This window comes from Schistocerca americana, chromosome 10 (assembly GCF_021461395.2).
Source record: "Schistocerca americana isolate TAMUIC-IGC-003095 chromosome 10, iqSchAmer2.1, whole genome shotgun sequence".
Taxonomy (NCBI): Eukaryota; Metazoa; Arthropoda; class Insecta; order Orthoptera; family Acrididae; genus Schistocerca; species Schistocerca americana.
The window spans coordinates 65,416,553-65,560,731 of NC_060128.1; the positions used below are offsets into that span (position 1 = coordinate 65,416,553).

The 144,179-nt window shown below is 44.6% G+C and overlaps 1 pseudogene; it reads left to right on the forward strand.

Moving 5' to 3' along the window:
* Window positions 1-62,842: 62,842 nt before the first annotated feature.
* Window positions 62,843-62,960, forward strand: LOC124552885 (annotated as a pseudogene).
* Window positions 62,961-144,179: the final 81,219 nt, after the last annotated feature.

Below are 144,179 nucleotides of genomic sequence, written 5' to 3' on the forward strand. Positions count from 1 at the left end.
AACTTACCACTGTACATGAGGTTAGCGGGATAAGAAAATAAAATATGAACCCAGAAGTGACATCGTCACATGGAGCAGAAACGTGACGAAATAGTGAACATCCATGATCCGTAATGTCGGGTCGTCGTTAGCACACCGTGCTTACGGCTGCAGTACAAACGGCAAAGGGGGTGTCGCCGCTAAGTTCAAATGGCTCTGAGCACTAGGGGGCTTAACTACTGAGGTCATCAGTCCCCTAGAACTTAGAACTACTTAAACCTAACTAACCTAAGGACATCACACACATCCATGCCCGAGGCAAGATTCGAACCTGCGACCGTAGCAGCCGCGCGGTTCCGGACTGAAGCGCCTAGAACCGCTCGGCCACACTGGACGGCGGCCGCTAAGTGTCACTGACCGACGGAAGTTTACGGTGGCTTGATACAAAGTCAGAAATATGATTTTACATATTTCGCATGAAACAAAACAGGACAGGTTGTCGTTAGTGAGTTAGTTTAAACATGGGTTCACAATAAAATAATAGTTCAAATTTAAAAGTTAGCGCCAAATAGGTGCCTGTGACGTCTGCAGTCGATACTAGAGTTAATTGACAGGATCATTTCAAAACATCGTGAAACACGCATTTTGGATCGGGGGGTAATCAAAAAGTTTCCGTTTGAGGACGATGCTGCAGCCTATATGCAACGTAGTGCGACTCCGATGCGGGAATGTAAGCACTGACATGTAGAATAGCCAAGATTCTAGTGTGCCAGCCGGCTGGTGTGGCCGAGCGGTTCTAGGCGCTACAGTCTGGAACTGCGGGACTGCTACGGTCGCAGGTTTGAATCCTGCCTCGGGAATGGATGTGTGTGCTGTCCTTAGGTTAGTTAGGTTTAAGTACTTCTAAGTTCTAGGGGACTGATGACCATAGATGTTAAGTCCCATAGTGCTCAGAGCGAATTTGAACCTAGTGTGCCACTCGTGTCTTTCCGAAATGCGTGCAGTAAATGCTGAAACATGAACTACGGCGACGTTATTAACAAATGCGTCCAAATTGGACCAACGTGTTGTTATTGTTTTCTCCACTGCCGAAGATGATTATGTTTGGTTTGTGGGGCGCTCAACTGCGCTGTCGTCAGCGCCCGTACACTTTCCCAATTTGTGCACACTCCAGTCTAGACACTCTTACGAATGATGATGGGATGATCTTCAGGCAGAGAAAATCCCCAACCCAGCCGGGAATCGAACCCGGGACCGCGTGATCCAGAGGTAGTAACGCTAACCGCTGGACCACGAGCTGCGGACGGCTGCCGAAGAACAAACACCGGTAGACATCCATCGGAGAACGAAGGACTTGTTGTGGTCAGCGTGTCTGTCAAAGACCACCGTTGTAGAATGGTCGCGAGACTAGGGGTCATGCAGCTTCAGGCTAAATTTACACTGCCCGCGATGCGATGCGGTGCGATGCCGAGGCGAGCGGAGCGATGAAGCGCTGAAATCGCGTGACAATGGGCAGGCTTGGTTGAACAGCGGCAACAGAGCGGTGCCCGTTTAGACTGCAGGCTGCGCCGAGCGGTGTGATGCGGTGCGATGCGATGACTCCGCGGTAGTCGCAACCGAGTTTGGAGCGATTGCTTGTTTGTGCTTGCGTCTGGAGTAATTGCTTGCTTGCGATGGACGTCGAAAGACTAATCAACAATGTGCGTGAACGCCCCATGTTGTGGGACCAGAAAAATAAATATTACCACAATAGGGATATTGTTCGTCAAGCATGGAATGAAATAGGTGAAGAATGTGGAACAGACAGTAAGCACAAAAAAGTAAAATAAATAGCTACAAGATTCCAAGAAACAAGTAACACAAACAACTTCGTTTATTTTCTAATTTTAATTGTGTATAGATACTATTACAGAATTTTGATAATGAAATGACGTTCACAATAGTTACAGTATTTGATAATTCCGACATGAAATATGTTTGCATTAATGACTGTTGGCATAGTTTTTGAAGGCCTCTCTGACACTCCTCGCTCTTCTTGGAGCACTACTGTTTGCTCTGTAGTTTTGGAAGCATGCTGCTAAAGCACTGTGTTCTGTTATGTCCTGGTCAATAGATGCACTGAATAATAATGTCTGCATGTTCTACAGAAGTTTCAATTTCCTTTCGGAGAAGATGCCATTTGCTGGCCATAGCTCCGAAAGTGCGTTCCACCACCGTTCTAGCCCTCGACAGCCTCCTGTTAAATAACCTCTCTTCCTCAGTCAGTGACAGTCCAGGGAAAGGGCTCATTAAGTTTTCCAGTAGTGGAAAGACTTCATCTCCAACCAACACTAATGGGGCTTTTACTGAAGTATCTGGTAGTTCTTTCGGTGGAGGCCAGTTTTCAGTTTCGTTCAACATATTATTGTACCAGTTACTTGCTCTAAATGTGCCACCATCTGATTGCTTGCCATAGCCTCCAATGTCAATTGCTATTAATCTGCAGTTAGCATCGGCTACAGCTAGTAAACCAAGCGAAAAATATTTTTTGTAATTGTAATACATTGTCCCAGAATGAGGGGGACATCTAACCCGAACATGCTTTCCATCAATGGCCCCCAACCAATTCGGAAAATTCCAGTTTGCATACATGTGTTTTGCAGCGGTTTGAAGCAGTGGTATAGTACGAGAAGGCAGGATCCTACACATCCTTCAATTACGCTCTTTTCATTCTTTTTCAGATATTTGTCGGTTGGGAAGTCTTTCCATGCACTGTCACAGTCATTTCGGATGGGTCTAACTACAGTCGCACTATGTGTGCATGAAACGTGCGCCGCAATATGTGAAATTCTGAGCCCTACGCCAAAAACACAACAACCAATCAGAGACTGTGCTCGACATCTATTGAGCATCCCAAAGTGCCACAGAGAGCATCCCAGAGTGCCCCAGAGAGCTACAACACTAAGAAGAATCGCTTCTCGGCTTTTGGCAAGATCAATGTGTAGTATTTGTGGCCCTTAAAAGCGCCGTTTGTTGAGAACTGCTTTCAATGATTATAGATGGTACAATCACCAACAATGCGACAATCTTCCAAAGAAGAAGGACCACTAGCCTTCACCCATAAGTGAATACTACAATCCGAATTTATCTTACAACGTCTACGACAAGACAAAGACAAACTCCCGTGCGGAAGAAGCTACGAACCCTCACTAGCAATAATAATCTCAGAAACAGGTATAGTACGGTAAGCCAAGATTTCACGAGTTTCAAAGGATTCCAAACCGGCTCTCCCTGCATTGTTACAAGCAACGAAAGCAACTGTTATCCATCCGTTACCCAAACTGGAAGAAGAAGAAGAAACTTTCATTAAAGAAAAATTTAACTTCGCACCACAAAATAAAGTAGGTCCATGAATAAGAACAAATTGAGTAGTTTTACCTACTCCCCTTACTCCGTTCTTTTTACCCATACCAGAAGATACTTGGTGCTTCGACATCTTCTGCGAAGGGTAAAAAGAACGAAGTAAGAGGAGTAGGTAAAACTACTCAATTTGTTCTTATTCATGGACCTACTTTATTTTGTGGTAGGATCTCCGTAGGATTTGCAATTAATGTGCTAAGGACAAAAAATATATTAAGTATACAGTGTACTTAATTATTTTGCGCATATTTTCACGTCTATATTTTCAGGCGAGGTACTGAAGAATAAATGGAAGAACCTACGTGACACTTTCCGCTCTGAAGTAAAAAAAACTCGTGCTGAATGTTCAGGAGACGGAGGTAGCATGCCGCCTTTACATCTACATCTACATTTACATCTACATTTATACTCCGAAGGCCACCCAACGGTGTGTGGCGGAGGGCACTTTACGTGCCACTGTCATTACCTCCCTTTCCTGTTCCAGTCGCGTATGGTACGCGGGAAGAACGACTGTCTGAAAGCCTCCCTGCGCGCTCTAATCTCTCTAATTTTACATTCGTGATCTCCTCGGGAGGTATAAGTAGGGGGAAGCAATATATTCGATACCTCATCCAGAAACGCACCCTCTCGAAACCTGGCAAGCAAGCTACACCGCGATGCAGAGCGCCTCTCTTCCAAACCAATTGGCCGTGGTACGAGCTAATGACCTTCCAGACTGACATAGTGACGCCACGGAAGACTAAGACTAATGTTCATCACAGTAAAAGAACAGCATCGCAACACGACGACGTACCATTTTCACCAGCTCTTACAGAGAGAGAGTGTGTTTCACCTGATGAAACCAACCAAGCCAGCTCTTCAAGACTGTCTGTAAGTTCAGAGGGCAGCGTTTCGATGCCTCCTCCCTCACCCACCCTACACACAAACCAAAACAAGAGATCCAAGAAATCGACAAACTCTGAGTTGCTAAATATAGAGAAGCAAAAGTTGAAGCTAATTGAGCAACAAATGACGAAATCAGAAACGCAAGATGACAGCTATCATTTAGTAGTGAGTTTGCTGCCAGCAATGCGAGAACTATCACCAGCAGCTCAGTTGAGAGCCAGGATAAAAATTCAGCAGGTTCTTTTGGAAGAATTGGAACAATCAACCACTTCCACTGCACATTCGGTGATGTCACCCTATGCACCTGAAAATCCAGTTGAAATCGCAATTGCTGGAAATCCGCAAAATGAAATAGTCATTTCTGAAATTCAACCTGATGACATTGTTATTTCAAGCCACCAAGATTTTGAAAACTTTGATACTTATTGAGTGAACTGTGATGTATTTTACTTCTCATTGTCAACTACGTCAAAATTTATTAAAAGAAAGTTTGAATCTATCACAATTTGTAAATTTTTCGTAATAAAATGATTGCTGTAAACTTAATATTGTGTACTTACCTAATGGTGATTATAACTTTCTCTTCAGGGGTAATAAGCCATTCTGAAATTCGATTTGCTTCTGTAATTTGTTTGAAACAGACGACACTATATAATCAAGTATCTTTGTACTCATTCGGAAATAATTCCAATATTTATCCTCGCCTTTTCTCAAGTCACTGTACAAATGATGCAATTCTCCTAAAGCCCTCCTCTCCTAGTTAATTTCACGTACCCGTTCACGACTGCGTTGAATTCTCAGAGCACTGTTTTCTAATAAAAAAGAATTTACTGGGTCGAGGAAAAACGACATCGTGCCGAGACTGCTCAAATGCTGGCCAGATCGCGCGCGCGCGCTCTATCGTGTGCAATGTGAACGCTCCATCGCATTGCATCGCTTTGGCCATTATGCGTCGCGTCGCGTCGCGTCGCTTCGCATCGCATCACAGGCAGTGTAAACGTACACTCACGATAACGCAAGTCCACACATCGCAAATGTCGTAACGCAGAAGCTGGGCCAACTCAAGTGGGACACACTCGAGCAGCGGCCCTGAAGTCCTGATCTCTCCCCGTGCGACTGTCACGCCTTCGGTCCCCCAAGAAAGGCCTTGAAGGGTTGGACGAGGATGTGCAGCAGGCAGTTCCGGACTTCTTCACGCAGCAGGAGGCGCTGTTTTTGCCAGACGGGTGTCTTCAAGCTGTTGAGTCGGTGGGATGATTGCCTCAAAGCTCACAGCGATTTTGCCAGATTGGTATATCGATTCTGGACTGTACAGTCTTAGAACCGAAAATTTTTGATTTCCCCATATATATATTACACACACATCGTTACTATAAACAATGAATTATGAACGCATACCTCCCTCTTGAATCTACCTGATAGTAGGTTGGTTGATTGGTTCGGGGGACGGGACCAAAACAGTGAGGTCTCCCTGTTGAATCTACCTGTTGGTTGGTTCCGGGGACGGGACAAAACAGCGAGGTCATCGGCCCCATAGGATTAGGGAAGGATGGGGAACGAAAGCGGCCCTGCCCTTTCCAAGTAACCATCCTGGCATTGGCCTGAAGTGATTTAAGGAAATTACGGAAGACTTGAATCTACATCTACACGGATACTCTGCAAATCACATTTAAGTGCCTGGCAGAGGGTTCATCTAGCCACCTTCACAGTTCTCTATTATTCCAATCCCGTATAGCGCGAGGAAATAACGCACATCTATATGTTTTCGTCCGAGCTCTGATTTCCCTTATTGTATCATAGTGATCGTTCCTCCCTATGTAGGTCGGCGTCAACAAAATATTTTCGAAATCTGAGGAGAAAGTAGGTGATTGGAAATTCGTGAGAAGATTCCTCCGCAATGAAAAACGCCTTTCTATTAATGATTTCCAACCCAAATCCCGTACCATGTCAGTGACACTCTCTCCCATATTTCGCGATAATACAAAACGCGCTGCCTTTCTTTGAACTTGTTCGATGTACTCCGTCAGTCCTACCTGGTAAGGATCCCACACCGCGCAGCAGTATTCTAAACGAGGACGGACAAGCGTAACGTAGGCAGTCTCCTTAGTAGGTCTGTTGAATTTTCTATGTGTCCTGCCAATAAAACACAGCCTTTGGTTAGCGTTTCCCACTACATTTTCTATGTGTTCCTTCTAATTCAAATTGTTCGTAATCGTAATTTCAAGGTAATTAGTTGCACTAACGGCTTTTCGATTTGACTGATTTGTCGTGTAACCTATGTTTAACGGATTCTTTTTAGCACTCATGTCGATGACCTCACACTTTTCATTATTTCGCACAATACATATATCATTTCTAAATCGTTTTGCAAACTGTTTTGATCTTCTGATGACTTTACTACTCGATAAACGACAGCGTCATCTGCTAACAACCTAAGACGGCTGCTCAGATTGTCTCCCAAATCATTTATATAGATAAGGAACACTTCGTTGGGGAACGCCAGGAATCACTTCTGTTTTAGTCGATGACTTTCCGTCAGTTACTGCGAACTGTGACCTCTCTGACATGTAATCACGAATCCAGTCACATAACTGAGACGATATTCCATAAGCACGCAATTTCACTACAAGCCGTTTGTGTGGCATAGTATCAAAAGCCTTCCGGAAATCCAGAAATACGGAACCAATTTGAAATCCCTTGTGAATAGCACTCAGGATGACGGGACACGGGTTTGAACCGTCGTCCTCCCGAATGCGAGTCCAGTGTGCTAACCACTGAGCCACCTCGCTCGTCTACCTCTTAGTGACATCAGATGAAACTACTTGGCTCCAGATACAGAAGGGACGAATGAAAATTTGGTTATCCCCTAAACTCAAACAGTATAAAGGGGTAGTACGAATTGGCCTCAGGTGTGAATGCGAATTGGATTGAGGGGGCAGGCGTGCTAGATTAGTTTGTGAAGTTGTCCCATGGTGGAGTGGTGGTTAGCGTGTTTTCCTAGTGGGCAGGAGGCTGGGGCTCGAATCCCAGACCTGGTACAAATTTTCATTCGTCCTTTCTTTCTGGATATATACAATATGATTGAAAGCCATATGAAAACCTGTACAGTAGTTCTTCGCATACATGTATAAACTCACGACGGCGACTCAGTTTGTAATATGGATAGATGTTAACAGGTTTCTCATTTTGAGGAACGCTTTTCCTGCTACGCCGGTTTTCTCTACTTTCGGCCGTAGTCAGTTGTTTTGACGCCCAAATAGCAAAACTCATCTGCTACTTTTAGCGTCTCATTCCCTAATCTAATTCTGTCAGCATAAATATCTCTGTGGTGGACCTGTACGGCTGGAGACGTGACCGCGTGCGCAGAAGGCAATTAAGTCCCGGACAGAGCTGCAGCAGCGCGAAATGTTTACCGAGATTGTCCGCCAGATAGGCTATCGCTCGCTTAGAATACGACCGGAAAGTTACCGAAATGCGGCGCTTGTTGGCTAGGCGGCGAGATCGCTGTAGGTGGAGGCCGACTCGGGCGTTAATAGCCGAGCGATACGTGGGTGTAATGGCTCGCGGCCGGCCATTCTCTGCGCGGGTTGCTGTCGGGTGGCACCACAACGCCGAGACTGTCCCTTATCAGCAGGGGAGCTGATGGGGGTGACGCGTTGCCGTCAGCGCGGACCTGGTCCGCTCCGAGAGGTAAGTCTTCCTGCTTCCTGTGATGTCGACTGGACAGACCACATGCTGACGCTGGCTAAATGCTAATCGTTCTGTTGTTTCTCGGATGCGGCCACAATTCACAGAGACCGAAACAGTATCCAAAGATACTGATATCAGAAAGAGGGGACCGTTATTTGGATGTGAGGGCACGACAGTACCGCCTTAGTAACGCATGGCAACTGGCATTTGACCTTGCGTCATCCAGTGGACGTGTTGTATCGAGACAAGCAGTGTACAGAAGGCTTCGGAAAAGTGGCCTTTATTGTTGTGCACCTTCTGTATGTGTACCTCTGATAAGTCTTCACAGAAGGGAACGTCTAGAGTCGAGTTGTCAACATGGCACCTGGGCGGTCCAACAGTCGGCCAATGTTCTTTTTGACAGATGAGTCCCGATTTGGTCTGGAGAGTGATTCTCGATGAATTCGCATCTGGGCGAAAATGGAACACGGTTTCGGGATGCAAACATTATGGAAAGAGACCGATATCTCGGAGGATCCCTAATGTTGTGGGCAGGGATTGTGTTGGCCATATGAACGCATCTTCGTGAAATTGTGTGGGTGACAAGATCTTGGGACCTCATAGGCGGTTGTTGCGAGGTGGTGTGGGCCAATGTAATGTCTCTTGCAGCGGTCTCTCCACGATATTTTCAGAAATTTTATTATATTTTATTATATAACTCAGTACATATCTCGAAATATCTCTTCTTATCTTACCGATTATCAATGCAAAGTAGTTTCAAGCCCAATTATTCCTTGGAGCGTCCATTTACTCCATGGAATAGCTTCTCTGCTATCTATGTTTTCTCTTAGGAAAAAGAATAGGGGACTTCTTGCCGATTAGTCGTGAAAGAGGGATGTATATGTATGTATTGTTGAGCTAGTCGCCATCTTGATGAGATTCTGTATGAGAAGGAATTTAATACATGAACTAAACTAAAGTAAGTGTGTTCGCGTATTATTTAACGGATTATTATTATTATTGACAGTGTCTGCTTACTACGCTATGTTGCACGGGATCAGTGGGGAACGTCTGAATTACACTGGACGAACCTGCTGTTTTGTACGCTCAACATATCCAGTTTATTACTTCCAATAAATGGGCTAACACGGTCTTACCAGCATATCTCCGGTCTTCCCCATGTGATCACTGAAAGTTAATAGTTATTACAAAGGTTTCCTGGAGATCGACTGACAATTTTCGTCGCACCGAGACTTCGAAATTGCTTCACTGCCTTATGGAATTTAAGTTAAGCTTAATTTAATCAGGATAGAACAGTATTGAACTGTGTGAATGTGATAAGCCTGCTTTGTCAATGAAAATTCCCTTAATATACGCATGTTTTTTACTATCCTGATCAGTGAAGCTAAATCATGCCGGTGTGTGAGAGGTTTTTAAATTTTAGATCCCATACAAAATATATTAAACCAAGACTTCGTATCGATGGACGATAATGAAAGACCTCATAGGGCAAGAGCGGTTGACGCTGTCTTGGAAAAGTAAAACATCGCAGGCGTGACGTGGCCTGCTCACTCTCCAGATCTGAATCCCCTAGAGCTTATCTGCGGTGCACTAGGGAGACACGTTGCATCATGTCAGCACCCATGGCGGTGGGTGCCTTGCAACACTGCTAATCAAGCCGTTTCTTTTGACACTCGTAAGTGGAGTGAGGAAAGCACAACAGTCTACATGAAGGGCAGTCAACCTTCTAAATCTAGCGCCCATTTTTATATCTCTATCATCAGTAAAATACTGTAACTGGCCACCGGTTCCACAGTACTAGCGCTTTATAAAGTAGGGCAGTAACATCACTTTATAAAGCTCATACCGCACATAAGTTCAAGCGTATAATAATAAGAACTTACCATATATTTTACTTCAAAATTTTATGAAAATGGTTCTAAAGCCTCTACCGCCTACCGCCCATCGTGTAATCTGGAACGCCTTCTACTGGGCCATAGGTTGACTACTACTGGTCTACATGGTCCGATCTGACAGAAATCAGTGAACAATAATATGTGTCCACTCTTCGCCTTTATCACGACTTGAACTCTGCTGGGGACACTTTGAGTGTGGTTGTCTAGTACCTTCCGCCGCGGAAGTCGAACACGCGGCAGATCAAATGGACGTGGTCAGCCCATAGAGGGCTCCGCCTCCGCGGCGGCTATTCCGCGCAGCCACGTGCAGACAGCGGCCAATAGCCGCTCCCTCCGGTTTCGTATCTAGGGACCCGCTCTGCCCTAGTCCAGCCAGTCTGGTACTCGCTCTGCATTTCGTTTCTATCTCGGCGGTACTGCGTTCTGGTCGTTGACATTTGCCTGGCTCTGGTTCCGAGTGGATTTACTGTTGGTATCTGGTGTTGTGGTTTCCACAAGCCTCCGTTGTTTATCTCTTACTCGTTGTGTCGCTCATAGCCGGTCGTGCTCGGCTGTTGTCAGTTGTCGTTGGTCTGCCGTCCGACTCGTCCTGTGTTCACCCGGTGGTGCGTGCTCCACCGCCGGCGGCTTCCCCGCCTGGCAGCTCCGATCCGCGGCCCAAGGCGTTCCCGCAGTTGGTTTTGGTTACTCCAGGCTGGATTGGGGCTCATTTGGTGGAAGAGACCAAACAGTGAGGTCATCGGTCTCATCGGACTGAGGAACGATGGGGAAGTAACTCTGACGTGCCCTTTCAAAGGAACTATCCCGGCATTTGCATTAAGCGATTTGGGGAAATCGCAGAAAACCTAAATCAGAATGGCTGGACGCGGGATTGAACCGTCGCTCTTCCGAATGCGAGTCCAGTGTGCTAACCACTGCGCCCCCTCGGTCGGTCTTCTATCACAATGCTCCAGCGCATTCCTCGCAATTCATTCAGACTTTTTTTTGGCGAAAAACCGGATTCATGTGCTTCAACAGTCTCTTTACTCTCCTGATCTGGCCCCCTGCGACTTCTGGCTGTTCCCCGAACTCGAGAGACCATTGAAAGGAATGCGTTTTGAGACAAGGGATGACATTATAGCTGCAACAACAGCCGAGTTAAACTCCATTCTGGAAGAGCTTTTCCAGTATGCTTTCAACAATGGCGGCACTGGTGGGAGTACTGTTTGGAGCCCCAAGGGATGATTAGGTGTCCAAAGCTCCAGGTAAGCCAGCTTCTTTCCCATGGCCAAAGGTCGAATACTTTTCTAACGGACCTCCTATATTTCAAACCTCGCCAGTTACAAAATGATAAACTTGATTTTATCATCATCGTGGCTTCGTAACTAGACTTACTGGTAAATAGCGTTACGACAACATGTGAACCGGTCGATGCTCGCCAATACCATGGCTCCCAGGTTTCCCGATTGGAGCCCATTGTAATTTTTTGTATGGGTCTGTTTAAAAGCTTTGATGTATTCCAGCCCTGTTGAGTGTCGATCACTGCAGGAAAATATTAATGCGTTTGGAACGCGCCTGGAATTTTTGTAACATGTACGAACTTCAGTGAAATGACGTGCTGAAGCCCGCCCTCACGTGAACGGTGGCCATGTGGTTCAAAATGGCTCTGAGCACTATGGAACATAACTTCTGAGGTCATCAGTCCCCTAGAACTTAGAACTACTTAGACCTAACTAACCTAAGGACATTACACACACCCACGCCCGAGGCAGGATTCGAACCTGCGACCGTAGCAGTCCTGCGGTTCCAGACTGTAGAGCCTAGAACCGCTCGGCCACCCTTACCGGCTGGCCATGTGGAATACTTACTCTAATGTGTTTGTCTTCCCATTGTTATCTGCTGTTTGGATGCTCGGACACTCTGCTATAAGGTGTTAATGTACGCAGACCTCATGCCTCGTATCAGGGAAAACTATTGGGACCGTTTGCTTCTTCCATTTTTCTCAACTCACCTCTTTCATTTGTACCGGAGGTGCAGGTGCTCACAGAGGTACAGCGTGGGCTGAAATTATCGTATGGCAGCAAAACTTGGTAGGTATTCCAATGAGTTAATCCGGTATCGGTTTGCCCGGGAAAGAAAATTAGTTCCAATTTTGGCCAAAAGGTGCACATCTGACGCAGTCAATGCAACAGTGTATAGGACTTTTTACACATGTAGTAGGTTAGAAAGGGGACGTGGACAAGTGAGAAAGGGACAATACTGATTTTATTATTGATTGTCGCTTACGTAATCTGCGCAGTATGAGCGCTTGAGATGTTGAGAACATGCTGTAGAGCACCAGATTTGCACCTAGTGGCCAAAATTAGAATATCTACCAAGTTTTGCTGCCATACGATAATTACGGCCCACACTGGACCTCAGTGAGTAGGTGCAATTATAATCGTTCGGTTCAAGAAACATTCAATAAATCACAGGAAAACTTGTACAAAGCATAGAAGACTTCGACAAAGTATGTTTTCGTGGTGTCCTAGAACTGTTATCAGATAGGGCTGGCACGATTGCCTCGCGAAGAAGATGCTGAAAATGGATGAATCAAGATGGCGACACCCTTGCAGGTTTGCACCAATGTGGAGCAGCACAGTGTCATTAGATTTTTGTTAGCTGAATTTTTCAGACCGATCTAAATTGCCCGTCTGATGGCAGTGTAATATGGTGAAAGTTATTTCAGTTGAAGACAAGTGTGTGCAGATGAGTGCAAACGGGGTGTAACAAGTGTCGCAGATTCGCGACGCCCGGGACGCTCTTTCGGAGCGGTTACGGGGAACAACAGTGCCAAGAGTTGGTCAATAGATACGGGGAACAGGTGCATCAAAGTGAGTGATATTGCAGCGACGATGAATATTAGTGTCGGTTCAGCCATATTGCTTATGGCTTCGGGAGGTTCAAGAAACTGTGCGACATGGGTTCCAAGACATTTGGCATCAGAAATGGACGAAAGGCGTGTCGATGTGTACAGTGAGAGTTGAAATTCGTCTGTTTGCCCTCCCCCTCCCTCCCTCATGTAAATGTGGTCCCTTCACATTATCATGCATTGAAGAGCAAAGAAATTGGTACACCTGCCTAATATTGTATAAGGCCCCTGCAGGCGTGCCGCAAAAAGACGTGTCATGCACTCGACTAATGTGTGAAGTAGTGCTGGAGGGAACTGACACCATGAATCCTGCACGGCTGTCCATAGATCCGTAACAGTGGTAGGGGGTGGATATCTCTTTCGAACCTCACGTTTCGAGGCGTCCCAGATACGTGCAATAACGTTCACGTCTGGGGTGTTTGGTGGCCAGCAGAGGGTTTAAACTCAGAACGGCGTTTGCGGATCCACTCTGCAGCAATTATGGACTTGTGGGTTGTCGCATTGACCTGCTGGAACTATCCAAGTCCGTCGGAATGCACAATGGACATAAATTGGTGCCGGTGATCGGACATTATACTTGTAACGTTGTTGCTTTTATTTTGCTATGAAAGCGGTACTGATAGACAATAAAAGCGGGTTAAAAGCTGTGAGCTGTCTGGGGAAGTTAACCGTGCATTACTGCGCAACTGTTTCGCCAGGTATCTAGTCTAGGTTTACCAAATTCCCAAACAGACTAACATTAATTACAATCTTTTAATAGTCATACAACAACCGGTAATATATATATATATATATATATATATATATATATATATAAGAGAATTTAAATAAAAAGAAAGAAATCAGTTTATATTTGGAAATTTATTTTATGATTGATCATTGAAATTTCTGCATATTAAACTCGATTCATAACTAAGCTGGTGCCTTTATTTAGGATTGTGAAAATGTGAGATTGTAATCTTACGGAACACATCAAATATGGAGCCAAGATTGGGAGACTGCATACAACACTGCATTCATAAAATAACACACGAAGAACGTTGAAACATATGCAAGAGGAAAATAACCACAACCAACCGATTCAATTTTCACCCAAAGAAATTACGGTCGTAGCACAATCCTGTCCGTCATGTAATTACCACACACTGGTATACTAAATTCATACTAACTCTCTGCGAAATCTTCCCGAAAAGAATAGCTGAGGTCTACTTTGATGATTACACCACATGCTTCACGTAGTCAACTTGGTTTACACAAAGCGTATAACTCCACAATAATTTTGATAATTAAAGTAAATTAGATCGAAAGGCAATTTACAAAAGAAAAACCTCGTACTGGTTACTACCGTCTTACTATTAATCTGATGGGTCAAACAGTTATATAAGCACGTGGTACTGCTCTCGCAAAGTACACCCCACGTGGGTTGAACATAAAGAAAAGTTACTATATTAAAAAATATTGTCAAGACGAGACGTTATAATCACACAAGCATTCGCATTTAAGATTGATCTTAGTTAGAGTTACTGATCAACACGTGGTTCCACTTTACTCACAAAGTAGTGACAAAGCAACTACCGGAAAATAATCTGAACTTCACACGAGAACTACACTGCGCTGCAATTTAAGATAACATTAGATATTTTAGAGCTAAACCTGAAATAAAGGTGATTAAATTTTCAGTTAGGATGAACTTAAGAAATCCATTGTCCTACGGACTTAGCAGACACGCGCTTAGCCGGAGATCTTACCACTTCAGACGCTCGCCACGGACAGACTGACTGGTCCCTTCCTGAGGGGTGGCTCACAAATACAAACGGAAGTGGCCAGAGGGGCAGCTTCGTATACCAACATGACAAGGGACGGACAGGACCATACTAAGGATAGAAACCTCTCTGCTTTTAGAAAGCGTAGCTACCTGTTCCGACGTTGGTCCTACTGTTCTCTAGCAGACAGGCTTGTCTACTACCCTCAAGCATGCAACTAGAAACACATTTGCTCATTCATCCTCTCACACAGAAGGGAAGGGGGATGACAGTATCTTATCATATACAGTGTATAAAAGAAAGCGGATGTAGGTTCCGTATGAGACTGTGTGACATGAATTACATATAAACTGTGTTTTAAAGTGTAGTAGTGTGACAGATCGTTCTTGTTTATGTGTGAAAGTAACACGTTCCACTACTCAGTCTCCTCCCAGTTAGTCAGAAACGCCACAGTAAATTTAGAACAGGAATTTATGCCGTAAATGACAACAGATTTAAAAAATTAAACATGAAAGGAATCCAACAGAGACCGTTCATACTTCGTACGTATCACCTGTCAGAGTCGTATCTAGACGTATCACGAGTCCCATATCAGTCCAACTGCACACGCTCCGCACCATTACAGAACCTCCACCAGCTTGTACACTCCCCCACTTATATGCAGGGTCATGGATCAATGAGGTTGTGTCCATTACTGTACACGTTCATTCACTCGATACAATGTGGAACGAGATTCGTCCGACCAGGCGACATGTTTCCAGTCATCAGTAGTCCAATATCAGTGTTGACGGGCCCAGGAAAGGCGTAAAGCTTAGTGTCGTGCAGTCATCAAGGGTACACGAGCGGGCCTTCGGCTCCGGAAGCCCATATCAGTGATGTTTTGTTGAATGGTTCGCAAGCTGACACTTGTTGATCGCTCATCATTGAAATCTGCAGCAATTTGCGGAAGGGTTACACTTCTGTCACTTTGAACGATTGTCTTATGTCGTCGTTTGTCCCGTTCTTTCAGGATCTTTCTCCGGTCGCAGCGATGTCGGGGTTTTGATGTTTTACTGGATTCCTGATATTCACGGTACACTCGTGAAATGATGGTACGGGAATATCGCCACTTCACCGCTACCTCGGAGATGCTGTGTCCCATCGCTCGTGCGCCGACTGTAACACCGCGTTCAGACTCGCTTAAATCTTTATAACGTTCCATTGTTGCAGCAGTAACCGATGTAACAACTGCGCTCGACACTTGTTGTCGTAAATAGGGAATACCGATCCCAGCGACGTATTCTGCCTGTTTAGTTGTCTCTGTATTTGAATATGCATGAGTCTACCAGTTTCTTTGGCGCTTCAGTGTATTTTAACACTGGAAGAAGCTCTTAGGGGCTCAGTGTTTGGCGATGAATGAGTTCAGGAAGCAGTGCATACTCACGTGCTCTTTAGATTTCTTTGCACGTGTAACTGAGAAGCCTGTGCAGCGCTGACATAAGAGGACACAACTTGCATTGAAAAGTAGTGTTGTATTCCATTCTGCCGGCCGGAGTGGCCGTGCGGTTCTAGGCGCTACAGTCTGGAGCCGAGCGACCGCTACGGTGGCAGGTTCGAATCCTGCCTCGGGCATGGATGTGTGTGATGTCCTTAGGTTAGTTAGGTTTAACTAGTTCTAAGTTCTAGGCGACTGATGACCTCAGAAGTTAAGTCGCATAGTGCTCAGAGCCATTTGAACCATTTTTTTTATTCCATTCTCGTAATAGATCCTTTTTTAATTTGCGGTTTTTAAATTGAATGACCCTTGACCAGGTGAAAGGCCTTGTACACTGGTCGGCACTCGATCCACGCTGTCACCGTCGCCCCGTCGCCAGCGTCTCGTCGAGTTCGACCGCTGCGCTCTTCGCCGTTTATCGCAGCTCCAACATAAACGCAGTATCGGGCTCTTTAACACGGGGCCAGGTGTAGAGGGCGGTTTTCCGCCTCCCAGCTGTTGCGACGAGCAGCGTCGCGCGGCAGTGGAGGGTTCTGACTAGCCGTGACTTCTGCTCTCGCGTGACCGCCTCTTACAGTGGCCGACCGCCAAGTGTGGCCCGGACTGTCAATCGATGCCGTAAGAGCGGCACGTGTCCTCCTGCTTTGTAAGCGGACACCTCGTCTCCGTGCGCTACCGAGACACTGTGTGTTTTGAAAACGTAAGACTAGAACTTTAACTCTTCCATTGACGTTTCTTGTAAATTTCACTAAATAAATGAAATGAGTAAAATTTTTAAACCTTATCGAGAATTCTTTCTGATCTGTCACAATTTTCTCAGTTTTTCTCCATGGACTCTCCAGATCATCCGCTCTCAAAACTCCGGCATCTCTCTCCCCACATCCACCACTGCTGGCGGCTCATCTCCAACTGCGCAACGCTACGCGCTGTTAACAGCTAACTGCCCAACACTACAATAGCATATACTCCAACAATGCAAACCAACCACAGCCTTCACACAGCACAGTCAGTGTTTTCATATAGAACGCTTCGTGACGTTACCAACATACGAGGTGCATTCAAGTTCTAAGACCTCCGATTTTTTTTTTTCTAATTAACTACTCACCCGAAATCGATGAAACTGGCGTTACTTCTCGACGTAATCGCCCTGCAGACGTACACATTTTTCACAACGCTGACGTCATGATTCCATGGCAGCGGCGGAGGCTTCTTTAGGAGTCTGTTTTGACCACTGGAAAATCGCTGAGGCAATAGCAGCATGGCTGGTGAATGTGCCGCCACGGAGAATGTCTTTCATTGTTGGAAAAAGCCAAAAGTCACTAGGAGCCAGGTCAGGTGAGTAGGGAATCACTTCAAAGTTATTATCACGAAGAAACTGTTGCGTAACGTTAGCTCGATGTGCGGGTGCGTTGTCTTGGTGAAACAGCACACGCGCAGCCCTTCCCGGACGGTTTTGTTGCAGTGCTGGAAGGAATTTGTTCTTATAAAACATTTTCGTAGGATGCACCTGTTACCGTAGTGCCCTTTGGAACGCAATGGGTAAGGATTACGCCCTCGCTGTCCCAGAACATGGACACCATCATTTTTTCAGCACAGGCGGTTACACGAAATGTTTTTGGTGGCGGTGAATCTGTGCGCTTCCATTGAGCTGACTGGCGCTCTGTTTCTGGATTGAAAAATGGCATCCACGTCTCATCCATTGTCACAACCGACGAAAAGAAAGTCCCATTCGTGCTGTCGTTGTGCGTCAACATTGCTTGGCAACATGCCACACGGGCAGCCATGTGGTCGTCCGCCAGCATTCGTGGCACCCACCTGGATGACACTTTTCGCATTTTCAGGTCGTCATGCAGGATTGTGTGCACAGAACCCACAGAAATGCCAACTTTGGAGGCGATCTGTTCAACAGTCATTCGGCGATCCCCCAAAACAATGCTCTCCACTTTCTCGATCATGTCGTCAGACCAGCTTGTGCGAGCCCGAGGTTGTTTTGGTTTGTTGTCACATGATGTTCTGCCTTCATTAAACTGTTGCACCCACGAACGCACTTTCGACACATCCATAGCTCCATCACCACATGTCTCCTTCAACTGTCGATGAATTTCAATTGGTTTCACACCACGCAAATTCAGAAAACGAATGATTGCACGTTGTTCAAGTAAGAAAAACATCGCTATTTTAAGTATTTAAAACAGTTCTCATTCTCGCCACTGGCGGTAAAATTCCATCTGCCGTACGGTGCTGCCACCTCTGGGACGTATTGACAATGACCGCGGCCTCATTTTAAAACATTGCGCATGTTTCTATCTCTTTTCAGTCCGGAGAATAAAAATCGGAGGCCTTAGAACTTGAATGCACCTCGTAAAAACCTAAACAGCCTACTTACACTGTATGTGTCCAATCTCCTTCGCAAGGCTGTCTCCATCAGACACAAGTACCCGGTGCACCAATGTTCGAAGGACCCCCATGATGGGTGGTTGCAGCTGGCCCCGTGCAAATACAGGTCTGCGTGTGTTGGCTTACACTAAATGGACTGTACCAATGATCCATCCACTTTCCCACTGAACAAGACGTTGAGACAGCCGCCCTTCTCCACTTCCATTGTAAATTTGATATTCTCATGGGTGGAATTCAGATGCCACAAAAAGCTTGATAGTTCTTGTTCATTGTAAGGTCATAGTATAAAAGTACCATCGACATATCAGCAGAAGACTTTTCATAGAATTTCTGCAGTATCACGTGTCATCTCCTCAAAGTGTTCCATTAAAAATTTTTCTACCAGAAGGGAGAGAGGACTACCCGTGGCAACAACGTCGGTTTGCTCAAAATGTCCACTGTTGAATTAAAAGCAGATTGAGAAAAGGGAATGATGAAATAGGGCTGCAACATCGGCTCCGAATTTACTGCTGTCGAGTGACAGTGAATGTATTGTGAGGGACACTAACGAAGGCAACATCGAAGCTTACTAATAAGTGGGATTGATTGACCCGAAGTGACTTCAGTCTGTTAATAAAGTCACCGGAGTTGCGAATATGATGCAAGTACTTCCCGACATAAGATCGCATTACAGATGCAAGATGTCTAGCTAAGTCATCCGCCAGAGCACCGATATAGCTGATAACAGGATCTTTTGGAAGACCCTACATGCTTGGTGGACAGAACTTTGAGGGCTCAATGATTTCGCAACTTTTTGCGCAAGGGAACAAGAGTTAAACAATGCTGACGTTTTTCTTTCTAGTCTCCCGTGGTCTCTTGGCCGATATTCCGGTACGTTCACCCAACAAGCTATAGATCTCACGTGGTAACAGCACAGTGACGTTTTCCTCATTTCAAAAATTAAGTTTATCACTAATTTTGTACTCAAACATGATTTTACGTCCAGTACCATCATACCTAAGTACCTCATTGTCATTAACTTAATATCCACGCGACATGCATAACTCTGCAAAACAAAGTCGCCAAACCTTTTTTTTTTTTTTTTTTTTTTTTTTTCCTTTATTGAGTTTCGATTCCTCCCAAAGGGAGCGGGCTGGCAGCAGCTTAGTATCCTGCTCTTCAGCCTACGTAATTTGTTTTTAAAAAATGAAGATAATAAATAATAAAAGCAAGCGATAAAATCGGTGACGTAAATGGTAAAATGGCGGAAAATTGTGGAACTTAAAACATAAAACAAAGGGTTGGTGATGCTAATAAAATACACAGGAAGCAGACAGGTAAAATAATAGCTAGACAATTAAAAAAATGGTTCAAATGGCTCTGAGCACTATGGGACTTAACATCTGTGGTCATCAGAAGTACTTAAACCTACCTAACCTAAGGACATCACACACATCTATGCCCGAAGCAGGATTCGAACCTGCGACCGTAACGGTAGCGCGGTTCCAGAGTGAAGCGTGTAGAACCGATCGGCCACTCTGGCCGGCCGACAATTAAAAAAGACGGCGACAGTCTGTTTCCTGCTCGCAAGAGACATAAAAATCACACCCAGCGACAGCATGATTTCTGTTCGCAACACTTCGGAACGACGCACAACACTGAACACGCACTTGAACACTCCAGTAAAAATTTGGCACAAATATGACACACCACAGCCAAGGGCAGACAGGGGTTACTTGGACAGATGAAAGAAAAGGGGGGAAGGAGAGGAAAAACGAAGTGCGGGGGGGGGGGGGGGGGGGGAAGGGAGGAAGGAGCCGACGGAGGATGAGGACTCATCAGAGGGGGGGAGGGGGGGGAGGGGCGCTGGGAAGACGCGAGAGGGAGTGGGGAAAGGCAGAGGAGGGGAATGCAAAAGGACTCGGGGATCGCCAAAAGTCCTCATCAAAAATATAAAGGTGCACGACATGAGTGTGCTTATGTGAACAAAAGTATTACTACGTTAGTTAAATGTCACATCCACTCGTAAGCACGATGGAAACGAACCTTGTATTATTTCCTAAGAAACACATTGTATGCACTCGCTCAACGAACTGTCACATGCGCAATTAGCGTGGGAAATTTTTGAAGTGTGAGCCAGAGAATAAAAATAGAAGGATCTTACAACTGTTGATACGATTTCAAAAATATGGCTGTCTCTTAGTAACTGTTGCGTGAAAAGCGTATTAAATGAAAATAAAATCGGTGAAGTTAAGTCTCATAGTGCTCAGAGCCATTTGAACCATTTTTTTTATTCCAATCTCGTAATAGACCCTTTTTTAATTTCCTGTTTTTAAATTGAATGACCCTTGACCCGGTGAAAGGCCTTCTTCACATTTACGAAAGTAATGATCGATTGACAGCGAAAATGGCTTTAAATTTTCACGTACAATGTGCTACTGCTACTGTACTGCGTTGGCATAAAAACTGAAATTACGTAATTTGCTGCCTCGGTGTTGCAGTTTTTAATGGCCAGTTGTGTAGCTGTGTGGAGGAGAGTGGGTGGATGAAGAACTTCAGCGCCGCCACCGCAGCGGGGAAAGCTGTGCTGACTCTGTCTATACGCCAGGCAGACTTTTCTTCCGCTCCACCGACGCCGATTTATCCGAATTTTCCGGAGAGCTGGACGCGATTTGCATGCCTTAAATCCGCGCCGGCGCCTGCGGCTGCACTCGCCCGCGGCCAAAGTGTCGGCTAAACGGGACGAGGCGTGGCGGGAGAGGACAGAGGAAGGGGACTGCGTGTTCCGGGGAAAATGCGGGGGAGGGAGACAGGGAAGAGCGGCCGGAATGAATATCCGCAGTGGCATAAATATGAATGAGCGCCAGGAGCACGGCGAGGTGTAGGGGGTGGGGTGGGTCCTGCATTGCGTTGGCGATGCGGCTACAGTGGCGTAGCGCCGCCCCCTGCATAGCGACGAAAACACTGCGGCTGGTGGCCCGGCGCGGCGGCGCCCGGGGGCGGATTGGGGGCGTTACGTAGCGCCGCGTGCAGCTCCACACCGGACCACTTCTGCTCCGCTTCCGCGCTTCTATGGTACATCTGCGTGTACTGCGGTCTTACCCCTCAATAGCTGTGTGTGTGTGTGTGTGTGTGTGTGTGTGTGTGTGTGTGTGTGTGTGTATGTGCCTGTGTGCAACGCAGCTCGCGTGCGTACGTGTAAGAGAGTCTGAGCTTTAGAAATTTAAAACGAACCGGGGAGCCACTTGCAGCCGCAGTGGTTGGTAAAAGAATAGCATCGACTGAACCTAGCGGTACCAGATATTGGCTTCGTCCCATGTTACAGTACTGGCCATTAAATTTGCTACACCACCAAGATGACGTGCTACAGACGCGAAATTTAACCGACAGGAAGAAGATGCTGCGATACGCAAATGATTAGCTTTTCAGAGCATTCACACGAGGTTGGCGCCGGTGGCGACACTTACAACGTGCTGACATGAGGAAAAGTTTCCAACCGATTTCTCATACGCAAACAGCAGTTGACCGGCGTTGCCTGGTCTAACGGTGTTGTGATGCCTCGTGTAAGTACATTCGGGAGGACAACGGTTCAATCCCGTCTCCGGCCATCCTGATTTAGGTTTTCCGTGATTTCCCTAAATCGCTTCAGGCACATGCCGGGATGGTTCCTTTGAAAGGGCACGGCCGATTTCCTTCCACATCCTTCCCTAACCCGAGCTTGCGCTCCGTCTCTAATGAGCTCGTTGTCGATGGGACGTTAAACACTAATCTCCTCCTCCTCCTCGTGTAAGTAGGAGAAAGGCGTACCATTACGTTTCCGACTTTGGTAAAGGTCGGATTGTAGTCTATCGCCATTGCGGTTTATCGTGTCGCGACATTGCTGCTCGCGTTGGTCGAGATCCAATGACTGTTAGCAGAATATGGAATCGGTCGCTTCAGGAGGGTAATACGGAACGCCGTGCTGGATCCCAATGGCCCCGTATCACTAGCAGTCGTGGTGACAGGCATCTTATCCGCATGGCTGTAACGGATCGTGCAGCCACGTCTCGATCCCTGAGTCAACAGATGGGGGCGTTTGCAAGGCAACAACCATCCGCACGAACAGTTCGACGACGTTTGCAGCAGCATGAACTATCACCTGGGAGACTGTGGCTGCGGTTACCCTTGACGCTGCATCACAGGCAGGACCGCCTGCGATGGTGTACTCGACGACGAACCTAGGTGCACGAATGGCAAAACGTCATTTTTTCGGATGAATCCAGCTTCTGTTTACAGCATCATGATGGTCGCATCCGTGTTTGGCGAGATCGCGGTGAACGCATATTGGAAGCGTGTATTCGTCATCGCCATACTGGCGTATCACCCGCCTTGATGGTATCGGGTGTCATTGGTTACACGCCTCGGTCACCTCTTGTTCGTATTGACGACACTTTGAACAGTGGGCGTTACATTTCAGATGTCTTACGACCCTACCCTCTACCCTTGATTCGATCCCTGCGAAACCCTACATTTCAGCAGGATAATGCACGACCGCATGTTGCAGGTCCTGTACGGGCCTTTCCTGATACAGAAAATGTTCGACTGCTGCCCTGGCCAGCACATTCTCCAGATCTGTCACCAACTGAAAACGTCTGGTCAATGGTGACCGAGCAACTGGCTCGTCACAATACGCCAGTCACTACTCTTGATGAACTGTGGTATCGTGTTGAAGCTGCATGGGCAGCTGTACCTGTACACGCCATCCCAGCTCTGTTTGACTCAATGCCCAGGCGTATCAAGGCCTTTATTACGGCTTGAGGTGGTTGTTCTGAGTACTGATTTCTTAGGATCTATGCACTCAAATTGCGTGAAAATGTAATCACATGTCAGTTCTAGTATAATATATTTGTCCAATGAATACCCGTTTATCATCTGCATTTCTTCTTGGTGTAGCAATTTTAATGGCCAGTAGTGTATCTAATGTTGACGGTGCGAGCGACGTCTTACGTGCGCAGACAGAAATAAAAAATAACACAATACATCTTTTAAATCTGCATTAGTTTTTGAAATGTAGGTGGTTATGACATATTGCTATGTAGCGTAGCCTGACGTCTAGATTAGGTTAGAAGGTGACAGTTGCAAAGTGAGTTGGTGAAATGGTATCCAACGCTTCAGTTATTTCCAAGCATTGGCAGCTGCATAAATGAAGCCTGTGAAGAGGTGAAAGTGCAAATCCAGGTATCGGTGCTGGGAGGGGAGTCTTATCATCATTTACTACTATCCTTCAGCCCCCTTGACAAGAAAAAAAATCTTAGTCTTCGCTCCACTTTTAGCCATCGAAAACTGCCTGCAATTTCAATCTGTGCATATTGCAAATCAAAGTTCCGCCCCCCCCCCCCCCCCGCCTTTTTCTGTCTGTATGTCAAGCCTAATGTCAGGAACTACATCTACATCTACATCTATACTCCGCGAACCACCTTACGATGTGTGGCGGAGGGTACTTATTGTACCACTATCTGATCCCCCCTTCCCTGTTCCATTCACGAATTGTGCGTGGGAAGAACGACTGCTTGTAAGTCTCCGTATTTGCTCTAATTTCTCGGATCTTTTCGTTGTGATCATTACGCGAGATATATGTGGGCGGTAGTAATATGTTGCCCATCTCTTCCCGGAATGTGCTCTCTCGTAATTTCGATAATAAACCTCTCCGTATTGCGTAACGCCTTTCTTGAAGTGTCCGCCACTGGAGCTTGTTCAGCATCTCCGTAACGCTCTCGCGCTGACTAAATGTCCCCATGACGAATCGCGCTGCTTTTCGCTGGATCATGTCTATCTCTTCTATTAATCCAACCTGGTAAGGGTCCCATACTGATGAGCAATACTCAAGAATCGGACGAACAAGCGTTTTGTAAGCTACTTCTTTCGTCGATGAGTCACATTTTCTTAGAATTCTTCCTATGAATCTCAACCTGGCGCCTGCTTTTCCCACTATTTGTTTTATGTGATCATTCCACTTCAGATCGCTCCGGATAGTAACTCCTAAGTATTTTACGGTCGTTACCGCTTCCAATGATTTACCACCTATGGCATAATCGTACTGGAATGGATTTCTGCCCCTATGTATGCGCATTATATTACATTTATCTACGTTTAGGGAAAGCTGCCAGCTGTCGCACCATGCATTAATCCTCTGCAGGTCCTCCTGGAGTACGTACGAGTCTTCTGATGTTGCTACTTTCTTGTAGACAACCGTGTCATCTGCAAATAGCCTCACGGAGCTACCGATGTTGTCAACTAAGTCATTTATGTATATTGTAAACAATAAAGGTCCTATCACGCTTCCCTGAGGTACTCCCGAAATTACCTCTACATCTGCAGATTTTGAACCGTTAAGAATGACATGTTGTGTTCTTTCTTCTAGGAAATCCTGAATCCAATCACAAACCTGGTCCGATATTCCGTAAGCTCGTATTTTTTTCACTAAACGTAAGTGCGGAACCGTATCAAATGCCTTCCTGAAGTCCAGGAATACGGCATCAATCTGCTCGCCAGTGTCTACGGCACTGTGAATTTCTTGGGCAAATAGGGCGAGCTGAGTTTCACATGATCTCTGTTTGCGGAATCCATGTTGGTTATGATGAAGAAGATTTGTATTATCTAAGAACGTCATAATACGAGAACACAAAACATGTTCCATTATTCTACAACAGATTGACGTAAGCGAAATAGGCCTATAATTATTCGCATCTGATTTATGACCCTTCTTGAAAATGGGAACGACCTGCGCTTTCTTCCAGTCGCTAGGTACTTTACGTTCTTCCAGCGATCGACGATAAATTGCTGATAGAAAGGGGGCAAGTTCTTTAGCATAGTCACTGTAGAATCTTAAGGGTATCTCGTCTGGTCCGGATGCTTTTCCGCTACTAAGTGATAGCAGTTGTTTTTCAATTCCGATATCGTTTATTTCAATATTTTCCATTTTGGCGTCCGTGCGACGGCTGAAGTCAGGGACCGTGTTACGATTTTCCGCAGTGAAACAGTTTCGGAACACTGAATTCAGTATTTCTGCCTTTCTTCGGTCGTCCTCTGTTTCGGTGCCATCGTGGTCAACGAGTGACTGAATAGGGGATTTAGATCCGCTTACCGATTTTACATATGACCAAAACTTTTTAGGGTTCTTGTTTAGATTGTTTGCCAATGTTTTATGTTCGAATTCGTTGAATGCTTCTCTCATTGCTCTCTTTACGCTCTTTTTCGCTTCGTTCAGCTTTTCCTTATCAGCTATGATTCGACTACTCTTAAACCTATGATGAAGCTTTCTTTGTTTCCGTAGTACCTTTCGTACATGATTGTTATACCACGGTGGATCTTTCCCCTCGCTTTGGACCTTAGTCGGTACGAACTTATCTAAGGCGTACTGGACGATGTTTCTGAATTTTTTCCATTTTTGTTCCACATCCTCTTCCTCAGAAATGAACGTTTGATGGTGGTCACTCAGATATTCTGCGATTTGTGCCCTATCACTCTTATTAAGCAAATATATTTTCCTTCCTTTCTTGGCATTTCTTATTACACTTGTAGTCATTGATGCAACCACTGACTTATGATCACTGATACCCTCTTCTACATTCACGGAGTCGAAAAGTTCCGGTCTATTAGTTGCTATGAGGTCTAAAACGTTAGCTTCACGAGTTGGTTCTCTAACTATCTGCTCGAAGTAATTCTCGGACAAGGCAGTCAGGGTAATGTCACAAGAGTCTCTGTCCCTGGCTCCAGTTCTGATTGTGTGACTATCCCATTCTATACCTGGTAGATTGAAGTCTCCCCCTATTACAATAGTATGATCACGAAACTTCTTCACGACGTTCTGCAGGTTCTCTCTGAGGCGCTCAACTACTACGGTTGCTGATGCAGGTGGTCTATAGAAGCATCCGACTATCATATCTGACCCACCTTTGATACTTAACTTAACCCAGATTATTTCACATTCGCATTCGCTAATAACTTCACTGGATATTATTGAATTCTTTACTGCTATAAATACTCCTCCACCATTGGCGTTTATCCTATCCTTGCGGTATATATTCCATTCTGTGTCTAGGATTTCGTTACTGTTCACTTCCGGTTTTAACCAACTTTCCGTTCCTAATACTATATGCGCACTATTTCCTTCAATAAGAGATACTAATTCAGGAACCTTGCCCTGGATACTCCTGCAGTTTACCAATATTACGTTAACTTTTCCTGTTTTTGGTCTCTGAGGACGGACGTTCTTTATCAACGATGATAATGTCCTCTCTGGTAAGCCGTCAGGTATTTTATCGTTTCGCCCAAGGGGGGGTCCCTCTAACCTAAAAAACCCCCGTGTGCACGCCACACGTACTCTGCTACCCTAGTAGCTGCTTCCGGTGTGTAGTGCACGCCTGACCTGTCTAGGGGGGCCCTACAGTTCTCCACCCAATAACGGAGGTCGATGAATTTGCAACCATTATAGTCGCAGAGTCGTCTGAGCCTCTGGTTTAGACCCTCCACACGGCTCCAAACCAGAGGACCGCGATCGACTCTGGGCACTATGCTGCAGATATTAAGCTCAGCTTGCACTCCGCGTGCGATGCTGGTTGTCTTCACCAAATCAGCCAGCCGCCGGAAGGAACCAAGGATGGCCTCAGAACCCAAGCGGCAGGCGTCATTCGTTCCGACATGTGCTACTATCTGCAGCCGGTCACACCCAGTGCGTTCAATAGCTGCCGGAAGGGCCTCCTCCACATTACGGACGAGACCCCCCGGCAAGCACACCGAGTGCACACTGGCATTCTTCCCCGACCTACCCGCTATTTTCCTGAGGGGCTCCATAACCCGCCTAACGTTGGAGCTCCCTATAACTAATAGGCCCGCCCTCTGTGACTGTCGGGACCTTGCCGGAGAATCGGCCACTGGCCCAACAGGCGAAGCATCCTGTGGTGGCTCGGAAACGGTGTCATCACCACTAGGAAGCACCCCGTACCTGTTGGAAAGGGGTAAGGCAGCTGCCACGCGGCCAGATCCCACCTTCGCCTTTCGGCCAGGCACGCGCGAGCCCACCACTGTCCGCCATTCACCCTGGAGTGATGGCTGACCGGTAAGATGCTCACTGCCGGAAGACGCAGCGACATCAGGGGTTCCATGTGATTCCAAGGCCACCGAAGTAGGCATAGGTCTCACCACAGTTGCCCCAACGCCACTACGAGCCGACGCCTGCGCCTCGAGCTCGATGAGCCTAACAGACAAAGCCTCCACCTGCCCCCGAAGAGTGGCCAATTCTCCTTGCGTCCGCTCACAACAACCACAGTCCCTACACATGACTATGTTTACCTTACTCTATACGGTGACAAATTCTCAAGATAATCTTCTGATGAGTTACTCTGATAATCAAGAAACACTCACTGAAATACGAGACGCGAAAACTACGCTAGGTTTTCCCAGAAAAACTATTTAAAAGCTAAGCGCAGCAAATAAGTACAAAAACGCTTTATACAAACAGTACTCGCTGCTGCTGCTGCTGGTGCTCTCGCTCTGGCTGTCACAAGACAACTGCTGATTCAAGTGACTAGTGGCTAACGGCCGCGAAACAAACAAAAGACGGTTTTAGGGCGCTTTCTGTTCTAAACAATCAAGAAAACACTAAGAAATCTAACACGAAAACTACGTAAAGTTTTATCAAGAACTGTTAGTTACTATGCAGAGCAGATAAACACAAATAGAATCCCTTCCTTAGTGGAAGGTCGTAAACAAAATGCAAAATAAACGCTTTATACAAACAGTACTCGCTGCTGTGCTCATTTTCATATGGTTTCCTCTAATAGAAGCACTGATTCACGACGAAGGTTTATGAATACACTGTCAGATCAAAAGAATCAGGACGTAGTGTGTAATGCGGAGTCGACCACCAGATGTCATGAGAGACTGACCCGCCAGTAGAAAGGCGGCGCGAAGGTTTTGTCGTCACTAAAGAAGCAGTAACAGTACAATGGGTGGTTCAGGAGAGTCAATAACTTTAAAGGTGGGCTACTCATTGTTCGTCAGATGAGTAAAAATCCATCACGGACGTTCAACCCTTCTATAGCTGCCCACGTTGACAGCTGGTGGTGTGAGTGTGAAGTGAAAATGAGAAGGAACAACGACAGGTAAACCAAGACCTCGAACATCTCATGCACTGGCTGACAGGAACCGTCGAGTATTGCTGACACTGGTTGTCAAATATCGCACGAAATCGGCGGAAGGAATCTCTCGTGAGTTCCAAACAGCTACCAACCTTCTAGCTAGCACAATGACTGTCAGGGGCTGGTAAGCCACATATTCCTGTGGTCAGTACTGGAGGAAGTGGAAACAGCGACGCCACTGGACAATGAATGACTGAAAACGAGTGGTTTTGAGTGCTGGACTGTGGTTGGAAGGGTTTGGGTTTGACATGTGCGTACAGAACTTCACCTGCTATCGAGTGTAGAGCTGGCACTCAAGTACTGAGGAGCTGGTGTTAGTCTTGGCGTATGGGTGTGGTTCCTCTGTTGCGCTTAAGGAAAGATAAATCCAGAAGGATATGAACGCATTTCACATCATTACAGTTGAGGAACAGTTCGGAGACGATGATCATATTGGCATGACAATGCACCTTCTCATAGAGCAGCGTCTGTCAGGTAATGGTTAGTGGACAACAACATTCCTGAATGGACAGCGCTGCCCAGTCCCGTCCTGAACCCAATGCAACACCTTTGGGATGAGTTAGAACATGGTCTTCAGTCCAGATTCCAGCGTCCAAAGTCACTGCCATCTCCGATCTCGGCTCTTGAGGAAGAACGGGCTGCCGTTCCTCCAGAGACATTCAGACACACCATTCAGTGTCCCCAACAGAGTTCAAGCTGTCATAAAGGCGAAGAGTGGAGACACCTCATAGTAATATCCATTTTGACCAGATAGTGAACTGACCTGTGGTGTAGGCCGACATCTAGATTAGGTAGGAACGGGACAGGTGACAGTTTGATTGTGAAGTGGCGAACACAGTGTCGAGATCTTTAGTTGGTCACCAATAATTCAACGTAAAGCCGGTAAATATTTGAAAGCAAGTGGGCATCCAGTTTACGGTTCTACCTATGTTCCCACTCCCTTCCTTTCCCCGCACCTCCCACAATGATACTTTGCACCCCAGCTTTAACTAGACAAAGATGCCTAGTATTCAATTTTATATACCTCGGAGAGACACAGTTTGTCCATAGCTATTTTTAAAGAGGGGATTAAATTTTTCCTAAGGCTGTTGTTGGTGGAATATGTTGCCTTATAACCATGGTTCTTTAGAATTCGCCCTATTCTGTATGAAAAGGAATGGAGATTACGTTCGCCTGGTTATCATCTGCCGTGGTAGCTAATGTAGATGAACTCGTGCTTCTCTTGTATTTACTCTCTTGTTGTAGAGCTGTCTTACAATGTCTGGTTTATACCCATTATTTTCGGCAATCACTTCGAGTGTTAATAATTCGTTCTCCAATGCCTTAGCGGAAAGGGGGATAGCGAGCACCCTATGTAAACTGGAATGAAAGGAGGCCATTTTATGAGATTGCGGGTGCACAGAGTCAGCTGGCATGATATTGCCAGAGAATGAACATTTTCTAAAGATGTAAAATTCTAAGCGATTGTCTACTATAGTGAGATTGAGGTCTAGATAATTCAGCGTTCTATTGGGAGATTCCATTTCGAGAGTGAAATTTATCTTATCGTGGAGTTCATTGAATGTTGAAAAATCTGGTTTATATCTTCCTGGAAACCATCAACTATGAGAAGTATATCATCAACGTATCTTGCGTAAAATGTTATTTTACTCGCTATCACTGTATTATTTACAGAAATTCTGATTCCATCGCATTCACGAATATTTCGGATAGAATACCGGCTAGGGGCTTCCCATCGCTAGTCCAAAAGGTTGCGAATATATTTTTTCATTAAAGGAGAAGTAATTGTGTTTCAAGACTATGTTGAAAGAGGTCATTAGTTCATCAATCTCAATATCTTCTGGAGGCGCAGGTTACGTTCTAAAATGCTCCATGGTTGGTCTACAGGCACGTTGGTATAAAGACTTGTAATATCAAGTGACGCAAGCTGTGACGTTTCCGAGCAGGTTAATGCTTTCAATTTACTTGCTAATTCTGCTGAATTTTTAACTGAGTAGTTTTCTGCGAAAACAAAATTATCTTTTATTTATAATGCAGGTATCTGACTTGCTTGTTGTTTGCACTGTTAGTGCTGTCCACGATCGGTCGAATCGGGTGATTGTTCTTGTGACTTTAAATTGACTATTCAGGGTGCGTGGTTTGGGGTTTATATTTATGAGCCATTTCTTTTTGTAAGGCTAGGGTGGGATCTTTATCCATAGGTATAATACCATTTTCTGCAAAAGAACGTTTCTGTCTTTTCTATGTACTCTCAGTCCGGAACCGCGCGACTGCTACGGTCGCAGGTTCGAATCCTGCCTCGGGCATGGATGTGTGTGATGCCCATAGGTTAGTTAGGTTTAAATAGTTCTGAGTTCTAGGGGACTGATGACCACAGATGTTAAGTCCCATAGTGCTCAGGGCCATTTTTCTATGTACTCTGCTTTAGAGGCAATGATCACGGAATTAGCTTTGTCGGCTTTAGTGATTATGGCATCGTTACCTCTCAATTTTCGATTGATATTATTTAAGGTCTTGTAAAGTCTTGTACCCGTGGTCTAGGGGTAGCGTCTTTGATTCATAATCAAAACGTTTTCGGTCCCGGGTTCGATCCCCGCCACTGCCTACATTTTGATAAATAATCAGCACTGGCGGCTGAAGACTTCCGGCATAAGAAGTCAGCCTCATTCTGCCAACGGCCTTGTCAAAGAGGGCGGAGGAGTGGATAGAGGTTCAGGGCACTCTCTTGTCCTAGGGGTGGGAAATTGCCCCTAAAGGCGGAAGAATCAGCAATGATCAACGACATGAGGATGCAGAAGGCAATGGAAACCACTGCATTAAAGACACGTAACGTGTATCCACAGGACATGTGGCCTGTAATTGAAGAAGTGTCATGATGATCTCTCCATTGGCAAAAGATTCCGGAATAGTCCCCCATTCGGATCTCCGGGAGGGGACTGCCAAGGGGGAGGTTACCATGAGAAAAAGGTTGAATAATCAACGAAATGATAGCGTTCTACGAGTCGGGGCGTGGAATGTCAGAAGCCTGAACGTGGTAGGGAAACTAGAAAATCTGAAAAGGGAAATGCAAAGGCTCGATCTAGATATAGTAGGGGTCAGTGAAGTGAAGTGGAAGGAAGACAAGGATTTCTGGTCAGATGAGTATCGGGTAATATCAACAGCAGTAGAAAATGGTGTAACAGGTGTAGGATTCGTTATGAATAGGACGGTAGGGCAGAGGGTGTGTTACTGTGAACAGTTCAGTGACCGGGTTGTTCTAATCAGAATCGACAGCAGACCAACACCGACAACGATAGTTCTGGTATACATGCCGACGTCGCAAGCTGAAGATGAACAGATAGAGAAAGTGTATAAGGATATTGAAAGGGTAATGCAGTATGTAAAGGGGGACGAAAATCTAATAGTCATGGGCGACTGGAATGCAGTTGTAGGGGATGGAGTAGAAGAAAAGGTTACAGGAGAATATGGGCTTGGGACAAGGAATGAAAGAGGAGAAAGAGTAACTGAGTTCTGTAACAAGTTTCAGTAATTGCGAATACCCTGTTCAAGAATCACAAGAGGAGGAGGTATACTTGGAAAAGGCCAGGAGATACGGGAAGATTTCAATTAGATTACATCATGGTCAGACAGAGATTCCGAAATCAGATACTGGATTGTAAGACGTACCCAGGAGCAGATATAGACTCCGATCACAATATAGTAGTGATGAAGAGTAGGCTGAAGTTCAAGACTTTAGTCAGGAAGAATCAATACGCAAAGAAGTGGGATACGGAAGTACTAATGAATGACGAGATACGTTTGAAGTTCTCTAACGCTATAGATACAGCAATAAGGAATAGCGCAGTAGGCAGTACAGTTGAAGAGGAATGGACATCTCTAAAAAGGGCCCATCACAGAAGTTCGGAAGGAAAACATAGGTACAAGGAAGGTAGCTGCGAAGAAACCATGGGTAACAGAAGAAATACTTCAGTTGATTCATGAAAGGAGGGAGTACAAACATGTTCCGGGAAAATCAGGAATACAGAAATTCAAGTCGCTGAGGAATGAAATAAATAGGAAGTGCAGGGAAGCCAAGACGAAATGGCTGCAGGAAAAATGAGAAGACATCGAAAAAGATATGTCTACATCTACATCTACATCTACATCTACATCTACATTGATACTCCGCAAGCCACCCAACGGTGTGTGGCGGAGGGCACTTTACGTGCCACTGTCATTACCTCCCTTTCCTGTTCCAGTCGCGTATGGTTCGCGGGAAGAACGACTGTCTGAAAGCCTCCGTGCGCGCTCTAATCTCTCTAATTTTACATTCGTGATCTCCTCGGGAGGTATAAGTAGGAGGAAGCAATATATTCGATACCTCATCCAGAAACGCACCCTCTCGAAACCTGGCGAACAAGCTACACCGCGATGCAGAGCGCCTCTCTTGCAGAGTCTGCCACTTGAGTTTATTAAACATCTCCGTAACGCTATCACGGTTACCAAATAACCCTGTGACGAAACGCGCCGCTCTTCTTTGGATCTTCTCTATCTCCTCCGTCAGACCGATCTGGTACGGATCCCACACTGATGAGCAATACTCAAGTATAGGTCGAACGAGTGTTTTGTAAGCCACCTCCTTTGTTGATGGACTACATTTTCTAAGCACTCTCCCAATGAATCTCAACCTGGTACCCGCCTTACCAACAATTAATTTTATATGATCATTCCACTTCAAATCGTTCCGCCCGCATACTCCCAGATATTTTACAGAAGTAACTGCTACCAGTGTTTGTTCCGCTATCATATAATCATACAATAAAGGATCCTTCTTTCTATGTATGATTGTCGAAAGGACAGACTCAGCATACAGGAAAGTCAAAACAACCTTTGGTGACATTAAAAGCAACGGTGGTAACATTAAGAGTGCAACGGGAGTTCCTCTGTTAAATGCAGAGGAGAGAGCAGATAGGTGGAAAGAATACATTGAAAGCCTCTATGAGGGTGAAGATTTGTCTGATGTGATAGAAGAAGAAACAGGAGTCGATTTAGAAGAGATAGGGGATCCAGTATTAGAATCGGAATTTAAAAGAGCTTTGGAGGACTTACGGTCAAATAAGGCAGAAGGGATAGATAACATTCCATCAGAATTTCTAAAATCATTGGGGGAAGTGGCAACAAAACGACTATTCACGTTGGTGTGTAGAATATATGAGTCTGGCGACATACCATCTGACTTTGGGAAAAGCATCATCCACACAATTCCGAAGACGGCAAGAGCTGACAAGTGCGAGAATTATCGCACAATCAGCTTAACAGCTCATGCATCGAAGCTGCTTACAAGAATAATATACAGAAGAATGGAAAAGAAAATTGAGAATGCGCTAGGTGACGATCAGTTTGGCTTTAGGAAAAGTAAAGGGACGAGAGAGGCAATTCTGACGTTACGGCAAATAATGGAAGCAAGGCTAAAGAAAAATCAAGACACTTTCATAGGATTTGTCGACCTGAAAAAAGCGTTCGACAATATAAAATGGTGCAAGCTGTTCGAGATTCTGAAAAAAATAGGGGTAAGCTATAGGGAGAGACGGGTCATATACAATATGTACAACAACCAAGAGGGAATAATAAGAGTGGACGACCAAGAACGAAGTGCTCGTATTAAGAAGGGCGTAAGACAAGGCTGTAGCCTTTCGCCCCTACTCTTCAATCTGTACATCGAGGAAGCAATGATGGAAATAAAAGAAAGGTTCAGGAGTGGAATTAAAATACAAGGTGAAAGGATATCAATGATACGATTCGCTGATGACATTACTATCCTGAGTGAAAGTGAAGAAGAATTAAATGATCTGCTGAACGGAATGAACAGTCTAATGAGTACACAGTATGGTTCGAGAGTAAATCGGAGAAAGACGAAGGTAATGAGAAGTAGTAGAAATGAGAACAGCGAGAAACTTAACATCAGGATTGATGGTCACGAAGTCAATGAAGATAAGGAATTCTGCTACCTAGGCAGTAAAATAACCAGTGATGGACGGAGCAAGGAGGACATCAAAAGCAGACTCGCTATGGCAAAAAAGGCATTTATGGCCAGGAGAAGTCTACTAATATCAAATACCGGCCTTAATTTGAGGAAGAAATTTCTGAGGATGTACGTCTGGAGTACAGCATTGTGTGGTAGTGAAACATGGACTGTGGGAAAACCGGAACAGAAGAGAATCGAAGCATTTGAGATGTGGTGCTATAGACGAATGTTGAAAATTAGGTGGACTGATAAGGTAAGGAATGAGGAGGTTCTACGCAGAATCGGAGAGGAAAGGAATATGTGGAAAACACTGATAAGGAGAAGGGACAGGATGATAGGACATCTGCTAAGACATGAGGGAATGACTTCCATGGTACTAGAGGGAGCTGTAGAGGGCAAAAACTGTAGAGGAAGACAGAGATTTGAATACGTCAAGCAAATAATTGAGGACGTAGGTTGCAGGTGCTACTCTGAGATGAAGAGGTTAGCACAGGAAAGGAATTAGTGGCGGCCGCATAAAACCAGTCGGTAGACTGATGACCAAAAAAAAAGTAAGAGCATCTGCTTGTGCAAAGGTCATCTCATTTTCTAAAATTTTACACGCCTCATATGCTATCCTCGTTTGAACATTTTTTTTTGTTTTCGCACATTGTAAGCCTAGTTTAAGGACCACTATTAATTTATCTATAACGTGTGTGATTGTAACGTCGGGATTCATGTTAAATTTTAGCCCCTTTGAGAGTAGCTTATTTTCAGATCGTGTAAAATTAAGATCTGTTTTATTTAACAATCGGTCATAAAAGGTGGGTTTGACTACTGTTTCAGTAAGGTTCCGTTGCTCGTCGCACCAGATAGCCCCATTAGATAAGTTGGATAATTTCTTAGCATGTCTTGCCGCGATTTCTTCTTTTCGCTTACCGATCCATTCCGTGGCATGTGCCCAAAAATTATCTATTTGAAATTTATAGTATATGTTAAAAATTTACTGAAAAATGCTGGTCCTCAGTTACAGATGATTTGTCTGTGCAAGCACCAGAAAAAAACAACCAAGAACGTAACACAGGTGTAGTAGAGCTATACATGATTTATCCACTGCCAAAGAAAAGGGTTGATTACAATTAAACTTTGAAAACGCTGTAGAAATAACACAACTCGTCAGAATGGCGTCAAATTGCAACGGAATATTATCGGGGAAGAAGGAAAACATAAGGCAGAAGAAAACAAACAGTGTGAAACTGAGCAATAGATGGCGCTGTATGTGTCAGAATAAGTAAATGAAATCACCTGTCGTGCGCACGACCCACTGAAGTTGGTATAAACACGCCGGGTACACCGGTTTCCCTGCTTTCGCGTCTGCGACGTTCGCCATGACTGTTTCGATGCAGGATCGCGCCGTGCGTGTAAAGCTGTATTACAAGAATGACGACTGTGCACACGTCGCTCTGCAGAAGTTCCGGATACCGAAGAGTTTGAAAAAAGGCTTTGATTCGATGACTGCCGTGGGTCTGGAGAAAATGATTCGGAAATTCGGAAAGACGGGTTCTTTTGGTGTGCAACCTGGTAGAGGAAGAAGACGAATTGATTCGACGTGTGTGGAAGCAGTGGCCACAGCAAAGCAGGAGGAGACGAGTGGTGGTGTGCAAACGTGTAGTGCACGGAGAATTGCCCGGACACTGGACATACCCGTGAGCGCGGTGCATAAATCTTACGAAACATCCTTCTTCGCTATCCATTCAAAATTACCCACGAGCACGAGTTGCTTCCTATTGACCTGCCAGCGAGAGAGACCTTTGCTGTAGAATGTCTTGCTCGTACGAAAGTGGACAATGATTGGCTGCGGAAGATTTTGCGGACAGACGAAGGCGACTTCCATCTGACAGGATAGGTGAATACACAGAACTGTCCAATATGGGCAACGGAAAATCCACATGCAAATCAACCAGTACCACTTCATCCTGAAAAGGTCACTGTGTGGTGCGGGTTTACGGCATCGTTTATCATAGGGCCATATTTTTTCGAAGAGACGGGTGCTTTCGGTCCTCTTTAGCTGTACTGGTAAGCGCTATGAGTCGCTTTTGCGCAACCACGTCATTGCAGCTCTCCAGCAACGTGGATGTGTGGATGGGGTCATTTTTATGCAAGATGGCGCACCTCCGCATATTGCAAATCCATTTAAGCAGCTGCTGAAGCGCCATTTCGGAAATGCTACAGTTTTCAGCCGCCATTTTTCTACAGCCTGGCCGTTCCGATCACGTGATCTTAATCTGTGTGACTTCTGGCTGTGGGGTTATGTGAAAGGCGTTGTGTTTAGAGTTCCGTTTGCAGACTTAGCTCCATAGAAGGCACGCATTGCGGACCACATTCTGAACGCGACCGTGGAAACACTTCGATCAGTTGTCGAACATGCTGTTTCTCGATTACAACTTGTTCCAGAAAACAGTGGACAGCATACGAAATGTGTTTTGCGGCAGTCACACGGACATTAATAATCCGATCTGATTTTGACTGATGCTTTTTATGCGGTTTTGGCCGCAGGACAATTAAGAACCGATGTAATTGATGCTTTTTATGCGGTTTTTGGTCTCAGGGCAATTAAAAACCGATGTGATTGATGTTTTTTATGCGGTTTTTGGCCTCAGGACAATTAAAAACCGATTTTTCTCATCCGATGCGATACGACCTTCCCGTGGTGGATGGGCTTTCCGTAACTAACAATATCACACCTGTACACCCATGCACACTAAGCAGTACAGTTTGTTTAACGTCAAACGTTACGCATTGTTGTATGATTCATTTGTGATTTGTAGTCGACCACTATTAAATTATGCTGCTTAGAGCGCCATCTATTGCTACATTTTGTAACGATTTATTTTTCCCCCTTTGTCCGATAATATTCCGTTGCAATTTGACGTCATTCTGCCCAGTGGTCTTATTTGTACAGCGGTTTGGAAGTTAAACTTTAATTATAATCACCCTGTATCACGGAAGGCTGGGTTAAGTGTGGTAGTTGCTCCTATTGCAGGCATACAGGGTGTGGCGAATTGTCTTGTGATTCATGTTAGCGCGCACCACACGTTGCCTACTCTTGCCAGACAATGAGGCTAACAGAGCAAACTAGCAGTGTCTTACATACGTTGACATTTAAGGTTTTTCTTAAAAGTTAGCCAGCTGTAACTGACGTATGTTGTTCCTAAATAAACCAACAATAGTTTCTTACAAGCAAATTTTGTTTTAACGTACTCACCTACAAGATATGAGAGGTGCAACGCCGATCTACACTACTGGCCATAAAAATTGCTACACCACGAAGATGACGTGCTACAGATGCGAAATTTAACCGACAGGAAGAAGATGCTCTGATATGCAAATGATTAGCTTTTCAGAGCATTCACACAAGGTTGGCGCCGGTGGAGATACCTACAACGTGCTCACATGAGGAAAGTTTCCAGGCTGGCGGGTGTGGCCGAGCGGTTCTAGGCGCTTCAGTCTGGAACCGCGCGACCACTACGGTCGCAGGTTCGAATCCTGCCTCGGGCATGGATGTGTGTGATGTCCGTAGGTTAGTTAGGTTTAAGTAGTTCTAAGTTCTAGGGGACTGATGACCTCAGATGTTAAGTCCCATAGTGCTCAGAGACATTTGAACCATTTTTGAAAGTTTCCAACCGATTTCTCATACATAAACAGTGGTTGACCGGCGTTGCCTGGTGAAGCGTTGTTGTGATGCCTCGTGTAAGGAGGAGAAATGCGTACAGTTTCCGATTTCGATAAAGGTCGGATTGTAGCCTATCGCGATTGCGGTTTATCGTATCGCGACATTGCTGCTCGCGTTGGTCGAGATCCAATGACTGTTAGCAGAATATGGAATCGGTGGCTTCAGGAGGGTAATACGGAACGCCGTGCTGGATCCCAACGGCCTCGTATCACTAGCACTCGAAATAACAGGCATCTTATCCGGATGGCTGTAACGGATCGTGCAGCCACATCTGGTTTCCCTGAGTCAACAGATGAGACCGTTTGCAAAACAAGAACCGTCTGCACGAACAGTTCGGCGACGTTTGCAGCAGCACGGACTATCAGTTCGGAGACCGTGGCTGCGGTTAGCCTTGACGTTCCATCACAGACAGGTGCGCCTGCAATCGTGTACTCAGCGACGAACCTGGATGCAGGAATGGCAAAACGTCATTTTTTCGGATGAATCCGGGTTCTGTTTACATCATCATGATGGTCGCATACGTGTTGGCGACATCGCGGTGAACGCACATTGGAAGCGTGTATTCGTCATCGCCATACTGGCGTATCACCAGACGTGATGGTATGGGGTGCCATTGGTTACACGTCTCGGTCACCTCTTGTTCGTTTTGACGGCACTTTGAACAGTGGACGTTACATTTCAGATGTGTTACTACTCGTGGCTCTACCCTTCATTCGATCCCTGCGAAACCCTACACTCGAGCAGGATAATGCACGACCGCATGTTGCAGGTCCTGTAAGGGCCTTTCTGGATACAGAAAATGTTCGACTGCTGCCCTGGCCAGCACATTCTCCAGATCTCTCACCAATTGAAAACGTCTGGTCAATGGTGGCCGAGCAACTGGCTCGTCACTATACGCCAGTTACTACTCTTGATGGGCTGTGGTATCGTGTTGAAGCTGCATGGGCAGCTGTACCTGTACACGCCAACCAAGGTCTGTTTGACTCAATGCCCAGGCGTATCAAAGCCCTTATTACGGCCAGAGGTGGTTGTTCTGGGTACTGATTTCTCAGGATCTATGCACCCAAATTTCATGAAAATGTAATCACATGTCAGTTCTAGTATAATATATTTGTCCACTGAATACCCGTTTATCATCTGCATTTCTTCTTGGTGTAGCAATTTTAATGGCCAGTAGTGTAGCTATGAGAATTGTACAAGCCTCCTCACCATGACGCAGGTCCAGAGATCTGTAGCCAAGACCGTCACAGAATCGGTGGAGCCTCCGCTTGAGACCTCCCACTCGGCTCCATATCAAAGGGATTCCGATCAACTCTGGTCTAAGGCAGTGCAAACTGTATGCTCTGCTGGCACCCCACGAGCGAGGCCAGCAACATTCACTAATTCCGCCAGTCGCCAGTGCGAAGTCAGAACTCAAGCAACAGGCATCGTGAGTGCCGGCATGAGCCACAACCTGAAGATGACTGCACCCTGTATTCTGGGGATATCCATAGGCGAGGTCTCTCCCATATCATCACATCTCCGATCATATTTCCCTCTTCCACTCCTTCCCCCCACTACTCTCTCCCCCTTTTTCTCTTTGGTTTTCTTTACTGCTTGCTCAATGTACAGACTCAATAACATTGCGGATTATCTTTAGTCCTGTTTCACTCCCATCTCAACCACTGCTTCCCACTGATGTTGTTAGACTCTCATAACAGCAGTTTGGTTTCCGATCAAGTTGTTAGTAACCTTTGATTTTGTGCCTGTTACGGCCAGAACATCAAAGAGTGTATAGATGAGGAGTCAGAGGAAGCAAATGTACCAAACAATCATTTCTTAAATATAATAGAAAGCGTAGGGACAAACAGTTCAAGATAAAAATCTCAGCAGTATGTTGAAAAAGTAACTCTCATAAAATTCAATCATATGAATTTATCATCAACTTTTCCCTCATTAAATTAAAAAAAATATTATACAGGTGATTTTTTCCACCGTGTACAAAATCTAGAGAAAATGCCTGGTTTTCATGTCAGAGCTAATTTACTCCATCCTTTAAAGTCATTGTATTTGCGGTGTTACATTACGCGATCATGATTTCGCCTTTAAAGTGCCATTATCAAGTGTTTTAATGTTATAGAGTGCCTAAGATTGTATACTATCGGATTTATAATACACTATTAGACACATTGTCTAAGGGTCAGTATTTCAATCGTCCATTGTCACAGAGACTGTACCACACAGCCACAGTTACACTACGTGTTGGAATTGGTTTTCATGTGCCTCGACGCGTGCGTGTACGCGCCGTAACATGTTCCGTCTCACACGTTCACATCTGCCAGGCTGCATCTGAACAGCGTGAAAGGCAGCATGAATACGCTGCTCCTGAATCTCCACATCTGGAACGGGCTCTGCACACACGATACTTTTTAGATGTCCCCATAAGCAGAAATCGCACGAATTCAGATCCGGTGGTCGAGCTGGCTCTGCAGGTGGGCCGCCTCGTCCAATCCATCGACCAGGGAAGGCACGATTGAGATGCGTCGGGACGCTAACGGCGAAGTGGGCTGGAGCGCCGTCTTGTAGCAGCCACGTAATCATTCGAATCATCAGTGGCACTTTTTCCAGCAGGGGAGGCAAACTCACCAGCAAGAAGCGACGATGGTTGTGGCCTGTTATGCGACGCTGAAGAAAGAACGGTCCCAAAATTAGGTCGCCAATCATCCCGACCCACAGATTCCCGCTGATGATTCGCTGTCACCATACTGTGGTTGTTCTGCATACTATTCCACAGATTACTGTTGCGATAGTTCAAGATGCCACTCCGTGTAAAGGTGGCCTCATCTGTGAATAGGATGAACGACACAAATCACTGAATCGTGGTTCCTTGGTCAAGAAACCAGTGACAAAACTGCTCCCGATGAGGAAAGTCTGGCCGCGCGGTTTGAGGCGCCATGTCCCGGACTGCGCGGCCACTCCCGCCGGAGGTTCGAGTCCTCCCTCGGGCATGTGTGTGTGTGTGTGTGTGTGTGTGTGTGTCTGTGTCTGTGTCTGTGTCTGTGTCTGTGTCTGTGTCTGTGTGTGTGCGTGTGCGTGTGCGTGTGCGTGTGCGTGTGCGTGTGCGTGTGCGTGTGCGTGTGTGTGTGTGTGTGTGTGTGTGTGTGTGTGTGTGTGTGTGTGTGCCTGTGTTCGGTTCAAATGGCTCTGAGCACTATGGGACTTAACATCTGAGGTCATCAGTCCCCTAGAACTTAGAACTACTTAAACCTAACTAACCTAAGGACATCACACACATCCATGCCCGAGGCAGGATTCGAACCTGCGGCCGTAGCAGTCGCGCGGTTACGGACTGAGCGCCTAGAACCGCTAGACCAACGCGGCCGGCTGTGTGTGTGGTTCTTAGCATAGGTTCGTTTAAGTTAGTTTAAGTAGTGTGTAAGTCTAGAGACCGAGTTAATTTCTCACTTGATGTCGCTACTGGAGGAGCAGGCAGTGGGTGGTTTACACTCGCTATTGTTCGCTGTGAGAATGCTTCGCTACCTGGACTTGAATCTTTTGCCGACAGAGATGTTATCGCTTACAAGACCTGCCATTGTGGAATCGACCCGAGTTTCGAGAACATACCTTCACCGAGGAGTGAAGCGGTATATTGCTCCCTCCTACGTATATCTCGCGAAGAGACCATGATGATAAAATCAGAGAGATTAGAGCCCACATAGAGGCATACCGACAATCTTCCTTTCCGCGAACAATACGAGACTGGAATAGAAGGGAGAAGCGATAGAGGTACTCAAGGTACCCTCCGCCACACACCGTCAGGTGGCTCGCGGAGTATGGATGTAGATCTAGATGTAGATGTAGACCTAATCAGTTTGGTCCCTTAGGAATTCACACACATCAGAACATTTGAGGAGTCTGTCGCTAGTAAGCCCTGCACACTCTGTTAGTGGTAACGGTAGTAACAGTTGTCATGGAGAATGTTCCACACGGTCGTCTGGCTTACCCTGTACTGGCGGGCCAACTGCCTGGTATTGACACGGCGGTCGCCTTCCACAGTGTTAATTGCATTTCCCTCCAAGCCTGGTGTCCTAACATTTCGGGTACGTCCTTCCTGAAACGACCCTGTCTCAGACAAACTGCGAAACACTATTTCAAACATTGAGTACTGTGGTTGTTGTCAGCGAGGACTTGTCTCCAGATAACAACCTTGGTGTCCGCCGCCCGTTGCCATTGGCCTTTCCGTAAGTAAACACCTTATCAACAAGATGTCGATTCGAATAACAAACCATTGTGTACAACGCTGTATCACATCCCCTACAAGGTGAGTCAACAATAGAAGTGAATCGGACACAGCATTACCAATTACTAAGACAGGAGAGGGGGCTAGGGCATGACGTATGAGGAACAGTACCAGCCTCTAGGAGGAAGCCATGCATACTGTAACTGTGCCTGCATGGTACAGTGCGTATTAGGACCGCAGTCTCTGTAGTAAAGGATGACTGAATAAATGGTCTGTAACATGGAAACCATGCATTTCCGGAATTTAGTTAATTAGATATTTTTGTTCCGTATCCTGTCATAGATCAATCCGAAGAGTTTGTACAAGGTGGAAGAAATCACCCTGTTAATTCTCTCGGACCGAGAAGTCATCTGGTTTTGATGGTGTTTCCAGTAGAGTACTAAAGATTTGCTCCCATATAATAATCCCGATCTTACTTGAAATACGAAATGCATCGTTAACTAAAGGCATTCTTCTAGAGAAATATGCCATTGTTAAACCACTCTTGAAGAAGCCGATAGGAGGCATATGAACTCTTTCTTTACTGACACCCTTTTCCCAAAATTTTTGAGAAGCTGATGTGTTCTGGAATAGTATCTCAGCAATAATAATATCCTCAGCAAATCACAGTTTGGATTTCAGAAGAGTTTCTGCACTGAGAATGCCATTTACATGTTCACTTACAAAAACTTTTAAGCACTAAATAACAAAACAGCGCCCGGTTGGCATTTTCTGTGACCTATCTAAGGCGTTTCACTGTCTAATCACAGTGTTCTCCTAGATAAATTGATGTTTTTGGGACCAGTGATATTGCTAACAAAAGGATAATGTCGGATATAACGAATAGAATGCAGTAAGTTGCACATAATAATTCAGGCAATGTAGTCTGGGAACATTATTGTGACTGAGAATAAATTAACTACGGGCTTCCCTGAGGCTCAGTGTCAGGTCTGCTATTGTTCCCCACATATGTATATAATCTTCCGTCTAATATACAGCAACTAGAGTTAGCTCTTTTTGCAGATAACACAAGTATTGCAATCAATCCAAGCGTATATAAGGCAACAGAAGAAATGGAAAACAATGGACTTAAAAGTATTATTGACTGGTTGTCCGCGAATGGTCTCACCCTCAATCTTAAAAAGACACAACATATTAAGTTCAACATATCTAGGTGTACTACACCAATGATGAATGTGATACATGGCGAGAAAATAATAAGCAGAATGGAAACTTCAAAATTGTTAGGTGTCCAAATTGATGATAATTTAAACTGGAAAAAAGCACATTTTGGAACTCTTAAAACAACTTCGTTCAGCCATATTTGCTCTTGGGGAGCGACAGATCTGTAACTTCACACATTCTACATACTTTCATTCAATAGTTTCATATGGAATATTGTTATGTGGTAGCTAATCTTTAGGAAAGATAGTATTCATAACTAAAAAAACGTGCTGTAAGAATAATATGGGGTGCTCATCCACAAGTACCTGGTAGACATCCGGTTGAGGAGTTGGCCATTCTGACTACAGTTTCACAGTATATTTATTTCCTCATGAAGTTTGTTGTAAATAATCCACTGCAGATCAAAAAGGGTCGCGCGGGGTAGCCGCGCGGTCTGAGGCGCTGCCCGTCGGAGTTTAGAGTCCTCCCTCGGGTGTGGGTGTGTATGTTGTCCTTAGCGTAAGTTAGTTTAAGTTAGATTAAGTAGTGTGTAAGCTTAGGGACCGATGACCTCAGCAGTTTGGTCACACAGGATCTTACCAGAAATTTCCATAATTTCAAAAGGAACAAAGACCTACATAATTACAATACCAGAAGGAAAAATGACGTTCATTAATCCACATTAAGGTTTTCTTTAGCACAAAAAGAGGTACACAATGCTGCAACAAAAAAAAATTGATCTCGTACTCAGTGATAGAAAATATCTGATAGACAGCAAAGTAAAATCTGAAAATGAACTGAGAAGGTTCTCCTTGACAACTCCTTCTATTCCACAGAAGAAGTTCTGTAAATGTAAGGTGTAAAACGTGGTACAATACGATTATTACTTGTATACTTGTAGTGGAACACGTTCCAGCACCTTCCCTTCAAAATCGGATGTGCGAGTGGTCCTCGTATTGCCAGGTCCCTCTTTCCAATGAACCGGTCTCCCGCATTCGTCGATCGAGAGAAATAAACACTCGTCACGACGGACGATGCCTGTTAGAAAACGTTTCCCTGTACAGCCTTTTAACAACGCGAGCATTGCAACGTACTTCCCCATACACAAGGTGCGTGCCAGAGAGTTCTACGAAACTGTACCGGTACTGCTCCATCATATTGTTCTGTACGTCTCCGAATAGCACTGAGTAATGGATGGGTCTCTCGTAGCACGTTCTGTCATAGGACAATATAAATACGATACAACAGAGCCACCTTATGGACAACTGAAGTAAACAAAACCTGCCTCATGACTTCCTAACTTCCTAGTAATGAGGCTCGTCCTCCTCTGATTGCAAGTAATGTGGATGGATTCACTTTCAAAACAGTTGGCCGCTTCAAGTACTTAGGGAGTCTACTTAGTAACAATAATGGAGTAGATATAGAAGTAGATGCCCGTCTAGCAAGAGCGAACAAAACACTCTTTAGTTTTAACAAAATCTTACAGAAAAGATCACGTAGTACTAACTTTAAAATCGGCTTGTGTCAGTCGACTATTATACCAGTAACATTATACGAATGTGAAGCATTAATCTTTAGAAAGAAAGATGAAGAGAGACTATTAATATTTGAAAGAAAAATTTTTGGTCCAGTATATGATGAAGATAACATGGAATGGAGGATAAGAAAAAATGAAGAATTAAGAGAGCTGTACAAACACCGTAACATCGTAGATGTGCTAAAGAAGGGAAGGTTGAACTGGGCAGGGCACATAGCAAGAATGACAGAAAACAGAGTACCTAAAACAGCATTCGGAAGGACAACACAGATGGTACGAGAGGAAGTCCCAGAAGTTGGTGGAGAGGTAACATGCGGGAGGACACAACTAGGATGAGCACGTACACTGAATGAACAGACAGTGCGCTCAACACAAGCAAATAGAAGAGGCTTCTAGAGCAGGCATATGGTCGATAAGGGTCTTGCCACTTGTAAGTAAAATAAATAATATAATGTGTAAATGAACAGCACAGTGCGGGTAAACTTGTGCGCATGTCGAGTAGTAAATAAACACTAATGCTAGACAAAGCGCTATACAACTGTACTTCCATTTCTCCTTAAGTTTGCCGCATGGGACTAGCCGAGCGGTCTAAAGCGCTGCAGTCATGGACTGTGCGGCTAGTCCCGGCGGAGGTTGGAGTCCTCCTTCGGGCATGGGTGTGTGTTTGTCCTTAGGATAATTTAGGTTAAGTAGTGTGTAAGCTTAGGTATGTACCCGTGGTCTAGGGGTAGCGTCTTTGAATCATAATCAAAACGTCTTCGGTCCCGGGTCCGATCCCCCGCCACTGCCTTCCGGCATAAGAAGTCAACCTCATTCTGCCAACGGCCTTGTCAAAGAGGGCGGAGGAGCGGATAGAGGTTCAGGGCACTCTCTTGTCCTAGGGGTGGGAAATTGCCCCTAAAGGCGGAAGAATCAGCAGTGATCAACGACATGAGGATGCAGAAGGCAATGGAAACCACTGCATTAAAGACGCGTAACGTGTATCCACAGGACATGTGGCCTGTAATTGAAGAAGTGTCATGATGGTCTCTCCATTGGCAAAAGATTCCGGAATAGTCCCCCATTCGGATCTCCGGGAGGGGACTGCCAAGGGGGAGGTTACCATGAGAAAAAGATTGAATAATCAACGAAAGGATAACGTTCTACGCGTCGGGGCGTGGAATGTCAGAAGCTTGAACGTGGTAGGGAAACTAGAAAATCTGAAAAGGGAAATGCAAAGGCTCGATCTAGATATAGTAGGGGTCAGTGAAGTGAAGTGGAAGGAAGACAAGGATTTCTGGTCAGATGAGTATCGGGTAATATCAACAGCAGCAGAAAATGGTATAACAGGTGTAGGATTCGTTATGAATAGGAAGGTAGGGCAGAGGGTGTGTTACTGTGAACAGTTCAGTGATCGGGTTGATCTAATCAGAATCGACAGCAGACCAACACCGACAACGATAGTTCAGGTATACATGCCGACGTCGCAAGCTGAAGATGAACAGATAGAGAAAGTGTATGAGGATATTGAAAGGGTAATGCAGTATGTAAAGGGGGACGAAAATCTAATAGTCATGGACGACTGGAATGCAGTTGTAGGGGAAGGAGTAGAAGAAAAGGTTACAGGAGAATATGGGCTTGGGACAAGGAATGAAAGAGCAGAAAGACTAATTGAGTTCTGTAACAAGTTTCAGCTAGTAATAGCGAATACCCTGTTCAAGAATCACAAGAGGAGGAGGTATACTTGGAAAAGGCCGGGAGATACGGGGAGATCTGAGTAAGATTACATCATGGTCAGACAGAGATTCCGAAATCAGATACTGGATTGTAAGGCGTACCCGGGAGCAGATATAGACTCAGATCACAATATAGTAGTGATGAAGAGTAGGCTGAAGACATTAGTCAGGTAGAATCAATAGGCAAAGAAGCGGGATACGGAAGTACTAAGGAATGACGCGATACGTTTGAAGTTCTCTAACGCTATAGATACAGCAATAAGGAATAGCGCAGTAGGCAGTACAGTTGAAGAGGAATGGACATCTCTAAAAAGGGCCATCACAGAAGTTGGGAAGGAAAACATAGGTACAAAGAAGGTAGCTGCGAAGAAACCATGGGAAACAGAAGTAATACTTCAGTTGATTGATGAAAGGAGGAAGTACAAACATGTTCCGGGAAAATCAGGAATACAGAAATACAAGTCGCTTGAGGAATCTTTGGTGACATTAAAAGCAACGGTGGTAACATTAAGAGTGCAACGGGAATTCCACTGTTAAATGCAGAGGAGAGAGCAGATAGGTGGAAAGAATACACTGATAGACTATATGAGGATGAAGATTTGTCTGATGTGATAGAAGAAGAAACAGGAGTCGATTTAGAAGAGATAGGGGTACCCTTATTACAATCGGAATTTAAAAGAGCTTTGGAGGACTTACGGTCAAATAAGGCAGAAGGGATAGATAACATTCCATCAGAATTTCTAAAATCATTGGGGCAAGCGGCAACAAAACGACTATTCACGTTGGTGTGTAGAATATATGAGTCTGGCGACATACCATCTGACTTTGGGAAAAGCATCATCCACACAATTCCGAAGACGGCAAGAGCTGACAAGTGCGAGAATTATCGCACAATCAGCTTAACAGCTCATGCATCGAAGCTGCTTACAAGAATAATATACAGAAGAATGGAAAAGAAAATTGAGAATGCGCTAGGTGACGATCAGTTTGGCTTTAGGAAAAGTAAAGGGACGAGAGAGGCAATTCTGACGTTACGGCAAATAATGGAAGCAAGGCTAAAGAAAAATCAAGACACTTTCATAGGATTTGTCGACCTGAAAAAAGCGTTCGACAATATAAAATGGTGCAAGCTGTTCGAGATTCTGAAAAAAATAGGGGTAAGCTATAGGGAGAGACGGGTCATACACAATATGTACAACAACCAAGAAGGAATAATAAGAGTGGACGATCAAGAACGAAGTGTTCGTATTAAGAAGGGTGTAAGACAAGGCTGTAGCCTTTCGCCCCTACTCTTCAATCTGTACATCGAGGAAGCAATGATGGAAATAAAAGAAAGGTTCAGGAGTGGAATAAAAATACAAGGTGAAAGGATATCAATGATACGATTCGCTGATGACATTGCTATCGTGAGTGAAAGTGAAGAAGAATTGAATGATCTGCTGAACGGAATGAACAGTATGGTTTGAGAGTAAATCGGAGAAAGACGAAGGTGATGTAAGTAGTAGAAATGAGAACAGCGGGAAACTTAACATCAGGATTGATGGTCACGAAGTCAATGAAGTTAGGGAATTCTGCTACCTAGGCAGGAAAATAACCAATGACGGACGGAGCAAGGAGGACATCAAAAGCAGACTCGCTATGGCAAAAAAGGGATTTCTGGCCAAGAGGAGTCTACTAATATCAAAGCAGACTCGCTATGGCAAAAAAGGCATTTCTGGCCAGGAGAAGTCTACTAATATCAAATACCGGCCTTAATTTGAGGAAGAAATTTCTGAGGATGTACGTCTGGAGTACAGCATTGTATGGTAGTGAAACATGGACTGTGGGAAAACCGAAATAGAAGAGAATCGAAGCATTTGAGATGTGGTGCTATAGACGAATGTTGAAAATTAGGTGGACTGATAAGGTAAGGAATGAGGAGGTTCTACGCAGAATCGGAGAGGAAAGGAATATGTGGAAAACACTGATAAGAAGGAACAGGATGGTAGGACATGTGCTAAGACATGAGGGAATGACTTCCATGGTACTAGAGGGAAAAAACTGTAGAGGGAAAAAACTGTAGAGGAAGACAGAATACGTCAAGCAAATAATTGAGGACGTGGGTTGCAAGTGCTACTCTGAGATGAAGAGGTTAGCACAGGAAAGGAATTCGTGGCGGGCCGCATCAATCCAGTCAGACTGATGACCAAAAAAAAAAAAAGCTCATAAGATTTCACACACATTTGATTATCTTACTGAAGCATCCTGTATACAACACGCTACTTAAAGAGAGAGGGAGAGACGCACTCCACACCACTCTCATGATTTCATAGCTGGTGGTACTTTTTGTCAGACTCCTCCGTCACAACATGCTTTTGACCATAGATAACAGATGTAAATACTATCGAATCCTCAGTTTAGTAAATCTTTTCTTCTTTTCCACTTTCTCCATTAGGTCAACTGTTATTTATCACATGTTTTTCTCGGTCTGCCAGTGTCTCTTCCTCGTTTTGGTTTAAACTTCATCTGAAATGGTCGTCTCCATACGGGGTGTTCGGAATAACACAACGAGTCATAATATTTTGAATACGAACCCATGTCAGGAAACGTACCGTTTCCGTTCTACGATGGTTTCAGTTCAGCTGTGTGAGCGGTCCACGTCCACCAAGGGCCAAGGGAAAGAGAAAAGTGTCAGAGTTGCTTGACCTGATATGCAATAGGGCAGCCAGGACGACTTGTACTGCGTTAGACGGTTACCTGATCTCGCTCAACGTCTGTCTTGCTGCGAGACACACTCAGTGCCTATAACTAAGGCCCGGTACACTTTTTTCGTACACACAGACATGCTCCACGTGGATGGCGAAGCTGGAGGTAACGAAAGAACTGCTAATCGGCTGTACCACGAACGTTTTCGCTACTCAGTACGCCGCCGCACGAACTTCTTGCCCAAGTTACGCACGCCAGACTTCGAAGGTGATGTACTGCATCGTGCTGAAGAGAACGCGTCAACGAGTACTCGAACAGTCGCGCGCGCAATGGGTATTAGTCACAGTACCGTCTGGGACGCTCTGCGTGGACGACAATTACATCTGTACCACTTAACAAACGGTGCACGCTACGGGTCCAGCCGATTTTCCACAACACGTTGCCTACTGCACGTGGTTCCTCCATCGCTGCATCAGCACACCCCTGTTTCCTCGTCGAGTTCTGCACAGAGATGAATGTTGAGTAGGAACTGTGTTCTGAATTCGAGAAAGAGCCATCTCTGGGCAGATGAAAACCCTCGTGCCATATCTGTTCAGTAAAACAATGCCAATCGCCGTTATTTAGGCTTTATTTTTGGGGTACCAATTTCGACGATGCACTACTGTCAGCAACTGAGTTGTCCAAGGAACACGCATGCTCAGAATAATCGTTACGATACCAGTTAAAAGTGCTGCTGTATTTTGTGACACGAAGGTTACTCGATTGAAGCAGGCCTGAAGATGTAGTGTGTCGTAGGAACTGGTAACCCAAAAATAGAACATAAATAACAGCGGCTGGTATTGTTTTATTGGATATTGACCAGCCGTAGTCCCATACTCCAAACAGAAGATGGAGTTACAGTCATATCTGTTCAGAGTTTTCAGGACCGGTTTGATATTAACGTGTCGGCAGTTCTTCTGGACGGTCATGGGATTGGACCATATCTCGTTCCACTCGAGCTAACTGGTCCTGCGTAATCTATCTTCCTACAAAACGTATTGGACGCGTTCTTGGAAGCTGTGCCACTGAATGTCCGTCAGGAAATGCGGTTTCATCACGCTGGTGCACCACCTCACTCCTCACGTACAGTTCGGAGCCTCCTCAACAGACGATACGGTGACAGATGGATCGGCCGACGTGGTACAAACGCGTGGCCACGCCGATCGCCAGATTCAGCTCCTGTGGGCTACTTCTTCTGGGGTCGCTCGCAAAGTTTAATTTACGAGACTCCTGCAGAGACAGTGCAAGACCTGGTGGCAGGAGTTCTGGCCGCTGCACTACAAACTGAAGAGACACCAGGTGGGGTGGAGAGTGTAGTACAGTGTCCGTAACAACGTTGGTGGCCGCCACATCGAGCTGCTGATGTAAGGCATCACTACGTATGGTGTGCTGCGTTCTTTTTTGTTTTGAGATAATGTGAAGACGTAATGTTTAAGTGTTAATACAAACATGCTTCAGTGGTGAATGGATGTTTCGTTATGTTTCCTATCCAATTCTTACCTAATACTTGTACTGCATCGCCGGCCGCTGTGGGCGAGCGGTTCTAGGCGCTTCAGTCCGGAACCGCGCTGCTGCTACGGTCGCAGGTTCGAATCCTGCCTCGGGCATGAATGTGTGTGATGTCCTTAGGTTAGTTAGGTTTAAGTAGTTCTAAGTTCTAGGGGACTGATGACCTCAGATGTTAAGTCCCATAGTGCTTCCATTTGAACCATTTGTTCTGCGTCACGCCCAACACAATTCCTCATGCAGAATTGGGTGTTTAAAAATGTGAATTGAAACCGTTGTAGAACGGAAACGGCAAGTTTCCGGACACTGGGTCCTATTCAAAATATTAGGTACTCACTCCCCTCTACAAGTTCTAGAAGATTGTAACAAGATTTTCCGAAGATCCTGTGGATCCAGTCTTTGAACAACTTCATTCCATTTTGTTTTCGTCCAGCTTTCTTGCATGTTCGAAATTTTCAACTCCTTTTGTATTTCTTCATTCCATGCTTCATCTATTCATTTACATCCCTTCAGCGCTCTAAAAAATGGTTCAAATGGCTCTGAGAACTATGGGACTTAACTTCTGAGGTCATCAGTCCCCTACAACTTAGAACTATTTAAACCTAACTAACCTAAGGACTTCACACACAACCGTGCCCGAGGAAGGATTCGAACCTGCGACCGTAGCGGTCGCGCGGTTCCAAACTGCAGCGCCTAGAACCGCTCGGCCATCCCGGCCGCCTCAGCGCTCTAACCAATCTCATTTCTACTTCCTGTATTTGTTTTTATTGCTTTATTCACTACCCACGATTCGCTGCCACGTAGCTGGGGTAACAATGGGAACACTTTATAAAATTTGAGTTTTCTTTCTACTCGTGTCTTATGCTTTAAAGTTCTATTAAGGGTGTTCCGCAGGTATTTCAATAACTTTTCGATTTAATCTAAGTATCTTCTTCGTATTATTTATTCGTAATTACTATCTTACTTCTCACTGAATATTTTCTAGAAAATGCCATTGACTTACGTTTACTAGAAGATGTTTTCATATTATATTCTGTGCATATTTTGTAGTTCATTATTCCTTTTCGTAAATCGTCTTCTTTTGAAAAACATCTGTGTAACGTCATCAGCATATAGGAGTGATTATAGTCTTACTGGCATGTTTCACCGTACCCCAGCTCCTGTCCTAGAATTCCATCTGCATGGGTAAAGCAAATACTGAACAGTAAGTAGTTACACGAACTATTTGCAAAGAATGGAAGACCTGTTAGAAGCCAGACTCAAGGAATAACTATTTCGGTTGCGAAGAAATGTCGAAACACGACTTACATTACGTTGACCTAAGAAAGGAAAACGCATATTAACAACATTTTGAGATTACAAGCTTTTGACAGTACTCATTAAGTTAGTTAGTTTCATGTTCCATACATCATTTTCCAGGATAAATCGTAACGATGTGGAACCGGTCATTTTACTTGTACATTCACTTTGCAAATTAATTTGTACGTATGATTACATGCTGAACGTTTCTGAGTTACCGGACGCTGTCTCTGCAGATACTAGCGCGTGGCGAGTATTCCACCTGTGTATCACCCACGAGTGTACGCAATGCTTGTCACCGAGGGCAGTGGTTACTGCAACAATAGACTGAACGGCGAGATTTGCTGCAGATCATGCTGTTTGCTGACAGGGCCTTGTTTCATCGTGGTGGTATTTCGAACAACAGGAGTAGCCATGTGTGGGATGCGAGAAACCCTCTGGCTATGGTAGAGTCACACCATCAAGTACGTTTTGCGGTGACTGTCTCGAATGGCATTGTATGCGACAATGTCATTGGTCAGTCTTCCACTTGGCCGTCTGAATGGCCGCCTGTACCTGAGGTTCGTCTAAAGAGCTCTACCTGAGTTGTTGGATGACGCACCCTCAGCTGTTGGTGACAGTATGTGCATACATCACTACGGTGTACAACTTCACTTCAGTGTGGATGACCGCAACCATTTCAGTGCTGTGTTTCCTGGTTGGATAGGGAGACGACATTCCATGGCGTGTCAGGTCAACTGATCTGAATCTCTTTGATTACTCGCTGTGGGTACATATAAAGTCATTGTGTATGAGACGCAAGTGGATATAGAGAGGGAATGCTTAAGTGGTAAATGGATGTTTCGTTATCTCTGCTTTCGAATTCTTACCTAATACTTGTACTGCGTCACGCCTAATTCAATTCCTCAAGCAGAATTGGGTAGTTAAAAATGTGAATTGAAACTGTTGAAAGTGCGCGTCATTTACGACGGCGGATGAGTTTAGGTTCGTTCTGCGCATCTGACGTCACAAAACACAGTCAGCCAATGAACGGAGAACGACGTTGCCAGAGCTCGACTGCAGTGCAGAGCACGGACGAGTATCTTCAGTTTTAGAAACGTTCAGTCATAAATAAAGTAACTGAACAAAAGCAATGTCTTGATAGTAGACTTTCTTTTATAGAAAGTTTGGAAAAAGTATTCTTTATACCAATTGCTCCATATTCTATTAATTAATTAAACCAAACAAGCAATAAGCCTCCTAATTCAGGCGATAGCAAGGAAAGGTGTTTGTTTCAATCTCACGAACTGCTTTTTCGCAATAAAGAACAGTGGTAATTGTTTATTTCTTATTGTACTTCGACGAAACGGGAGTAATTCATAGTCATACCAACAGTGTTTGTCGGTATTTTGCGTGATATTTTAAAGTCCTCCGGGAAGTCTATTGAATGACGAGCTGCTTTAGCCTAATGGTTAAAGTATTTGGCTGCTAAGCGAAAGGTTCTGAGTTGAAACCTTCTTCGGTGCTTAAAAACAGTATCGAAGTGTCTTACTTCATAAATTTTATTCGTTTGAATGTAATTTTTTGAAATTTCTAGTGGCAACTAAAATCGACCATACGGAAAGTATACGCTATGGACTTTTACCTGTCCAAACTCTTCAGAATTTCGTGCAATGGTTTACTACATCCAATGTTGCACAATAACTGCGTTGAACACCGAAACAAAGTTAGGTCATTTATGGGGGGAAGGTATCAGTCAATAAGATGTGTAAAAATCAAATTTTTGGGCCAAATAGTTTTTGTGAAATCGAATGATAAGTGTGTCAAAGCAGTCGGAACACCGTGTGTCTGCACAGGCGAGCAGTGCAGTGATGGCAAAATCGCGCACAGCGCGGAATGCGGGGAGCACGTCTCTGTAGCAGCGAAAGGGTTAATGCGGCCGTGGTGGCTTTACTTCACGAACTGCGCGCTCCCCCCTAAACGTAAGTTTGCCAACTATACTATGGCGCTGCTTCTCTTGGCGCGTGCGAACTGTAGCTGCCTGTGATGTGATTCCGAACGCACCAGCGATATTTGTCTGGGTGCCTCACAATCTTGTATTTGGGTTGATGGCCGTTAGTTTCAGCACGTTTTGTAAGATACAGTACAAATGGTACGTTTATTGTGTCAGTGATGGTATTTGCAGTTTACTGTAACTAATGTAAATAAAACAGCACAGTAAAATGAAATTATTCCTATTACGTCGTTAAGCTGGCTTCTCCGACCCAGGTTGCCTACCTCAAATTGTTCAGTGGAGCATCTTCTGTGTGCCGTTAAATTTTCCTCTCTCTTACGGAAAGACCCTGTGTTGTGTTGGCAGAAGAGCCAACACCGTGTTGCGAGGGAAGGCCGAAAGGCATGCGTTTTAGCTCACGCAGGCTGGCGTGAGGAGGGAAGAACTATACTGACGTGAGGTCTGGATCATGACAACGAATGAGTATTCAGAAAGCGGACTATATTGGTTTGATACTTAACTTTAATCCATTAATGGTGATCGTCGCTCTTGACGGTACATGAGTCACAATACTATCTGTTCAGAATACATTCATATTAACTGAATATGGCGCCTTGCTAGGTCGTAGCAAATGACGTAGCTGAAGGCTATGCTAACTATCGTCTCGGCAAATGAGAGCGTATGTTGACAGTGAACCATCGCTAGCAAAGTCGGCTGTACAACTGGGGCGAGTGCTAGGGAGTCTCTCTAGACTAGACCTGCCGTGTGGCGGCGCTCGGTCTGCAATCACTGATAGTGGCGACACGCGGGTACGGCGTATACTAACAGACCGCGGCCGCTTTAAAGGCTACCACCTAGCAAGTGTGGTGTCTGGCGGTGACACCACACCCTGTAGAGCAACGGAATCACACATCCTAAAGTGATCTAAAGTACCCCTCGCTGCAGGTGTGTACTGCAGGGTGCCGCGACAGAGTACTTCTGCGAGAACTCTTCTGCGGTCGTGCTGACGCAACAGTCTGGAGGCGGGGCTCTGAGACGGCCGACCTCAGACAGTGTGAACTCGGCCCGGTTCACCTCGGCAGTTGGCTAAACAGCCGGCACAGCTCTGCGTCCGCTCATTAAACTCGCCTTCCGACAACTTCGCTCCGCAAACGAAACAACGAGTCAGACCGCAAACAACAAAATTCCGCCGACCTGCTCCGGAACTGGCCTGTCTGTGTTGACACGGCGGCCGGCGCGCCGGTTGATGCAAACAGCTCTCGTTAGCTGCTGACGTCACGCGGTAATGGCGTTACTGTAACTGGGGCAAACGCGCACCTAGATCCCTTAACAGCGGCCGGCCCCGTTACTCACATCGATCACCGTCTTGCTACAGATAGCGAGCTGAGCCATTGGAGAAATAAAAAAAGAACGAACGAGGTTCTTTCTTCGGCGTAAAGGCTGAGGCCGGCCGGGGTGGCCGAGCGGTTCTAGGCGCTACAGTCTAGAACCGCGCGACCGCTACAGTCGCAGGTTCGAATCCTGCCTCGGGCATGGATGTGTGTGATGTCATTAGGTTAGTTAGGTTTAAGTAGTTCTAAGTTCCAGGCGACTGATGACCTCAAAAGTTAAGTCCCATAGTCCTCAGAGCCATTGTTGAAGGTATTATTCGTTCATCGAAAGAAAAGTAGTGTTTCTGCTAAATAATCTATCCAAATCTTGCGAATGCTAGAAATACATTATTTGTTTAAATACACTGATGAACGAAAACATTACGACCATCTGCTTAATAGCTCTTTTGTCTGTTTGTAGAACGAAATATGGCTCAAATGGCTCTGAGCACTATGGGACTGAACATCTGAGGTCATCAGTCCCCTAGAACTTAGAACTACTTAAACCTAACTAACCTAAGGACACCACACAACACCCAGTCATCACGAGGCAGAGAATAGAACGAAATACATCACTGTTTCTGCATGTCAGGGATCCGACACTTTGTTGGTAGGTTTGTGGAGGCATGTGCTATTAGGTGTCTAAGAACAGGTCGTGTAATTCGCGTAAATAATGGGCCGCTGATTTGGGTACACCGTCATGGTCGTCTATGGCAACCCAGATGAGTTCCATAGAATTTACACTACTGGCCATCAAAATTGCTACACCAAGAAGAAATGCAGATCATAAACGGGTATTCATTGGACAAATATATTATACTAGAACTGACGTGTGATTACATTTTCACTCAATTTCGGTGCATAGATCCTGAGAAATCAGTACCCAGAACAACCACCTCTGGCCGTATTAACGCCCTTGATACGCCTGGGCATTGAGTCAAACAGAGCTCGGATGGCGTGTACAGGTACAGCTGCCCATGCAACTTCAACACGATACCACAGTTCATCAAGAGTAGTGACTGGCGTATTGTGACGAGCCAGTTGCTCGGCCACCATTGACCAGACGTTTTCAATTGGTGAGAGGTGTGGATAATGTGCTGGCCAGGGCAGCAGTCGAACATTTTCTGTATCCAGAAGACCCGTACAGGACCTGCAACATGCGGTCATGCATTATCCTGCTGAAATGTAGGGTTCCGCAGGGATCGAATGAAGGGCAGAGCCACGGGTCGCAACACTTCTGAAATGTAACGTCCACTCTTCAAAGTGCCGTCAATGCGAACAAAAGGTGACCGAGACGTGTAACCAATGGCACCCCATACCATCAGGCCGGGTGATATGCCAGTATGGCGATGACGAATACACGCTTCCAATGTGCGTTCACCGCGATGTCGCCAAACACAGATGCGACCATCATGATGCTGTAAACAGAACCTGGATTCATGCGAAAAAATGACGTTTTGCCATTCGTGCACCCAGGTTCCTCGTCGAGTACACCATCGCAGGCGCTCCTCTCTGTGATGCAGCGTCAAGGGTAACCGCAGCTATGGTCTCCGAGCTGATATTCCATGCTGCTGCAAACGTCGTCGAACTGTTCGTGCAGATGGTTGTCGTCTTGCAAACGTCCCCATCTGTTGACTCAGGGATCGTGGTTGCACAATCCTTTACAGCCGTGCGGATAAGATGCCTGTCACCACGACTGCTAGTGATGCGAGGCCGTTGGGATCCGGCACGGCGTTCCGTATTATCCTCCTGAACCCACCGATTCCATATTCTGTTAACAGTCATTGGATCTCGACCAACGCGAGCAGCAATGTCGCGATACGGTAAACCGCAATCGCGATAGGGTACAATCCGACGTTTATCAAAGTCGGAAACGTGATGGTACGCATTTCTCCTCCTTACACAAGGCATCACAACAACGTTTCACCAGGCAACGTCGGTTAACTGCTCTTTGTGTACGAGAAATCGGTTGGAAACTTTCCTCATGTCAGTACGTTGTAGGTGTCCCCACCGGCGCCAACCTTGTGTGAATGCTCTGAAAAGCTAATCATTTGCATATCACAGCATCCTCATCCTGTCGGTTAAATTTCGCGTCTGTAGAACGTTATCTTCGTGGTGTAGCAATTTTAATGGCGAGTAGTGTACATCAGGGGAATTTGGTCGCTGTGACATCAACGTGCGTTCACTATGATGCTCCTCAAACCACTACAGCACGGTTCTGGCTACGAGACGCGGTCAATTACACTGTTGAAGGATGACATCGTCGCCGGCGAAGACATCAAGCATGAAGAGATTCAGATAGTTCGCACCTATCAGGGAGTCTTAGATTACTACCAAAGATTCCATACAAGCAGAGGAGAGTGTCTGCCATAGCATAACACTGCTCCATCCAGTCCGCGTCCGTGGCGCGCTGCACGTTTCGAGCCTCGATGACGTCGTTTGTAGATACGACCATCGGCGTAATTTAGCCAAAATGTGATTCACCCGAAGAGCCGACAATTTTCCATTGATAGATGCTCCAGTCCCCATGGTCCCAAGTCCACTGCAGTCGTAACTGACGATGTCGTTGTGTCACCATGTTAACACGTAGAAGTCTTCTGCTGCCGAGCTCCATGTTCAAGAATGTCCGACGAACGGTATGCTCCGGAACACTTGTTCGTGCACCAGCATTGTGCTCTTTCGCCAGAGATGACACAGACCAAGACCTATCCTACTTTACAGAGGAGACAAATCTCCGAACCCTATATAAATTAGGTGTCCATTTGGAAGTCAGATCTGAAAGTTCAAGAGTTCCAGAGAGATTGAATAAAAGTCTCTGACCATTCTTTCCAACAAGTGGTGTCCCCAGCGCAGAAGACAGCTCGTCGGTCGTGGGATCTTCTTCGGCGGAGGCTGCTACGCTGTCAATTCGAATCTGTGATTGTGCTTTTTGTGGGATACCACTTGTTAGCAAAATAAAGTACTGGTGGCCACAGCCAGGAATATCACACCTACGTTGTGTGAAGAGTCGTGTACGTCCAATCATTTAGTGTCTACATAGGCATGATCTATAGTATTGATAATGATGGTAGGTGACACCTCTCATTAATGTATCCTGTTTGTTTATGTTTCAAAATATCAGTTTTTACACTCGACATAGCCTTCTTAATAATACGGTAACTTTTCTGACAACTTCCAATACAGAGTACGTCATGTCCGTCCCAAACAGAGATATTACGTCCGGCTCTGAAGAACACCCGAAACAGTCTGACTAGCGCAGCCGAAGAACTTCGCCTCACAGTCGCGCCAAAGCGACCCGAAGGTGTCCCAAGCACTTCAGTTGCAATACCGTTACTCTTATGTTTCTGAAAAGTAGTGAAATTTAATAAACAAATGCGATGGACTGGTAGGGTAACCATGATAAACTGACATACTAAAAAGTGGTTTAAATACAATGACAAGTATATAAATAATTAATGAGAGAAGTTAGGCGTTTCGGCGCCTACCATCCGAACGTGCCCACCAATCAGATTCAAGTTTAATACAACTGGCGGACCCTCCCACGGGACTGGTATATATTGTACCGTCTGTCGCTTGTACCGCACTCCACTTTGGTACTGTTGTGTTGGCAGAAGAGCCAACACCGTGTTGCTAGAGGAGGCCGAAATGCACGCGTTTTAGCTCACGCAGGCTGGCGTGAGAAGGGAAGGACTACAGGATGAGTCACCTAACGTACCGCTGGATATATTTCGTAAACCACATCAAATACTGACGAACCGATTCCACAGATCGACCGTGAGGAGAGGGGCTAGTGTAATTGGTTAATACAAAGCATAAAAAAATGCACGGAAGTATGTTTTTTAACACAAACCTACGTTTTTTGAGTGGAACCCCGTTAGTTTTGTTAGCACATCTGAATATATAAACAAATACGTAATCAGTGCCGTTTTTTGCATTGTAAAATGTTAATTACATCCGGAGATATTGTAACCTAAAGTTGACGCTTGAGTACCACTCCTCCGCTGTTCGATCGTGTGTATCGGAGAGCACCGAATTACGTAGGGGATCCAAATGGAACGGTGATGGACCTTAGGTACAGAAGAGACTGGAACAGCACATTACGTCCACATGCTAACACCTTTTTATTGGTCTTTTTCACTGACGCACATGTACATTACCATGAGGGGTGAGGTACACGTACACACGTGGTTTCCGTTTTCAATTACGGAGTGGAATAGAGTGTGTCCCGACATGTCAGGCCAATAGATGTTCAATGTGGTGGCCATCATTTGCTGCACACAATTGCAATCTCTGGCGTAATGAATGTCGTACATGCCGCAGTACATCTGGTGTAATGTCGCCGCAGGCTGCCACAATACGTTGTTTCGTATCCTCTGGGGTTGTAGGCACATCACGGTACACATTCTCCTTTAACGTACCCCACAGAAAGAAGTCCAGAGGAGAACGGGCTGGCCAATTTATGCCTTCTCCACTTCCTATGAAACGCCCGTCAAACATCCTGTCAAGGGTCAGCCTAGTGTTAATTGCGGAATGTGCAGGTGCACCATCATGCTGATACCACATACGTCGACACGTTTCCAGTGGGACATTTTCGAGCAACATTGGCCGATCATTCTGTAGAAATGTGATGCATGTTGCAGTGCTCTCCGATACACACGATCGAACAGCGGAGGAGTGGTACTCGAGCGTCAACTTTAGGTTACAATATCTCCGGATGTAATTAACATTTTACAATGCAACAAACGGTACTGATTACGTATTTGTTTGTATGCTCAGATGTGCTAACAAAACTAAGGGGGTTCCATTTAAAAAGCGTAGGTTTGTGTTAAAAAACATACTTCCGTGCATTTTTGTATGGTTTGTATTAAACAATTACACTAGCCCCTCTCCTCACGTTCGGTCTGTGGAATCGGTTCGTCAGTATTTGGTGTGGTTTACGAAATATATCCAGCGGTAACGTTAGGTGACTCACCCTGTCTGGAACATGACAAAGAAATTAGAATTCAGAAAGCGGACGAATTTAGGTTGATACTTAACTTTAATCCATTAATGGTGAACGTCGCTCTTGACCGTACATGATTCACAGTATTATCTGTTCTAGTAAGTGAATATGGCGCCTTGCTAGGTCCTAGCAAATGACGTGGCTGAAGGCTATGCTGAACTGTCGTCTCTGCAAAAGAGAGCGTATGTAGGCAGTGAACCATCGCTAGCAAAGTCGGCTGTACAACTGGGGCGAGTGCTGGGGAGTCTCTAGACTAGACCTGCCGTGTGGCGGCGCTCGGTCTGCAATCACTGATAGTGGCGACACGCGGGTCCGTCGTATACTAACGGACCGCGGCGGATTTAAAGGCTACCACCTAGCAAGTGTGGTGTCTGGTGGTGACACCACAGGTACCATATGCTAATTCACGTGTATCGAGCTGCATCAAGCCGAGCTTCTTGAAAAATAAAGTACTGGCTGCCACAGCCAGGAATACCACACCTACGTTGTGTGTACGTCCAATCAGTTAGCGCCTAGTGGTAGTTTCACTGTCTTTCTACTTCTTTCAGTAGATGCTCACGACAGTAACACGTGAACATTCGATCAGCCTCGCCGTTTTCGAGATACTCATTTACAGGCTCTGCGTGATAATAATCTGCCCTTCGTCAAAGTCGCTTATCTCAGTGGATTTAGCACGAGTCATGTGTGGGTAATTCAGCTGGCAAAAGGATCGTCTGAGAAATTGGAGGAACCCAGGTAGTTACATTTCACAAACTGTTTTAGACTGCCAGCAAGTATTGAAGTGTCGCCATATACGGTGGACCATTTTCATCCATGATGGGGAGTAACTCGAGACAGAGAGGAGATAGAGCAAGATGTTTTAGTTAAAAGCAGTAGGTTGTAAAGAAGGTCACGCACTGCTGCTAATGGCCGTGACCTTTTCATGGTGAACTGGAGGGTAAAGTGATTTTTTAAATTGGGATCCCTAACGCTTGATTCAAGGTTTGAAAACAGCGGCAGATTTTACATATAAAATGGTGCATTATTCAAGGTCATGGAAAGGCTGAATGAAGCTCAAGTAAGCAATTATGTTTTTAGTTCTAGTAGGGATGAGCTCAGAATAGAGGAGGGGTATAGCAAAATACAATGTTAGATACAAACTGGAAGGCGCATAAGAGGTCACCTACCATTACCAGTGACCATGATCTGAAATGTAATTGTCGGAGGTTAAAGCCCTACTAGAGTTAAAAACATATTTGCTAATTTGAGCTTCATTGAACCTTGCCATTACCTTCAGTAATGTATCATTTGATAAGTAAATTTTGCCGCACTTCTCGAATTTTAAATTAAATATTTGCGTTCGCATTTAAAAATATCACTTTAACCTCCGAATCACCCTGAAAATCAAGTTCAATGTCACGTACGTTAGTAGCAACACGTGATCCTCTTTACCACCCACAACTTTTGTCTGAAACATTTAGCTCTATCTGCTCTCTGTCTGATTGTGGATTAAAATGGTTCACCCTGCATGTGGGACATGCAGCAAAGGAAAACAATTTTTAAATACACAGCTCTACGCTCCACGGTTCGAGCGGTTCCTTCCATCGGAGGTTCGAGTCGTCCCTGAGGCAAGGGTGTGTGTGTGTGTGTGTGTGTGTGTGTGTGTGTGTGTGTGTGTGTGTGTGTGTGTGTGTTATCCTTAGCGTAAATTAGATTAAGTAGTGTCTAAGTCTAGGGACCGATGGCCTCAGCAGTTTGGCCCCATTGGAACTTACCACAAATTTTCAAAATTTTCTGCGTCATTAAAATCCTTCTCCACGTGCTGCTGCTTCATCTTAACACATAAACAAACGACGTTTTGATCGTGTTCCAGTGGCCTTTTTCGTTCATAGACTTTTTTTCCATGGACGTCAAATTTCCTCGTTTTTATTCGCCCTAAAATATCACTCGGTTTTGACACAGCAGACGGGATTAATAAACAACATGCCGTCTTCAGCAAACGCGAAGCTCAAGAAACAATCAGTCAGTGACTTCGCTTTTGTTCTTTTTCCTTGTCCCCTAGTCTCTATGCACCAACGGTCTTGCCACTGTGGTAACACCGGCTCCCGTCAGATCACCGAAGTTAAGCGCTGTCGGGCTGGGCTAGCACTCAGATGGGTGACCATCCGGTCTGCCGAGCGCTGTTGGCAAGCGGGGTGCACTCAGCCCTTGTGAGGCAAACTGAGGAGCTTCTTGATTGAGAAGTAGCGGCTCCGGTCTCGTAAACTGACGTACGGCCGGGAGAGTGGTGTGCTGACCACATGCCCCTTCATATCCGCATCCAATGACGCTGGTGGGCTGAGGACGTCACGACGACCTGTCGGTACCATTGGGCCTTCATGGGCTGTTCGGGTGTTCAGTTCAGTTGCTAGTCTTTCTCCTGCCTAGTGTAGGCTCAAGTTTTCTTAAAATTTGGCACGTTATATTTTGAATCCGGGTGCACTTCCTGACGGCCCAGCCATGAATGGGAGCTAGAACCGTCGGCACACGGACCCTGCTGCCGAACGTGATCGCTGAGCGTGCCGAGTTGACGGTGGTGCTGAACGCCCAGAAACGGTGCGCCTCGTGCGTAAGGTGCGTGGGCCGCAACGTGCTGTAAGCGCAGCGCACCCCGGCGCCAGTAGTCGGTCGTATCCGGACCGTGAATCACACTCTCACTTCACGAAATGGACGGGCGTAAGAATCCTACGCTAGCTCTATTAAAACTTACTTTCCTCCCTTGTCTGTGGTATCCATAGGTAAAAACTTCAATATCTGTGAAAATACAATAAGGCAAAAAGGGGAGCACCACGTCCAGTCGATAAGGACATCGGCTTACAAAAGTTCCATTACAAATCATGCGATACGAATTTGCAATAGTTCTCCACATAAGATAAAAATTACTTCATCATTCTCACCTTTTAGTAAAACTCTGAGGTCATTTTTACTTTATCACTATCCGTAGTTAGTAGGAGAATTCCGCCTGGGGTGGCCGTGCAGTCTAGGCCGCCTTTTTACGGTTCGCGCGGGTCCCCCCCCGTCGGAAGTTCGAGTCCTCCTTCTGGTAACGGTGTGTGTTTTGTCCTTAACGTAAGTTACTTTAAGTTAGAATAAGTAGTGCGCAAGCTTAGGGACCGATGACCTCAGCAGCTTGGTCCAATAGGAACTTACCACAAATTTCCAAGAATCTCTACAACACGCTAAATTTCAAGTTTTAAAAGAAAAATAGGTCAAACTACCTCACTGCTAGTTCTGCAAACTGTCTTGTAGACTAAGCCAATCGAACAAACACACTCCTCAAAAGGAGCGCACTTATATTTACATAATTCCGAATACTATACGGCATGCTTGTATTGAACTAGTAAGAAAGTATCGAGAGCTATTAATAACGCAAGGTTAGAAAAAAAAGTGGAAGTAGGGGGAGCGAACCACCACTACAGCTCACATTTCAACACGAATCCTAGACACTATCAATTTTTTAAATATATTTTTATCAGAGTCACTTGGTACTATCATCAAACTTCAGTTGACCATAGTCAAATCATCATGTAATATAAGCTGGAAATTGGAGAATAAATTAATTACGGTAACAAAAGAATAAAAAAAGGAGAAAGGAATAAAAACCGAAAAGGTAGCCGATAAACCACCACCAAGCTCTCTGATATGTATAAACAATTTTTGAATAGCTTTTTATATTTTATTAGTTTATTTATATAGTTTTGTATAGACTCTAAAAGCAGGACAACGAGATCAATATTACGCTAAATAGCAAACTAAGAAAAATTACAATCTGATTGCAAGGACTGTATATGCTCCTGTGTATATATACTTGATCTATACACGTTTTACAATAGAACTGGAGCTATAATGAGTCAAAACACAAAAACAAAACGAGTAGGCAAACTAGAAGAGAACAAGCCGAAGCAAATCAAATGGGAACATCCATAACAAAGAAAACACCTGTTGTTGTTGTTATGGTCTTCAGTCCTCAGACTGGTTTGATGCAGCTCTCCATGCTACTCTATCCTGTGCAAGCTTCTTCATCTCCCAGTACCTACTGCAACCTACATCCTTCTGAATCTGCTAAGTGTATTGATCTCTTGGTCTCCCTCTACGACTTTTACCCTCCACGCTGCCCTCCAATGCTAAATTTGTGATCCCTTGATGCCTCAAAACATGTCCTACCAACCGATCCCTTCTTCTAGTCAAGTTGTGCCACAAACTTCTCTTCTCCCCAATCCTATTCAATACCTCCTCATTAGTTACGTGATCTACCCACCTTACCTTCAGCATTCTTCTGTAGCACCACATTTCGAAAGCTTCTATTCTCTTCTTGTCCAAACTGGTTATCGTCCATGTTTCACTTCCATACATGGCTACACTACATACAAATACTTTCAGAAACTACTTCCTGACACTTAAATCTATACTCGATGTTAACAAATTTCTCTTCTTCAGAAACGATTTCCTTGCCATTGCCAGTCTACATTTTATATCCTCTCTACTTCGGCCATCATCAGTTATTTTACTCCCTAAATAGCAAAACTCCCTTACTACTTTAAGTGTATCATTTCCTAATCTAATACCCTCAGCATCACCCGATTTAATTTGACTACATTCCATTATCCTCGTTTTGATTTTGTTGATGTTCATCTTACATCCTCCTTTCAAGACACTGTCTATTCCGTTCAACTGCTCTTCCAAGTCCTTTGCTGTCTCTGACAGAATTACAATGTCATCGGCGTACCTCAAAGTTTTTACTTCTTCTCCATGAATTTTAATACCTACTCCGAATTTTTCTTTTGTTTCCTTTACTGCTTGCTCAATATACAGATTGAATAACATCGGGGAGAGGCTACAACCCTGTCTCACTCCTTTCCCAACCACTGCTTCCCTTTCATGCCCCTCGACTCTTATAACTGCCATCTGGTTTCTGTACAAATTATAAATAGCCTTTCGCTCCCTGTATTTTACCCCTGCCACCTTCAGAATTTGAAAGAGAGTATTCCAGTTAATGTTGTCAAAAGCTTTCTCTAAGTCTACAAATGCTAGAAACGTAGGTTTGCCTTTTCTTAATCTTTCTTCTAAGATAAGTCGTGAGGTTAGTATTGCCTCACGTGTTCCAACATTTCTACGGAATCCAAACTGATCTTCCCCGAGGTCCGCTTCTACCAGTTTTTCCATTCGTCTGTAAAGAATTCGCGTTAGTACTTTGCAGCTGTGACTTATTAAACTGATAGTTCGGTAATTTTCACATCTGTCAACACCTGCTTTCTTTGGGATTGGAATTATTATATTCTTCTTGAAGGTCTGGGGGTATTTCGCCTGTCTCATACATCTTGCTCACCAGATGGTAGAGTTTTGTCATGACTGGCTCTCCCAAGGCCATCAGTAGTTCTAATGGAATGTTGTCTACTCCCGGGGCCTTGTTTCGACTCAGGTCTTTCAGCGCTCTGTCAAACGCTTCACGCAGTATGTTATCTCCCATTTCTTCTTCATCTACATCCTCTTCCATTTCCATAATATTGTCCTCAAGTACATCGCCCTTGCATAAACCCTCTATATACTCCTTCCACCTTTCTGCCTTCCCTTCTTTGCTTAGAACTGGTTTGCCATCTGAGCTCTTGATATTCATACAAGTGGTTCTCTTCTCTCCAAAGGTCTCTTTAATTTTCCTGTAGGCAGTATCTATCTTACCCCTAGTGAGATCAGCCTCTACATCCTTACATTTGTCCTCTAGCCATCCCTGCTTAGCCATTTTGCACTTCCTGTCGATCTCATTTTTGAGACGTTTGTATTCCTTTTTGCCTGCTTCATTTACTGCATTTTTATATTTTCTCCTTTCGTCAATTAAATCCAATATTTCTTCTGTTACCCAAGGATTTCTACTAGCCCTCGTCTTTTTACCTATTTGATCCTCTGCTGCCTTCACTACTTCATCCCTCAAAGCTACCCATTCTTCTTCTACTGTATTTCTTTCCCCCATTCCTGTCAATTGTTCCCTTATGCTCTCCCTGAAACTCTGTACAACCTCTGGTTCTTTCAGTTTATCCAGGTCCCATCTCCTTAAATTCCCGCCTTTTTGCAGTTTCTTCAGTTTCAGTCTGCAGTTCATAACCAATAGATTGTGGTCAGAATCCACATCTGCCCCTGGAAATGTCTTACAATTTAAAACCTGGTTCCTAAATCTCTGTCTTACCATTATGTAATCTATCTGATACCTTTTAGTATCTCCAGGAATCTTCCAGGTATACAACCTTCTTTCATGATTCTTGAACCAAGTGTTAGCTATGATTAAGTTATTCTCTGTGCAAAATTCTACAAGGCGGCTTCCTCTTTCATTTCTTCCCCCCAATCCATATTCACCTACTATGTTTCCTTCTCTCCCTTTTCCTACTGACGATTTCCAGTCACCCATGACTATTAAATTTTCGTCTCCCTTCACTACCTGAATAATTTCTTTTATCTCGTCATACATTTCATCAATTTCTTCATCATCTGCAGAGCTAGTTGGCATATAAACTTGTACTACTGTAGTAGGCATGGGCTTTGTGTCTATCTTGGCCACAATAATGCGTTCACTATGCTGTTTGTAGTAGCTAACCCGCACTCCTATTTTTTTATTCATTATTAAACCTACTCCTGCATTACCCCTATTTGATTTTGTATTTATAACCCTGTATTCACCTGACCAAAAGTCTTGTTCCTCCTGCCACCGAACTTCACTAATTCCCACTATATCTAACTTTAACCTATCCATTTCCCTTTTTAAATTTTCTAACCTACCTGCCCAATTAAGGGATCTGACATTCCACGCTCCGATCCGTAGAACGCCAATTTTCTTTCTCCTGATAACGACGTCCTCTTCAGTAGTCCCCGCCCGGAGATCCGAATGGGGGACTATTTTACCTCCGGAATATTTTATCCAAGAGGACGCCATCATCATTTAATCATACAGTAAAGCTGCATGTCCTCGGGAAAAATTACGGCTGTAGTTTCCCCTTGCTTTCAGCCGTTCGCAGTACCAGCAGAGCAAGGCCGTTTTGGTTAATGTTACAAGGCGAGATCAGTCAATTATCCAGACTGTTGCCCCTGCAACTACTGAAAAGGCTGCTGCCCCTCTGCAGGAACCACACGTTTGTCTGGCCTCTCAACAGATACCCCTCCGTTGTGGTTGCATCTACGGTACGGCCATCTGTATCGCTGAGGCACGCAAGCCTCCCCACCAACGGCAAGGTCCATGGTTCATGGGGGGAGAAAACACCTATCATCGGAAAAATGAATTTAACCAAGACCTTGTCGACGGAAAACAAGATTCAACATGTTGGCGCAGAGGTCTCGATATCGAGGCATACGTAAGCATGTCCAATAGGCAATGATCATGTGCTGCATGAAGTTCATGTAATCTTCCTCCTCGCCTTCTACAACATAATGAACGAAGTGTCTCAGCAACCACATTACGGTATGGGTTTTCGACCGTGGAAAGAAGGAAGCATCTGGGCGCAATATGATGTCCTTAGTGTATGCAGTCTCAGAAGATCGAGCAAGGAAGGCCAGTTGCGTCCTAATGCAAGACCAATTTGCCATGTGGCCTCCACAAGTAAAGCGATGTCGTATGGTGTCTGGAGACGTACAACGACTACATAAATCCGAGTCACCAAGCCCAATACGGAAAAGTCACTCGCTCGTTCGACTCAAGTTGTTTACTCCCTTATACCACGAGGACGCTACGCGCATAGGCAAAATTGGAAGACTGATATTGCACGAAACTGGCGTCCCGGTTGTTTGCGGCGATTTTCTTTCAACGAAGATAGAAAAAATTGTGAATGTACTTGGAGAAGCATCACCACAGCACACATTTCAAAACGAATCCCAGACACTATCCATGGCGATAAAGTTAGCACGAATCTTCCATAATCACAGCTAGCTTCTTACTATTTCCTGAAAGCTTCAGTCGTAACTCTATTGCTAGTGTACCAAGAAAAATGCGCTTTTAATGTGTCCGCGATGTCTTGCTTTCGAATCGCATACTTTCATAATACGCTAGTTAAAGTAACTCTTTTACCGCAAATATGACGTTTCTCGCCATTTTCTTACAACGACTCGTACAATTAAGGTCGGTTGTCGAGAACTCCCCAGCTTTCTTGCGCTCAGATACATACGGGCTTCAACTGGAATCCAATATGGCGCCTCACAGCTCTGCACCGACGGGAGGTGGCGTGCGTGTGACGTAGCTGGCGTTATACGATCTCACTGGTCAACAGTCGAACGCACGTTCAGAATATCTGACATGCCAGATACTGCTCCGTACATTCCGTTCGGAAAGACTCCCCAACGTGCTCTTCCGCGTTATGACGTCAGAAACTCTCCACGCTCTCAACGCTCCACGTTCGGATGCGCGGTCCGTGTGGCGACAACTTAAGGAACGGGAATGGCGCGCGCCACTGTCTGCGAATCGTGTAAATTGTGTTCCGTGCTTCACCGTATTACAGCCGACTGTCGATAATTTAAAACTCACGGGACCAGAGAAAATATCCAAATTACCGATATTTCGAAATAGCAGAAGTTCAAATAATCGAGAACGACGGAGGAAAAAAATCAAAATCAACATTTGATCGAAAGTAAATTGTAGGACATGCATATTACATACGTATGTACATTCTCCTTTATTTTAATAGTGTTCAAAATAGTACACACATACAGTGTGTGATAAATGCCTTTGAGGTTGTAAAAATCTTAAATTAGGTACGTAAGATAGGTTCTATGACTTAGAAAAATAGGTTATAAAAATCAGGAAATGGGTGACCAAAATATGACATTTTATAATCTAGAAAGATAAACAGATTGACAAAAATCCACGTTATTTTAATGTCCATGTCCATAACAACAGTCACAGTGAATGACTAACACTTTCTCCAGATATTCCGTTGAGAGACTGCATTTCTTCCTGTTAATAGCATCTTATATGCCGAAAATGAGCGTTCCACGTCAACAGATGTCACCGGAGCGTATTTAGATGACACACTCATGTTCTGTTGATTTAACCTGATAAGATGTCAGACACTGTGCAGAGCGTTGTCAGTCTCTTTTTTTTTTTAAGCACTGCCTTTACTTTCTCACTAACTTTCGTACCAATAGAAGCTGGGACCAGATTGAGTTTTTGTGTCACTTCTTTTGTCAATCGCTGTTGCGTGTAGACTGGATTGCCTATACACTCTAGAGATTTAATAATAGGGATCAAAAATGCATAATGAGATTTTATGCATGCAATGTCGTTGGAAATTGTTGGGTCCTTCAGAAGATCTTAAACTGAAGTAATGCTCACTGCGTCCTACCGCAATTTAAGAACGATGTCCTTAATGTCTTTCAAATGCTCGCTGTAAAATTCCACGGCCTCTAGCCACGATCCACAGCGAGTAAGTATAGTTTCTGGTGAAAGTGGTGTGTTGGGAAGTCCCTCTCGAAGTTACTGGATTCTTGTAGGTGCTTTAATAAAAACCTTTTTGATGGTTGAAGCTAGCTTATTTACATGTGGAAATTCGAGACGTATCATCTCAGCTACACGATTCATGGGATGGGCAAGACGTGTGATGTGGAGCAAGGCTGGGGAAAATACTTTCAACAATTTAACAGCGGCAATCACTGTCGCTGTGAAACATTTCATCACATCCAACCAGCACGCTGTCCGACTGAACGAAGACAGTGCAGGTGTTTTGAACAGGGCAGGGACGATGTTTTCTAAACCCATGTTGACTGTGTATCAACACACCGTTTTCTTCGAAGTAATCCATAATGTTCGAACACAATATATGTTCCAAAATCCTGCTGCATATCGACGTTAACGATATGGGCCTGTAATTTAGTAGATTACTCCTACTACCTTTCCTGAACATTGGTGTGATCTGTGCAACTTTCAGTGTCTTTGGGTACGGATCTTTCGTTGAGTGAAGTGTTGTATATAATTGTTAAGTACGGAGCTAATGCATCAGCATACTCCGAAAGGAACCTAATCGGTATACAGTCTGGACCAGAAGACTTGCTTTTATTAAGTGATTTGAGTTGCTTCACTACTCCGAGGATATTTACTTCTACGTTACACATGTTGGCAGCTGTTCTCGATTCGAATTCTGGAATATTTACTTCGTCTTCTTTTGTGAAGGCATTTCGGAAGGCTGTGTTTAGTAACTCTGCTTTGGCAGCACTGTCTTCGATAGTACCTCCATTGCTATAGCGCAGAGAAGGGATTGATGGTTTCTTGCCGCTAACATACTTCACATACGACCAGAATCTCTTTGGACTTTATGCCGGGTTTCGAGACAAAGTTTCGTTGTGGAAACTGTTACAGGCATCTCGCATTGAAGTCCGCCCTAATTTTCGAGCTTCTGTAAAAGGTCGCCAATCTTGGGGAATTTGCGTCTGTTTAAATTTGGCATGTTTGTTTCGTTGTTTCTGCAACAGTATTCTAACCCGTTTTGTGACCAAGGAGGATCAGCTCCGTCGTTTGTTAATTTATTTGGTATAAATCTCTCAATTACTGCCGATACGATTTCTTTGAATTTAAGCCACATCTGGTCTACACTTGCATTATTAATTTGGAATGAGTGGAGATTGTCTCTCAGGAAGGAGACAAGTGAATTTTTATCTGCTTTTTTGAATAGGTATATTTTTCACTTATTTTTCGAGGAGTTGGGGATTACAATATTCAATCTCGCTACGACAACACTGTCTTCACTAATCCCTGAATCGGTTTTGATGCTCGTTATTAACTCAGGATTTGTTGGTAAGGTCAAGTGTGTCTTCCCAACCCTTCTATTCGCGTGGACTCATGAACTAACTGCTCGAAATAATTTTCAGAGAATGCGTTTAGCACAATTTCGGATGATATTTTATGCGTACCTCCGGAATTAAACATGTATTTTCGCCAACATATCGAGAGTAAGTTAAAGTCACCACCAACTATTATTGTATGAGTCGGGTACGTGTTAGAAATCAAACTCAAGTTTTCTTTGAACCTTTCAGCAACTGTATCATCTGAATCGGGAGGTCGGTAAAAGGGTCGAATTATTATTTTATTCCCGTTGCCAACAATGACATGTGCCCATACTAACTCACAGGAAGACAAGAGAAACTACTTGTGAAAGCAAAAAACACGCCACCTCCAACCGTGTTTAGCCTATCCTTTCGGAACACGGTTAGATTCTTGGCAAAAATTTCGGCTGAGCCTGTATCTGGCTTTAGCCAGCTTTCAGTGCCTATAACGATTTGAGCGTCAGTGCTTTCTATTAGAGCTTGGAGCTCTGGTACTTTCCCAACACAGCTACGACAATTTACAACTGTCATATCAATGGTTCCTGTATCTACGTTCTTCCTGTGTTCAGCCTGCAGCCTTTGTGACTGTAGCCCTTCGTGTGTTTTCCCGAGACCATCTAACCTAAAAAACCGCCCAGTCCACGCCACACAGCCCCTGCATACCGTGTAGCCGCCTCCTGCGTATAGTGGACACCTGACCTATTCAGCGGAACCCGAAACCCAACCACCCTTTGGCGCAAGTCGAGGAATCAGCAGCCTACACGGTCGCAGAATCGTCTGAGCCTCTGATTCAGACCCTCCACTCGGCTCTGTACCAGAGGTCCGCAATCGGCCCTGTCGACTATGCTGCCAAAGGTCAGTCCTGCTTTCATCTTGTAAGCAGGACTGGCAGCCTTTACCACTTCTGTTAGCCGCTCGAAAACAAATCTCTTCTGATCCAAAGTGACACACATCATTGGTACCGACGTGAGCAACCACCTGCAGTTGGCTGCACCCTGTGCTCTTCACGGCATCCGGGAGGACCCTTTCCACATCTGGAATGACTCCACCCGGTATGCACACGGAGTGCACATTGGTTTTCGTACCCTTCTTGTCAGCCAAGTCCCTAAGGGGCCCCATAACGCGCCTAACGTTGGAGCTCCCAACTACCAATACTCCCACCCTCCGCGATTGCCCGGATCTTGCAGGCTGAGTGGTTTCCTCTGAAACAGGACAGGCGACAGCGTCTGGCTCAGCGACAGTGTCAGCCACAGACAGCACCTGGAACCTGTTTGTCAGACAAACCGGGGAGGCCTTCGCCACCTGCTTCACCCTGGGGTGACCTCCCACTCGACCACAGATGAGGGATCAGCCTCAGTGCAAGCAGTAACTGGGTTGGCCACCGGTGAGGACCGATCGGAGGACTTGGACGTTCTGGACGTCCGTTGGATCCCCACGGCCGGCCCACAACAGTGGTGCACATCCACTGCAGCCTCAAGCTGTGTAACCGAAGCCATCACAGCCTGAATTGAGAGCGAAGTGTCACCAACTGGGCTCGCATCCGCACACAACAATCGCAGTCCCTGTCCGTACTAAAGACCATGAAAAACTAAATTATGCAGATAAACGGATTATCGGCACGTGCTGCGCAACTGTACTGTAGAGCCTGACGAAAACGCGTGGACTAATAATGCGCAGATATTCAAAAACCTAACTACCGAAGCACTCAGGTGAAACTAAATAATTTATCCCTGATTAGGAACTTGTGATATGTCACAAAATCGGTTTACTTTCTGACGCAGACGAAAACGTGAGAACTGTGGCTATTAGATATTAAATTTACACACAAAAACTCAAGAAACTAAACTAGTAAAGCACAGAAATGATATAATAAAATTCGCTCCTGGTTAGGAACTCGCCACAAAAGCGGTTACTTCCCTGTTGCTGCGTCTATCTCGGTCGGCTACTGCTGCCTAATTGTTGAACTTTAATGTGTGAAAACAGATTTATTTTTTGCAATAAAATATAGTTAGTTATTTGTTGAAATAGTTTTTTATCCCTTAGTTTTGAGTTTAAAACTAAGTGTCCAATTTGCCTACTCATGTAGGGCAGAGTCGTCATTTTGCCACTTTTTGAAAATAGAATGGTTTAAAGTACTTAATTTGATCCTGAGGTAATTAAACGGTGCGATATTTTACTTCATTAGTCGCAGATTATAATTAATAATTTCTACGAATTTCCTTCTGTTACTACTCAGCATAATTGGACTTCCTTAGCCTGACCACTTTGTCTGGCTCTCCCCAAGTACCGACCAAGATCACGAGGAATGGAAAAACTCATCATGCATAAATACCCATGGTACAAAGTTGCTGTGAAAGCTGAGAGTGACTCAACTCCGATTTCATTGAAGTCAAAGCCTAATAGTGGAAAGAGGTACAGGCACACAAACAAGCCAAAATGAGCGTGAGGGAAGCAATGCAAGAATTTAGTGAATTTGAAATTGAATTTTGCCGAATGGACTAAATATTCTGAAAAGTTTTCGTCCTGTGTAAAGCCGGTAAGCTGATGTAAATCATCTTTCTAGCTGCTCACTTACTGTATTGGCACTGAAACAGAAATTTGGTCTTCTGAAATTGTTTCACTGTGGAAGATTGTCACGTGGTTCCTTCTTTGACTAACCGCTTGAATAAGGACAAAATCTACTAAAACTTCTCCACAGTGTAAAAGCAAGTGGACCAGAGTAGACAGATGTAAGGTTCTGTAGAGATTATCGAAAAGAACATACTTTCACTTCTAGCACTAGTTTATCGTACAATGCCAATACCTATCCGTTGGTAAAAAGTGCAAGTAATTCACGTCCCAAGAAGGGTTTTTGGTTCATTTGTTGGTGAATTTGAGGGATGGGACTAAACAACAAGGTTATTGGTCTTGCTGGATTAGAGAAGGATGGGTAGGGAAGGTGGCCATGACCTTTCAAAGGAACCATCCTGGCATTTACCTGAAGCGATTTAGGGGAATAATGGAAAACCTAAATCTGGTTGGCCGGATGTCGTCCTCCCAAATGCGAGTCCAGTGTGGTAACCACTGCGCCACCTCGATTGGTAAGGGGTGTTGAACATGTGTACATAAATTGTATGTATGCATTTATGTCTGGGATGTCCTTCAAAATCCCTGAATCGATAGCAAGCAAACTTGGCAGAGAAAGACTAGGTTTCACAAGTATCAGTACTTTGGGTTTTATAACCATCTGTCTCCAATATGAATGGAGATGGAAAAATACCTGTTTTCCCTGCCCCTGACATGTAGGCTGCCCTGCACATCAGACATATTATGGGGGAACAGTATCGGCCTGCTACATCAACTTACTTTGCAGGGCAGCCACAGTGTCAGGAACAAGACATGGGTTCCCATGCCTGAACATGTAGAGTCGCCTGCATGACAGGTGCATTGTGTTGCAGTAATATCGGTCTGCTTTATCGACCTGTTTTGCATGGCAGTCTGTATGGCGTGGGAAAATAAATGATTTTGAAGCCACTAATGGGTAGCCTGTCCTACACAGAAGGTGTGTTGTGGCAGCTGTATTGGCCTCCTTTATTGAACTGTATTGCAGGTGCTGCACATGTTGAGCCGGCCAGGGTGGCTGAGCGGTTCTAGGCGCTACAGTCTGGAAGCGTGCGACTGCTATGGTCGCAGGTTCGAATCCTGCCTCGGGCATGGATGTGTGTGATGTCCTTAAGTTAGTTAGGTTTAATTAGTTCTAAGTTCTATGGGACTGATGACCTTAGAAGTTAAGTCCCATAGTGCTCAGAGCCATTTTTTGGCACATGTTGATGCCTGTGGTTAGGGGAAAGTTGAGATGGACAGAGTAGGGGATGAATAGAAAAAAGGGAGGAGGGGGAGATGAATGAGACAGGCGGAAGGTGTACATGATGTGGAGATGAGAAGAGGAATGGGGAACAGGATGTGGTGAGAAGGAGGGGGGAAGATAGCGTCAGAGAAAGGATGTGGAGGAAATGGAAAAAGAGAGAGGAGGAGGAGATGAAAAGATGGAGGAAGGGGGGAGAAGGAGATAGACAGAGAGATGAGCGAGGTAGAGATGGGCAGAGGGAGAAAGAAGTGGACACAGTGTAGGGGAGGAGGAGAAGATGTGTTTGATATATGTGTCGAAGGCGTATGGAAGTGAAGCTGCAGGGAAAAGGGTAGTTATATTATAATTGTTTATACACACACACTTACCAAAGTAGCTGAGCCGTGTGTCGACTCGTGCTACCCCTTGTGTTTAGATTGCATTGATTCTCCTTTTCTTCCACTTACATGTTTGTCTGATATGTTGTCTGTCATTAAGTGGCTGCTTGGTTGTCTTTCCCTCTGCTATCGATATCGGCGTTTTTGCTTCCGGGAAACTGCTATGGAGGAAGTGAGATCTTTGACCGGTTGTAACCTCGTGTGGTGGCGCGGAAGTAGGGGCGTTGCTCGCAGAGAGTGTGGTGGACACGGGAGGGCAGTGTGGCTCTCCAGCAGGCGTGGTCGGTTGTACCGAGTCGCCACGTGATGTATGTCGGTTGTGTGTAACGAGGGAGTTGACGGAAGAGCTCTCCGCGTGTTGGATGTATACAGAATCGCCTCACGAGTAGTTGCTGTCCATTCCGCCTTGGTGGGACGTCAACAAGCTTCTTTAAGTCCTCCGTTTCAACACTGGAGTTTAATAGGAGACACCTAACATGAAGGAGTGGTCACTACCCGTCAACGTTGCAGAGAAGACGTGAACTCCGGTGACAGAGCGTGTTGTCGCGTGACCATGGCGTGTCGGGTACGCTGGCGACGCGTGCGCGGTCGGATGTGTGGATCCTGCCCATCGGAGGTCGTGTACTGCCTGTTCGAGCATAACTGCAAGTTAAGTTCGTGGGAGGTTTAATCATTAAGTAATAATTTTGTGTAACCAGCGTCTCTTCTGCCTTGTGGCCACCGGCGACAGGGTTTCCTATCCTCGGCACTGGTGTAATTGAAGACAGTGATCTTTCCTCCTCCTCTCGTTACTGTCCGATGGGAGGTGTAGGTTTGGGCAATTTAATTGTTTCGCTATTCTGTCATTGGTTATGAGTAAATTTATGCTTCTTGTTGGGTGATCATGTGGTCGCTCATTCAGGACTGTGTGGTGTAATGTTTCCTTGCACGAGGTTAGCTCTAATTCTGTCAGTAAGTTAAGCCATCTTATAACACGTTTTCGCTGGCTAAAAGTCGGTGCAGTGACCAGCCTGAGAGTGGCAATTGTGTTTACGGGTGTATTTAAATCAGTCAGTATTCTGTGTAGCCTGAGCATCCCTGAGTGCGTGATTTGTGGCCGCCTTAGACAGGTCCGTCATATCTGTTATGTTCCAAAGATATTCCAGGACACTTTTGTTTAATTTTTTTTTAATTTCCTCCAAGTTTGTAAATTACTTTTATTGCCATTAGTCGTGTGTTTGTTGAGACCTGTTTAATATTTTTAATGGCGGTGTTGGTAGCTTCACTACCTCACCGTACCTTATTAAAAGTGTGAGGTGATCCACATGAGTTCGAAAAGAAATCCGTTGGAATTCGATTACTCGATAAATACTAAAATTCTCAAGGCTGTCAATTCAGCTAAGTACCTGGGTGTTAAAATTACGAACAACCTCAGTTGGAGAGACCACATAGATAATATTGTGGGGAAGGCGAGCCAAAGGTTGCGTTTCATTGGCAGGACACTTAGAAGATGCAACAAGTCCAGTAAAGAGACAGCTTACACTACACTCGTTCGTCCTCTGTTAGAATATTGCTGCGCGGTATGGGATCCTTACCAGGTGGGATTGACGGAGGACATCGAAAGGGTGCAAAAAAAGGCAGCTCGTTTTGTATTATCACGTAATAGGGGAGAGAGTGTGGCAGATATGATACGCGAATTGGGATGGAAGTCATTAAAGCAAAGACGTTTTTCGTCGCGGCGAGATCTATTTGCGAAATTTCAATCACCAAGCCGGCCGCGGTGGTCTAGCGGTTCTGGCGCTGCAGTCCGGAACCGCGGGACTGCTACGGTCGCAGGTTCGAATCCTGCCTCGGGCATGGGTGTGTGTGATGTTCTTAGGTTAGTTAGGTTTAAGTAGTTCTAAGTTCTAGGGGACTTATGACCTAAGATGTTGAGTCCCATAGTGCTCAGAGCCATTTGAACCATTCAATCACCAACTTTCTCTTCCGAATGCGAAAATATTTTGTTGAGCCCAACCTACATAGGTAGGAATGACCATCAAAATAAAATAAGAGAAATCAGAGCTCGAACAGAAAGGTTTAGGTGTTCGTTTTTCCCGCGCGCTGTTCGGGAGTGGAATGGTAGAGAGATAGTATGATTGTGGTTCGATGAACCCTCTGCCAAGCACTTAAATGTGAATTGCAGAGTAGTCATGTAGATGTAGATGTAGATTAACAAAGTTCGGTATTTACTTTAGTAGCCTGTTTACTAATGTTCTTTAAATTTTTTTAAATTGTTGTATTGCTATAAATTACTTTGATTGGCGTTAGCGGCGTGATTTAATAGGCTGTTTATTGCCGTACTGCTAGTTTCTGTAAGATACCACTGTGTGTGTCAGTATCAAAGCTAACAGGTCAGTGACACATTAAAGCAATTATCGTCAGCTTCTCGTATGAGAACGGTAGACGTGTAGAAGTATACATGATGGCACAATGAAATCTAGAGCTTGAGAAAGACTGCAGCATGGCCGAAGGATAGTTTACTTTGTGTATATTATGTGGTTGTATGGCTGATGGATTTCATAATTAAGATGCTTTTACGCAAACGGCGTATACTCAACTTTACAAGGAAATTCGACCTTCCGCAAAGATGAATTAGCTATTGCGCAGAGAAAATGCAGAAACTGACTTATATACACTTTCCGTGGTCGTTGATGTATTTCTAGTGGCCAGAGTTCGCGCCGGCCGACCTCTCAGGGATATTAGGAGGGCCGCGGTTTCCTTCAGCAAACGAGTGGCTGGGCTGCCCTATAGAGGACAGGCCGGGGCAGCCCTTATAATCTGACCCTCGCGCTCGCCTCCTCCGCCGCTCCCCCGCTCCCCCGCCTGGTCTGTACTTTCCTTTCGTTTCCGGACGCTCGAGGGGGGAGCCCCAGGCCGCCGGCCAACATCTGCACTGCGGAGGGCTTCCTGCCGCCGCAGGCGAGGGCACCGCTACTGGAGAAGCGGCTCGTGCCACAGTTACCCGACACACAAAAAGCGATATTTCCCTCGTGCTTCGTCACTGTTTTCCATTAAACATTTAGGCACAGTGGTTAACATGATTAATCCTACCAGTGTCCGAAATACTGACTTTCGACTTTGACTCCAATGTCAGACGGTCTCTAAGACGCTGTATAATTTTTCCCAATGCAGCGAGCACTCCAACATTGTTCCTCTTGAAGTACCTCCTTTAAACACAAGGAGAGATAGACTGATGGAGAGATACAAGCAGATAGATAGAGAGAGAGTGAGAAGAAGGGAGGTTATCCTGGGAACCAGGGTTATCAGTCTATCCATTTCCATCACTCTTACCTCAAACTGCCCCTGTTTACCAGGAAGGGTGGTATAAGCTTCTTGTGAAAATCTTTACCTGAAATTGAGGACCTGTATTTTTCGATTCCGAGACGACCACAAGCTTTTCTCAATACCAACGGGTTAGCTACATCGTATTACGCATGTCAGTATATGGGTTTGTCGTGTTTCCAAATTTTTGTCCAACCCCTGTATTTGATGCAGGACACTTACGGTCTATCAGGTTGGGTAGCTGCTTCAGACTGACCTTCAAGGGTCTTTCAACCTACAGTGGAAGAGCGCCCCGCGGGATTTTACACTACTGGCCATTGAAATCGCTACACCAAGAAGAAATGCAGATCATAAACGGGTATTAATTGGACAAATATACAGGGTGATTCTAAAAGAATACCACAACTTTAGGAATTTAAAACTCTGCAACGACAAAAGGCAGAGCTAAGCACTATCTGTCGGCGAATTAAGGGAGCTATAAAGTTTCGTTTAGTTGTACATTTGTTCGCTTGAGGCGCTGTTGACTAGGCGTCAGCGTCAGTTGATGCTAATATAGCGACCGCTCAACACAACGCTTTTTGTGTTATTGAGTACGGCAGAAGTGAATCGACGACAGTTGTTCAGCGTGCATTTCGAACGAAGTATGGTCTTAAACCTCCTGACAGGTGGTGTATTAAACGTTGCTATAAACAGTTTACAGAGAATAGGTGTTTGTGCAAAGGGAAAAGTTCTGGACGGCCGAGCAGCCCGTGACAGAGCACTTCATCACTGGCCTCCAAGAAGCCCTGATCTTACCCCGTGCGATTATTTCTTATGGGGGTATGTTAAGGATATGGTGTTTCGGCCACCTCTCCCAGCCACCATTGATGATTTGAAACGAGAAATAACAGCAGCTATCCAAACTGTTACGCCTGATATGCTACAAAGAGTGTGGAACGAGTTGGAGTATCGGGTTGATATTGCTCGAGTGTCTGGAGGGGGCCATATTGAACATCTCTGAACTTGTTTTTGAGTGAAAAAGAAACCTTTTTAAATACTCTTTGTAATGATGTATAACAGAAGGTTATATTATGTTTCTTTCATTAAATACACATTTTTAAAGTTGTGGTATTCTTTTTGAATCTTTTTGAATCACCCTGTATTATACTAGAACTGACATGTGACTACATTTTCACATAATTTTGGTGCATAGATCCTGAGAATTCAGTACCCAGAACGTAATAACGGCCTTAATACGCCTGGGCATTGAGTCAAACACTTCAGCAAGAGTAGTGACTGGCGTATTGTGACGAACCAATTGCTCGGCCACCATTGACCAGACGTTTTCAGTTAGTGAGAGATCTGGAGAATGTGCTGGCCAGGGCAGCAGTCGAACGTTGTCTGTAACCAGAAAGGCCCGTACAGAACCTCCAACATGCGGTCGTGCATTATCCTCCTGAAATGTAGGGTTTCGCAGGGATCGAATGACGGGTAGAGCCACGGGTCGTAACACATCTGAAATGTAACTTTCCACTTTTCAAAATGCCATCAATGCGAACAACAGGTGACCGAGACGTGTGACCAATGGCACCCCACACCATCGCGCCCGGTGATACGCCAGTATGGCGATGACGAATACACGCTTCTAATGTGCGTTCACCGCGATGTCCCCAAACACGGATGCGACCATCATGATGCTGTAAACAGAACCTAGATTCATTCGAAAAAATGACGTTCTGCCATTCGTGCACCCAGGTTCGCCGTTGAGTACACCATCGCAGGCGCTCCTGTCTGTGATGCTGCGTCAAGGGTAACCGCAGCCGTGGTCTCCGAGCTGATAGTCCGTGCTGCTGCAAACGTCGTCGAACTGTTCGTGCAGATTGTTGTTGTCTTGCAAACGTCCCCATCTGTTGACTCAGGGATCGAGACGTGGCTGCACGATCCGTTACAGCCATGCGGATAAGATCCCTGTCATCTCGACTGCTAGTGATGCGAGGCCGTTGGGATCCAGCACGGCGTTCCCTATTACCCTCCTGAACCCACCGATTCCATATTCCGGTAACAGTCATTGGATCTCGAGCAACGCGAGCAGCAATGTCGCGATACGATAAACCGCAATCGCGATAGGCTACAATCCGACCTTTATCAAAGTCGGAAACGTGATGGTACGCATTTCTCCTCCTTACACGAGGCATCATAGCAACGTTTCAGCAGGCAACGCCGGTCAACTGCTGTTTGTGTGTTATGAGAAATCGGTCCGAAACTTTCCTCATGTCAGCACGTTGTAGGTGTCGCCAGCGGCGCCGATCTTGTGTGAATGCTCTGAAAAGCTAATCATTTGCATATTAAGACTTTCCCCTCCGGGTAATGAGAGAAACAGAGTTTTGTTCGCGTTATGCGCAAACAAATTACGTTTAAGATTCGATTTAAACTTACGCTTATAAGCACAGTAATTTCATTGTAATCCGAGCACAAAAACAGAACGATTTAGTCGTTAAATTTCACATAATTTTGAAGTGAAATTTACACTAACATGAGTTTTACATTCTGTAAGTGCATGAGCAAGGGATCCTTAACATTCAATGACAATCTGAGGCAAAATCTCGCATGCGCTATAGCTTATTCCATTTGTGGTTGTTTCTCGGCTTGATAGGCCACAAAAGTCATGTATCCAGATGTTCCTCTCCACTTCCCTTACACCGCTGTGATAAGTTGCAAACAGGTTCCTTTACACCCTGTATAATGGCAAAACTTATAGAAAATGAGTGAGATACAAAAATATCTACATATACACAACTGAGCAAAGGGATACGAAAAGGATGCCCGACAGCACCTCCATTATAAGGCGTACCTTAACTGGTGATATGACTAAGGAAACTTTCCTTTAGTAGTATGGTTTGCGTCTATAAATGATGACAATCAATTCACTTCATTTTTTCTGCCGAATAAGTCATTTTAAGGTGAGGTTGACATGAAATAAATTGTTAGAGAATTGCGGGGAGAATGTCGGAAAAGCGGAGTTAACCATTAAATTTTTTAGAGACAACGTAATGTTCAGTGACTGGAAGAGTTAGTCAAAACTTGAAGTTACATTTTGGAGTAGTGATGCCTGTGAACTCTTATAAATATTTGGCGCTCATTATTAACAATGGTGTGAAATTGGAAACCGCTATTGGCCATGGCAGACAGTCAAGCAAACAATGAAATGCAGTTTTATGGAACATACATATTACATCAGAAATGAAGATTAGGATATTTAAAACTACTACAGAAAATGTGGAAATTATGCAGCAGAAACATGGGAAGTAACGAAAAAAATTTAGAGGAACTTAGTGTCAATAAACATAGGATTTTGGAGGTAGGAATAAAATTAAAAGCGGTGACATACGTAAGAGAATTAGTCTGGGCACCACTGTAATCGATACAATCGAAGCAAAACGTTAGAGATGGTATGAGCATGCATGCCGTCTCTGTATGGGTCGATGGCCTACAATGATGATGCAATGGATTCCAGCTAATAGAAGATCGAAAGGACGTCCGAAAACAACATGCGAAGAGAGAGTCAGGAGAGCTGCGTCAATGAAAAATTTGCAGGCGGAAGATTGCGAAGGTAGGAGATTGTGGGAGGTAGGATACGAGAGGCAATTGTGTTGTTGTGTTAGTTCGTAATTAAAAAAGAATATCGCGTAACGCATTTCTTTGTTTATAACGACGCTGAGTTGACGCTGCGCACAGGCAAAGCTTTTGCTGAAGCTGATGCCGAACGTTGTTTTGCGCGCCCTAAGTTGAGATGTGTTGATGGTAGTGGCCGAACCGTCGCTGTAAATAAATACAAGGGGTGGAGAAAAATACGGAAACACAGAAAAAAAAACCAACAAATTTCAGTGTCTAATACAATATGGGAAGCCTGTTGGCAATCAAAACAGCTTCCACTTCGTCTCGGAATGGGTAAATACAGGTGCTGTATGGTTTTCAAGGGAATGTGTAAGCTTATTTGTCCGTCGCTGACATAGAAGACTGCAAACCTTCTTTCCTTCCCGTCTGGGCAAGCTGTGCAGAGTGGCTAGTATACATGTAAAGCTTACTGGGGCAGGGTAAATGCTACCTACAATGAGGTCGATAATTCGATTGTAATACTGGCATTTTAATTTGATATTCCCCACAACTGACAAAATTTACAAAAAAAAAGTGAATTTCTTTGTCCACCCACACACTTCTGAGAATGGCACATTAACAATTTGAAATCACGCGCCCCTATTACCGGCAGCTACGTTGATAAATACTCGGCATCTCGCAAGGATAACTACTAGATCAAGAATATTAGGTAAGTTGTTGGAAGTGGTTAAACGTTGGTGAAAATCTCGCTTCTGAGCACAGAAAGAGCTCTAACCGCATAACTCTGCACGGAACAGGCGATGGTGCAGTGCTGCGATACAAACCGTATATCTCCCTTCGAAGACGATGCCCAAGACGCCGTCTGCAAGTCCGTACCGCTCGATGGCTGAAGGCGAAGTCCTTCCACAATTCTCTCGTCTCCCATGCGTACGAAAACGTGGCGGAAGAATACTCAGTTTCGACCAATGTCGGACGCTCTGTCAGCGCCGAAATCCCTCCACTGAGATCTACCCAATGATCGAGTAGGTCATAACGCCCGTCTTCGCCACGTGTTGCCCAGCACAGGTGGCTCCGGATCCCTAAAAGCGGCGTACTGTCCCGCGTTTCCGGTGGCCGCTACCTGCCGTCCACGGCGGCCCGGCGAGCTACGGCCATCTGGAGACTTTATGTTCTACAATTCTTAACTTCGACACTTTTCACCAACGCTTTTTCGTGGCTCAGTGCTGCAGACATGCAGGGAATACAGCTCGAGAGTGCCTCATACTTATCATAATTCAATAGTCATGATCTGATGCCCTAGCCACTCCCTTTATTATTAATACTAATGTTGGTAAGCTAACGTGTAGGTGCCCATGTCCTGGCACCTTACAAATCTTATACAATTCTTCCTGCAAAATAGTGGCAAGTTCAGGTAATAATGAAGGCGGTGCACAACGATCACATACCCTTATATCGAAAACAGACCACAAAGTCTCCTCTGGCCAGGGGAGATGTGAAAATTCATCCTCGGGCTCACAAAACCAGTCCTCGACGATACGTGCTGTGTGAGCAGGGGCCCTCTCGTCTTCGAATACAGCGTCACCATTAAGGAACAAAAACTGTACCGTGGGACAGACCTGACCAGCCAAAATGGTCACATAATCCTTAGCAGTTATGTGACCCTGCAGAGTAAGCATTGCACCCATAGAATACCGATATGGCTGCCCAAATCATCGACGAACACCTACCTTACACTCTTGGTACGTAAACTCGGCCAAAAGCTGAAAACATTGTGAAACATGACACATCCCAGAAAATGAGTTTCCGCCGTTGCTCCAGGTTTTATGGCTTCGGCATTTGCATCAGGTTTTTTTTTGTTTTTTTTTGGACAACATGGTTGTGGAGAGAAGCAGCTATTAGTATGATTGATTAATAATTCAAGAAGAGTCTTAATCGCATTTATTACAGGGCTATTACAAATGATTGAAGCGATTTCACAGCTCTACAATAACTTTATTGAGATATTTTCACAATGCTTTGCACACACATACAAAAACTCAAAAAGTTTTTTTAGGCATTCACAAATGTTCGATATGTGCCCCTTTAGTGATTCGGCAGACATCAAGCCGATAATCAAGTTCCTCCCACACTTGGCGCAGCATGTCCCCATCAATGAGTTCGAAAGCATCGTTGATGCGAGCTCGCAGTTCTGGCACGGTTCTTGGTAGAGGAGGTTTAAACACTGAATCTTTCACATAACCCCACAGAAAGAAATCGCATGGGGTTAAGTCTGGAGAGCGTGGAGCCCATGACATGAATTGCTGATCATGATCTCCAGCACGACCGATCCATCGGTTTTCCAATCTCCTGTTTAAGAAATGCCGAACATCATGATGGAAGTGCGGTGGAGCACCATCCTGTTGAAAGATGAAGTCGGCGCTGTCGGTCTCCAGTTGTGGCATGAGCCAATTTTCCAGCATGTCCACATACACGTGTCCTGTAACGTTTTTTTCGCAGAAGAAAAAGGGGCCGTAAACTTTAAACCGTGAGATTGCACAAAACACGTTAACTTTTGGTGAATTGCGAATTTGCTACACGAATGCGTGAGGATTCTCTACCGCCCAGATTCGCACATTGTGTCTGTTCACTTCACCATTAAGAAAAAATGTTGCTTCATCACTGAAAACAAGTTTCGCCCTGAACGCATCCTCCTCCATGAGCTGCTGCAACCGCGCCAAAAGTTCAAAGCGTTTGACTTTGTCATCGGGTTTCAGGGCTTGTAGCAATTGTAAACTGTAAGGCTTCTGCTTTAGCCTTTTCCGTAAGATTTTCCAAACCGTCGGCTGTGGTACGTTTAGCTCCCTGCTTGCTTTATTCGTAGACTTCCGCGGGCTACGCGTGAAACTTGCCCGCACGCGTTCAACCGTTTCTTCGCTCACTGCAGGCCGACCCGTTGATTTCCCCTTACAGAGGCATCCAGAAGCTTTAAACTGCGCATACCATCGCCGAATGGAGTTAGCAGTTGGTGGATCTTTGTTGAACTTCGTCCTGAAGTGTCGTTGCACTGTTATGACTGACTGATGTGAGTGCATTTCAAGCACGACATACGCTTTCTCGGCTCCTGTCGCCATTTTGTCTCACTGCGCTCTCGAGCGCTCTGGCGGCAGAAACCTGAAGTGCGGCTTCAGCCGAACAAAACTTTGAGTTTTTCTACGTATCTGTAGTGTGTCGTGACCATATGTCAATGAATGGAGCTACAGTGAATTTATGAAATCGCTTCAATCATTCGTAATAGCCCTGTATTGTTATAATACAGCCAACCGGTTTCAACCCGACGTAGGGGTCATCTTATGGGCGTTTACGCCATTGGTCGACTATATATGGTCTCCTGCCGTTATGTAGACAGGAGTGAGACTACGAGCAGTCGACCAATAGTGTAAACGCCCAGAAGATGACCCCTACGTCGGGTTGAAACCAGTTGCCGCCCTGCAGTTCCTAGCTTATAGAGCTCCATTCGTGTTTTTTTCTTTTTATTGTGAGAGGGTTGGTGAGTGCGACATTAGGTTCTGCAACGGGTTTAGCAACTGTCGTTTATTTTTTTCGTCACAATCATCTTGAGTGATCGTAACTAATGGTCAGCCAACACAAACGTCTGTCCACGTTACGACTTTGTGGTTGATGTTTTCCGTTTCCCGTGCAAGCGGTATAAATCTTGTACATATTAAATCAATTGGCAATTGTCAATAACGACTACCATCAACTGTAGAATGGGATGACGGCAAAGACAATTTGAGCCTGACCGGGACTCGAACTCGGATTCCCCGCTTATGGCGAGCGGCCGCCTTACCATTTGGCTATCCGTGCACGCCTCACGGCCACTCCCATATGTCATCAACCGTGTGTCTACGACCTGGACTCGTATGTCCATTACGTATATTCCCGTACAGGGCAGACGTTTTACTTGAAAGTCGCTTGCCCGGATTTATATGACACTGAAGTGACTTTGTTATTCTGATTATGATGCAAAGTGCCTTTGGACATGCATGTAAGGAACTTCGCATCGTAAACAGAATAACAAAGACACTGCAATATCGTATGTTCCCTCTTCCTTGGTTACGGAAGCACTCGCCATTCGAGTACAAACAATTTGAGTACGTTCGATTTCACTTAGCTCCGACATGATACTCTCACAGCTGTACGAGACTCTGTTCTGACTGTCTGACACTTGCAACGTATTGAGGGCATCGCAGAGGTTGCCGTTTGTGGTCATGTGCAACCTGCTGGCTTGGCTCGCATATGCTTTTACGTTCCAGCATTTATTTTTCGCAGTTTCTCCATATTTTTATCCAACCTCTGTACTTTAGTCGATCTACAGGACTTTATTCACAAAAATTCACATTGGACGCACATACATTTAGAAAATTTATTTTCTTTGTTAATTAATTAAATTACGTCTCCAAATTCGCACTTAATCATTCATTATAATTTTGCCGTCATCCTCACATGAGACATAGAAATTTTTATGCAAGTGTTGCATAGAGGGTGCTACAAAAAGGTACGGCCAAACTTTCAGGAAACATTCCTCACACACAAATAAAGAAAAGATGTTATGTGGACATGTGTCCGGAAACGCTTAATTTCCATGTTAGAGCTCATTTTAGTTTCGTCAATATGTACTGTATTTCCTCGATTCAGCGCCAGTTGGCGCAATTGAAGGAAGGTAATGTTGACTTCGGTGCTTGTGTTGACATGCGACTCATTGCTCTACAGTACAGTGCATCAAGTACATCAGTACGTGGGATCAACAGGTTAGTGTTCATCATGAACGTGGTTTTGCAGTCAGTGCAATGTTTACAAATGCGGAGTTGGCAGATGCCCATTTGATGTACGGATTAGCACGGGGCAATAGCCGTGGCGCGGTACGTTTGTATCGAGACAGATTTCCAGAACGAAGGTGTCCCGACAGGAAGACGTCCGAAGCAATTGATCGGCGTATTAGGGAGCATGGAACATTCCAGCCTATGACTCGCGACTGGGGAAGACCTAGAACGACGAGGACACCTGCGATGGACGAGGCAATTCTTCGTGCAGTTGACGATAACCCTAATATCAGCGTCAGAGAAGTTGCTGCTGTACAAGGTAACATTGACCACGTCACTGTATGGAGAGTGCTACGGGAGAACCAGTTGTTTCCGTACAGTGTACAGTGTGTGCAGGCACTATCAGCAGCTGATTGGCCTCCACGGGTACACTTCTGCGAATGGTTCATCCAACAATGTGTCAATCCCCATTTCAGTGCAAATGTTCTCTTTACGGATGAGGCTTCATTCCAACATGATCAAATTGCAAATTTTCACAATCAACACGTGTGGGCTTACAAGAATCCGTACGCAATTGTGCAATCACGTCATCAACACAGATTTTCTGTGAACGTTTGGGCAGGCATTGTCTGTGATGTCCTGATTGGGTCCCATGTTCTTCCACCTACGCTCTATGGAGCACGTTATCATGATTTCATACGGGATACTTTACCTGTGCTGCTAGAACATGTGCCTTTACAAGTACGACACAACATGTGGTTCATGCACGATGGAGCTCCTGCACATTTCAGTCCAAGTGTTCGTACGCTTCTCAACAACAGATTCGGTGACCGATGGATTGGTAGAGGCGGACCAATTCCATGGCCTCCACCCTCTCCTGACCTCAACCCTCTTGACTTTCATTTATGGGGGCATTTGAAAGCTCTTGTCTACGCAACCCCGGTAACAAATGTAGGGACTCTTCGTGCTCGTATTGTGGACGGCTGTGATACAATACGCCATTCTCCAGGGCTGCATCAGCGCATCAGGGATTCCATGCGACGCAGGGCCGGATGCATGTATCCTCGCTAACGGAGGACATTTTGAACATTTCCCGTAACAAAGTGTTTGAAGTCACGCTGGTACGTTCTGTTGCTGTGTTTTTCCATTCCATGATTAATGTGATTTGAAGAGAAGTAATACAATGAGCCCTAACATGGAAAGTAAGCGTTTCCGGACACATGTCCACATAATATATTTTCTTTCTTTGTGTGAGAGGAATGTTTCCTGAAAGTTTGGCCGTACCTTTTTGTAACACCCTGTATAATACTTTAGTTGTTAAACAGCTGCAGTTCTCTCTCTCTCTCTCTCTCTCTCGCAACCCCCCCCCACACACACACAGTCATACTTTTTCTTGTGTGTAACGTGCGTTCGTCTATCTGTCGGATACCCGAGGAACATTAACGCCAAGCTATCTGTCGTGTTTGCTATGTGAGTGTGTGTGTGTGTGTGTGTGTGTGTGTGTGTGTGTGTGTGTGTGTGTGTCGGGATATTTCTGAGAAGCGCCTACAATTCTAATGCGTTTTCGAGAAGAGGAGTATTACGAGATCCGGTACGCCCTAAGGCCCGCAGATAACTGTTACTTGATACCGTAAGCTCGCCAACAGCCATTACACTGCTTCTACGAAATTAGTAATCTACATGCCAGACGCAGTACTTCCGTAACATAAGCCATGTTAGATCTGCCCATAAACAATCGAATGATGAGATTTATTTGTAATTAAAAAAATAGTGCTACAGATCGTCCGTTTTTCTGATCATAAAAAAATATTATGGCATCCCTTTAAAAATAGTCCACAACGAAATTTACATGTTGCTAATTTATTGCCCTATTTCATAGTTTCAGAGTAAGCGATATAATAGTGGCAACGAAAGGATATCAGCAAGTAGTGCAGAACCCAAACTGTAGTCATAAAAGTCGAAGGAGAAACGAGTGAGGCAGGGGTGTAATCTATGTCACAACCACATTCCATCTCAGCATACAGCAAGCAGTAAACGGGCGTAATTTAATCGACGAAATCAGGTGAATACCAGTAGTTTGACGTCAATTCCACGTTTTTCTCTGTGAAATAATCAGTTGGGGGACATGCTGTGCGTGACAGCTGCTAGTGAGATTGAAGCGACGTTTTTTAGGTATTGTTTCGTGGTTTAATTAATGGCTTGTGGTTAACAAACTGGTATACCAGCGGAAAAATAATCCTATCGGAGCACGGAAAAGGCGAATACGCTGGTGTTTCATTTAAAAGTCTCTGACTGAAAAGTGGGGTACTAGCTGCCTCCTTCTATCTTTTTCAGTACCTTTAAAATTTTCTCTGAAAAACCTGCCATGCGAACATGTTCGCACTGTTTTTAACATGCAGCTCCCCTCTCACACCCAAAAGCTCTCCCAACTGTAACTCACTCACACCCACTAATCCATCGCGGTAAGTAGCAGCTCATTCTTATCCACTCACACTTGCCCATTCTCTCTCACTCATTCAACCCAGCTCATTGTCATTATCCTTTTGTGTCTCTCTGTCACTCTCTCTCCTCTCGTTGTCACTATCTCCCTCTTGCTTTCTCTTTCTGCAACTGTCTCACTCACTCCTTCCCATTGCTATTGTCCCTACCCACTGTCATTATCACTCTCTTCCTCGTTGGCATTGTAGACTCTGTCTATCATTACAACTGGCTGTCACTCACTTCCACTTTCTCCTACTCTTTATTCCTCTCCCACTGGCACTGTATCCTTCACGGTTTTCCTTTCACTGTTCTTTCACTGCCAATTGCGTTCCACTGCCACTGTGTCCCTCGCCTTCTGTCACACTGGCAATGTCTCCTTTGGTCTTTATCTATTATAGGCACTGTCTACAATCATCCAGTATTTATTACTTTTCTGTTCCTCTCCCAGTGACACTTTCTCTTCCTCTCTCAGTATAAAAAAGCGCGAATAAGTCCGCATGGGAAAAATGGTGCTGAGTAAGGTAGAATAAGGCAGTTTTCAGTCAGACATTTAATGAGGAGCATTTCGCCTTTCGTATGCTTCGATAGGAGCATTTTCCGCTGGTTTTTATCTTTTCCCTGCCACAACAAGGCATGTCACTCATATAAAAAGAAGTCATGGGTCAGGAAAAATTTGTCACTTTACTTTAGTGAAACTGAAATAACGGAAAACTAATTTCATACCTCAGACCGTATTATACTTGCACAAAAATTTTGCATTGCTTCAGTTTTACAGCATGATTTTCTCATAACCCTTACGATGACAAAGGAGACACGTTACAGCATATTTCTGCGTCCTACGTCAGTTTATAAGCAGATTTTGCGTGCACAGGTAGGCCATCTTTGAACGCTGTACCTCAGAAACGGATGAAGGTGTCAAGGAAATTGTCGAACGTGTTCGACATCGGGATCTTAAGAATATGTCATAAAAATAGCAGGCTATTGCTCGGCATACCCGTCTTGGAATCCGCGGCTCCGTTTTGGTATCCAAGAACCACGTTTTTCGGATTTTCTCAGGAACCGCCTATGACTAAATGGTGCTTCCATAAGCCCTTTAAGACGCACGGTAGACCAATATAATGTAAGAGAAAGGAACCGATCTGCTCCATTTGCCTATGCTGAAGGAAGTGTATAATATTCATACAGTGATCCTGTACTGTAGGGTATTCACAGTAAGACGATCCTTCCGTTGGAATACGACGGTCGTTCAATAAATAATGCCCCACATCTTTTTTATCAGAACAAATATATTGTTAAAAGTGAGAATTTGGTGACAATATACAACATGTCTTGTCCACGTCCTATTTTTCTACGTAGTCTCCATCGCGTTCTATCGGCATAAGTCAGTGTTGTGGGAGCAGATGTATTCCCTGCTGCTAAAAGCTGTTGTCCTGTAAGCGTAGCCATGTTTTCACTGCACGACTGACACTCTCGTCATCTTCAGAGAGTGTTCGCAAAAGAAAATCTTTAAACGGCCCAAAGAGATGGAAGTCCGTGGGTGCCAGGTCTCGACTGTAGGGTGGATCTACAGCTACATCTACAGACATACTCCGCATTAACATACGGTACGTGGCGGAGGGTACCTCGTACCACAACTAGCACCTTCTCTCCTTGTTCCACTCCCAAACAGAACGAGGTATGTGCCACTGCCTATATGCCTCTGTACGAGCCCTAATCTTTCTTATCTTATCTTTGTGGTCTTTCCGCGAAATATAAGTTGGCGGCAGTAAAATTGTACTGCAGTCAGCCTCAAATGCTGGTTCTCTAAATTTCCTCAGTAGCGATTCACGAAAAGAACGCCTCCTTTCCTCCAGAGACTCCAACCCGAGTTCTTGAAGCGTTTCCGTAACACTCGCGTGATGATCAAACCTACGAGTAACAAATCTAGCAGCCCGCCTCTGAATTGCTTCCATGTCCTCCCTCAATCCGACCTGATAGGGATCCCAAACGCTCGAGCAGTACTCAAAAATAGGTCGTATTAGTGTTTTATAAGCGGTCTCCTTTACAGATGAACCACATCTTCCTAAAGTTCTACCAATGAACCGAAGACGACTATCCGCCTTCCCCACAACTGCCATTACATGCTTGTCCCACTTCATATCTCTCTGCAATGTTACGCCCAAATATTTAATCGACGTGACTGTGTCAAGCGCTACACTACTAATGGAGTATTCAAACATTACGGGAATATTTTTACTATTCATCTGCATTAATTTACATTTATCTATATTTAGAGTTAGCTGCCATTCTTCACACCAATCACAAATCCATTCCAAGTCATCTTGTATCCTCCTACAGTCACTCAACGACGACACCTTCCCGAGCACCACAGCATCATCAGCAAACAGCCTCACGTTGCTATCCACCCTATCCAAAAGATCATTTATGTAGATACAAAACAACAGCGGCCCTACCACACTTCCCTGGGGCACTTCAGATGATACCCTCACCTCCGATGAACACTCACCATCGAGGACAATGTACTGGGTTCTATTACTTAAGAAGTCTTCGAGCCACTCACATATTTGGGAACCAATCCCATATGCTCGTACCTTAGTTAGGAGTCTGCAGTGGGGCACCGAGTCAATTATTTTCCGGAAGTCAACCCTTCATCCATGGTTCGCAAGATATCATGTGAGAAAAGGGCGATTTGCGTTTCGCAGGAGCGAGGCTTTCTAAAGCCGAGCTGATGCATTGACAGCAACTTCTCTGTCTCAAGGAAATTCATTATATTCGAACTGAGAATATGTTCGGGAATCCTGCAACAAACCGATGCTAAGGATATTGGTCTGTAATTTTGAGGATCCGTCCTTCTACCCTTCTTATATACAGGCGTCACCTGCGCTTTTTTCCAGTCGCTCGGGACTTTACGTTGGGCAAGAGATTCGCGATAAATGCAAGCTAAGTAAGGAGCCAATGCAGTAGAGGCAGTGATGTCCAACCCAATTTGGCGATGTGGTCCCGGGTTGTCAGAATTGTTTGTGGGCGTGCATTATTGTGTTGGGGCAAGATTTCTGCTGGATTCTTGCCCTATCGAACACGTCGGAAAACGTTATTCAGAGGCTTCACGTATGCCTCTCAATTGCTGGTTGACCCTTGTGGCATGTCATCCACGAAAATGACGCCATCTTAATCCAAAAGACTGTCACCACGACTTTTCCGGCAGACATGGTTGTCTCGAATTTCTTCTTTAGTGATGAATGAAAATGATGCCTCTCCGTGGGCTGCCTCTTTGTTTCCAGCGCAAAGTGCTGCATCCAGCTTTCAGTCCTCCTAACGATCCGTGGCAGAAAGGCCTGTCGGTCGGTCTCAAAACGCTCCAACAATTCAGATGAGATGGCCTTTCTTGGAATCTTGTGGTCCGCTATGAGCATTCGTGGAACCCACCGTGAGCACCTCTTTGAATATCCGAGAGTCTCGATCGTTGCAGACGCACTTCCAATGCTGACCGACAGCGAACAATGGCATCCGCACGATTGAGCACGTCTGGAGCTGTGGCTGTGACAGGACGTCCCGAGCGTGGCTGATTGTGGAGCTCTGTTTCTGCATTTCCTGAGGCTGTGACTTTCTTTACCCATCGCCCACCTGCACTCCTATCAACTGCAGCATCACCATACACTGCACACAAACGTTTATGGATGTTCACCACGGTTTCTTTTTCTGTACAAAGAATTCAATAACGGCACGCTGGTTGTAACGCGAGTCGTATGTTCACGACATTTTGACTCTGTTCTACGGCTCTGCCATCTGCGAGAACTGTTCGGAACTTCACCGGCGCACAGAACAAACATCAAATGTGAAGCACCAACAACAACGTTTCTCTGTGTATATTAATGGCTTTTTTTTTTTTAAAAAAAAAAGTGGGGCATTATTTATTGAACGTCCCTAGCTGAAGGCCTATCGAACACAGTTAATATTACCTTTCTATCACGAATATAACCCGAGGCATGAGCCCCGGAATATCTAGTTTTTACGCCCGGCGTTTTTGGAAATTATTAGGTACCGCATACTTTTGCACTGGCATCGACACCGTGTAGCATTAAGCATTACCTCCGCCTCCTCAGCAAAGATCACGAGGTGTCCAGAATAACCGAAGAAAGAAGGAATCATTTTCTGGGATATCCATTCCGAACGAACTGCTTCTGTTGGTTTCAGTTCGTCTTGGAGCACGCAAACATGTTAAGTTTCGTCTGCTGTTACGACGCTGTACACGGATTTTTAATTTCAAAAGTTTCGACGGTATCCTTGCACCAGCTGGTGTGAGCCCCTTTATGACCTTGTTTCACACAGCGCTGGACTCGTCGGACAGAGAGATTTTTCACAGCTAAATGTTCATTCAGAATCAGATTTGCGGGAGTCTTCGGTATGCCTGAGGACGACGCCTGTGTCTCACGGTAAGTTCCATTGCCGCTCCTCCTCAGAGATGTTACGCGCAGCATCCTCGTATTTCGGAGCAGCAGCCGATTTCAGCCCACGTTCCTGAAATTCGACGCTGACAGAATCACGACCACGATGAAGATCTCCAGATTGGTGCAAGGTGCATTCAAGCTATGAAACCTCCGATTTTATTTTTCACAAACTAGTCACACGCAAACTGTGAAGCCTGTGTCACTTCTGGACGTAACATCCCTGCACATATTTCGCAACATCTTCACAGCGATTTGATGGCCACTCCTAATGCTTCAGCCTGGTTTCATCACAGGAAGAACGCTGATGCAATAGCGGCACGGCTAGGGAACGTACCACCATGCAAAGTGTCTTTCATTGTTGCAAACAGGCAGAAGCCGCGAAGAGCCAGGTCAGGTGAGTAAGGAGGACGAGAAGTCACATGAGAGTTGCCTGCCGGTGTGGCCGAGCGGTTCTAGTCGCGTCAGTCTGGAGCCGCGCGACCGCTACGGTCGCAGGTTCGAATCCTGCCTCGGGCATGGATGTGTGTGATGTCCTTAGGTTAGTTAGGTTTAAGTAGTTCTAAGTTCTAGGGGACTGATGACCACAGATGTTAAGTCCCATAGTGCTCAGAGCCATTTGAACCATTTTGAACCCCGTGAGAGTTGTTGTCACGAAGAAGCTGCAACGTCGCGTTCGCTCAAAGTGCTGGTGCGTTGTCTTGCTGAAAGAGCACACGTGCATCCTTTTCCGGCCGTCTGTCAATCAGTGCTGGAAGGAGTTCGTTCTCCAGTACACTGATAAGCGCGAGGGCGTTGAGGGCACGTGACACGGTATCGAGACCGTGTAAGCGGAGCAGACACGTACGGGGATCACCCTAGCGAGGACACGAGCAGCATGACGGGGAAATCCTCTCAGATAAGTGACTTTAACAAAGTTACTTAAAATCCGTCTTGATTGCAAATTTTTTTTATTATTCATATGACCGGTTTCGGTTCATTCAGAACCATCTTCAGATCTGATATTACAGTTACAGAAGTAACCAGTCCAAATCCAGCAACTTTCAGATGTGACGTAGCACTTCTGTAACTGTAATATTAGATCTGAAGATGGTTCTGAATGAACCGAAACCGGTCATGTGAATAATAAAAAAGTAAAAAAAAAAATTTGCAATCAAGGCGGATTTTAAGTAACATTATAAAATCACTGATTGCTGTTATCGCATAAGACATTATGTCTGTTTTTGCAAACGTTAACAAAGGGCAGATTATTATTACGCAGAGCTTGTGACAGAGTATCTCGAAAAAGGCGAAGCTGGTCGAATGTTCACGTGCTACTGTCGTGAGCATCTACGGAAAGAGGCAGGACGACAGTGATACTACACACTAGGCCTAAATGGTTGGACGTTCGCAACTCTTCACAGAACGTAGACTTCGGAGGCTTATCTGCTCTGTAAAGTAGGATAGAAGGTGGTCTGGGCGTCCCTGGCGGAAGAGCGTAATGCTGGTGCACGCTCAAGTGTTTCAGAGCGCATCGTACATTGTTGAACATGGAGTTCCGCAGCAAATCACCCCTGTGTGTTCACTTATTGGGCCAACGACATCGTCAGTTACGATTGCAGTGGGCGCGGGACCTTCGGGATTCGACCGTCGATTAATGGAAACCTGTCGGCTCTTCGGGTGAGCCATATTTTTGCTACACTAGGCTGATGATCGTCTCAATAAACGCCGTCATCGAAGTGAACGGCGGCTCGAAACCTGCAGCGCACCACAGACTTATAATGGTGGGAACACTATTATGCTATTGGAGACATTATGCTGTTCTTGCGTGGAGCTGCGGTAGTAATCTAAGACACGTTGACAGCTGAAAACCACGTGCATCCCTTCGTGCTTGGTGTCTTCACCGACGGCGATATCATCTTTCAGCAGTATGATTATCCCTGTCTCGGAGTGAGAACCGTGCGACATTGGTTCGAGGAGCATTATAGTGAACTCACGTTGATGTCTCGGCGACCAAATTCGCCTGATGTAGATCCTATGGAAGCCATCTGGGTGGCCGAGCGGTTCTAGGCGCTGGAGTCTGGAAGTGGTACATTTCGCTCCAAAGACTAACAAACAATAGATTAAGCAGGTGGTCATAATATTTTGGCTGATCAGGGTACATCTTGGCAGGCTTCACCAGTCACCGTAGTCCCCTTTGGAACGCAACGAGTAAGGATTACACCATCAATATCCCAGAACATGGTTACCATCATTTTTCACAACTAGTGCTTGCTCGAAATTTTTTCGTGGCGGTAAGTGTATGTGGTTCCATTGAGATAACTGGCGTTTCGTTTCAGTATATATAAAAACGGCTTCTGTGTCTCATCAATGAAAAGGAAGTCCCATTGACGCCGTCATCTAGCGTCAGCATTGCCTGGCGACATGCCACACGCGTAGCCTTGTCGTCGTCCGCCAGCATTCGTGGCCACCCCCTTGGAGGACGCTTCCCGCATCTTCAAGCCTCCATGTGGGACTGTGTGCACAGATTCAGCGCAAATGCCAACTCTCGGGGCGACGTGTTCCCCACTCTTTCAGCAATCCCCCAAAACAACTTACTGCACTCGCTCGATAGTGTCTTCAGCCCGTCTGGTGCGCGGCTGAGATTGTCTCGGTTTGTAGTGAAACGACGTTCTGCCTTCCTCGAACTGTCGCACCGATGAACGGATATTACACACACCGAAGGCACCATCGACACGTGCCTCACTCAACAGGCGAGGAATTTCACTCGTTGCCACAGCACGCGGATGGCGCAAACGAATGATTAGACACTGCTCTTGTAATGAAAACGCCTTCAAATGTTTCGCCTTCCCTTCGTTCACGAATATCAGAACCTTGTTTCAGCTTTCCCTCTGAAAGCTTCAGTAACCTACACTACTGTCCGTTAAAACTGCTACACCAAGAAGAAATGCACATGATAAACGGGTATTCACTGGACAAATGTATTACACTTGAACTGACATGTGATTACATTTTCACGCAGTTTGGGTGCATAGATCGTGAGAAATCAATGCCAAGAACAACCACCTCTGGCCGTAATAACGGCCTTGATACGCCTGGGCATTGAGACAAACAGAACTTGTATGACGTGTACAGGTACAGCCGCCCATGCAGCTTCAACAAGATACCACAGTTCATCAAGAGTAGTGACTGGCATATTGTGACGAGCCAGTTGCTCGGCCACCATTGACCAGACGTTTTCAATTGCTGAGACATCTGGAGAATGTGCTGGCCAGGGCAGCAGTCGAAAATTTTCTGTATCCAGAAAGGCCCGTACAGAACCTGCAACATGCGGTCGTGCATTATCCTGCTGAAATGTAGGGTTTCGCAGGGATCGAATGAAGGGTAGAGCCACGGGTCGTAACACATCTGAAATGTAACGTCCACTGTTCAAGGTGCCGTCAGTGCGAACAAGAGGTGACCGAGACTTGTAACCAATGGCACCCCATACCATCTCGCCGGGTCATACGCCCGTATGGCGATGACGAATACACGCTTCCAGTGTGCGTTCACCGCGATGTCGCCAAACACGGATGCGACCATCGTGATGCTGTAAACAGAACCTGGATTCATCCGAAAAAATGACGTTTTGCCATTCGTGGACCTAGGTTCGTCGTCGAGTACACCATCACAGGCACTCCTGTCTATGTTGCAGCGTCAAGGGTAACTGCAGCCACGGTCTCCGAGCTGATAGTCCGTGCTGCTGCAAACGTCGTCGAACTGTTCGTGCAGATGGTTGTTGTCTTGCAAACGTCCCCATCTGTTGACTCAGGGATCGAGACGTGGCTGCACGATCCGTTACAGCCAAGCAGATGAGATGCCTGTCATCTCGACTGCTAGTGATACGAGGCCGTTGGATCCAGCACGGCGTTCCGTATTACCGTCCTGAACCCACCGATTGCATATTCGGCAAACAGTCATTGGATCTCGACCAACGCGAGCAGCAATGTCGCGACACGATAAACCGCAATAGCGACAGGCTACAATCCGACCTTTATCAAAGTCGGAAACGTGATGGTACGCATTTCTCCTCTTTACACGAGGCGTCACAACAACGTTTCACCAGCCAACGCCGGTCAACTGCTGTTCGTGTATGAGAAATCGGTTGGAAACTTTCCTCATGTCAGCACGTTGTAGGTGTCGCCACAGGCGCCAACCTTGTGAGAATGCTCTGAAAAGCTAATCATCTGCATATGACAGAACTTCTTCCTGTCGGTTAAACTTCGCGTCTGTAGCACGTCATCTTCGTGGTGTAGCAATTTTAGTGGCCAGTAGTGTACTTGCCACATACGTGAAAGTGTCACCATCTCTATGTAGTTTCATAATTTCGAGTGTTAGGTGAACTTGTGGCAGGAGTACTCTTTTTGTTGGTCATCAAAGAATCAAGCAGAATGTTTTTTGATCTAATTTTCTTTGTTCTAGGTGGCCACATATTCTTGATGTGTTGCTGGTCTTTTGGACGGCTATCTAATCGGGAAGTGGCTCTGTAACAGCCAAGTAAGTGAAACTACCTTTTGTGGCAGGTAACAGAATTAAGAAATACTGGCCTTCTTATGGTGGTTACATAGCTACAGTTTGCATACCTCACAGAAGTTCAGATTTTGTGTCAAAATTGCATGAGACTGAACATTTTATGCACTTCACCCGATACGAGCATCCAAAAATACACCAGAAAAATCTTTTACCCCTCGGAAAAACGAAATGACTTGAGACATTATTGTTGAGTTACGGCTTTATGAAAATCATCCAACGAAAGCCTTCGCGTAAATTCGATTTTTGCGCATTACTGTTTCTTTAATCGGTCACTGCACGCAAGCTTCACGTCCATTGTCTGATCTACGACTTTTATAACAGCAACAAACAACAAATTTTAAAACAATAATAATGTCATATCAATAGCACTATGTAAAAGTCGTTTTTGAACGACCCCCTGCATGAACACAGTGTAGTTCAGATGCACTACAGGTGTGAGCGCCGGTCTGTGACATCATCGTTTAGTAACGCAAGAGCAAGCAGCTGAGGTGTCTGCAGTTCCCGGCTGCGACACGTGTGTGATTTAGCCTGGCTCAGCCGGAGTTGCCGGGCGACCGGTCTCCAGGTTGTCGCGTGCACGAGCCACTACCGCGAGTGTTTTGTTTAGCTCCGGCCGAGATTTGTGGTCGTGCGCTGTCGCGAAGCAGTGGCGAGCAGGGGTGTCGCAATGAAAACTACGGTCTGACGCCGGTTTGCTCGTAACAGTGACGCGAGGCGACAAACGGGGTAAAAAAACTGTAAACACACTCATCACAGTTCAGTTTAATATATCCTTGGATTAGTTCTACAACTTTGCTTTGCGTGTTTCTAGAAGTTCGGTGCGTTCTAGTGAAAAACTGACAAAACATTTACGATTCAAGGTATTGCTCATCGCTGCTTTCTCCCATCTTTTGGACAGTATACGAATCCCGCGACTGTAGAACTGGGCTTCTTTTTTTTTAGGAGATCCATGGATCGATCCAATTCTGCAGCGGAGTGTGCGCGGATATGAAACTTACTGGCAGGTTAAAACTGTGTGCCGGACCGAGACTCGAACTCGCGACCTTTGCCTTTCGCGGGCAAGTGCTCTACCATCTGAGCTACCCAAGCACGTCTGACGCCCCGTCCTGACAGCATGAGTCGTGCTTGGGTAGCTCAGTCGGTAGAGCACTTGCCGCGAACTGCAAGGGTCCCGAGTTCGAGTGTCGGTCCGGCACACAGTTTTAATCTGCCAGGAAGTTTCGATCCAATTTTGCACTTGTTCGTATATGGCCGTAAGTGCTGGTCTTGACAGCCAGGCCTTGTGCCGTTTATTGAAAAATGTGGTTGTCGGAGGCAGCGACGTCTGAAAATCCGGCCGGCCGGAGTGGCCGAGCGGTTCTAGGCGCTACAGTCTGGAGCCGGGCGATCGCTATGGTCGCAGGTTCGAATCCTGCATCGGGCATGGATGTCTGTGTTGTCCTTAGGTTAGTTAGGTTTAAGTAGTTCTAAGTTCTAGGGGACGGATGACCTCAGCAGCTGAGCCCCATAGTGCTCAGAGCCATTTGAACCATTTTGAAGAATACGGCTTGTGGGGTAGGACTTACCGTTTCAGCGTGTGTTTTGACGGCGTTTGCGAAATGGGGTCGAGCATTGTCGTGCTGAAAAATCCCCTATTCATGTGTATCGCTGTATTTTGAACATTCGTCTTTCAGTGTTCGGGTCAAACGCGTCAGCTACTTTCGATGACGATTTCCTCCGGTTGTTTCCTATGGTTTCAGTAGCTTCGACAACCTTCTCTTTCCCATTCCCGTGGCGGTGTTCGACGTCTTAAATAACCGTTCTTGAAGCGTTGGAACCATTTCTCTGCACGTTCTTTCAGTCTCAGCTGCCTTACCATAGGTCTTACCCAGTATTTTATGAGCCTCAGCCGTAGATTTCTTTGTGTTAAAGCAGCGACGCAGCCACAAATCGACTAATAGTTTGATGGCGTTATGTTTACAAATACATAAGTTTCTTGCATGATTCTTACAACCTACCACTTACACTGCTGTCATCTATTGCAAAACGGGGAAGCTAACTTGTAGACCTAATATGTGGAAATGATTAGCTCTTCATAGCAAGTTAATGAAGTAGGTAGGAGTGACGACTCCAGACTCTGTGTGTAAGGAAAGCTTCTGCGGAAGTTTCCCATTCAGAAATTGCATTTTAAGTGTTGGTCGTCTGGGAGAAAATCGCGTTGTAGTTACTGTTTTCATCGTCTTTAATCCAGAGACCGGTTAGATTCACCTTGTGATGTAATGAATAAGTATTATAAAACCTTTACCAGTGGGGGTTGAGATCTTCACATAAATGTAAATAGGGAAATTGTGTAAAATCGATCTTTATATAATTTCCAATTTCACAGAAAACGTAATTAAAATTTGTGTAGTTAACGTAGCTAAAAAATAAAAGTACTCATTTTGTGAAGTCATTTAGATACATATTTTTTCAAACTTTTATAATACTCAAACGACATTTTATGTAAGACTAGTTTTAAACTTTTCTGCTTTACGTCTGTGATGATTTTTTTAAATTACATGTGTAGTAGAAGCTTTGTCTTTCTTCTTGCTCGCACTTGGCGGAAAGAGCTGCATGTATTGTGTATACTGGTAAGGCATTTGGAAAGAGCAGCTGTGTTTATTTGTTTGAAAGGACAGTCTTGTGGAACCTTTTGTAACCCATATTCCGTGATCTACTTATCTACAAATTTATGAATACAGAAGATGCAATGGAGGAACTGTTTTATATACTTCTTAGATAGACCTGGAAATAGCATATTTCTTGGCATACAAAGTATCAGAGACCACCATACCACTGAAAAGAAGACAGCGGGACCAACTTAAAGACAATCAGATAAGTAAAAAACAATGTATTTTAGTAAAGTGGATATACCATTCAATCACAATTCTTTCAGAAAAATGATGAAGATCCATCTAGTGAACAGGTCGTATACACGTTATTGCAGAGACGTGTTAAACCTCTTCTAGCTAATCTATTCTGTGCAACTCTTTCCAACCCTCCCTAACTACAAGAACTTACATCTGTTTCAACCTCCTTACTGTTTTTGAGCCTTTGTCTCTCTCTAAAGGTTTTACTCTCCCAGAGCTAATTTCCAAACTAAGTGATCCTCAGTGCCTCGGGATGCGTCCTATGAACCAATCCCTTCATTTATCCAGGATGTGCAATAAAGATTTTCTCTCTCCAATTCACTTCACTACTGTCTTATTATCCACTCCAGCCACCTAACGTTGAATACTGACAGTGGTGCAGCCAAGACAACACCGGACACAGGAGTAGGCCATGTCGGCTTCTCAGATGACACTCTGTTCTGCGTACAGCATCACGATGTGTGTGTGTGTGTGTGTGTGGGGGGGGGGGGGGGGAGCTGTGTGTGTGTGTGTGTGTGTGTGTGTGTGTGTGTGTGTGTGTGTGTGTGTGTGTGTGTGTTGTATGTATGTGACTGTGTGGATTGTGTGTCTATGTGTGTGTGTGTGTGTGTGTGTGTGTGTGTGTGTGTGTGTGTGTGTGTGTGTGGGTTGTATGTATGTGACTGTGTGGATTGTGTGTGTATGTGTGTGTGTGTGTGTGTGTGTGTGTGTGTGTGTGTGTGTGTGTGTGTGTTGGTGTTGTATGTGTGTGTAGGACCTGGGGAAAATGATTACCAGATTCCGTTTTTCAACTTACGGATCCAGCAGCCGGTGTAGTGGTATAGATTGCATTGAATAAAAAATACTGTGGTGTCACCGCCAGACACCACACGTGCTAGGTGGTAGCCTTTAAATCGGCCGCGGTCCATTAGTATACGCCGGACACGCGTGTCGGCACTGTCAGTGATAGCAGACCGAGCGCCACCATACGGCAGGTCTAGAGAGACTTACTAGCACTCGCCCAGTTGTACAGCCGACTTTGCTAGCGATGCTACTCTGACAAATACGCTCTCATTTGCCGAGACGATAGTTAGCATAGCCTTCAGCTAAGTCATTGGCTACGACCTAGCAAGGCGCCGTATTCAATTGATAATTAATATTATGAAGCATGTACCGTAACGAGAGATGTTCTACAATTGTGGATTAAAGTTAAGTATTATATCAACTACTTACTTTATTTGCAATTCTCAAGATATTGTCCTGTTCCAGACCTCACGCCAGTCAGCGTGTAATTAAACGCGTGCATTTCGGCCTCCTCTAGAAAAACAGTGTTGGCTCTTCTGCCAACACAACAAATACTATCAGCTCTGGTTCGCGTATGTTATTAGGACAGTAGGCCTCGCATTTCTGATGTGTTATGAGCTGTGGCTGTGCCTTACCTTTGAGATGACTGTTGTGGAGTTGAAGCTGACTGGAGTGTGACGACTGTGTCTAAGATCAGTTCGACGTCGTTCTCAGCTGGGTTAGAACTGTTATTGGTGCAAGAGGTTACACTCTGTATACCCCAAATCACCTATAAATATTATCAACCACTCTTACTAGTGTACTACGCAAGCACAATAAAAACACTTTCTTAGTTGCGATCTTCTTTGGAATTGCAATTTTAATGACTATTGCTGTATATACCTTGTGAATGAAAATAGAATGATGCTCAACTTATTCCACCTGGTAGTAGCGATAAACCCTGGCAGGTTAAAACTGTATTTCAGCCTCGGACTTGAACATGGAACCTCCCTTTCCAGGGCTATGATGTTCCCGCTAGAGCTATTGTGGCGCGACCCGTGACTCATCCTCACAGCTTCAGCTCCCACCTGTTTCCCCGAAACTCCATACTAATGCTCTAGGGAGAAAGGATGTTTTGGAGAAATGGCTTAGCCGGAACCTAGGGCAAGGTGCTCCATTGCCGCCCCATGGGGCAACGATGCCCGCGCTAATTACCCCTTGTGCGTGCAGGTAGCTGCAGGTATTATAAGCTAGGAACCACATGGCCGTACTGCATGTGTTCTGCACATGCATGAGCTGTATTACCATCACTGCCCATGGGTGCTGAGCCATTGGAGTACCATCACACACGCTGTGGCCTGGTTGTAAAGGCCCCCATACGCAGGATGACTGGTCCACCAACTCGTTCACTTAGCAGGTCAGCCCAATCTGCTCTCCTGTGTGTGCGCAATGTGCTCACAGTCAGGTCTGTGATTCAAGAGTGTCGATCCACTGGAAACCCCTAGCTTGTTTTTCTGACTCCTACGTGGCAGCTGATAGCCCATCACTACACCCAGGAAGGATCTGCCAAGCAGCCGGCAGTCTCCACATTTTTTTTTTTTGGTCACCAGTCTACTGACTGGTTTGATGCGGCCCGCCACGAATTCCTTTCCTGTGTTAACCTCTTCATCCCAGAGTAGCACTTGCAACCTACGTCCTCAGTTATTTGCTTGACGTATTCCAATCTCTGTCTTTCTCTACAGTTTTTACCCTCTACAGTTCCCTCTAGTACCATGAAAGTCATTCCCTCGTGTCTTAGCAGATGTCCTATCATCCTGTCCCTTCTCCTTATCAGTATTTTCCACATATTCCTTTCGTCTCCGATTCTGCGTAGAACCTCCTCATTCCTTACCTTATCAGTCCACCTAATTTTCAACATTCGTCTATAGGACCACATCTCAAATGCTTCGATTCTCTTCTGTTCCGGTTTTCCTACAGTCCATGTTTCACTGCCATACAATGCTGTACTCCAGACGTACATCCTCAAAAATTTCTTCCCCAAATTAAGGCCGGTATTTGATATTAGTAGACTTCTCTTGGCCAGAAATGCCTTTTTTGCCATAACGAGTCTGCTTTTGATGTCCTCCTTGCTCCGTCCGTCATTGGTTATTTTACTGCCTAGGTAGCAGAATTCCTTAACTTCATGGACTTCGTGACCATCAATCCTGATGTTAAGTTTCTCGCTGTTCTCATTTCTACTACTTCTCATTACCTTCGTCTTTCTCCGATTTACTCTCAAACCATACTGTGTACTCATTAGACTGTTCATTCCGTTCAGCAGATCATTTAATTCTTCTTCACTTTCACTCAGGATAGCAATGTCATCAGCGAATCGTATCATTGATATCCTTTCACCTTGTATTTTAATTCCACTCCTGAACCTTTCTTTTATTTCCATCATTGCTTCCTCGATGTACAGATTGAAGAGTAGGGGCGAAAGGCTGCAGCCTTGTCTTACACCCTTCTTCATATGAGCACTTCGTTCTTGATCGTCCACTCTTATTATTCCCTCTTGGTTGTTGTACATATTGTATATTACCCGTCTCTCCCTATAGCTTACCCCTACTTTTTTCAGAATCTCGAACAGCTTGCACCATTTTATATTGTCGAACGCTTTTTCCAGGTCGACAAATCCTATGAAAGTGTCTTCATTTTTCTTTAGCCTTGCTTCCATTATTAGCCGTAAAGACAGAATTGCCTCTCTCGTCCCTTTACATTTCCTAAAGCCAAACTGATCGTCACCTAGCGCATTCTCAATTTTCTTTTCCATTCTTCTGTATATTATTCTTGTAAGCAGCTTCGATGCATGAGCTGTTAAGCTGATTGTGCGATAATTCTCGCACTTGTCAGCTCTTGCCGTCTTCGGAATTGTGTGGATGATGCTTTTCCGAAAGTCAGATGGTATGTCGCCAGACCCATATTCTACACACCAACGTGAATAGTCGTTTTGTTGCCACTTCCCCCAATGATTTTAGAAATTCTGATGGAGTGTTATCCATCCCTTCTGCCTTATTTGACCGTAAGTCCTCCAAAGCTCTTTTAAATTCCGATTCTAATACTGGATCCCCTATCTCTTACCGAGCGAGGTGGCGCAGTGGTTAGCACATTGGACTCCCATTCGGGAGGACGACGGTTCAATCCCGTCTCCGGCCATCCTGATTTAGGTTTTCCGTGATTTCCCTAAATCGCTTCAGGCAAATGCCGGATGGTTCCTTTGAAAGGGCACGGCCGATTTCCTTCCCCATCCTTCCCTCACCCGAGCTTGCACTCCGTCTCTAATGACCTCGTTGTCGACGGGACGTTAAACACTAATCTCCTCCTCCTCCTCCTCCTCCCTATCTCTTCTAAATCGACTCCTGTTTCTTCTTCCATCACATCAGACAAATATTCACCCTCATAGAGGCTTTCAATATATTCTTTCCACCTATCTGCTCTCTCCTCTGCATTTAACAGTGGAATTCCCGCTGCACTCTTAATGTTACCACCGTTGCTTTTAATGTCACCAAAGGTTGTTTTGACTTTCCTGTATGCTGAGTCTGTCCTTCCGACAATCATATCTTTTTCGATGTCTTCACATTTTTCCTGCAGCCATTTCGTCTTAGCTTCCCTGCACTTCCTATTTATTTCACTCCTCAGCCACTTGTATTTCTGTATTCCTGATTTTCCCGGAACATGTTTGTACTTCCTCCTTTCATCAATAAACTGAAGTATTTCTTCTGTTACCCATGGTTACTTCGCAGCTACCTTCTTTGTACCTATGGTTTCCTTCCCAACTTCTGTGATGGCCGTTTTTAGAGATGTCCATTCCTCTTCAACTGTACTGCCTACTGCGCTATTCCTTATTGCTGTATCTATAGCGTTATAGAACTTCAAACGTATCTCGTCATTCCTTAGTACTTCCGTATCCCACTTCTTTGCGTATTGATTCTTCCTGACTAATGTCTTGAACTTCAGCCTACTCTTCATCACTACTATATTGTGATCTGAGTCTATATCTGCTCCTGGGTACGCCTTACAATCAAGTATCTGATTTCGGAATCTCTGTCTGACCATGATGTAATCTAATTGAAATCTTCCCGTATCTCCCGGCCATTTCCAAGTATACCTCATCCTCTTGTGATTCTTGAACAGGGTATTCGCTATTACTAGCTGAAACTTGTTACAGAACTCAATTAGTCTTTCTCCTCTTTCATTCCTTGTCCCAAGCCCATATTCTCCTGTAACCTTTTCTTCTACTCCTTCCCCTACAACTGCATTCCAGTCGCCCATGACTATTAGATTTTCGTCCCCCTTTACATACTGCATTACCCTTTCAATATCCTCATACACTTTCTCTATCTGTTCATCTTCAGCTTGCGACGTCGGCATGTATACCTGAACTATCGTTGTCGGTGTTGGTCTGGTGTCGATTCTGATTAGAACAACCCGGTCACTGAACTGTTCACAGTAACACACCCTCTGCCCTACCTTCCTATTCATAAAGAATCCTACACCTGTTATACCATTTTCTGCTGATGTTGATATTACCCGATACTCATCTGACCAGAAATCCTTGTCTTCCTTCCACTTCACTTCACTGACCCCTACTATATCTAGATTGAGCCTTTGCATTTCCCTTCGTTTTCTAGTTTCCCTACCACGTTCAAGCTTCTGACATTCCACGCCCCGACTCGTAGAACGTTATCCTTTCGTTGATTATTCAATCTTTTTCTCATGGTAACCTCCCCCTTGGCAGTCCCCTTCCGGAGATCCGAATGGGGGACTATTCCGGTATCTTTTGCCGATGGAGAGGTCATCATGACACTTCTTCAAATACAGGCCACATGTCCTGTGGATAGACGTTACGCGTCTTTAATGCAGCGGTTTCCATTGCCTTCTGCATCCTCATGTCGTTGATCATTGCTGATTCTTCCGCCTTTAGGGACAATTTCCCACTCCAAGGACAAGAGAGTGCCCTGAACCTCTATCCGCTCTCTTTGACAAGGCCGTTGGCAGAATGAGGCTGACTTCTTATACCGGAAGTCTTCGGCCGCCAATGCTGATTATTTATCAAAATGTAGGCAGTGGCGGGGATCGAACCCGGGACCGAAGACGTTTTGATTATGAATCAAAGACGCTACCCCTAGATCACGGGCTCCAGACAGATATGTCGTGGATGTGGCTGCTGAGTGGGTCTCTCAACTGGTTGGGCTGTGAATGGGTGCCTTAAAAGCAGACCGGACCATGAGCCTATAACTTACACACAGGTGAGGGATTTGGAGTTGAACAACTTGGTGAGTAGACTGGCAAACTGTTCAGCATGTGTATGGACAGCTTAAGACCACCTGTTCGCCAGACATTTACACAACACTGCCCACCTTGATCATGTATGCTCAGTTCCCCCCCCCCCCCCCCCGCCCTCCCACTTCTCCAATCTCCCAAGTGGGCACACAATCTGGAACAGCCTAGCTTAGCTGATTGTTTCTTGAATAAAGCCATTTTCCTCAATACCTTTTTCACTAGGAGTACTAGCTCAGAGAGGTGTGTAGGATGGCTTCAGTGCAGTGTGATGTGCTAGTAATAGTGAGCCTGTAAGGGTAGGTAGAGAGTTGTGCCTGTACATCTCAGTAACAGAGAACTGACCAGTGAAAAATACTGTTCCAGGCTGGAACACAGTCTAGAATACACTTTTGCGAGGAAGCTTGGTATCTGTGGACATCTCGCTGCGGAGTGAATGCTTCATTCTGGAAAGAATCCTGAGACTGTGACTAAGCCATTTCTCTACAGTATCCTTTCTTCCAGGGTTGCTAATCCAGCAATGCATGGATAGTAGTTCAGTGAATTTTGGAAAGTAAGGAGCGGTGTATGAAGCTGTGGAGACGGGGACAAAGTCGTACTGGATGGCTTAGTCAGTAAGAGTACTCACTCTGATGATAATGGCAGGAGGAAATACTCTGTGTGACAGAAAGTATCTGGATACACCTTTGTAATGAGGAATTGGTCACTACATGTCACAAGAGGCAAACCCACCGGTATCAAAGAACGTGGCGAGTATGGTGTAGGCAGACCCAGAAGCAGTAAGGGCAGAATGGGAGAATTAGGAGAGCTCAGTGATTTCGAATGTGGACTAGTCATTTAATCCATCAGAGTAACAAACTCATCAGAGACAATTCAACCCTTCTAAAGCTGCCCAGCTCAGTTGTTGGAGACTTTATTCTGAAGTGGGAACGTGAAGGGAAGACTGCAGCTGAACCAACACTTTGCAGACCTTATCTACTGACAGACAGGGAGCGTCGAGCATTGAGGAGGGGTGTTGGAAAAAATCGCATAAAATCAGCACAAGGAATCACTTGTGACCTGCAAATAGGTACCAGGTGTCCAACTAGCACAGTGATTGTGCATAGGGAGTTGAAAAGAATGGTGTCCAATGGTATGGCAGCTGCTCGTAAGCCATACATTTCTGTAGTCGGTGCTAAGCGATGCTGGAGGTAGTGTAAAGAGTGACACCAGTGGCCAGAAAACTAGTGACTTGGAGTGGTGAATCTCACTACAACATATAGTTTGTTTTTGTTTTTTGGGGGAAGAGACCAAACAGCGAGGTCATCGGTCTCATCGGATTAGGAAAGGATGGGAAAGGAAGTCGGCCGTGCCCTTTGAAAGGAACCATCCCAGCATTTGCCTGGAGCGATTTAGGGAAATCACGGAAAACCTAAATCAGGATGGCCGGACGCGGGATTGAACCGTCGTCCTCCCGAATGCGAGTCCAGTGTGCTACCACTGCGCCACCTCGCTCGGTACTACAACATGTAGAAATCTGGTGGAAGAATTTGGGTTTGACGAATAACTGTAAAATGTTAGCTGCTATTATGTGTGGTGCGAACAGTCATGCATAGAAAATCTGGTGTTGGGGTGTTTTCTATAGTCAGAGCACTGTCCGCTTACTGTGGCTAAGAAAATTCTAAATGTGGAAGGATAGGAACACACTTTCCAGCCTTGTGTGCTGCCTAGAGAAACACTTTGGAGACGGTGACTACTTACATCAGCATGGCAATGGATCCTATCACAGCGTTTGGGAGGCAATGGTTTGTGGACAACAGCATTTCTAGAATGAATTGGCCTTTGCAGTCTCGAACTCAATGGAACACCTCTGACCTGAGTTAGTGTGTCAACTTCGCCCCAGATCCGAGCATCCAATATCGCTGCCCCTGTGGTTTCGCCTCTTGAGGAATTATGGGCTGTCATTGCTCGACAGACATCCAGACACCTTTTTGAAAGAGTCCCCATTACAGTTCAAGCCGACATAAAGGCGGACTATGGACGCACTCCATATCAGTATTCACTAACGGGTACCAAATGCATTTGATCATACTGTACTTCTGGGTATTCGAAGGTGAACTGAAATCATCGAAACTAGAGGAACAGTTCAGAAGCGATGATCATTCGCATCAGCATGGCAAAAGATGCTGTCTGAGCCGTGGTAAAAATTGTTGTTTTGAAGAGCGCGCCGCAGCGCGTCGTGTGAAGCAGTCGCCCTCCGTTTCTGGCGGCGGTGGCGCCGCTGTGGCAATCGCAGCTTTGGTGTCTCCCTCTGGTGGGAAAGGGGAAGGGTTGCCTGTTCACGTGCATTTAAGGGGCGCTGTGAGCTCGCCAGTCGGTGAGTCTGGGTCAGTCTCTCGTCCCCAACTTGCTAGTCTCTGTCTCGTCCGCATTTGTTAGGCAGTCAGTGTCTGTCTCTCGTTCGGAGTGCTAGTATTTCTGTCTTTCGGATCAACCTTTAAAGCCGGCAAAATGAGTCTTTGCGCTAGTAAGAGAACTCAGCGAGTGGTCGCCCGGTCGGGGCTTAGTTCCTGCATCTGAGTCTGCGCGTTAGGCCGCCAGTCTGCTCGAGTTTGCTCAAGGAATGGTCATTGGCGATTGGATCGAGCGGTTGGTCGGTCGCACACCGAGACACAAGATGACTTGTCTGTCTTGAGCGTCGGCGCATGTGAGGTCGCCACGTGAGTCCATTGGGCCGCGCCGTATAGCGAGGGGTAGTGGCTTCGCGGTCGACACGAGAGCAACGACATCGGTCTGGCCCGTGCGAGCTGCGACGCCGTGAGACGGGAGATCGGCGCGCCTTCCTGCGTCCGTTGAAGCGGCTGGCAGCGGACGGTTCGGGAGAGCGATTTAGGGGTGCTGCGCCAGGTCTTTTCGAGAAATCGCAGTTTATTAGAAGTTAAGTGATTGGTGATGTGTTGTTTGATTTACTCTTGTTAAATTCTACATGTTTTCTTGGTGAGGTCACCAGCCGTTTTGCTTTGGGGTCGTCCCACCATTCTTCTCCGTTTGCCCACCCGCCGGAAGGTGGTTGTTTATAAACTGGGTGGTCCGTTTTTCCCTTGTCGAGTAGGGGTGGTTTAGAGCAACCTGCGGCTCAGGTTGTTCGGTAATCTCCCTATCAATCTATCGTACGTTAGTAGCTGCCTCTGATATGTTTGTCGGATTTGGTGTGTTAACGAATTTATTGCTTGGAGTGTAACGGCCTAATACCTGAAATATGTTTTGATCTTTGGTAACTTTGATATTATTGCCTATTATCTCGGGAGGCGGTATCTGTGTACTGTAGAGCATCTTGGCCAACCTTGTAGAATTTTATATAAGATTGTATTTCATGTGCTTTTATTTAAATGATCATTTTAGTATATAAAGTTACCACCGTTTCACCGTAAGACTTTTCTTAGAAGTTAAAATGAAGTTGCACCTTCGGTGGCAAGGTTAATATTTTAATTGTCAGTGTTTTGTATCATTTCCATCCCTCCTTCGGGGGGTGCATAGTTTGTGCGCTTGTGTAAATTGTTAAAACTCTTAGTTTAAAGTTATCTGGTGTGTTGCAGATTCGTACCAGTGTAGTCTTTCCGAGGGTCGTAACTACGGCCGTGTCAAAAGGGAGCGGCAAGGTTCTCTGCCCGAAAGCTCACACAGTCAAAACTTCTTTCTTTCTGCCTCTGAATAAATTGTAACTTTAATATTTAGAGGGTGCTTTCTGATTATACTTTTAAATCTGTTTCTTTTAAAAAATGCTTTTAGCCACTATTAAAGTGAATAAAATTCCCATTTGTTAAAAGGAATTTGGTTATGATTTCATCAGTTACTCCCTGGCAACTACTTACATACTTACATAGTGTAATTAAATGTGTTAATGTTCTTGATGAATCGCTAGTAAATAAAATAAATTCTTAAGAATATTCTTTGAAAATAAATCACGGTCCACTGTTGTAAGTTAGAGTGACCTGCCTAGAGCCCCAGAATAAGCCAATGGAACACCTATGGTATGAGTTACGAAGTGGGCATCACTCTAGACCCTACCGTCCAACATCACTACCTTGTCTGGTTTCAGCTCTTGAGCAAGAATGGGCTGCCATTCCTCCACACTTACTGCAGTGTTCAGACACCCCAAACTAATGTCCACTAACAGGTGTCTGGATACATTTTGTCACTGTCAGTGAATGTGAGAGTCAGACCTGGGTGCGTGCTGCTGGTTAAGCAGCAGAGGATCCGGGTGTGTCACAATTTTCGCACGCTCACCGCACGCATGTGAGTTGCCGGACTCTGCCCACAGCCACGGACGCATCCGTTGCGGTTTCAGCGGGAAATACCCGTTCCGAGAATCCCCCCTCCTACCCTGGCGGTGGCTCACATAAACTGCCGGCACAGTCGCACGGCTGCCGGCTGGTGGTATTCTGACGTAAATCTGGGAGCGCCTCCCTCCCTCTCACCGGACCTGCTGTGTCGAGGCCCACACCTGCTCCGGAGCCGGGCCGTATTTCTCCCGGCGTCTGCGCCTTATAGCCGATGCCGTTGCCCGCGGGGAAACGACTTTGAACTTGACCGCCGAGCGTTCAGCTCACAACGGGACCGTGCCTTCTGGTCATCACCGAGTTTGTCCAAATCTCTGGTACCCACTGGCCTCCACCAGAAATGAGAGTCACAGAAGTGGGGGCCCCAGATGGCCAAACGTTCAGAGAAGATAGCATTGTCGTCGCGGGTGGGGTAGGAATGGCACAAAACGACTGGTCAAAACCGATGCCGGTATCACAAGCTGCGACATCGTCGCCAAAAACCTCAGTGACCCGTATATGTAATAAGTTTCCTTTAATTTACGTCTATGGTCACAACCTTTTTTAGCAGATTACCGGTTTCGTCCTTTAATGACCATCGTCAGATCTGTTTCATAAAAACAAAGTCCTAATGTACTGCAGTCATAGTGGCATCGTCAAACATTAAATGCTGGTGCTGGTGCTGATTCCGCATTTAGCATTTGATGATGTCACTATGGCTGCAGTTCATTAGGACTTTGTTTTTATGAAACAGACCTGACGATGGTCATTAAAGGACGAAACCGGTAATCTGTTAAACAAAAAAGATTGTGACCATAGACGTAACTTAAAGGAAACTCGATACCGGTATTTTACGAGGGTCGTTCAAAAAGAAATGCCCCACATTAAAAAAAAAGCCATTAATGTACATAGACAAACGTCCATATTCGTGCTTCACATTTCATGTATGTTCTGTACGCCGGTGAAGTTTCGAGCCGTACTGACTGATGACAGAGCCGTAGTACAGCGTCAAAATGGCGTCAACATACGACTCACGTTACAAGCAGCGTGCTGTTATTGAATTATTGTTGACAGAAAAAGAAAACGAGGTGAACATCCATAAACGTTTGTGCGCAATGTATGGCGATGCTGCAGTTGATACGAGTACAGTTCGGCGATGGTAAAGAAAGTCACAGCCTCAGGAAATGCAGAAACAGAACTCCATGATCAGCCACGCTCGGGCCGTCCTGTCACAGCCACTGCTCCAGACATGCTGAAACGTGCGGATGTCATTATTCGTGCGCATCACAAATCGACAGCTGGCTCTGCAGTTGTCGATTAGCATTGGAAGTGCGTCTGCAAGGATAGAGACTCTCGGACATTCAAAGAGGTCGTCACGATGGGTTCCACGAATGCTCACAGCGGACCACAAGATTCAAAGAAAGACCATCTCATCTGAATTACTGGAGCGTTTTGAGACCGACTGAGAGGCTTTTCTGTCACAGATCGTTACAGGGGACGAAGGCCGGATGCACCACTTTGCTCCGGAAACAAAAAGGCACTCCATGGAGTGGCTTCATCCTCATTCACCACAAAAGAAGAAATTCGAGACAACCCCCTCTGCCGGAAAAGTCATGGTGACATTCTTCTGGGATTGCGATGGCGTCATTTTCGTGGATGTGATGCCAAGAGGGTCAACCATCAATTGAGAGGCATACGTGAAGACTGGATAAAGTAAAAAACTGTGTCCGACGTGTTCGATCGGACAAGAATCCGGCAGAAATCTTGATTCAAAACGCTAATCCACGCCCACACTCAAGTCTGAAACTATGGGAACCCATCGCGAAATTTGGTTGGGCACCATTGCCTCATCCACCCTACAGTCCAGACGTGGCACCCACGGACTTCCATCTCTTTGGGCCGCTTACATATTCTCTACGGGGAACACACTTTGAAGATTGCGAGAGTGTCAGTCATGCAGTGAAGACGTGGCTACGCTTACAGCACAAGAGCTTTTACCAGCAGCGAATACGTGCTCTTTCACAACGTTGGCGTACGGCATTGGAACGTGATGGAGACTACGTAGAAAAATAGGACACAGATAAGACATATTGATGTATATTGTCAGCAAATTCTGACTATTAACGACAAGACGAGGTACTGGCGGAATTAAAGCTGTGAGGACGGGGCGTGAGTCGTGCTTGGGTAGCTCAGTCAGTAGAGCATTTGCTCGCGAAACGCAAAGGTCTCGAGTTCGAGTGTCGGTCCGGCACACAGTTTTAATCTGCCAGGAAGTTTCAACAATAAATATCTTCTGAGAAAAAAATGTGGCGCGTTACTTATTGAACGACCGTCGTAGTTCAGAATAACCGTTATTTTTCGGTATTTATTTGATCTCGGTTATGACACGTATTTTTTTTTTTTTTTACTAATAACCGAGTAAAAAAACCGAACTATCAGTTAGCCTTAGCAGCAGTTGAAACATGTTTAGTTTCTAAATTAATATTTTCGAAAAAGAAGGAGTAGTTTTTATTCGTAAAGTTTGCATTGGTTTGAAATATAGCGTTATTATAGAAAATGGGGAAAACCGATCAGTGTTATTAAAATAACGGTGCCGACAGAAACGAGCAGCAAAGGCATGGCGTAAGAAGTGGTATAGTATTTCTGGGACAATAACGTCCCTGTTGCCGTGTGTCGTGGGTTAACGTACGCGTACCAGTTCTTCAGAGGTGTTGCTGCAGTCGGACGAAATATTGTGTTCGACGTCATACCGACGAGAGGGACCAACGATGACGTCCTCTTGTCAGCTTGTGATTCTATCTTCAAACTTATTTTATATCCGACGCTACATTTGCGGACGTAGTTTCCTACCGAATTTTATTTACTAACTCCCCTCTACAACCCCTAGGAGCCTGTAACAGGAAGTTTGAAACTCTTTGTATATCGTTCGCTAGTCCTGTTTGCTATTGGAGCGACACTCTTCACCAGTGTTATAGGAAGTGTCGTACAAGTATTTTGTAAGCAATCTTCCTTTTTTTCAGTCATCAGGCTTCTGACTTAGTTGATGCCGGCCGGCACGAATTCCTCTCCTGTGCCAACATCTTCATCTGAGAGTAGCACTTGCAACCTACGTCCTCAATTGTTCGTTGGTTGTATTCCAGTCTGTGTATTCCTATACAGTTTTTGCCTCTACAACTCCCTTAGTACCATGGAAGTCATTCCCTCATGTCTTAACAAATGTCCCATCATCCCGTCTATTCTCCTTATCAGTTTTTTCCACATATTCCGTTCCTCTCCGATTCTACCCAGAACCTCCTCAAGCCGTACCTTATCAGTACACCTAATTTTCAACATTCGTCCGTAGCACCACATCTCAATTGCTTCTATTGTTTTTTGTTCTGGTTTCCCTACAGTCTCTGTTTCACTACCACACAATGCTTTGCTCCAAATGTACATTCTCAGAAATTTCTTCCTCAGATTAAGGCTTATGTTTGATGCTAATAGACTTCTCTTGTCCAGGAGTGCCATATTTGCCAGTGCTGGTCTGTTTTTGATGTCCTCCTTACTCCGTCCGTCCTTGGTTATTTTACTGCCTAGGTAGCAGAATTCTTTAATGTCATGTACTTCGTGACCATCAACCCTGTTCTCATTTCTCCCACTTCTCATCACCTTCGTCTTTCTTCGATTTACTCTCAGTCCATATTCTGTTCTCATTAGAATATTCATTCCATTTAGCAGATCATGTAATTCTTCTTCAATTTCACTCAGGATAGCAATGTCATGAGCGATTCGTATCGTTGATATTGTAGTATTTCTTTATATTCTACTAATTATCCCTGCACAGTTCTATGAGTGAATTACGTTTCCTACTTGACCATCTCTGGCCGGGGTGGCCGAGCGGTTCTAGGCCCTACAGTCTGGAACCACGCGACCGCTACGGTCGCAGATTCGAATCCTGCCTCGAGCATTCATGTGTGTGATGTCCTTAGGTTAGTTAGGTTGAAGTAGTTCTAAGTTCTAGGATACTGATGACCTTAGAAGTTAAGTCCCATAGTGCTCAGAGCCATTTGGACCACTTGAACTTGACCATCTATATACTCGCAGAATCGATGCGCAGAGTGGTACAGTACTGCTAGTATTCCATGAGCGCATAATTACTCTCTGTAATATTCTCTCGGGTGTGTGTTGAGAGGACTTCTAGGATCTTCTCCGTGCCGAATAACCGCATTGAATAATTGTAATTTTGCTATCGAGATTACTGGAAGGAAGAAAATGAAAATATATTGTATGCTACTCAAGAAAATATATGCTGAGCATTTACAACAAAGGTGTGTAAGGAATTTCATTATATATGTATTCTGTAATTGTAAATTTGCACGGAGGTGTCGTTTCGTTGGTAATCAGAAGGGAACTGCTGATGAATTGGAAACGAACCTGCAATTATTAGATCCAAGAGCTCTATTATTTCATCGGATAAGAAGAATTAAATGATCTGCTGAACGGAATGTACAGTCTAATGAGTATACAGTATGGTCTGAGAGTAAATCGGAGAAAGACGAAGGTAATGAGAAGTAGTAGAAATGAGAACAGCGAGAAACTTAACATCAGGATTGATGGTCACAAAGTCAATGAAGTTAAGGAATTCTGCTACCTAGGCAGTAAAATAACCAATGACGGACGGAGCAAGGAGGACATCAAAAGCAGACTCGTTATGGCAAAAAAGGCATTTCTGGCCAAGAGAAGTCTACTAATATCAAATACCGGCCTTAATTTGGGGAAGAAATTTTTGAGGATGTACGTCTGGAGTACAGCATTGTGAAACATGGACTGTGGGAAAACCGGAACAGAAGAGAATCGAAGCATTTGAGATGTGGTGCTATAGACGAATGTTGAAAATTAGGTGGACTGATAAGGTAAGGAATGAGGAGGTTCTACGCAGAATCGGAGAGGAAAGGAATATGTGGAAAACTTTGATAAGGAGAAGGGACAGGATGATGGGACATCTGCTAAGACATGAGGGAATAACTTCCATGGTACTAGAGGGAGCTGTAGAGGGCAAAAACTGTAGAGGAAGACAGAGATTGGAATACTTCAAGCAAATAACTGAGGACGTAGGTTGCAAGTGCTACTCTGAGATGAAGAGGTTAGCACAGGAAAGGAATTCGTGGCGGGCCGCATCAAACCAGTCAGTAGACTGATAACCAAAAAAAAATTAAACACTATCAAAGCAAACTTTCCGCTTGATCTGAGGTTTCCCGACTGACTACGCAACGCAAGAATAACCAAGACATTTTATTTACACAGGATTGCAGATCGCTTCGAATCATCGAGACTGCGGACAAAGAGAGTCATCGCCCGATTCTGATTAAACAAGTAAAGCTTAACTATAACTTTCTTGAGCGACTGTGATGACTCTGATATGGTTGCTTACGAATGAGATCATTAATAAAATACTAATAACTAACTTTCCTCCTCACCAGCAATCGGTATAAACACAATATTAATTAAAATTATAATATCCTTTCATCTCGAATTTTAATTCCACTCCTGAAGCTTTCTTTTATTTCCATTATTACTTCTTCGATGTACGGATTGGACTTTAGTTGTCTTACACCCTTTTTAATCCGGGCACTTCGTTCTTGGTAGTCCAGTCTTGTTATTCGCTCTTGGCACTTGTACATATTGTTTGCGTATTAGAGGAAGCAATCTTCTTTGCAGCCCGATTGAATTTTCCCAGTACTCTATCAAAGAATCTAAGTCTCCCGCCTGCTTTACATACGACTGAGACTTTGTGATCGTTCCATTTCATATTAATATAATTCTTTTTACCCAGAGGTTTACATGGGTTGACTGATTCCAATAGTGTCTCAAACGCGCAGGGTACATTGTTTATGCGTTTTGTGAACTGCACAATTTTACCTTTCTGAACAGTCGAAGTTACTTGCCAGTCTTTTCTCCATTTTGTAATCCTACCAATATCTGACTGAATATCTGTGCTGCATTTTTCAGGCAGCCCTTGATGACAGAAAACCGCATTACGATGTGCACCGGCTCCCATTGCCAGTCAAGCAGATACATGGCTATCCCTTTGCCTGCTCGGGGTTTTTGTGGTTACCCGGCAGATGGCTTGCGAATACGAGGAGAAAGAACTTAACGTCGAGTGCTCCTGCGCGAGTCGGTCTGTCTCGGTCCGTGCGGCTGGGCAGTGTTGGCTGACTCAATCCTGGAGCACTAGGCTGTGTGAGTGGTTGGACGGATTGCAAGCGGTGTGTAGGTCTCATTTGACATGGGGTGCTGGCCACGATGGAACCTTTTTGCGTTTAGCCTGTGCGTGGCTGTCGACTGGCTCTCAAATCCCCGGTCGCGAGTTCCGCAGACGTGCCTATGGCTGCTCGGCATGCTGTGTGGCTACTGATGACGAGCATTTACTTTTAACGAAGCCATTATGGGAATTTCACGGACATACTTGCATCCTATTGAATCTGGCGAGCTTGACGTTGCTACATCCATTCAGGCACGTGGCCGCGCTGGTGGCAACTAAAATAAAAATAACGGCGCCTTTCATATATGTGTCTCTTTATGCGGTTGTAATCTTATTTTAGTTAATATGTTTTAAGATCAGCTTCTACAGAAGTTTGTAGTTTTATTTAGGTCCTCGGGCCATGTCTCCTTTTGATGTGAGATTTTTTTGGGATTATTTATATTAGTATAGAATATTTATATTAGTTGTGATGGCAGATTCGATTGAAAGTTTGCAAAGTAATATTTCAGAGCTAGATCAGAAATGTAAGGACTATGGTATGAAGATTAGCATCTCCAAAACGAAAGTAATGTCAGTGGGAAAGAGATATAAACGGATTGAGTGCCAAATAGGAGGAACAAAGTTAGAGCAGGTGGACGGTTTCAAGTACTTGGGGTGCATATTCTCACAGGACGGCAACATAGTGAAAGAACTGGAAGCGAGGTGTAGCAAAGCGAATGCAGTGAGCGCTCAGCTACGATCTACTCTCTTCTGCAAGAAGGAAGTCAGTACCAAGACTAAGTTGTCTGTGCACCGTTCAATCTTTCGACCAACTTTGTTGTATGTGAGCGAAAGCTGGGTGGATTCAGGTTACCTTATCAATAAGGTTGAGGTTACGGATATGAAAGTAGCTAGGATGATTGCAGGTACTAGTAGATGTGAACAATGGCAGGAGGGTGTCCACAATGAGGAAATCAAAGAAAAACTTGGAATGAGCTCTATAGATGTAGCAGTCAGGGCGAACAGGCTTAGATGGTGGGGTCATATTACACGCATGGGAGAAGCAAGGTTACCCAAGAGTCTCGTGGGTTCAGCAATAGAGGGTAGGAGGAGTCGGGGCAGACCAAGGAGAGGGTACCTGGATTCGGTTAAGAATGATTTTGAAGTAATAGGCTTAACATCAGAAGAGGCACCAATGTTAGCACTGAATAGGGGATCATGGAGGAATTTCTAAGGGGGACCATGGTCCAGACTGAACGCTGAAGGCATAATCGGTCTTAAATGATGATGATGATGTTCATCATCATCATGATTTAACCTTTGGTATGCTTAATGATGTCCATGCAGGCCACATACTGTATAGGATGTAATCATTTTCGGCACGGTTATTCATTTTGATTTGTAATCGACTGGCTGTATTCCCTTAGTGTAACTGGTCTCTTACGTTACTGTAAATTGAACATCCAGCGCGGATTTTCGTAACTGGACTTCTAGACTCCAGCTGGGAATGAGCAACGAAGTATTGCTCGGCGCGTTTATTACGGAAACTATTTTGAATTCTTTTTTTCATCTACATCGACACTGATACTCTACAAATCACATTTAACTGCTTGGCAGAATGTTCATCTAACCACCTTCACAATTCTCTATTTTTCCAATAGCACGCGGAAAGAACGTACACCTATATCTTCACGTATGAGGTCTAATTCCCCTTAATTTATCTTGGTGATGGTTTCTCCCATGTAGGTCGGCGCAACAAAATATTTTCGCATTCCGAGGAGAAAGTTGGTCATTGGAATTTCGTGAGGAGATTCCTCCGCAACGAAAAACGCCTTTGTTCGAATGATCTCCATCTCAAATCCCGTGTCATTTCAGTGACACTCTCTCCCGTTTCGCATTACTACAAAACGTACTGCCCTTCTTTGAATTTTCTCGATGTACTCCGTCAATCATATCTGGAAATGATCCCAGATCTCGCAGCAGTATTCTAAAAGAGGACAGACAAGCGTAGTGTAGGCAGTCTCCTTAGTAGATCTGTTACATTTTTTACGTGTCCTGCCAATAAAACGCAGTCTTTGGTTAGCCTTCCCCACAACATTTTCTATGTGTTCCTTCCAGTTTAAATTGTTCGCAGTTTTAATTCCTAGGTATTTATTTGAATTTGTGGCCCTTTAGATTTGACTGATTTATTGTGTAAGCGAAGTTTAACAGATTCCTTTTAGCAGTCATGTGGATGACCTAATACTTTTCGTTATTTAGGATCAACTGCCAATTTTCGAACCAGGCAGATATCTTTTCTAAATTGTTTTGCAGTTTGTTTTGACCTTCCGATGACTTTATTAGTCGATAAACGACAGCGCAATCAGCAAAGAACGCAAGACGGCTGCTTAGATTGTCTCCCAAATCGTTGATATAGATAAGGAACAGCAAAGGGCCTTGGGGAACGCCAGAAATCACTTCTGTTTTACTCGATGACTTACCGACGATTGCTGCGAACTGTGTCATCTCTGACAGGAAATCACGAATCCAATCAGATGCCTGAGATGATATTCGATAAGCACGAAATTTCACTACTATCCGCTTGTGTGGTACAGTTCAAAAGATTTCCGCCAATCCAGAAATACGGAATAAATTTGTAATCCCTTGCCAATAGCACTCAACATTTCATGCGAGTAAAGAGTTAGTTGTGTTTCACAAGAACGATCTTCTTTAAACCCGTGTTAACCGTCTGTCAATAGACCGTTTTCCTTCTATTTCTTAATTTTAAAGGTCGTAAAAGTGTTTTTATTTAAAATTCATGTGAAAATGTTTATGAGATAATATCACTCAGATTTCGACGAATATGTCTTAAGTACTATTTCATGTAGTAGCAACTGCATTCTTTTGGATGGAAAAGTGATCTATGTCTTTACATGCACAATAGCATCACAGATGGCATCATAGGTTCTACTGCGAAACGGTTTGTATGATGCATTTTGTGGCAAAGTGAATTAAGTCTGACTTGTCCCACAATGCCATGAACCACCATTAGAGGTGCCACATGAATTACACTCAAGAAGAGCCGAATCTGCAAGAATTCGAAGAAGGTGCTTAAGAAATTATCAAATTGTAGCTCTGAAAATGTTTATGCTTTTACATTTGATTTGGAAAAAGCCTATGACATCTCCGAAGTTAACTGTTCAATAGCATATTATCAACGCAATTTATATTGTCTTGGCTGTCATGACCTCACACCTAACTCTGGTTTCCGTATGTATGCGACAAAACACTAGCTTCGAGAGAATCGAAGGAAATTTCATAAAGCATAGCGAAACACATAAAGGAAGTGACTGGTACAAGAAAACGCATAATAACTCCCAGTAATGCCTACTCTGGACAAAATAGAAATTTTAAAATGGCACTTTGCTCTTTGAAACTTTTGATATATCAGTACTTGGTGAGGATGTTCTTGATCATATTTTCATGACAACCTACCAAACGATGCTACTTTTGGCTGTGTGGAACTTCAGGCAAAAGCAAGAACGATCTACACTCCGTCAGACTGGTATAAAATCGTTGCTCAATCATGAAGAAAGAGGACATTTTCAGTAGCACGGATGAAGCAGTAACGATTTATATCGACAGTAGCTTTGGAAAAGGCAGTAGTTAACCGCAATACAAATGAATTACAATGTCCAGAATCTCGGCTAAAAATCTGGTGGCTGCAGTATGGAAGATCTGAACTTCAAGAGAACTTTGAAGAAATATGATGTTATTCACCTTGGACATACAAACGACCATTCAGTAATTTGAAAAAAAAATGGGCATATTAGTCTTGTTACCATACATCCCTCCTGTTTAGCATGAGTTTGAAAGAAACTTTTGAAAACAACACTGGCTGAGATGTATTTTTGGTTAATTCGAACTGAATTCAGGCAATTTGTATACAGTTATGATGATAATTTTAGTATTCCTATAGTTAACTGAGCTCAGGTATTGTTAATTCAAATTGTAAATTCAAAGTTTAATTCATGAAATTTACTGTAATTATCGTGGTAATCCCTCCTATACTTAATATTTGCTCCGACATCGATACTACCCATTATTGGAGTCAATAACCCATTACGAACCTGAGTTTCCTGCACAGTCTTTCACAAAACGTTCAATTTCCCAAAATGAACAAAACTGACTAACACTATTATGGATGAACCCCTTCATATGGATGAACGTTTCTTAAATTGTACTCAATTTCCTTCGTTAATACCGCTGGTAATGGAAGAAAATTTATGACCGAATTTTATATTTTGTGGCTTGGTACCCCTGCTCCCTGCACTGCTAACATTTCACTCATCGTCTGCGAAATGTCAGAGGACACTAATAAAATTGTCTGCCAGCCCATAACTGCCGCCTGTAGCGTGATCAGCAGGGTCCGTGCACGCTGCCCTGGGGCGCGCTGTAATTTACATTTATACCTGTCGATGTTCCTCGTCGAAGATAACCTGCTGCGTCCCCTTTGCCAAGAATTCATCAGTCCAATCACGAATGTGCTATTATGCAGGGTATCCCTCATGCCCGAGATTCAGTTAACAGTGAACTAACTAAAGGAGAATAGATAACAGTAACATTAAAAAGCATGTAATCAGCTGTTTATAGGACATGCTGGAAGTGGTGGCCATGGGCACCCAGACACCGCTGACTTCGTGTGATAATGTTACCAGCAAACACTGTAACCCTGCGGGCGTGATGTGAATTGCTCTAGCGACGTTTCGTTCAAGATCGTCTATTGTGCATGATTGTCTGCATATACTTTGCTCTTTAGCGTACCGCATAAATAATAACCAGACGACGTTAAATCCGGGGAGCTTTGGGGGTTAGTTGCCTGTGCTGATAAACCTGTCTTGAAGGAACACGTTGACGAAGTAGACCATACTTGCGAGGTGCCGGGGCTAGCAGTGTGTTTAACACTAAATTCTTCTGAAATCTTCATATGGAAATGATGCTCTAAGGTCCCCCTTTTCTAACTTCGACTTTTGCTGTTGCACATGGATTAAGAAGAAACGCAAACTGACTGTAATCGACCCTGCAAGTGGAGTAGAAAAGAGTTTGGCACCTGCAATAATATAATTTGATAGAAATTAATTTGATATATACGTTTCATTAACGTGGTGAGAAATGAAAGGGTTGCTCTACCGATCTACAGAATGAAAGTTCTATCCAAAATAACAATTTGATTTGTTATGACTAAACTCAAAATAATAAACACAACTAATGAAACATTTGCAATACGTCAAATTGGATACTCAAATAAATGCTGTGAAGGTGAAGTTGAAGTTGTCCGTAAATTAGATTGTGACGTTTATGACCAAATGGTATGGGGAGCCAATTCCTTGCAACTCAAATCTTTAGAGAAACACCCAGCCAACCCAACATTAATTGCTGCTACAGTAGTGAGAACTCAGACAATGAACACCCAAGACAGAACCACATAAGAAAAGACGGGAACAGGCGCGCTCTGCTGAGCTCTGATTATCACAGAGCAAAATTCCCTAATCTGCCGGTGCTGCGGATTAGATTACCAAGCTGTCTTCTTAACTGCAAGGACACGATCTGGCGTACTGGAAGCGATGGCTGGTTGCTTCGACGTCCCGTCGTGGTGATGATAATGTCGCGAGTACAGTCCCAAACAAATTATCCTGGTCTGGTTGTTCCAGACTAAAGACTTCCTACCAACACAAATGCGCCTCTGAGGGAGGCGAAGAAGTCTCACCACACAGTCACTGACGTTACAGTGATTGATTTTAACAAGCAAAGTCACAGAGTAACTCCGATACAGTCAACTTTCGCCAAAGCTGCTCAAGACGGACACCATAGGTCGCTTGTACGCAGAACGCTCAATTTCCAACTGTACACGGAAAGTTACGTTGAAGTCGAAACTTGAGCAACTTCGTCAAACAGTTACAATTAAATGAAAGAATATTAGACAGACAACGGAAGGCAGGCTGTCCAGAGCAGCGAGAGCTCAGTCTTGCAACCTCCTCCAACTGAAAGGCGAGAGCCGACCCGCTCAAGAGCACCTGTACAAACCAAACACAAAACTTTCCCGCCCCCACGAAGTTGAAGTTGTCCGTAAATTAGATTGTGACATTCCAATCAGCAACTCGAAAGCCGGCGGAAAATTCCACTCTATTGCCGATGAACTACTATTCCAGCAATGGAGATACTAGGAGCCAATTTCTGCGCCGATTTTGCTACGTCACGGAGCTATCCCCTGAGCAAGCCAATCACAGTTATGATTTTGCAGAAAACGCGGGAATTTGCCCGCCAAGACTGCCTGAGAACACAAGTCATTCCCACGCCTCGCTGGTAGCCCGCCAGAAAGTGTTTTCACAAGGTTTCTGCGAAGTAACGGAATCTCTAGCCCAGCCGCTCCGTCAGGCCCGTGTGGGCGTGTCGCCCCCGCTCTTATGACAATGTCGGCTTCTGGAAAGCATCCACTCGACTCCCTCACACCCGTCGGCTTAACCCTTTCAAGGTCAGCAGAACCCACCTGTCACCGGACCACCCGGGTGACGAGAGACGCTGCAGGGGAAGTCCGCGTGTGAAGGAATAGCAACTTTTCACCGCATGCAATTAGAGAGGAAAATCGAATTACTCAGAGTAAGATAGAAATATGAGATGGGGCTCATGCCACCTCTCATACTTTGGCCGGATGTGTGAGCGGTTGCTCCATCTTGTTGGAATACTGCATATAGTTTCTCTGAATTTGTTAATCGTGCATAGAAAGAGTCAAAGATATCTAGATATCTGGCGTTGTTCAAGGTGTAACTGAAAAATACGGGGGTCAAGAAAGCGCATGCCGGATAATGCACACCAAATACGTATCTTCTCACTGTGGAGATGTTGTTCATGCAAAACATGTGGGCTGTTCTGCGACCAGTGTCTGCAATTCTGACAGTTTGAATCAAACCGGGGCCCTATCTGACATGAAGTAAAGCAAGGGGTCCTAGTAACCAATAGCAATTGGTGTTAAGAGCCAGTTATAATAATGAACTCTTTTTTTCCTGATCCTCAGGTTTCGACTCTTGCACCACACTCCCACGATAGGCATTTCATTTCACATCTTTTAATACACGATGACACGGTATACGAGCAACACCAAATTGCTGTGATAACGTCCTTGGCGACTTTCGGGGACTTCTCGGTATGTCCGCGCGGTCACTGTCGGTTACCTAATCCCCTGCACGTTCTGAACGGATCCTACAATCCACCATTTCTTGTGTGGATCTTGAACAGTGCTGGTCGTGGTAACTTTCCTGCCAGCATACCTCGCTTGAGACAATTCTTTACATTCCTTGATGGAGCCTGTCTTTTATGTAACACTGCAACAATAACTATTCGTTGTTCCAACACAAACTGCCCCGTTCCTGTAGCAACTCAACAATGCGAGCTTCTCACAACTGAAGCACTGCTGCGATCAACTTTCCGATAACATGCAGTGCAGCCAACTTTCTAGACGGTGTTGCCGTTCCAAAAGCAATTCGACCAGAGATGATTAACCGGTAAGCGAGGCGTACCGGTTTTATGTGGGACACCCTGTATCATTCATTCCCGAAGACAGGATTGTGCAATCAGTTTAACAGCTTACGCACCCAATTTTAATTTCGATGTTTTTGGAAAGCCTTCCGCTGTATCAATCGTAATCCAAATAACGAGAAACTGCACTTCTTACTTATTAAGTAGTCCAATAACTTGTCCAATTTTTAATTGTTTAAAACATTTTTAATGGGAATTGCTGATAAGAATAATATGCAGAATGTTCGACGGAGGATGGTGTCTTATCAGAGCAATTTGAAGTTAGCAAAGAGCTTCGAAAGGGTTGTTTACTAGATCCTCTGTTCTTTAAAATGGATCTGGAAAAAGGTATTAAAGACATAGAGTTGAAAATGTAGTGTTACGGGGATTTAAATGGAAGATGATAAACCGTACACTCTCCAGAACTGTTTTGGCTTCCGTAGTCACTTGTACTGTCTGTTGGCTTCTGTCTCGAGTTCTTAGGCCGACGTCTGTCAGCACTGTTGCCGACACTCTTAAGGATTCACCTTCTATTGCTGGCGGCGTGCTGGCGAGAAGTCAGTAAACAAACAATGTGGTAATGCTCAAAGATTGTGATGACTGTAGGTACATGTTATGGAAACTGTTTCGGGAGTATGAAAAGTGGGACTACCAAAACAACTGAGCATATTACGGTGGGAAACAGAGTACATGGTAGTGATGAATGCACCCCATGATGGTACTCCACTGACAACTGATGAATTCACTTTTGAAAGGGTACACATACTTAAATATTTGGAAAGCACCTTTCGTGAACAGAACAGAATGGAAATTAAGGCAAAGATAGAAAGGGGAAGTGGAACATATTTCGGTTTACCAGCCACGTATGTAGTAGAGGAGTTTCAAGGAATTTTTAAAATAAGACTACGAAAGAGTAACTCTTTCAGTATGTCTGTATGAATCTGAAACATTTTAAAATGATGGCATTTCCAGGAAAATAATCAGAAGGATCAAAAATTGTTTTGGATAATTCAGTTTCAGAACATTTCTCCCAAATCTCTTATTTAAGTACTGCTATAAATGTTGATTTTGACTCTGATGCTGAAAATAAAATACACAAATTCTAAGGTTTGTGACGCCACTAGCAGAACATTGGGCCATAAGGTACAAAAAGAGACCATCATGAAATTCTATAAAGTGATGGCGGGTCCTGTGTTATTCTGTCAGCAAAAACTGGGTTACCACAAAATCTCAAAGAGCAGAGACTAGGATCCTAAGAAAGTCGGAGGGCTGCAAAGGAGTGCACGTGATTAGAAATGAAGATATTAGAACATAAAATATTTTCAACAAGACGGAAAAAATTCAAAAATATTGTGGAGCTTGGAGACAACACCTCATGACAATGCATGGGCACAGAATTCCTCAGAAGATTCTGGACTACAATGGAAATGGGAAAAGAAAACGCACCAGGCACATGTACAAAAATTGTTAGCCTTTGACGGAAAGATATTACGGATAATATTTGGTCCCAAGAAAGACTCCCAGTCACAGGTCTTCACAAAAGGTCCACGAACTGGCAGAGAGAGAGAGAGAGAGAGAGAGAGAGAGAGAGAGAGAGAGAGAGCAATACTTATAAGCTGGATACTGGCGCATGGATGAAGAAAAGTAGGTTGATGTGCGCAGGACACCTGACTAGAGTACCGCGAGCATTGTTCTCAAGATCTGTGGAGGTGCCGTGTTGATCTACATCACAGTAGTAAAGATTAGGCAAGACTAGTGTTTGGACTAATTTTGTTTAACATGGATTGGAAATATTTTTCTAGATTTTTGAATTGTATGTACGGAGGAGAGCTGTTTCCGGCAAGCTGTGACTGTTTGTTCTTTTGAGTTTAGGTGTTCATCCAAGATTATTCCAAGATCTTTTACTGTGTTTTTGTTATTGGTACTGTGAGTTCCATTGCCCAATCAATGCATATAAAGCTTTTGCTAACAGTAACACAGAGTAAGCACATCACTTGCAGTTGCAACACCCTGCACGATAGTTCGAATTTTGTATCCGTTCCACAGTTCAGATATTTATTCAACGTAATCGTAAAGTTTCCTTATTAAAAGAACGGTACAAGTGTATGTAGAGAATAAGAGCACTTGTAACAGCCTTCCCTGGGGCACTGCTGACAATGTCCTGGTCTCTGATGAATACTCACTGTCGACGACAGGGTACTGGGTTCTATTACTTAAAATGTCTTCGTGCCAGTGAAATATCAGGCAGCCTGTTCTGGATTCTCGTACCTTCGTTACGTCTCCGGCGGGACACCGTGTCAAATGCTTTCCGGGAATGTAGAAATATGCAATCTGTTCTTCACGCACGGTTCGCTGCATATCTTCTGAGAAAATGGCAAACTTGAGTTTGGCAGGAGCGATGTATTCTAAATCCGCGCTGATTTGTGAACAGAAGCTTTTACCCCTCAACGAAGTTTTTTATACTCAATCTGAGCATATGTTCGAGGATTCCGCAGCAAAAACCGATGCTGAAGATATTGGTGTGTAATTTTGCAGGTCCGCTCTGTTTCTGCACCTGGCGCTTTTCTTGTTTTCAACTCTTCAGTTGGTCCACAGCGCCAGCGATGCCTTTTTCCATGTACCCCACACGGCAAGACATCTCGTAACTTATGTGTCCGAAATGCTCTTATTTAACCTACTTCTTTTTTCTTTGTCCTTGTCCTCTTCCTGTTGTTCGGAGTGATCCGTTCTAATCATGTGGCGCCATGTATCGTGCTGGTTGGTGTATACCTGCGCTAAGCGTTAGCTTTTTTCATATAGCTTTGGATATTCGTCAACCGGCAGATATCAGGTCTTCCACTCCCACGTCTCTTTCACTCATGCAATGACGCATATGGACGATACCGTAATCAGGTTTTGGTGTTGTGTGACTGTACACTACCGCTTACGAATTTATTGCGCGCTTGAATTTTCGATGTTACCCGTCCTGTCCATCATAACACGTGCATTTCTGTAGTATGACCTTTTCTGTTCGCAAGACCTTTTTATGTCGAAATTTAACTGCTAAGCAATACCACAAGTCCAACGGCCGTTTTATAAATCTTTCCTTTGGTTTTTATAAGCCTTTTTTGAGTAGTACAGAAACCCCGGAGAAATACATACGAAATGACACAATTTCAGAGGTTTTACTGGTCTAATTCAATGTACGTAGGCTGATCGAGGAGGAAGGGGTGCCGGGGGACTCCGTGCAGCTGTGCCGGAGTGGCTTACTGGCTAACGCACCTGCCCAGTATGCAGGAGACGTGGGTTCGATTCCCGGGCTTGATACAAATTTTCACTCGCCGCTGCTATTTATTGCATAAAAAATACTCTACTTGCTCCAATCAGTTGTTGTTTTGCTTCAGCTGACCCGTCCTGTGGTATTTATGATCCGACATAAGAGATATTTGCAAACGCAATTTCCTTAACGTTTAAACAATTTTATCCGTCTTAAAAATGGAAATTTGTCAGAGTTTCCCATAGTTTCTATTTCAGAATGTGTTTAACTTGTATCACGTTTTTGGTAGTAAGTCTGCTTAGTTTAGTGATTATCGGTGTGCAGTAGAATAATAATGTAACAGACAATTAAGTACACTGCTGACAGTATTTTCTCTGTGGTATGTTCTTTACATTTCAGTAGAGTATTCGTTCCTCGTTACATAACATATTGTACCTTGACACGCTTTCAAGTTTGGAGAAACCTTACTTTTCCGGAGTAATTTTAGTAATTTCAGAAGATACTGCCGCAGACAAAAAGTTAATGCTGCGTTTTAAAAACGGAACGAGTAAACTTAGTGAACTTCCGTTACAAGATTGCCAGAAGCGAAGTTCTGAAAAGTGCTCCAATCTACAACTCTCTCTCCTGCTATCTGAGATGACAGATAGGCGCCTATGACTTATCACAGTGTTGTTCTATATACCCAATGAAAAGTATTCTCTAGATGTATAAAGGCCAACCAAATATTTTGCTTATTTTATCGAGATTTTTCAGTCACCAGTCATTTAACGTCTCTCGATGAGGACAAATAAAGGTTTATTATGTCATTGCACGAGTATCTCCAACAGAAGAAATTGCGACCACAAAGGGATACGTTAGTTTTTTTTTTTTTTTTTTTTTTTTTTTTTTTTTTTTTTTTGTGCGTGGGACATGGGCACTTAAAATCTGCCAGTCAGCAGTCTTGCACTGAGCTTTCAACTAGGGACTGCGGTTATCGCTGAAACACCTGGTTTTGGGTTATACCGGTTCTGTTTCATCTCCAGTTGAACCTAACAGTTAAAACCGCTCACAATAACCAGTTTCTGAAATAACTGATTTACAGAGCTTTATTACTCTTATATAATAAACGAGGGAATCGAATAATAGTTGAAAAATTTATACAAACAATCAACATATTAAATAGGTTAATAAAAGAAAACTTTATCCGTCCACTGTTCGCTCTTTCCTCGAGAAGTGATAAGCGTTTGAGTACTCAAAAAAAATAACCAGCATTCTCATATTAATTCTAATGTTTTGAAACTCTGCTCAAAACTCATGTTGTAATCGGGCTTCACGCCACTTTTTCGGGCATTACGCACAGTCCGCGCTAAATGGTGAAAAGTGGGGTTGAATAAATTTTTCTCGTGTTAATTTGTCCGTTTTCAAGGGCAAATAAAGGTATATTATGTACACGCAATCACCAGACCACCTACTTTCTCTTTCTACTGTGTACTGTGAATGAACCGTTGTTAATTTTTTAATTTGTTAGTGTTACTGCAATGAAGCACGGACCATGTCGTTGGTGGGGAGGCTTGCATGCCTCGGCGGTACAGATAGTCGTACCGTAGGTGCAACCACAACGGAGGGGTATCTGTTGAGAGGCCAGACAAACGTGTGGTTCCTGAAGAGGGGCAGCAGCCTTTTCAGTAGTTGCAGGGGCAACAGTCTGGATGATTCACTGATCTGGCCTTGCAACACTAACCAAAATGGCCTTGCTGTTGTGGTACTGCGAACGGCTGAAAGCAAGGGGAAACTACGGCCGTAATTTTTCCCGAGGGCATGCAGCTTTACTGTATGGTTAAATGATGATGGCGTCTTCTTGGGTAAAATATTCCGGAGGTAAAATATTCCCCCATTCGGATCTCCGGGCGGGGTCTACTCAGGAGGACGTTGTTATCAGGAGAAACAGAACTGGCTTTCTACGGATCGGAGCGTGGAATGTCAGATCCCTTAATCGGGCAGGTAGGTTAGAAAATTTAAAAACGGAAATGGATAGGTTAAAGTTAGATATAGTGGGAATTAGTGAAGTTCGGTGACAGGAGGAACAAGACTTCTGGTCAGGTGAATACAGGATTATAAATACAAAATCAAACACGGGTAATGCAGGAGTAGGTTTAATAATGAATAAAAAAAATAGGAGTGCGGGTAAGCTACTACAAACAGTATGGTGAACGTATTATAGTGGCCAAGACAGACACGAAGCCCATGCCTACTACAGTAGTACAAGCTTCTGTGCCAACTAGCTCTGCAGATAATGAAGAAATTGATGAAATGTATGATGAGATAAAAGAAATTATTCAGGTAGTGAAGGGAGACGAAAATTTAATAGTCATGGGGGACTGGAATACGATTGTAGGAAAAGCAAGAGAAGAAAAAGTAGTAAGTGAATATGGAATGCGGGTAAGGAATGAAAGAGGAAGCCGCCTGCTAAAATTCTGCACAGAGCATAACTTAATCATAGCTAACACTTAGTTTAAGAGTCATGAAATAAGGCTGTATTCGTGGAAGAGGTCTGGAGACACTGGAAGGTTTCAGACAGCTTATGTAATGGTAAGACAGAGATTTAGGAACCAGGTTTTAAATTGTGAGACATTTCCAGAGGCAGATGTGGACTATGACCACAATCTATTGATTATGAACTGTAGATTAAAACTGAAGAAACTGCAAAAACTGCAAAAAGGTGGGAATTTAAGGAGATGGGATCTGGATAAACTAAAAGAACCAGAGGTTGTAGAGAGTTTCAGAGAGAACATTAGGGAATGATTGAGAAGAACGGGAGAAAGAAATACAGCAGAAGAAGAATGGGTAGCTTTGAGAGATGAAATAGTGAAGGCACCAGAGTATCAAGTAGATAACAATATGAGGGCAAGTAGGAAGCCTTGGGTAACAGAAGAAGTATGGAATTTAACTGATGAAAGGGGAAAATACAAAAATGCAGTAAATGGAGCAGGCAAAAAGGAATACAAACGTCTCAAAAATGAGATCGACAGGAAGTGCAAATGGCTAAGGAGGGATGGCTAGAGGACAAATGTAAGAATGTAGAGGCATATATCACTACGGTAAAACAGATACTGCCTACAGGAAAATTAAAGAAACCTTTGGAGAAAAGAGAACCACTTGTATGAATATCAAGAGTTCAGATGCAAAACCGGTTCTAAACAAATAAGGTAAGGCAGAAAGGTGGACGGGGTATATAGAGTGTCAATACAAGGGGGATGTACTTGAGGGTATTATTATGGAAATCGAAGAGGACGTAGATGAGATAGGAGATATGAAATTGCGCGAAGCGTTTGACAGAACACTGAAAGATCTAAGTCGATACAAGGCCCCAGGAATAGACAACATTCCATTAGAACTAGTCATAGCCTTGGGAGAGCCAGCCATGACAAAACTCTACCATCTGGTTAGCAAGATGTGTGAGACAGGCGAAATACCCTCACACTTCAAGAACAACATAATAATTCCAATCCAGAAGAAAGCAGATGTTGACAGGTGTGAAAATTATCGAACTATCGGGTGCAAAATACTAACTTAGAGAAAGCTTTTGACTATGTTGACTGGAATACTCTCTTTCATATTCTGATGGTGGCAGGGTTCAAATACAGAGAGCGAAGGGCTATTTATAATTTGCGCAGAAACCAGATGGCAGTTGTAAGAGTCGAGGGATACGAAAGGAAAGCAGTGGTTGGGAAGGGAGTGAGACAGTGTTGCAGCCTATCCCCGATGTTATTCAATCTATATATTGAGCAAACAGTAAAGGAAACAAAAGAAAAAATTTGGAGTAGGAATTAAGATTCATGGAGAAGAAATAAAAACTTTGAGGTGTGCCGATGACATTGTAATTCTGTTAGAGATAGAAAAGGATCTGGAAGAGCAGTTGAACGGAATGGACAGTGTCTTTAGAGGATACAAGATGAACATCAACAAAAGCAAAACGAGGATAGTGGAATGTAGTCGAATTAAATGATGTGATGCTGAGGAAATTAGATTAGGAAATGAGACCCTTAAAGTAGTAGATGAGTTTTGCTATTTGAGCAGCAAAATAACTGATGATGGTCGAAGTAGAGAGGATATAAAATGTGGACTGGTAATGGCAAGGAAAGGGTTTCTGAAGAAGAGAAATTTGTTAACATCGAGTATAGATTTCAGTTTCTGGAAGTCTTTTCTGGAAGTATTTGTATGGAGTATAGCCATGTGTGGAATTGAAACATGGACGATGATAGTATAAACAAGAAGAGAATAGAAGCTTTCGAAATGTGGTGCTACCGAAGAATGCTGAGTATTAGGTTGGGTAGATCACGTAACTAATGAGGAGATACTGAATAGAATCGGGGGGAAGAGGAATTTGTGGCACAAATTGACTAGAAGAAGGGATCGATTGGTATCAAGGGATCACCTATTTAGTATTGGAGGGCAGTGTAGAGGGTAAAAATTGTAGAGGGAGACCAAGAGATGAATACACTATGCAAATTCAGAAGGATGTAGATTGTAGCAGGTAATTTGAGATGAAGAAGCCTGCACAGGATAGAGTAGCATGGAGAGCTGCATCAAACCTGAGTCTGGACCACAACAACAACAATTGCAATTTACGTCCTATCTTATTATATCATGGAATGGCAGAGAAATCTTTAATACTTTAAAGCAAATGAAAGTTTGTACTTCATAGCTAGGTCACCTCTTAAAAATATTTCCAGACTGGGTTTGGTGGCATGTCCGGCGAGGTACCGCATAGACCAGGTGGAAATTTTTGGAAATTTGTGATAAGTTACTATGGAACCGAACTGCTGAGGTCATCAATCCCTAGGCTTACACTCTACTCAATCTAACTTAAGCCAAGGACAACACACACATTCATGCCCGAGGGAGGACTCGAGCGTCCGACGGGTGGAGCCTCGCGAACCGCGACATGGCGCCTAAGACCTCGCGGCTACGCCGCGCTAGACCAGGTGGGGGCAAGTCTTGCGCACTGCACATATACTGGTGCCTTAAGCCACGACACACGCCAACAGGGACTTTATTGTCTCAGCAACCAATTCTTATGCCATGTGTATGTTATTCGTTTCTGTCGGTATTGCTACTGAAATACCACTGATCGCTTCTTCATTTTCTGTAATAACGCAAAATTGAAAAGCAATGGAAATTTTACGGTTAAAAATAACTCACTCTTCTTTCTTCTTTTTTTTAAAAAAAAGAAGTTTATTTAGAAACGAAAAGTTTTAACACTGCTGCTGTGGCTAATTCATATTTCGGTTTTTCTGTCAGTTATCACTAAAAGTAGAAAAAAAGTGTTATAACAAAGACCAAGCAAATACCGTAAAATAAAGGTTATTCACAATAAAAATGTCGGCAAGTGTTGTAACTGGTCGATTTTTGGTATCCCGAATTTCAATTCGGGGAGTGATCGTTTTGATAAAAAAACAGCGGTTGGTGTGTGCTTTCATCTTGGAGATGAATGAAGTTGCGACGAGTTTAATTTTTCAGGTCTAATGTAAAGTTCTTGCTGGCGCAGTAAATCTGCTCTTACACTTGTCGTAAAGACGGCGGTTGCGTCACGGGACCCTCGAGCTACGCTCGACATAGCTCCCTCCATTGCCCCAAAAGCATGCCCGCCCATTCCAGCAGCTTCGCGTGTGCTCTCCAGATTTATTCAGCGTCCGCTTTTCCCAGTCGGCGAGTTTTATGGCGCCGTCTCCGTACAGTAAAATATCTCTGCTGCTCGCTGGTTGTTCTCGACGTCTTCGGAATGGCATAGGCGAACGTCATATATCGCGTGTCACCGCCTTGCGGTAGGAAATAAGACCGAGCGCCCACCTGCAACATCTTTGCCTCTGTTCGGCAGGAAAATCCACTTCCCTGCACTCCAGTCACATCACACGCACGAGGCATTGCCATCGCTCGCTTTAATCATATATATATACACATAACAAACAAACTGGTACACCTGCCTAACATCTTGTAGGGCCCCCGCGAGTACGCAAAAGTGCCGCATCAAGACGTGGCATGGATTCGACACATGTCTGAAGTAGTGCTGGAACGAACTCACAACATGAATTCTGCACGACTGTCCATCACCCAGTAAGAGTATGAGGGAGTGGAGATCTCTTCTGAACACCACGTTACAAGACATCCCAGATATACTCAATAATGTTGATGTCTGGGGAGCTTTGTGGCCAGCGGAAGTGTTTAAACTCAGATGGGTGTTCCTGGAACCACTCTGTAGCAATTGTGGATGTGTGGAGTGTCCCATTGTCCTGCTGGAACTGGCCTTTGGAATGTACAATCGAGATGAATGGATCCAGGTGATCAGACAGACGCGTCACCTGTCAGACTGATATCTAGACGCATCAGGGTCCCCATATCACTCCAACTTCACACGCCCCAACCCATTACAGAGCCTCTATGAGCTTGAACAGTCCCCTGCTGACCTGCAGTCCATGGAGTGATGAGGTTGTCTCCGTACCCGTACACGTCAATCCACTTCGTAAAATTTGAAACGAGGCTCGTCCGACCAGACAACATGTTTCTAGTCATCGACAGTCCAATGCCGGTGTTGACTGGCCCAGTCATCGAGGGTACACGAGTGGGCCTTCGGCTCCGAAAGCCCATTTGACGTTTCGTTGAACGGTTCGCACGCTGACACTTGTTGATGGCTCAGCACTGAAATCTGTAGCAATCTGCGGAAAAGTTGCATTTCTGTCACGTTGAATGATTCTCTTGAGTCGTCATTGGTTCCGGTCTTACAGGACCTTTTTCCGGCCGCAGCGATGTTGGAGATTTTATGTTTTACCGGATTCCTGATATTGACGGTACACTCGTGAAATGGTCGTCGGGAAAATCCTCACTTCGTCGCCACCTCGGAGATGCTGTGTCGCATCGCTCGTGACCCGACTATAAAATCACGTGATTCTTGATAGCTTCCATTGTAATAGCAGTAACCGATCTGACAACTGCGCAGACACTTGCTGTCTTATATAGGCGTTGCCGACCGCAGCGCCGTATTCTGCCTGTTTACATATCTCTGCATTTCTAAGGGACCAAACTGTTGAGGTCATCGGTCCCTAGGCTTACACACTACTTTAACTAGAGCTAACAACAACACACAGATCCATGCCCGAGGGAGGATAGGAACCTCTGGTGGGAGGGGCCGCGCAATCCGTGACATAGCGGCTCAAACAGAGCGGCCACTCCCTGTGGCTCTGAATACGCATGCCTATACCAGTTTCTTTGGCGCTTCAGTGTATGTCTCATTGAAGGTATTCATACACCACCACAATCAAAGAAAAAGAGTGAATAGTAGAGGGAGTATGAACGAGAACAGTGGCGTATTTAAGTTTACGAAATAATGATAAATTTTATTAAATCTTTAGTAACTACAATTAGCTGATAAATCTTACATAAAAAATGACAAACACAAGTCAGATAAGGAATGGTGTTTGGTAGGCAAATACATTGGGGTGAAAGCTATACAACTTCACCCCTGAATTAATCCATTTTTAAACGTAATCTGACATTGTTCACATGAGTCCGCTGTGAGGCCCAACTCTATTGAAGTAGTATCACATACCACCAAATATACCACATATTACGGTTCACTTGAGAGCAGGGAGATGTAAATTTCATTTAAGAAACCTACGCCGTTGCAGCAGTATTATACCCTTTCGCCTTGCTTCAGGAGGCAGCAAGAAGTGGAGAGATGTGGGTGAGGAGCAGTTCCTGCGGCAGTTGTAATTTTCTGATGTATCCACAAAAATATGCAATTTAAGCGGTCTGGCGTTCTGATTATCAGAGAGATCAGCCGTTGTGGCCGAGCGGTTCTGGGCGCTTCAGTCTGGAATCACCGGTACGTCTCGGGCATGGGTGTGTGTGATGTCAGGTTAGTTAGGTTTAAGTAGTTGTAAGTTCTAGGGGACTGATGACCTCAGATGTTAAGTCCCATAGCGCTCAGAGACATTTGAACCATTTGAATCCAATTTCTGAAAGAAGGCTGGTACGCTTCCCATTCAACTTTGCCCATGAGATATACGTTTCTACCGCTCAGTAAAAAAGCCTGGAGACTTCCTGGCGTTAGGTGTGGCCCAGAGTCCTATTTCCACTAACCACGTGCGCCAGTTGCTCTACCCGTATCATCTCAGCTTCTAACATGAGCATGCACAGAGTTTTATGACCTTCCCATCGTTTGCACCAAAGCTCAGTTTACAGCAGATTCTCTTAAATGGATTCCCCCAATCACTGTCAGCCAACCAGCCATATTCCATAATGGACTGGTGCGTGGCCCATATGAAATGTTTTATGGACCGGCACCATCATGTCTCATCCTAAGCGAAAGGAGGGGAGTGTTTCAGCCAGAAGTCCCACTAAACACCGTGTCCCAGAATCACCTGTATGACCAGGTCCCCACACTCAGCACTTACGGCCCGCAGTTCATCTCGTTCCCCATTGTTGGTCGCCTCTGCTATGGCCCCCTGTGTTCAAGCTCGCACCTGGTTACATATGCAATTACAAGAAGATTCTGCTCACAATTTCCTCATGTAGAAAACATTTACTGCAAATAACAGATGTTGTACTGGGGAACATAGAGATCGTGTTCTGATAATGTTAAAGTGAGGGAGTAGTGTGCCACCTCTCCGAAGAACAGCAATTACACTGTACACACTCGAAGAAAACGACATTCCCTCACAGCGATTAAAATCCGTGGGCGAATGAACCAAAGCAATAGTTTTCCACATAGTGTATAGGGTATACGAGAGGGGCAAAATACCACCAGACATCCAGAAGGATGTAATTTGTTCCGGCACTTCCTTTGACCAGTGTAACATGCCATTTCAATAATGAATGTCTCTCTCATGTATGAACTGCACAGATATTCGTCATTTTTGAGTGAAATTGAAGAGCGTCCCCATTTTCATAAGTTACAGATGATTCTGTTGCTGGCTTTGTTGCCTCTTTCTCAGGGGTTTGAGGTCTCGAGTTCTTGTTGTGTGAGGAAATCTGTTATTTTTCTGTATTCGAAATATTGGTCGGTTCACTAACTATGAAATGAAGAATGTTTACACTTTCAACGTTTGTATTCTGAAACACTTGATTGGATGGACAAAAATTAGTATGCATTCGCTGCACTGAGCTGGAAACTCTAATTAAATACAAAACTTATCTATTCCTTACAATAACTAAAAGCCAACTGCTTTCTACAATAACTGAAACATAACTGCTTCTTACAACTCTTCCAGCCAAGTGCGAGAGAAATGGAACAAGGGCTACATTTTGTAGCACAATGAATTTAAATCATTCGTATCACTGGCAAATACATTATTTAGATTAACTCATACATATTTAACAAAATTTAGTGGAAAATGGATTTACATGTACTTGTATTAGTTTCAAAATTATCCTAATCTCATGAATTTAAACCAACAGTCCTTGAAATATGGACAGCGTTCATACTGTTTATTACGTTTGATTACATCACGCCGGTCAACGTCTCCACATTTGATTCCTTACGTATTGCTGACATACGCTTTTGTTACTCACATTCGACACTGATACGCGGTAAATTTCATATATTCATTATCATCATCGTCATAATCATCTTCATTATACACGTATAGGCCAGTAGAAGACCACTTGAAGATTTTGTTAGGCGCACACTTCTTTCATAGGGTGTATTCTTCCTTTCTTTTGACCAAGGTGTTCTGTCTTGAATTTCTTATCCTCTTGGCTGACACTACATATGAGCACTTCGTGATTGAATGTTTTTCTGTCTTGAATTCTTGAGTGTGTTGAACCGGCATCCTTCAGGTCTTTTCTGACTTTGGAGATCCACTTCATGTTCTTGATGCTTTCTGTGAACTACACGGTCTGTTTAGTCTGTCACGTGTCCGTCATTTTCTTCACATGCCTGTAGAGTTTCAGTGGACGCCTCATCATACCAGTACTATGCTAGACATCTCTAGCCTTCTTCTGTTTTATTGGTCCGTAGGATTTTTTTACTGATTCTTCTTTCTAATTTCTTGATGTTTTCTCATTCACGTTTCCGATCCACGGTCAACGTTTCTGACGTGTGCGCGTGTCAGCTTCCTATTTTGACGACGGTCTTGTAATATCTCACTTTTGCATTACGTGACAAACATGATGTATTGTAGATGTTCCCAGTCTTCCTGAAACTGTACTCTGTTTCGATTTCTCTGTTCGTCAGCTTCTTTCTCTATTCCATTTGACTGTATAACCTTTGCAAGATACTCGAATTTATCAACTATGTTGATCTCACCATATTTTGGAATTATCTTTCTTGGTGCATCTTTTTGGTCTGACGTCATCTCGAAGCAGGTCTGTAGTCCGGTCTTTTCCTCTTCTTCCTTCAGGACCTCGATCTGTTTTACTGCAGTTTCTGTGTTACCTGTGAGTATTGCGAGATCATCAGCGAATACCAGACAGCTAATATCTGGTCTTTTGGTTCTTCTTCCCAGGGTGATAGTCTTATAAAGCACCTGTATCTGCAGTTCACTTTTATCCATTCGCTGACAACTTCAGCAATATGTCGAACAACAGTGGTGAAATACCACCACCCTGTCCCATTCCTTGTCTAATCTCTAATGACTCTGATAATTCTTTCATTAATATAATTTTCGGTTTGGAGTTTTGTAGTGTCTGTCTGATAACATTCGCTGTCCTTCCTTTACGTTCTTGTATCAGCGATGGACTATCTACAGAATGATTTGCCTTCCTGGTATCTACGAAGGTGCACGCGGTCAGTCTCCTTCTCGTTGCTTCGTATCGCAGTATGGGTTCAGTGTCTGATCAGCGTAAAGTATTTTCAGCGTGAAGCCTGCCTCATACGAGGTGTGGCTAGAAAAAAACCGGACTAGTACTGGTGAAACAATAAAACGAATGCAATAAGGCTGAAAGTCGCGTGGCCTGTCACGTGACTCTCGCTCCGCCTACTGCTCGAGTTTCATCTGCCTCCTGCACTCAGTCTGCCCGTGGCGTCTGTTTTAAGTAGTTGACGTTTTGTCTGTGCGTCGGAAAATGTTGAGTGTACAGAAAGAACAGCGTGTTAACATCAAATTTTGTTTCAAACTAGGAAAATCTGCAAGTGAAACGTTTGTAATGTTACAACAAGTGTACGGCGATGATTGTTTATCGCGAACACAAGTGTTTGAGTGGTTTAAACGATTTAAAGATGGCCGCGAAGACACTAGTGATGACACTCGCACTGGCAGACCATTGTCAGCAAAAACTGATGCAAACATTGAAAAAATCGGTAAACTTGTTCGACAAGATCGCCGTTTAACAATCAGACCAGTGTCTGAGTTAACAGGAGTTGACAAGGAAAGTGCTAGGCAGATTCTTCATGAAAGTTTCAACATGAACAAAGTGTGTTCAAAAATGGTTCCAAAGTGTCTCACAATTGAACAGAAGGAACGCCGAAGAATGATTTGTTCTGACATCCTGGAAAACATTGAAAGTGATCCCACCTTCTTACAAAATGTTATTACTTGCGATGAATCGTGGTTTTTTACTTACGATCCCGAAACTAAACGCCAATCGAGGCATTGGAAAACTCCTGGGTCTCCATGACAAAAAAAAGCACGAATGTCAAAATCAAAATCCAAGGCAATGATGATTGTTTTTTTTGACATCAAAGGGATTGTGCACATTGATTGGGTACCAGAGGGACAAACAGTGAATCAGCATTACTACATTAGCGTCCTGGCTACCCTACGTGAGCGAGTACGGAGAAAACGGAACGATTTGTGGAGAAAAAAGTCATGGATCCTTCACCAAGACAATGCCCCAGCTCACAGTGCGTTGTCTGTGAAGACGTTTTTGGCAAAACACAACATTCCGATCTTAGATCATCCACCCTACTCACCTGATTTGGCCCCCTGTGACTTTTTTCTTTTCCCTAAAGTCAAGTCAGCTTTGAAAGGAACTAGATTTGAGACTGTTGAAGCAGTAAAAGAAAAAGCGACGGAAGTAATGTATGAACTTACCAAAAATGATCTGCAGCATTGCTATGAACAGTGGAAAATTCGTATGGAGCGGTGTAGAGACCGAGGAGGAGAGTACATTGAAGGAGATAACATGAAATTGTAAATAATTGTAAATAAATGTTTTTTCCAGCATCAGTCCGGTTTTTTTCTAGCCGCACCTCGTATTCTCCTATGGTGCTCGCCATTAGGAATTGTCTCTTATGTAGCAGGTGCAATATATATATATATATTAGTGTCATAATCATCGTCGTACACTGATCAGCCGGAACATTATGACAACCGACCCACTGTCGATATAAGACCGTCCGGGTGATAGCAACTCCACCTAGCGAGAAATGACTGCTAGTGCGTCTAACGAGCTGTCCATATGTAGAGTGGGCAAGACGCGCGATCTGTCTCAGTTTGAGCGAGAGCAGATTGTGATAGCCCAGAGGCTCTGCACGAGCGTTTGGGAGACTTCGCGACTCGTCATTCGTTCGAGGAGTGCTGTGGTTAGTGTCTTCAACACCTGACCTAACCAAGGTGAAACCACATTCAGAAGACGTGGGGTTGCGGCCACCCCTCACTACAGATGTTGGATGTCGTAGGCTGGCAGACTGGAAAAACAGGAGAGGCGGAGAACTGTGGCGGAAGTAACATCAGACTATAATGCTGAGCAGAGAACAAGTGTGAACACAAATGCACCGAACACTCCTTACGATGGGCCTCCACATCGACGACCTATGCTAACACTACAGCTTTGGCAATTACGGCAGAAATGGGCACGTGACCATCGCCACTGGACGTTGGCGAAGTGGCAGAGCGTCGCACGGTCTGGAGCATCCAGATACCTTCTTCATCATGCCAATGGGAGGGCACGAGTCCCTCTTGTTCCAGGGGAACAGCTGGTCGACACCTGTGCTGCGGGACGGAGACAAGCTGGCGGCGGCTCCATCATGTTCTGGGGGACATTCACGTAGGCACCCATGGGTCCCACCAAGACGGTCAAGAAGGATCGCACAATGGTCGCGGACAACGTACACCCGTACATGACGATCATGTTTCTTGACGACAGTGGCATTTTTCAACAAGATAATGCGCCATGTCAGAAGGTGAGGAGTGTCGTGCAGTTCTAACCGATGTGCTATTCCCCCAACTCGCCAGATGTGAACCTGGTCGAACACATCTGGGATGTGATTGAACGCGGCGTCAAAGCTCGTGGCTGCTGTGCCTGGAATTTACCAGGATTAGGTGACTTGTGTGTGCAGATCTGGTACATGCTCTCTCCAGGGGATTGCCAGGGCCTCGTTGCTTCCAAGCAATGACATGTCGCAACTATTACACGTGCCAAAGGTGGACATACCGGCTATTAGGTAGGTGGTCATAGTAATCTGGCTGATTATATATATATATATAATATAGGGTGGTCCATTGCTCGTGGCCGGGCCAAATATCTCACGACATAAGCGTCAAACGAAAAAACTACAAAGAACGAGACTTGTCTAGTTTGAAGGGGGAAACCAAAAGGCGCTATGGTTGGACCGCTAGATGGCGCTGCCATAGGTCAAACGGATATCAACTGCGTTTTTTTTTAATAGGAACCCCCATTTTTTATTACATATTCGTGTGGTACGTAAAGAAACATCAATGTTCTAGTTGGATCACTTTTTTCGCTTTGTGATAGATGGTGCTCTAATAGTCACAAACATATGGCTCACAATTTTAGGCGAACAGTTGGTAACAGGTAGGTTTTTTAAATTAAAATACAGAACGTAGGTAGGTTTGAACATTTATTTCGGTTGTTCCAATGTGATACATGTACCATTGTGAACTTATCATTTCTGAGAACGCATGCTGTTACAGTGTGATTAGCTGTAAATGCAATAAATGCTCAAAATGATGTCCGTCAACCTCAATGCATTTGGCAATACGTGTAACGACATTCCTCTCAACAGCGAGTAGTTCACCTTCCGTAATGTTCGCACATGCATTGACAATGCGCTGACGCATGTTGTCAGGCGTTGTCGGTGGATCACGATCCTTCAACTTTCCCCACAGAACGAAATCCGGGGACGTCAGATCCGGTGAACGTGCTTAGATGACCAATCTACCTGTCATGAAATATGCTAGTCAATACCGCTTCAACCGCACGCGAGATATGTGCCGGACATCCATCATGTTGAAAGTACATCGCCATTCTGTCATGCAGTGAAACATCTTGTACTAACGTCGTCAGAAGATTACGTAGGAAATCAGCATACATTACACCATTTAGATTGCCATCGGTAAAATGGGGGCCAATTATCCTTCCTCCCATAATTCCGCAGCATACATTAACCCGCCAAGGTCGCTGATGTTCCACTTGTCGCAGCCATCGTCCATTTTCCGTTGCCCAGTAGTGCATATTATGCCGATTTGGCGAATGACGCTTCGTCGCTAAATAGAACGCGTGCAAAACATCTGTCATCGTCCCGTAATTTCTCTTGTGCCCAGGGGCAGAACTGTACACGACGTTCAAAGTCGTCGCCATGCAATCCTTGGTGCGTAGAAATATTGTACGGGTGCAATCGATGTTGATGTAGCATTCTCAACACCGACGTTTTTGAGATGCCCGATTTTCGCGCAATTTGTCTGCTACTGATGTGCGGATTAGCCGCGACAGCATCTAAAACACCTACTTGGGCATCATCATTTGTTGCAGGTCGTGGTTGACGTTTCACATGCGTCTGAACACTTCCTGTTTCCTAAATAACGTAACAATGCGGCGAACGGTCCGGCCACTTGGATGATGTCGTCCAGGATACCGAGCAGCATACATAGCACACGCCCGTTGGGTATTTTGAATACATAAATATATATCGACCTTTTCCGCAATTGCTAAACGGTCCATTTTAACACTGGTAATG